The 144,179-nt window shown below is 38.0% G+C and overlaps 1 protein-coding gene across 1 annotated transcript; it reads right to left on the reverse strand.

Moving 5' to 3' along the window:
- Positions 1 to 10,232: 10,232 nt before the first annotated feature.
- Positions 10,233 to 116,793, reverse strand: cspg4 (chondroitin sulfate proteoglycan 4). Its single transcript, XM_022671560.2, has 10 exons — positions 116,636 to 116,793; positions 41,351 to 41,514; positions 35,110 to 38,649; positions 31,993 to 32,463; positions 26,623 to 26,799; positions 23,024 to 23,222; positions 20,934 to 21,065; positions 19,177 to 19,337; positions 15,393 to 15,576; positions 10,233 to 15,196 (listed from the first exon to the last, which is right to left on the reverse strand). Exons 1-10 carry the CDS (start codon positions 116,703 to 116,705, stop codon positions 13,362 to 13,364), a joined length of 6,933 nt encoding a protein of 2,310 aa, XP_022527281.2. The 5' UTR covers positions 116,706 to 116,793; the 3' UTR covers positions 10,233 to 13,361.
- Between the last annotated feature and the right edge of the window lie 27,386 nt (positions 116,794 to 144,179).

Consider the following 144,179-nt stretch of genomic DNA (forward strand, 5'->3'; position numbering starts at 1 on the left):
ATGATAAGATTTAGCTTTTGTAATACACCCATAATACAGTTTAAGGGGTGTGTTAATGTTTGTGATGGAGTTAGTCTAGAGAGAGAGAGAGAGAATAGTGTGTGTTGTAACTTTGAGCACATTCTTGCCAACTCCTCCCCCTAGTGTGTTATTTGGTGAATTCCTTCTGTCCGTCTGTGGTTCTAAATGTTCCAGGATGGGTGAAGGAGGGAGGGAGGAAAAGAGAGAGAGAGACAGACTGAGAGACAGATGAAATTACCTGCAGTTAAACTACGTTACACACACACACACACACACACACACACACACACACACACACACACAAAGAAATGACATGAAAGTGGTTTTGATATGGATACATATGGAGGCCAGATTCTAGAGACACATGTCTGATGACTTATACTGTACATCTCACTGACTGTAATCAGTACAGGCCTTCTCCAGCCCTATATTGCCATATAGCTCACAAACTTACCTTAACTTCTATAAGCCTATAGGCTTCAATTTTTCAGTACCTTCTACACAGTCAGTACTAGAGCTGCAATGATTAGACGATATAATCAACAATGTAGATTATTTAAATTTGTTGACTAGAAAAAAAATGTAATTGTCGACCATTAGTTAATTCGTAAGAGTCCTGCATCACACAAAGTGCTGGGGACAGAAGCGCAGCGAGAGATGGATAAATGGCTCACTCAAACAGTTTAAATTCAACTCAGTCTGTGTCTCCAAAAGTTCCCAAACACAACAGATTATAGATTTACTTACTAAATATCAGCACTTTCCAGGTTTAAACAACATCCAGACATTTAAATGCCTTTTAAATCTCATGTTCAGCTGTTTTTATTATTTTTAGAGATGGAGAACATGGCAAAAATAATCGTCGACCAATCGACTAATCGAAAAAAATAATCGTCAGATTAGTCGACTACCAAAATAATCATTAGTGGCAGCCCTAGTCAGTACCTACTATGGGCATATTTACACTAATCTACACTGTTCAAATAACATGCCTTATGAAAATACATGAGAACTTAAAGACACGTGTGTAAAATCCTGTAATACTACTACTACTACTATATAATTTTAGTTTATTTGACTCTTTTGCTTTCGGCACTATACCTCTCAGCTTGTCCAGAAATGCATGTGCATAATGTGTCAGGTACACTTCCCAACTTCCCAAGGGTAGAAAAATTTAGCCCGGCAATTTCCCTGGAAATAGCCTGGAATTTCACTGTGTACATGCCCTTAAATAGTGCTTCTTTTGTATTTTTACAGTTTAATATACATTAGGGCAGCACGGTTTGACAAGGTAGGACAATTCGACAGAACATCGGCTATGAGCCTCGTTAAACTATGCTTTAGCATGCTGGCTTCTGGCCCCATCCAACATCTCTACTTTGGCATTAACACGCAGACTACCCGCCTTATCCAACGACACTACTGCAGCCTTTCTGTATTAAAAGTTTATGGGTAACAGTTGTGCTGAAATATGTTCACAGTTTTGTTTTAGTATTTTACAATGGTTCTTGAGTGAATTTGTAGGTCCTCAGAGAAAAGGGTCAAGAAATTCAGTCATGGTTATTTAAGTGTGTGATGCTGGTGATTATGTGTTCTGAAAAACAACAACTAAAATCGATTGTAGACCTAGTTGTTTAATTCCTACCCTACATTTTCCTCTACCACGTTAACAATGAATAACAAGCCATATTCATGAGGCCCTGTGCACTTCACATCTATGGTACTTTTATTTAAATATGTGGTCTACATCTTAAGACTCCAAGTGAAAGAAAATATTGAAGGACACAATAGAGCCCTGCTTTTTTAAATAAATAGCATATCGTTACTGTCCAATGAAAACTTGTGTTTCCAAACAGCAACTTTACCAGAAAGAGATAAAACTTTCTTAACTTTCACTGAAAGTCAATGTTAAAATATTTCATTTCAGTTTACATCTGGGAGATTTTGTACTCATCAAGAGATTTTGACAGTGTGAGAAACAGTTGGTTGGTTTAAATTATGTAGTAAACTAAAAATCATGAAAAAATGAAGATAACTGTATTGGACAGCCTTGATATATATATTGGTTTCAAACTGATAATCCTATGCAGCTAATGGCAGCCTGGCAAAACTAGTCTTGCATGTTTTTTATTGTTCAGTATAGTTTCTGTTTTTTTGCTTTAACTTTAACATGGACCAAAAACAAGGACACACAGTGTCATTAACAAGAAGCACCAAAAGGTATTTTGAGTTCTTTCTGCACTCAATGTGATGTTTTTAAAAACAAAATTTTCAATAAAAGAAAAGCATAGCATGCCTTTGTGTTTTGTTTCACATATTTTTGCATGCTACAGGTAGTAAAAAACTATTAATTGATTATTAAATTGAGCCGTCTAAGTAAGTGTGTACTTACTTTCACTAAGATAAATCTACAAAACCTAATTTGATCAGAGCTACCATGTGCTCTCCTGCATTGCGTGAGTAAAATGCAGCAGTGTGGTTTTGTGCAGAGACTGGCTTCGATTCTGGGGGCTGTGTGAGTGCATTTCCAGACCTGTTCTCCTAAAATAACAGCCCAGGCCTCCACACTCTTATCCCAGAGTTCATCAGGGCTCAGTGTGCGTTCTTTTTAGGTGAAAAACAGTCGGCATCGTCCAGCGAGGATGACGACACAACCCCAGATCAAAAGCTCGCACACGGGCTCTCCTCAGGAGTCCACCCTGACTATTTCCTGCCAGTCTGGAGTTTCACCACAGTGCTAGCCATGCGGGAATTGCCCGGGTTTAGTTTGGAATGCTTGGCCTCTTTTGCCCTGCTGTTGGTCCCGCCTATTGTAAACACGCATCACCATGACAATAGTGCTCCGGCCAATCACAGCACTGCATTGAGGTGTTGAGCTGCGCATATGGAAGTATGTCAGTGTTGAGAGTGCTAGCTTAGCTTTCTGTGAGGAGGGAACAGAACAGGAAGTGTTAAACAGCACCATGAGCTGCACATGAACTGCTATTGGAAAAATAAGAGGCCCCCTGTCAGCGCTCTGTTGTTAGCTGTGGTTGAGCAGAAATAGAACAGTGAGAGCACTGGCATAGTTATATTACAATATTATACACGGGCAAGTCACAATATTATGACCACATCCTTGTTTCTAAGCTCGCTGTACATCTTATCAGCTCCAATATACATATAGGAGAACTTTGTATATCTATAATTCCAGATCTGTTTCTCTGTATACTTTATTGTCCTCCATTCACCCTGTTCTTTAATGGTCAGGACAGTCCTAGATTAAATTACCCTAATTAGCATAGTCAATTAAAAAATGTCCAAAACAGTTCCTTATTCTCTTTTTTTTTTTGGAAACTATGTGATGAAATCTTCCATCTTGAGCTGATGTCAGAAACCGTAGTGAATTCCACAGTGCACTGCAATAGGGCGTGTGCTAACAGAGTAGTCCAGTTTAGACATTCATGTATAATTACTTCACCTGCTCTAGATGGTTATCCTACATGCCTGTAGTCTGAGCTTAACCTTTCACCTGAAGAGAGACAACAAAAACATTGCTAAAAAGACTGAAAGTTCGAGAGTTAGGTAATGATCATTTCACTGCAAAACAACATCCATCAACTGAATGACTAAAGCTTCTTACCCTGCCTCATGAAATCTGTTCCTCACAGTACACAGAAGCTGCATGTGTATGTTTTTCTAAATATGACACTGAAAATATACTTGAATAAACCTGAAATATGATATGCCTACAACTTGAAATAAATAAATAAATAAAAAATAGTGTGAAAAAATAGGTCACCACCAATGGGCGGAATAGGCCTTTCTTTCACGGCCTCCCCGCCACTTCCTTTGGTCTGTGAAGCAGGTAATTACTTTTACAGCCTAGGCATAACAAATACCACAGTATGTGGAGCTTAAGATTGCAGCAGATTAAAACATTTTTTCCCAGTAAGAATAATTGGGGTGCAAAAGTGCACATCCATCTACTGTCCTTCTACTTATATATGTACTTTTGTTGTTTCGTCACTACTTCATTCTGATCTCCCCATTGTCCACAAGTTCTAATCCACATGCATATTAACTCACACTTATCTTTTTGTTGTTTTCTCATCCCTTGTCCCTCCAATTCACTTTTGTTAATTTTTGTACACATTCAAGCCATAGAGGTTCTGTGTATTAACAGCCACCAAATTACAGAAGCAGGTAACTAGCATTGATCCATTATACTGAAAAACATTTTTTATCTGCCCTTTTTTCCAATTAACTTTACAACCATTCTGCACATAATTCTATTCAGTTTGGTAAAATCCAAATTTCTAGTTTGTTATAGTTCTTTACTTTTTCAGTTTATTCTATTATTATTATTGTTATTATTATTTTTGTATTATTATGACATTTAATTGGACAAATTATTAGTCTGGCCCCTTTTTTTGCGGCAATTGTAACATGAATCTTCATTATGCTTTATAATTACACAAGATCATATGAATACAAAAAACTGGAATTATATTCATATAATTGAATTGCCATACACTGTGACATCCTTTATATTGTTGTTTTTTCTATAAATTGCCATTTAAAAAAAGAAAATTCACACTTCAGCTGCTGTTTTGCAAGTCTGTGCAGGCCAGTGTCGTGGGCAGTGTAGAACACTTTCACACACAGTTGTTTGTGTGGTCCACACAACTGCTGATAAGACAACTGATGCTGCCACTTCAGGCATAACACTGCTGGCTGTATGTGAGTGTGGTCTGAATGAGATGAATGTGTGCCGTGGCTGCAGGGACAGAGACAGAATGGGTCTTTATTTAACTGTGTATGATCAATGGCCCAGAGTTTGACCTCAAGGCACCATATTTTGCAAATCTCCTGCAAAATGTACACAATGGTTAGACTCAACAAAGTGCAGGCTCAAATCCCAGCTCTTCAGTTCTTACCAGCTGTACTGAAGTTTAGGCTCATATGGCCAGGTCTACAGGCCAGATTTAACAGCTGCAGTTACTGGCAACTGTGAGCAGAACTGTTCAATGCACTCCTTACGGATATGTTGCTAATCTGTGCTGCATAGATAGAAAACCTCTAATCAGAAAAAGTTGTGACGGTATGGAAAAACAGTGTTTCTTACATTTTCTTTGGCTTTTATTTGATTGCAGACAGTGTGAACCCAAGATGTTTCATTTGTTAATATACAGTAAATCAATTTCTGCCATTTAAACCTGCAATACATTGCAAACAAAGTTGTGACTGTAAAGGATTGTCCACATGAATGACTTTCCTCATAAATGCCTCACACAACTCCATCCCATGACATGACAAACCCTGGTTTCTGAACTGATAACAGTCTGAATGGTCCTTTTCACCTTTGGATGATCTTAAATACTGATTCATCTGACCACAAAAGAGTTTATTACTGTGACTGCCCATCCCCGATGCCCCCTATGCCCAGAGAAGTCCATGGTACTTCTGGACATGGTTAACATAAGGCTTCTGTTTTGCACAGTAAAGTTTTAAAAGAGACATATTACACCTATTTTATATTATACCTCAGGCTACACAAACATGGTCTTTGCACAAAAAATTGCATACTCTTCCACACCAGTTTCAGTCCCTTTCAGAATGAGACATTTAAGGGCTCTGCCACTTTTATGCATGTTGCTGTTGCTGGCCATGCCATGCTAAGCGCTCACTACGTTAGTTTTAGCCATAGCTAAGTAGCCCTGTAGAGGAAGAAATAAGCAAATTCATTCCAATCTTTCTTTGAGGAACATTGTTTTTTAAACATTTAAATTTTTCTGACACATTTGATACAAACTGTGGATCCTCTATCCATCTATGTTTCTCAAAGACTTAAAAGCTTTTCATGTATACTGCTTTTCTACCAAATCATGATGTCATGGTGAGGCTGAACTCAGACATGTACACAGATACAATAAACAGGTTTTTTAACCAAAGGGGCAGTACAAGGGATAGTCAGTGCTAGCAGCAAGAGAGATTAAACATACCATAAACGGGTAACGGTCCGAGGGCATACACAGACAGGGATAAATCAAAGGGCAGGTAGAAAACAGGATCAAAAAAACGAAACATGATCATATACGAGAGAATACACAAGCAAGGAGATAAACACAGTGAGTGGATATACTAATAATACTTAGCAAAGGGTGAAGTGGAGTGAGGGGTTTCTATAGGTCAGTAAGCAGGTGTTTAGAATTCAGATGATTGGCTTCATTGTCATGTGTTGATCGTGAGAGTCAGTGTGTGGTGCATCCTGGGTATCGTAGTCCAGAGACTGGAGATCCCAGGTAGTGCAGAGAGACAGGAGCGCTTTCAGTGCAAGGCGTGACACATTATTGATTACAATCACCTGGTTTAAATCATCATTGTGTTGCAGACCTTAAAATGAAGTATATTAATAAATGAAATGAGGTTAAGCAATGAAAGCATGAAATATGTTGGGTTTATACTGTCTGCAATCAAATAGTCAAAGTGTGTGCTATTTCTGCTAGAATGGCTAAGGACAATTACCGATTTTTTAAATAATTGTATACATTAAGGAAACATCTCATACACTGCAGATTTTGTAAGTTTTTCCACTTACAAATGGAGAGGTACACTCCAACAGAATGAGAGACAGAATCTAAAATACAACCCAGAGAACCACATTTTATAATTTTCTTAAATAATTTACTTGCATTCAATTGCATGAAATAAATATTTGATACAATAGAAGAACATAAATTAATATTTGCTACAGAAACATTTGTTGGCAATTACAGAAGGCAGACGTTTCTTGTAACATTGATTTTTGCCCACTTCTCCATAAAGATCTTCTCCAGATTTGTCAGGTTTCGTGGCCGTTGCTGGACAACATTGAGGTTCAGCTCCCTCAAAAGATTTTCTATTGGGTTCAGGCCACTCCAGGCACTCCAAATGTTTCTTATGGAGCCACTCTCATGTTGCCCTGGCTGTATGTTTCTGGTCATTGTCATGATGGAAGACCCAGCCATGACAAATCTACAATGCTCTAACTGAGGGAAGGAGGCTGTTGACCAAAATCTCACATTACATAATTCCATCCATCCTCCTGCTCTTCAGACTTGGCTATGGTTGAGAGTTTGGTGTGTGATTGATTGACTGTGTGGAAAGGTGTCTTTTATACAGTAACAGGTAACAAGTCAAAATAATTGCAATCAATACAGATAATGAGTACAGAATATGAGTTTCTTAAAGAAAAACTAACAAATCAAATACTTATTTTATGCAAAAAAATACAAACTGGCTATTTAAAAATCATACAATGTGTAGAATCTTTTAGAGTCTGTCTCTCACAAAAAACTTATTTTCCCCACTGTAGCTATCAAAGTATATGTAGCACAGCCATACATTCTATAATTACACTCCTCACACTAACCTATAAAAATCTGTGGCACGAAGCCAGGAAATGTATCAAGGTCACTCTGTTGTAAGTAAGTCTCCCATCTAAACGCAATTTCTAGTGTCTGTGCTGTCAGCAAACTTCAAAGCTCTGCTTAACGAGCTCATCTCTGATCCTAAAGCTGCCCGAAGTAGTAAATCCTTCCACAAACACACTGGGGCTTCTGCTCTGATGAGCAGGTAAGACCTCGTGATTCTGAGCTTGACTGCAGGGGCACCTCTGTTTCTAATTCTCCAGCTACACTAGGAAGAATCTGATAACAAACTCATGGTATATCCAAGAAACTCCAGTGTCTGTGTAACAGTAGATACTCATTTTACACTACGATTTGCGCATTAATAATAATAATTATTATATTATTTGTACTGCCGTACTACTGTTTGCAATAAACATTTTCTTTGAAACAATATTAACAGTACTATCCAACCTAATTATGTCAGTATATGTTATTATTCTATTTACTTAAATGTCTATAGTTTTAACTTAGATTGTGTAGTTTTTCTACTAATGTCTTAATATTTTGGATGTCATTGGAGGATTAGATTAGCAAGTAATTTAATTTAATTTTTTTAATTCTATCTTAACTTCTGAATTAAAAAAATCTATTCTCAAACCCTTCTTCTGTATAATGCTCAGCTATAAATCAGGATAAATACGGATCACCTTCAATGTATTCCTAGTTTAAGTAAAGATCGACTTATATTGTCTTGTCTTGCACGCCATTCTGTTCTCAAGCCTTCTTAATAATTTATTTGTTACTTATTTTAACTAATTTTGAAAGTCCTTTAAAAGTTTTCTCAATAATATTTCAGGAAAAAATAAAAACATTTTTAGCAGTTTTACTTTTACTTTTTACTTTACTTGGGATCTTCTTTTCCATAAGTCCATGCTTTCCTTTTTCTCCTCAGAGGCGTGTCAGTGTCTGTTCTGTCTCTGAAACTGAAGAGCATTGTCCCTGGTCAGATATTTGCCTCTGTGTCTGAGCTTCAGAGCGAGCTACAAATACGTGTTAATATTAAGTCTGTTAGATTAGTAAAGATAGTCTTTAAAGCAGTGCTAGGATGGAATGTGTGACACATAGTGCAGTTTTTTTTAGTTCACTGTAGATTTTAACCCTTCAGCACCTAATTTTGCACTTACAAATGTAATAATTTGAGAAACTCTAAAAGAGGATAGCGCTAACAAAAACCAATGAAACATCCCTGCTAATAAATCCAGAAAAAAACATACCATATGCTAGTCAAGAGCTAGTTAACAAGCTAGCCTAGCTAACCCGTTTAGTGTCTGTTTATTCTGCATTGTTCAGCAGGGAAATCTTTTACTTCAATGAGCTCAAATAAGTAGAATAAGGTGGAAAATATTTCAGCACAAGTAACTAAAGAAACGTGAGCGTCTTAAATGGCTACTTGCAGATGGCAGAATCTGCATGAAGACTCCTAACTTCAGCAGAAAAAACAGAAGAGAGCTGAAAAAGTGCAGCGAGAAAATAATGCCGTCTCTAGGAAAGAATGACTGAATCCGGGCTTGTTAAATGCTGACGAATGACTACTTGTTTCATGACTGAAAAATGTCCTGTGCAACCTTGCGCCACCTGCAGGTTACTCAGCGTGTAGCAGGCAAGAGAGAGGATGCATTTAAATAAACTCTTAAAACCTAACGTAACTGATTATTTTTATGGTGGAAAATATAGTAATTAAACATAGTGTATTTAAAAAAAACCCCTCAAATTTTAATTGTATTAAACTCACATTTAAGGACTATATTATGTAATTTAAGGTTATATTAAAATGAACTAATAAAATAAAATAATTAATTTTAAAAAAGTTGAATATATTGTATTATATTAATTTATTTTTATTTATTGGGAATTATTTTTTTTTCTTTTACACAGAAAAGGTTACCTTTTAAAAAAACTTATTAGCTGTAAGTTGGAAAAAATAAATAGGTAGAATATTGGGGAAAAAAGTACCATGCTAAAGTCTAAATGCTGAAAGTCTAAATGTCTGAATATCAACAGACAAAACTTTTGGGAGAAGCTTTAAGAATGTGCATTTCTCTAAAGGACAACATCAGCAGCTGATATGCAAATAAACACTGTGTTTACTATTTAGTGTGAATGCATCTTTCATTCCTTATCAAAGCTCGATCAAAAGCTGACAGGAATTAACAAAACATGCTGCACTCCAAGGCCAAAAAAAAGTCACCTGGATTTAACTAAGCAAATGATCTGGGGCTGCTGCAGTTGGTCAGGTTGGGATTTTTTCAACAATTGTGAATTGTGCTTGGAACTGTGAAAGAGTGATTCAGGAAGCATGAGATCATCATTTTCACACATGGAGTCCAGATCTTAACCTCATTGAGAATCTTTGGGATGTGCTGGAGAAGACTTTGTTCAGCGGTCAGACTCTACCATCATCAATGCTGCAAGATCTTGGTAAAAAATAAAAGCTGAAAATAAGACTGAAATAAGTCTTGTTAGACTGCAGAAGCTTATTGAAACAATGTCACAGTGAATGTGTGCTGCAATCAAAGATAAAGGTGGTCCAATGATATATTAGTGTGTGTGACCTTTTTTGCCGTGTAAATAACCCATTATTTGTAGTATAATGTAGAGGTGTGCAGGACCTTCATATTAGATACAGTTATTAAACAGGTGTTAAAAGCCTTTTTGGCTAAATATTTTCAGCTAGATGTTTTTTTCAGCTAGGTAATTGTGATGTGACAAAAAACAACGCAAATAAAAGCTGAAGGGAAATTCACATCTGGCCTTATTTTATAATTACAAATAAAATATATGTATAATTTTTTTTTGAATTGTATTTATTTATTTCATTTGTTGGGACTTCATTGACATTGTTTTATTTTGCACAGAGTGGGTTACATTTAAAAAAAAAAAAATCAGAAAGCATATTGGCTGTAAAGTTATACAAAGTCTAAAAGTTGGAAAAAAATAAATAGGTAAAATTTAGAAAAAAAAGTACCACGCTAAAGTGTAAATGCTGAAAGCAAGCAGTAACAGCACAACAAGGAACCTGTGCACGCTTAGTCAGACTGAACAAATAATCCTTTCCACAAGTAATCCGACAGATAAAGATATCTAACAAAATATTTACAATCAAAACAAGCATAATAGATGCACAATAAGGCCTGGATATTGCATTTGGGAATAGAAATTCATTACTAATACTAATTGGTATATTACCACTGGTAAAACACTGTAAAGTACACAACCCTAAAACCTGAGTTTATTCTCCAATCAAAACAGCTCTAACATTCTGTTAGTAGAAAATATGCAGATAATAGATCAATAGCATTTTAAGTTACTGCTCTTGCCCTGGGATAAATACAACATTTGCTTAAAATGAGGTACAGAAAAAGAGTAACTTTGAATCCTTCATAGACGACAGTAAACTTGGGCAGAAGTAAAATCACTGATTTCTACTCTTAAAGAAACAAATAATAACATTTCAATCTACAATTAAAGACAGAATGACTTAATACTATTTGAGCCTTCAAATGAAAAATCTTATATTCACTATTTTTGGAAGATATTTTTTTTATTTAAGTGCATTTATGAATGAGGAAATATAAGTCTAATTAAACAGCTTTATAGTTCTTCAATTAAGAAAAGTTGTCCAAATTAAACAACAACAAAAATAAATAACTAGAGACACTAGTAAAATATGAGAGAAATAGTTAACTAAAGTTTTTTTTCATTAGAAGGGCTCAATTAGTCAATTAAAGCAAACAAAAGTACATAATTATTTAACGTAACTCTAATAATTGCTATAACAGCTATTGAAAGTATTTTCTGTGACAGTATTTATGTATATACAACAAACAAATCATAGCTCACTGCTCATAGACCACATACATAACAAATTAACAAGACATGATCTTCTGAATAAACTGTATTTCTTTTCTTAACTTCATATAACTTTTATAACTTCATCCATCAAAGAAACATTAATAACCGCAGATCATTGTCATTTAATGAGGAACCTAACTAATTAAACTGAAAATGGAATGTATAATTTGGAGAGTTTACCTTACTAACACTTTGCCTGCTGGACGATGTAATCTGTAAAATTCTGAGACAATACCAGACATTTAAGCATCTATATTCACTCTAAAAATATATAAGTATATATATGTAGAGAGAGAAGTGGTATATACTATATATAAAACAGGCAATCAGGAGAGTGAAACTCTCCAAGAAAAGAGTAAAAAAAGGCAAAGTCACTTTACAGAAGTTGGCATAAGAATATTCAGACACAACTTCAGAGGCCAGGAACGTATCATGATTGGTAATTTAAAAATAATAAAAACACATTGAAATTTTTTCCACCCTCTAGAAACACACTACAACAGATCTCTGAGCATTTCCAATGGCATATAGTTTTCTGTGACTAATGATATAATTGCGTTTTGTCTGGAAGTGAAGAGGGAACACTGCTTTTCCAAAGAGCTCCATTTCACTTCTGGAAAATAGAACCGACAGTTCGGAATAATGACCTCAACCTCAACTTCCTATCAGCCAATAGGGATGTAGTTAACACAGCCACTGCTGAGTCACATCCTGTCTGTGGCTTCAGTAAAGTATACTTAATAAAATAGTTCTTCAGTGCCTTAAGTCAGTCCAGTGGATGTATGTATAAAATCTCAGCCACACCAACAAAGCACTGAGGGATTTATGGTACAACATGCTCCAAAAAAACAAACAAACAAAAACATAATATGTGATATTTGTACAGAAATAACTAAACCCATCCCTATTTTTGCATACAAATTGATTGAAAATATATATACCCACTAAAACCTTTTTTTTCTTACACGTTTTACTGTTTGACTTCATTCCATTTATCAAAATCCTTTATCAGTTTCTTTTTTAAACTTTTTATGTAATTCCATAAAATATTATGGGTATTGTCATAAAGGTAAATGATTCATGTCATAAAACCCCAAAATGTACCATTATTTTCCAATGTAATACAAACTAATTCACAAATACTTACTTTAAAAACCTACAAAATGTTTTTCTGTTTCAAACATATAAACTTATGTTCATGTCCAAAATTTCTGTTTAACAATATGAAATTATCATATTTATTTTTTCTTTTAAGTTTTTTTTTTTTTTTTTACTATCTGAATATCAACAGACATAACTTTTTTGAGAAGCTTTAAGAATGTGCATTTCTCTGAAGGACAACCTCAGCATTTTCAGCAAACTATTAAATATTTACCTCAACTGTCGATATGTAAATAAATACTGTGTTTACCATTTAAGGTGAATGCGTCTTTCATTCCTTATCAAAGCTCTATCAAAAGCTGACAGGAATAAAAAAGAAAAACATGCTATATAATTCCTTATTTGCAGTGCAGTGTAGAGGTGTGCAGTACCTTCATTTTAGAGTTTTTTTTAGATTTTGTTATTAGATTAGATAGTTATTACACTTTATACATTTACCAATTAGAAATAGTATGCTGCTGGGTTTTAAAATCTAAATATATATATTTTTCTGATATTTAGCCTTTTAGCTGAATATCATATATAGTTGGCCAGATGTGCTGAAGGTAATTGTGGTGTGACAAAAAACAAAGCAAAATTAAAACAGATAATAAAATCCTCTTGGACCTTATTTTTCATGAATAAAAACCTAAATGTTCTAAAGAGGGCTTAACATGTTTCTTTTTAAATATTTTTTTTTATCATTATCTGCATACGTACCACAGACAAGTGAGGTAAAGTGTAACTATTTGCCAAAACAAAATGGTGATGTTTTCCAGAACAGTACTATGGCAGGAAGTCTTTATAGCACTGTTAGGAATGACTCAAGGAAGCTTCCATACACTTTTTTTATAGTCCTTGTTTTTTGAGAATCTGTCACTCATTGTAGACAGAATACGTCCTCATTTCTTTCTCTCATACCCAGTACTGGTTCTTTTTCAGAGCTGGGTTTGTTGTCCGACAGTGTTGCAGTAATTCAGGATCTGCCTCTTTGGGCTCTATGGTGGTCATGGAGATGTTGTTTGCTGGATCTGTTTTCCTGAAGGTTTCCTGGCTCATCTCTCCGTTCTTCGGCTTGGCTGCAGCAGTCTGAACATTGTGCTTCCCTGTCTTGTTGCGTCTCACTAGGTAGTAAGCAAGCAGAGCAGCCAGAAGCAGCAGGATCAGGATGACGAGGATGGGAATGAGGATAGCCCATAATGTGTTCCGTCTCGAGACTGGAGATCTGTGGGAGACAGTGGAGGCTGTTGTAGGATCCACTCCATGAGGCCAATCACTGTCACCTCGTCCAGGATGGCCAGACATGCTGGTGTCAAAGCTGGGCAGGGCTGGGGCCTCAAGGATGGTGGCACCGTAGACTGCTGCAGGGTCATATGGAGCTGTTTTAAAGGAGAGAATGCATTCTGCAGGGGGAACTCCATAGGCTTTGAGGAGGAAGCGAGCCTCATCTTGACCTTGAATCTGGCTTTGACCTTTGCCTTTTGGAACTCCCGTGGTGTTCAAAACCTCAAGAGCTACACGGCCCTCATCCAGGTCTCTCTGGGTGAATGATTCGACAGGTTGACCATCTGCAGACCCTCCTTTTCTCACGAACCTCGCTCCCTTCGGCTGCTGGGTCACACTAAAGGTGGGGGACGTTCTAGTTTTGTTGGCGAGAGGTGTTGCATCTAACAGTTTCCGGTCTACCAGGACTGTGGCACCTCTTGGAAGCACTGGATCCTTGGCCACATTTGCTAAGGGCCTTACTGTGATGTTGAGAGCAGAGGTCACATTAGCTGCTCTACTCCGGGCTACAAAGGCGAAACTGTCGATTGGAGAGGTGGACTTGACGAAGCGGACACTAACCCTCCCTTCCTTGATCTGTTTCTGGGTGAAGGCGGAGGTAGGCTGCCTGTCCACCATCACTGCTGCATACTTGGGGACATTTGTGATCTTGTAAAGCACCTCTTCCTCTCTGTTCCCACCTGTGGACACCTTCAACATGGCCTCTGTGATGGGAGTCTCATCATCTCCCTGCTTCACCTGGATCTCCTGGACTTTGCTAAGCGTAAGCTTCTTAGCAAGGACGCCTATGTGCAGAGTGTGTGGTTCGGTCTGATGCTTCCCGTCAGAGACAGTGAACTCCATGAAACTGTCCGACAAGCTGCCGTCACTTACAAATGCGACACGGCCCATGTTTACCTCCTCTTGGGTGAACCGGCTGATCCTGTCTCCGGTGTCTTTGTAGATGATGTGCCCATTGGTAGGACTCTTTGAGATGGAGAACCTGATCTCGTCTGGTGTGCTGTCTTGGTCAATGGTGTTGAGGTACTGCTTGGATAGCACAGTGGTGGAGCCTTGCAGGACTTCCAGCAGCAGGTCCAAACTTACCAGCTTTGGGGGATTTGAGTCTCTTTTTCTAATAGAGATAAGGAAGATCTCCTCTAGCACCACAGCTCCAGGAGCAGCCTGAGGGGAGCGGCCATGAGGGTTTAGTCTCACACGGAAAGAGAAGCTGTCTGAGGAGGCACCTGAGTCACTGTGAGCGTATTCCAAATCTCCATTGTTGATATCTTCTTGCAGGAAGTAGGAAGCATCTCGAGCAAGATCACTACCCCCGAGAGTGAGGCGGCCTTGTACAGGAAATTGCCGTACCTCAAAAACAATGTCCTGTCCTGCTCGCTTCTCTTCCGGCAGACTGGCTAGCAGGTTAGATGCATCCAGAATAGAACTGTCAATCACTTTAGCCTGCCCCTGCACCACGGACATGCCTGTAATTCAAGCAGAAAGGAAGCTATCAGAAACATCTAATCAATGCTGAACAAAGATAAAGCTTTAAACTCTGCCGACTACGCCATGTAAAGCTACATAATGCTGTATGACTCCACAACATCCTACACATTGCATCAGTATACAGAACATCAGGTAGTCAAGTTCAACAAATGTTTGACAGACTCAGCATGATACCTTTGTTCTTCCACAGCTGCGAAGACACATTGCGGTTGGCGGCGTAGTATGACACGGTGACAGGGAGAGTGTGGTTGAGTCGTGCTGCTGGCGGAGACGAGAGCTCAATCTCAAGAGAGTCTTTCACTACCCAGAAGGGCTCTGTGGGCATCTGGTGCTCGTAATACACAGCACCCGCATCCAGCTGACAATTCAAATATGAACAAATGTATGAACAAAAAGATTAAAAACACAAAGCGCTCTTATTTACACACAGTTGGCTTAAGCACTGTTAACATGCCAAATCAAAAGCCTCTCTTTTATGTTCTGAAGAGATCCAGAAGGTAGTGTTTGTTTTGTAAATGTACTGCAAATCAAGCAGCTTACTTTACATTATCTCAGCAGATCAGGCAGAGATACACTGTATGTCCAAATGTTTGTGAACGGCCATTCTAATGTATGCATTCAAGGTGCTTTAACCCTTTTAGATACAGTAAGTTTACTGCGAGAAACCTCCTAGTTGTTTTCCTTATTTTTTACTTTGCAATTGTGTTTAACACAGAAATTTCTGTATTTTCTCAAGAAGTGATTTAAGAACTATAACTTGTTTTGCACAGCTTGGTCTAAACTGCTAACACTGATGTCTTGAGCAGCATGCCATTGTCATCATTGATGCTATTTATCTTGCGCATAAACCAGCGTGTATGACACGCAAGCAAGGAAAGCTTTCCACTCCGCTACTGTTAAATATTATACATGAAATTAAATTTTAAAAATTCACTATGTCCGTTTATTAAGTTCTCAGCATTGAGCTGTGGAGCTGTGGAACTGTGTTCTCTAGAATGATGGTGCTCCATCCATTGCATTTGGAATGAGTTGGCGAGTTGGTAATAATCCAACATCTCATTTTTATTAATGAAAAATAAATCTTTACAGCAATGCTTCAAAATGTAATAGAAAACCTTCACTGTATACTAAATACTTTTTTCTCCAAAAACAGCGAGATAAAATATTTTTGATTTCAGAAATAACAGTAAGGAAGCAGGTGTCCCAGCACTTTTGCATCCACCACACTTATTTTCTCACTAGTTTTAAACCCAATCTAGTTTTTAAAACAATGTTTTTATGCCTTTATAAGACAATATAATGCTTTCTGATTATGATAGCGTAACTGCTACTTAACTGTCTGCTAACGGGTTTCTAAGGGACAGGACAGAGTCAAAGTGTATGTTTTTGTTGCGATGGGCTAAGGGACTGTTCTCTGGAAAGAGCCTTCGCTCGGAGATCATTTTGTCCTGAGCTGAACTCCTGCTGCTAAGCTGCTAAGGCGTTTTAGCGCAGAGTGGAATCCCAGACATCACACACTGAATCACACTCAAGCTATTTTACTGACATCAACTTGAGAGACACATTTTTAAAACCTCCAGCTACAGTAAAAGTGAATTACTTTACCACTGAGGCAATCTAAACACTGCTCCAAATATTATGAGTTGGGACACTGCAGACCAGAGGGCAAAAAAAAAAAAGCCCTCCACCAAAGGATTGATTTTGACAGATTTAGTGCTTGGTTCTGCCCTCTAGGGGACACTGCATGCCATGAAATGTACAGTGGTGCACTCTGGTGGCTGGAGGAGGTTTAACAAGTGCATGTATACAGTATATATCTTCTATGGCTTGTTGTGGTCATGCCTTGTGAACACCCTGACAAAAAAAAAAGGCCTGTCAGCATCTAAACAAAATATCGTTCTGGGCTGCTGAACTCCTGCACCTGAACTACTGAAAGCGTCCTCACAGGAAACATCACAGCCTTGTTCTCCAGAGGGTTGAGCAATCGGCTGAGAGAATCATCCACTGATAACTGAACTCCATGACCTGATGACTACTTATCACAAGGCTGTACAGCATTGAGAAAGTCAGAAAAGTAGTAAAGGATCTCAGCCATGACTTTTCCCCCTGTTTTGACTCCTCTTCCATTGGTTATTGAAGTTCTCAACCAGGACTATAAATTGATCTACCTACACATAAATACTCTATACACACAGCATACAGCAATGCACTGAATTTGTTTAGCCTTAAAGTATATATTTACTGCATTATTGTGTCTTAGCTCTCCACTAATTGGAGGAGGGTCTGCGCACAGATCTCATTGCTGAGTCCTACCTCTCCTGTGGCACCATATGAGGCATTACAGATAAGGAAATACGGTTTCCATTATCGCCATCTAGTGGTGTGGGTGATATTGAGCACCAAGCAGCGGGAGGTTGTTTTAATGATTTTAATGTCCAATAACAGACTAGCATGTTATTGGAAAATGTAAAGCCATGTTGATAGCAATCAAAACAACTAGGTTAGCCAGCACTCCACTGGCTTACATTTTGTTTAATTATTTCTCATTTTTGGTGCATTAAACAACCTGAACCCCCTGTCATTGCATGTAAAAAATGTACATGAAAATTATTAATAATAAATACATTAAATATTATTTATACATAAATAAAAATATTAAATATTAAATAGAATAAAGAATGAAATAAAAGCAACTTTAGCATGATACTGACTAATGCTCTTCAAATTTACTACGTACTATGAGTTCTACTGGGAACATGCTCTAATATGGAGCTTTTTTTTTGTATTTTTACAATTTACAAAAATATACACTAGGGTAGCACAGTTTGACAGGGTAGCACAATTCGGCAGAACACTGGTTTTCTTCTTTAATGAATGTTTTATATCACAACATAAATCTATTGCCTACATATCAGTCAAACTAAGAAGCTAGGCAGCTAGTTCGCTAACCAGATATATTTATGTTTAAGTTACACTTAGCATCGCATACTTCAGAGTCGTGGCTATCAGAAAAATATTAAGAGTTCGTTTAATTGACTATTCTCGCTTGTTTTAGCCGAGTTTTCGTGCAAGGAGCAGTCGGCCATATTAACTTTTATTTTGAAGCATGTGACGAAAGTGACGTCGTTTCCGGGACTCAGGGATGAGATGTGGGAGGAGAGGTGGACTGACAAATGAGATCTGCGGCCTGACGCTGTTGACCAATTATGGCTTATTTTGCACAGTATTGTGTCGCACCCACGCACTTCAACTATATTCTCATCTTCAACTCCCACAATGCCATACTTTTTACCTTCATCTTCTCAATCCTTTAATGTTTACATTTTATTCAACATACTCTATGGGTCAGTTTCCTAGAGAGGGACTAAGTCTAGTTGTAGACTATATATTTTATTTTCAATAAAGAATCCCATTCTAAACACTAGTAATCCAAGACTCGGGTTAATCCCTGTCTGGCCACCTCATTAATTCATTCCTCTTGAATCAAGTGTATTAGAAAATAATGAATCCTGCTTTTGTTCTATTAACTGTGAACACTTACTAGTAGATTTTTGATCATTGTTCAGAGGTTCTGAGATTTAATGGGTTCAGTGACAAGAGCATTTGTGGGTTCAGGATGCTGTATGATCACCATCATTCACTATACGAGCAAACAGATGCACAAATGCACCAAAGTCCACTGCTAGGAGGGCTGAACACTACTCTATATTATGCCTAGAATTAGAAAAAGTTTCAATAGCTTCATTCTTACATTATCTGCTCCAGAGAGTCCTATTCTATTGGAAGTACTTCTCTACAGGGACTAGACAAGCTGTGTCTGTGTGTATATGCGCATTTATATATCTGTATCAACAATATGTGCAACTTAACGTATCATTTGGACCAACATTTGGACATACCGGGTATCTTATTAAAGCATAGCCGTTTCAAATCTATGACTATACAGCAGTAAAGTTACCTCAGTTTGTGTGAATTTGGTGATTTCCTCAAACTGTCCACTCTGGTTAGGCTTGATTAGTCGTCCTAGGCGTGGAGGCCTTAAGAGAGAGTAACTGATCTCATCTCCATCTTCACTGGTCACTGCTCGGAGAATATCACGGCTGATAACTTGCCTGGATCCTGTGAGAAGAGCAGGTGAGAAAAAACAATTTTACCCCCTACAGTCTTCTTTCTTGTATTTATTTATTTTTTTTTTTTTACCACAATCTGTTTTTCAAATTAACAAACTAAATTTAATATCAGACAAAGATAACCTGAGTAAATATAAAAAGCAAATTACATTAAAATTTTTCCTTAGCTATAACGTTATTTATTAAGGAAAAATCTATTTAAATCAACCTGTAAAATGTATTTGCCCCCTAAACTTAATAATGAGTTGTGGGACCTATGTCTTTGTGGAGGAATTTTGGCCCACTCATCTTTGCAGAGTTCAAATCATGCCACAGCATCTCAATCAGACTTTTACTTGGCCACACCAAAACCTTCATTTTTCATCATTTTTTTAGCCATTCCAAGGTGGACTTGCTGGTGTATTTTGGATCATTGTCCTGCTGCAGAACCCAAGTACGCCTGATCTTAAGGTCACAAACTGATTGCAGAATATTCTCCTTCAGGATTTTCTGGTAGAGAGCAGAATGTGTGGTTTGAATTACAGGAAGTTGTCCAGGTCTTGAAGCAGCAAAGCAGTTCCAGACCATTAAACACCAGATGTAACAGACACACACTGGCTTTCACATAGGGCTCGTTTGGTTATGATTGGTTTTATTTCCTTAAAAAATGAAATAATTATTTTAAAACTGTGTTTTGTATTTACTCAGGTTATCTTTGTCTGATATTAAAATGTGTTTGCTAATCTAAAAATAGTCTGACCCTTGTGAAAAGGAAGTATACTTAAGAGCATTAAAATTATGTTCAAATTAGGTAAAGAATACTAAAGGTGCAGTTTCAATTTAATATACTTTTTGAAGATATACATTAAATATACTTTATTTGTATTTCCATAAAGTGTATTTTTATGCAATATGCATTTTTTTTCCAGTAGCTTTAGGATGTACACAATATGTGCATTGATACGCAAAATAGTACATATACAATATACTTCAAGTGTACTTAAAAACACATACTTAAATCTGCTTAAGTTCGCAGAAGTTGCATGAAAAAAGCACTCAAAAGCACAATTTAATGCTTTAATGTTGTGTTTAAATATAGCTTAATTACAACTGAAATATACTTAAGTTGCCATAAAATGTTTCAAAATAGTACATTTAGTGTGCATTTAAGTACACATTTTAATTTTGAAAAAATTTGTACTTTTCCATGTTAAGTCTACTTTTTAAAATATACTTAATACACTTTTCTTTTACAAGGGGAGGCATTTTTAATTTGTTTTGGTACAGACACAGTCTTCTTTCTTGCTTTAGGGGATAATCTATTTGATAGGGCTGCGTGAGATAATTAAGCTGTTGCCTGCAGAACAGATCAACTTCATACCTTCAGTCTCATCTCCCTCATCTGCCTCATACTCTACTATGAGGTATATGTGCACCAAACATCTGTGCAGACTGAGGAGGAACAGAATACTCACATAGTGTTCAGTGTGTGCATCTCTTGCCAGCAGCCCACAGGCACAATGTGAGAGATGTGTTTGCACTTCCATGGGACAGTGTTTTGGGTTTGAGTGTGAGAGAGTAAGTTAGTTTCTGGAAAGAAACCCACCTGGGAAGACCAAAAGCTCGCCATGGGCCTCCACTGAGATTGTTAGCTGCCTGGCAATGATGGCAAAGCGGTAGAGCGGAGAAGTGTGGACTCCATCTGTCACTGTGAAGCCGAACCCACCAGATTCAGATCCTATTGGGAGAAGCAGCATCCGTTATTACATTATATTTGGCAGACGCTTTTGTCCAAAGCGACTTACAATATTGAAGTGCAAATAATGGAAGAGGTTAAGTACAAAAATAATAGAAGTTAAAAATAAAACATCTATAGATAGGGCCTTAAGGAGGTCAGAGGGAAATAATGGGATAGAGGAGTAGAGAAGAGGAAGAAGGAGATGAGGTTAGAAGTAGTTAGTTTGTTCACATGCATGAGCTTAATAACGTGTTTAATGTTTGTCTCTGGATGAACTCTTCTGCTGTCAGGTTAGATCTTTTACTGAGATTCTATAAGAATAAACCAGAGGCGATTCTTTGATCAGAGGTTTAGGGGTGCTGAGCATCCAAGGAAGGACCTAGCACTACCGGTCCCCTTAAAAAAAAACTGTAAATTAAATTAAGTAGAGTTTCCAGAAGGGGTCAAATAGTGTCAAATATAACAATAGACACACAAACTATTATGTACAGAGGACAGGTGTGTTAATTTCAACATCTTTTAATCATATTTACATATTTTTGTCAAACATTCCTCCCATAGCTGAATTCTCCTTTATCTAGTTTAATCTAAATTGCTAAAAGCAGGAAGCTACTCTAAACTCAATATAAATTGTTCAGGGTATTTGGTCACTCATCTCTGAGCAATAAAGTTCCATCATTTCTTTTTTTTTTTACCTGCTCAGGACGAATCAGGAGTGGGAAATCACCTGTTTCATCATATCTCCTATTATTCTGTAACATGTAATTATCTGATACACATACAGACAGTACTAGTCTAGCACCTCACCTACAAAATCTGACAAACAGCTGCACATCGTAATAAATAAAGAAAAAATGTCAGAAAATAACAGCATAAAAAGGATGATACCATTCTTAATATTCTGTTTAATAAAATGTTTTTTGGGATTTTAACATTAATTTTAGCTTATCACAGACAATTTCCCATTTTTACCATTTTTTCTCTTTAAGTGATGCAGGCATTTTATTTAGGGGAGCTTGAGCCCACCTAAAAAGGGCTAGTGAAGCCCCTGGGACCAGCAAGGAATAGTTCACCATGGCACTGAAATAAAAGTAGTGTATTAGAAGTCGTATCACAGCAGCTTAGAACTTAAAGCTAGGAAGCATGTCTATAGTGTTTCATCATTGTTCTTCGGTGTTACTCACATTCATATACAGAGAATAACTTCAAAAGGTTCGACAGGCCTACTATATCCTCACCAAAAATCACTAAACCCTAGAATTGGTGGGAATCTGCACCCAAGTTTTTCACTCACATGTACACCTGTACTCTGTGACGTGACAATAAAAATCTTGAATCTTGAATCTTGAATCATTTCAGAACCATTTTAGAGCTTATTTTTTCTCCAGAGTGCATTGGTCATTCATTTCAATGATCTGGGTTATAATTTTATAAGAAAAGGCAAACATTTTCCTAACTAAATAAATAGTTAATGTTTTTTTCAGGTCATTTTAGATCATTTCTATTGGTTATCAGTCTGTTTAGAACAATATATACAGTGTACAAAACAGCTCAAGCTTCTTAGTGAAAATTTTCTGACCTCTCTGAATTATGTTTTTTTATGTATGTATGTTACATTTATTTTTAGACTAGGACTATTTTAAACCAAAAGGGAATTATAGTTAAAACAAACTTTAAATAAGGTTTTTAGAACAGTTTTGTATTGTTTTAGAATATAGCACGGGTGAGATCTACTACTACTGCTAAGAACTAGTGTCTATTTTACTGTTTTCAAGACTTCTTTTTAACCAGTATTAATCATATATTGACTTATGTTCTGTTTTATCATTTATGGTACATTTATAATTATAAATAATCATTTTAAATCAAAAGAGGAGGAATATAATTGAGGTCATGATATCAAAATGGGCTTAATTCGATAAAGCTTTTTATCTTATGAAGCATTATTAGTGCAGTACCTTCATGGATGAAAATGACCTCGCCGTTGTTGATCTGAGCTTGGGTGAAAGTGACAGTGCCCTCGTCAGGTGACTCTTTCAAAGCAACGATTCCATTGGTTGGCGTCTCTATCATGTAAACCAGCTCTTCTGGAGGGGTGTCCAGGTCTTCGGCGTATAACAGCCTGCTTGTGATTTCCGATTCTTCGCCAACGAGGACCTGTAGAGAAGCGGGTGGAAACAAGATTAGAAAACAAAACAAACTAGTGGAAGAGAAATCCCTGAAAGGGTTGGATTGTTTGCGGTGGAGTGCAGCAGCTTGGTGTGTTATCTGAAGATAAAGAGCGCTGCAAAGGGAGATTGGTCTCTCAGGCCTTGGCGGGCTCTAATGGACCCGTAATAGCTACAGAGCTGAATGGAACATTAATTGAAAGAGCCAGAGCAGATCTCCTGAAAGACTTTCTTAAATAGCAGGAGTCAGTAGGGAGAACAGAGGAGGCGTGCAGTGAAAGAGTCATATCGATTTATTCAGCCTTGCTCCCCTCTGCTGCCTCCATCTACCACTCTCTAGACAGAAGCTGAGAGGCCTGGAGAGGGAGAGAAAAAAAATAGTTGGGCAGAGAAATTCAGTTCACGAGGCAATGGCCCAGATAAGCAAGGTCTACAGTTCCATTAACTTTTAGGGAAGCTATTACCAAAGCGCGCATGTTTGAGAGCAGAGGAGGTGCTTATTTTATTTACACCCCACACCCAATATAGCGCAGCATCACATTACACTACAGAGGATTCACCTTAGCCATGTTGACTCGTGTCTAGTCAGTGGTATTTTGTGAATTACATGTAATTCATAGGGGCTGTGATTGCTAGGGCAAGAGCATTCTGCATGTACACTTATACCAGTTATGCCCTCTAGTGTTTATGGCTGGACTTGCAGGGTATCGAACCCAACATACAATATCTCATGCGGCATTTACACCATCCACCGCTTGGTGGCAGCATTAGTACAACATTTGCTCCTGCAGCTCCAGCCTGCAAAATTTCATACCACAATTATCCTCCAAATTGTGTAGGAAATTGATATTTCTTCATAATCAATGTGTAATGCATATAACATTGATCGGATGCTGTGTGGCAAATTTAATTTCGACTCGCTGAGGGAGCAGAGCTGTGTTTGAGAGAGACTTAACAAGCCGTTATTACAGAGAGTCACAATCACGCTCTGATTGGGCCGCTGTGCACCCCAGAGTTTCTTCTCCATTGCACAGCGCACAGACTCCACACGCTGTTGAACGTGAAGTGTGTGTGTGTGTCGGTGTGTGTGTGTGTCTGTGTGGATGTTTGAGTGTGTGCAAGGGCTGTAGTTTGTGGGAGCGTACCCTTGAGGCCTGGTATCCAGTGAATGTATAAGTGATAGGCGGTAAGTGTGTGTGTGTAAGAGTGTGTGTGTAAGTGTGTGTAGAGCAGAATGAGAGGCTGCTGAGTGTGTGTTTGGAGGGAAGTGCTGTAATGAATGCCAGCTGGAGCTGGACTGGGCAGGATCTGTGTCACCACCATGTTATTCATAATGTCTGATCATCTGCTGCAGGTCATACAGCACTGCAGCTTCCTGCCTTAAATCAACACACAGAGCAGAGAGAGAGAGAGAGAGAGAGAGAGAGAGAGAGAGAGAGAAAGAGAGAGAGATGGGCAATATATCATCTATATACATATGTAATCAAAACCATTTCATTCAGGATATAAAATTGCTGGAATTGTACCATATTTTGGCTTCTTTGCAGGTTACTAAAAAAAGATGGTACATGGGTGGTTTGTGCGGAAATGGTTTGGTTTCTGAAGAGATGACACTCAACAAAGTGCTGTCTTACGACAATTATGTCATAGAAACGTCGCAATTAAAACAGCAGCATGACAACTTAATTCAACTCAAATTCAACTTAACACTTACAGTGCATTTTGTTCCTTGAAACATGACATATGAGTTTTTACTCATATCACCCAGCTCTAGATATGAAGTGATGAAGAGAGAGAGAGTGAGAAATAGAGAGATAGAGAAGGAGAGAGAGACATTAATATAGACAAAGAGAGAGAGAGACAGATAGAGATAGAGTGAGATAAAGAGAGAGAGAGACAGAACAACAGAGAGACAGAAAAACGATGGAGATATATAGGGCCAGTGAACAAGTGATTTAAGACAGAAAACAGAAAGAGAGAAAGACTGGGATAGAGAGAGAAAGAGGAGGAAAGTAAACAAGAGACACGATTTAAGACAGACAGACTATAAAAAAGAGAGAAAAAGAAAGACAGACAGACAGACAGACAGACAATAAGATAAAGCCTGAGAGACAATGGGAGAGTGGGATAAAGTGCAAAACAGAGAAAGATAAAGTGAAAAAGTGTGATAGAGAGAGAAAGAGGGGGAGAGAAAGACAGATATAGACAAAGAGAGAGAGAGAGTAAGATAGAGGGATATAAAGTGAAGAAGAAACAGAAAGGAAAAACTTGAGAGTGATATAAAAACTACAAAAAAAGAGAGGTAAAGACAGTTAAGAGAAAAAAAGAAGAAGAGAGTGGACAGAGAAAGAGGAGGGAGGTGAACAAGAGATACTACTCAAGTCAGACAGACTATAAGACAGAGACAGACAGACAGACAATGAGATAGATGGGTACAGAGAGAGATAGTGAAGGATTGAAAGAATTGCATAAAGCAAGAGATAAAAATAAAAAGTGAAAAAAATGATGGAGAGATCACAAAGAATGAGGTACAAAGAGAGATAGAGTCGGAAAGAGTCAGTACAGAAGACACAAAGATAAAGTGAAAGAGCGGGACAGAGAGAGAGGGAGAGAGAGAGAAATAAATAATTACAGTCTGTGAAAGAAACATAGCCAGAGAACAAAAGACAGACAAAGAAAAAGAGGAATAGAGAGATGGGGAAGCAAGAGACAATATTTTAAGCAGATAACCAGAAGTGGTTAGGAGGGGGAGACAGTGGGTGAGAGACGGACAGAGAGTGTAAGAGACAGAGAAAGAGTGGTAGAGATGGACAAGAAGACAGAAAGAAAGATAGAGACAAAGAACAAGAGCTGAGACAGAGAAAAAGAGTAAAGAGAGGGGAGGGGGGGCTGAGAGAGCAAGAGCTGGAAAGAGATAAAGTGACAGACTCAGAGAGAGAGAGAGAGAGAGAGAGAGAGAGAGAGAGGCTAAAACACAGGGAGGAAGAGGTAAACAGAGAGAGAGAGAGAGAGAGAGAGAGAGAGAGTACAGTCTGTATATGTGGAAAAAGACATATCATTATTTCACATTTTGCGGGATAGTAATGGCGGCTGGGATTGGCCAGGCCGCTCTCAGATCCCAGAAGCCGAATTCCTGCTACAGTCAGGGTTTTCCAAAAATATGAGTTTCCAAGGCGATGCGAGACCACAGACAACGTCAAAAAAACATGACACACTGGTTTCCAGTTGGGGGAGCAGAGACGGTCGGTATTTTCCGAGCGCGTATCTGTTCCAGGACCTCTGAGGTCTCTCTCAGACTCTCTTTAATTCTACTGAGGCCCCTCTGGCTGTAGAGGTTGGTGAGTAAGAACCGCAGAGATACAGTAGGTGGAGGGGTTTTTAGACTGTACCTCCAGGCCGGTGTTGCGCTGTAGCAGGGGCGGCTCGTCGTTAACGGGGAGGACCGTGATGCTGATAGTGATGGGGTGGCTGCGGCGGTTGATCTCGAAAGCAGTGGCGGCGAGAGTGAGGCTGTCCTCTGTGGTCTCTGTGCTGTCGTGGAGGTAGTAGATCAGTCCCTGCTGCACCTGAACATGAAGAGAAGATGTGCAGAACATACAGTTGTTATAGTGGTGATAGTATATATTATATACAGAAACACATAAGGAATCATGTAGTAAACCGAAAAGTGTTAAACAAACCAAAACCAAAAGGTGGCTCTTATTTGGGGTGCTGTTAACTTGATGTTCCTGAGGCTGGTAACTCTGATGAACTTATCCTATACAACAGAGGTAACTCTTGCTCTTCCTTTCTTGGACATTCCTGATGAGAGCCAGTTTCATCATAACTTACTTGATGGTCTTTGCGACTGCACTTTCACTTTTAAAGTATTCTTAACCTTTTTTCTTTACCTATTTGGAAGGTTATTGCCATAATATGGATTATAACATTACTTAAACCATTTCAGAAATTAACTCTTGACAAGTTCAGCACAGCTGTTAACTGAAAGCCTTTCCAGGTGACTCTACCTTATAAAACTGACTGAAAAACTGAGAAAATCCAGACAAGACGTGCAAAACTAATCCAAGCAATCTAAGCAAGAGGTGCCTACTTTGAAGAATCTAAAATAAAAAATATATTGGGTGTTTTTTGTTTACTAAATAACTCCATATGTTTTTCATTATAGTTTGGATGATACGTAAATTAAGGTGTGTTCAAACCTTTGACTGGAACTTTATAAATACATATAAGTATATAATAATATTATTTGTAAAATAATTCAAACAAACATAAAAAAACAGAAAACAACTGGTGTCTGAGTACAATCCATTTATTTAAAAAAATCATGCACATACAGTTAAAAGTGCCTATAAAATAATAAAAATAAGTTACACAACAACCTTGACTTGTTATATGTCCAAGAATTTACACTATATCTTCAAATATCCATTCAGTTACTTTAAGTTGCACCCATTGCTGCAAATCTATACACACAATAAATACGACTGTATGAAAAAGAAAAAAATATATATATATACAGCAAAAGTATTGCCAGGCCACAAACTGATTTGTTGGGTCATCTCCATCAAGTCAAAATCAGTGTGTTGTAGCACTCTGTGTTGTGGCACTCTGATCAACAGTTTGTTGTCATGAGTCAAATATCCACGAAATCTGATGTAATGGTGTGGAGTTCATTTCCATACAGTGCCAGCTGACCTTTGGTATTCGGCAGCCCAACGCAACCAATGGCTTTTTTTTTTTTTAATACACGCTCTGGTACACTATTTTAACAGGACAATACCAAACAAACTAGGGGGAATATTATTTGAGCTGCATGGGATGGATCATAGACTGTGTATAACTGGACAGAGCATCATCTCTCTAAAGTGAAGCCACCACAGGTCGAGCGCCCCCTGCTGTTCGGTTTAAGAAAGCTGTGTAACCCCACCCATTCCCATAGGTTTCAATGGCAAAACAGACAACTTTCAATCACGTTTTTTTTCTAATATACTGTAATTCTACCTCCATTATTTAAATTTAACAGCTAGTGTAACCTCTGCTTATATTGTACATTTTTTATATCCCCACAGAATTAAAAAAAAATGTTATTCAGCTCTATTTAAAAATGTGTGGTTATTGTAAAAGGGCTGGTTATGGGTGGGACCAATAACAGACCGTCAGCTCTGCTCTGCTACGCTCTGCAGCCTGTGACCGCGAGACAGATCTCAGGGGCGGATTTATTTAAATGAGTAGGCTGCTCTCCACAGTCTTTCTCCATCCTCTGGTCTCCGCTCCGCAGACTCAGGTTTCAGGATCGCCAACATGGTGGAAGATTTTGGCTTCATTTTCATTGAATGAATGGGAATGGCGACACGGCGTCCATCTTTTTTTACAGTCTCTGGGATGGATTATCACAAAACACCATTAGGAACCTCTACGGTGCCAGGTTGGGATGTCCCAACACACATTTTCTGTACAAAGCAATATATAACCACAAAAATAAACATTCAATACACACCCAATACAACTATTTCGGCTTCTACACAGTGTAAGTGACACAGCACCAACACATGCCTCCACCTTATCCCTTACACAGTCTACACAGTACACAGTGCTGTAATTGTGAGTGCACGTTCATGCACTTTTTTTGTTGTTGTTGTTTCTGTGCAACACTTTCGTGCAGATGTAAACCATGAGACACAGTCTTGTATACATATGTTCATTGCGCTCATTTACTGGTGGTCTGATGGTGTTTATTCGCCCCAGGCTGCTACAGAGCGTGAGCTGCACCGGCAGGCTCTAGTACGCCGCTATGTGCAGATTTTAATGGCCTCCAGATGATCGCCACCTCATGAATGGAGCGGCTCTGTGTTTTCGCTGATTGAAGGGGCTTATCTGGCAAACCGGTGTTGCCTAGAAGAAGCAACCTTTCATAAGTTTACGTATTCGATCGTTAGGTGTCACTTGACTGTTTCTCGTGCATGGTCCTGCAGAGCTTTGTGCACCGGTGGCAACTGAGCCCCATAATGCTGGGAGCTTATTTGGTTTTCCACTGAGTAACACGCTCAAACTGCCGCAACTGGTGTGCGCCTGTTCCATCGTTTATGAACGGCAAACAACAGCATGAAAAGAACCACTGGTCCCACATGAGTGAGTGGAGAAATTCTCAATGATGTCTGATAATGAGCATGGTACATGACTCTTTCATTTAGGGGCCATTATCCTCTGGTTTCACTCCTTCCCAAACGCTAGTGTGCAGTGTTTTTTTCCTGCTCAATGTGGTACTCATTTAGAGTCCTGCTGAAGTACTCATGTGCTGCATTGCATAATAAAGAAAAACTCTATAAAGACACAGCAGGGAGGACGATATGGAGTGAAACCTTACCCACGGCTTTGTCAGAGGAATACTTTGTCTAGAAAAGTGGAGAAATGACTTGCTCTATACTTGCTCTACACTTTTGGCGCCGCCTGTTGGTGCGGATTTGCTCTGCCAGCTACACCAAAACCAAACTGGCACCGTCATCCTGAGTTTAAAAAAAAAACATCCTAACCCTGGAACATCATGTTTGTTTGGGATAAACATGGATAAGCATTTGTTCCATGAAAATTCTAAAATCTTTTTTTAGACCTTAGATTCGCTTGCTTATAAATAGCAGTTTTGCACATCTTGGCTGGATTTTCTCAGTCAGATTTATGAAGTAGAGTCACCTAGATTGGCTGTGCTGAACTTGTCAAGAGTTAATCAACTGAATTTCTTGCCTCTTAATGTGTTTAAGAGCATCAGTTGTAAAGTTATGAAGAGGTAGAGTTACCGGTATAGCTGTATTTGAGTGTATTTGAGTAAAGTTCTAATCCATATTATAGCAAGACCTACTCAACTAAGTAAAGACAAAAAAATCACTTTAAGAAATGAAGGTCAGTAAATCCGAAAAAAAAAAAAAAATCAAGAATTTTAAAAGTATCTTTAAGTGCAGTCACAAAAATCATCAAACTTGAAAATGATGAAAGATGAAACTGGCTCTCATCAGGATTTCCTCAGAAAAGAAAAAACAAGAGTTACCTCTCTGTTGTACAGGATAAGTTCATCAGAATTGCCAGCCTCAGAAAGCACAAGTTAACAGCATTTTAGTAAAACACAGCCACCCATTCAATTCAGTAAAGCAGTAACATTCAATAAACCCCAGTTATGCCCCAGTAGCTTTGTCTGATCTGGGTTCAGTTCTCCAGACTACATTGATCCCTCTTCACAGTGGGGTCTTTGACAGTCTGCTGGTTCTCAGTAAGAAGTGTGTGTGTGTGTGGATGCTTTATTATAGGAATATATGGGCCAGTTTATTTTGGCTTGGGGCAGCAGGGCCGCTCCGTCAGACTTTCCACCCGGGCTTGAACAAGGAGAATGAACCGAGGCCAAGCTCCACACTGCAGCCATAAGAACAGCATCTAACCACCTCCATGAGCCTCGGCACACTCTACACACGCTGCACTCGCATGACACACAGCACTTTTCCAGCAGAACCCAGTCATTTCACCCTCACTCTTTCCACTAGCAGACCTTCAGACCACTGAGACACACAGCAAGCGACTTCAGCAGAGCCTGTTCTGAGAGGATTCACACACCAAGCCAAGATCACACCAAACAAAGCGAAAGACATGAGAAAGAATGAAAAGAAGAAAGGGATATATATAGAGAGAGAGGGTGCAGGAGAAGACATTGATTCCTTCTGTCACTTGAACACAGAGAACATCACTGTTCTGCAGTACAAACAACCGAGTTGATCAAAGTCTGGCTCAATGGCTATTATTCTGTGAATGGCTTGTAATTAAGATGCTGAAAATGCTATTTTATGCCTGGCTGTGTTCAAATGATACAGCTAATACTAGAGAGAGAATTTATTTGTCTCGGAATAACCAAAGTGCCAGACTGTCTCCGCTTTTGTCCTTTTAATTATACCAGCAGAAACCTCCTTGGTCGCTCCCAGGCTTTTGTTGTGGTGTGATAGGAATTAGGCCTTTTTTATTTAGCGGAAGGAAATGGTGGCGAGACATGAAAAACAACAAAGTCGCAAAGGTGTAATCCACCATTTACGCTACTTGCTTTGCTAATCAGTCCACAAATACACATACACAGGGGTGACACACCATGAACATAGACTCAGTTTAGATTTAGACCAAATCTTAATGTTTGTTTGGGTCGGACAGGTTGGAATTACTACAGGTTTAACAGCCAGAAGCAGCTACTGTTAGGTATCAGTAAATAATAATGAACCAAAATGACGAGGGTCTTGTTTTTAGTATTGTAATGCAAAATAAAAAGTACCACTCAAACACACCTTAAATTCAGTGTTGTTTCATTATCTATATGTTCTGTATTAAAGATTAATGCTAAAATCATCCAAACCATGAAGAAAAACATGAGGTAGAGTCACCTGGAATGACTTTCAGTTAACAGCTGTGCTGAACTTGCAAGAGTTAATTTCTTAAATATCCTAATAATTAGTTATTGTGGTCTTAAATGATTTTATTAGAGGAACTAATGAGTTTATAATGAGTTTATAATGCTAAATAAAGCCAACATGTTTTTAATATTACCATTTAAAGTGTAATGCTGGATTAAACTAAAATGTATCAGAATGAAATAAGGTTATATTAATATGAATGAATGTAAAATCCCGTAGTCTGCTGGATAAAGATGAAATTGAGTTTTTGTAAGATTATTGTGTGGATTGAATGTTGTATGGGTCACTATATCAGGCTGACCAGAGATCAGAAATTGTACTCACATCTTGCCAGGTGAAGGAGTTGAGTCCATCCTCGTCTCTGTCCAGGTACCTGACGTCCCCATGCTGAGGTGCCTCCTCCACGAAGAAGTCGACGTTGACGGATCTGTAGAAGGGATGTGTGATGTTGAGCACTTCCTCAGAGAGTGCCACGGCTCCGCCCTCCCTCAGTGTGAAGTTCACCACCTGGATGGGGATTAGTCTGGGTACAATGTCCACCTGAACCTCCAGGTCCTCCACGGTGGTGAAGCCATTACTGACGTCCAGGACGAAGCGATCTCTGCCCTGCAGTGAAGCCGAGACGTACAGGACCAGACCCATGTTCAGGTCCTGCTGCGTGAAGGAGTGGATGTAGTCCAGCACTGGGGCAGCTGTGGTCTCTGGGTTGTTGGTCATTTTGACCACATGACCAAGACGTGGAGGTTCTTTGATGCTGAAGACCATCTCTGTCGACACGATATCTGCCTGCTCCACCTGAGGAAGAGATAGGAAAGTTCGTGTGCATGTTAGTAAAAACACTCAGTCTGACTTATTAAGCTATAACTATAACTTCTGTTATTACACGTTAATTACATTAATTTTCATTTGAGAGACTTTTATTTTCCCTCTACTATATTTCAAAATTAATTCATTACCAGTCACAAGTTTGGCTACTCCTTAAATTCAGTGGTTCTGCATAGTAGATCAATACTAAAGTCATCCAAACTACGAAGAAAATCATATGGAGTTATTTAGTAAAACAAAAAAAGTGAAAACAAAACCAGAATAAGTTTTATATTTTAGATTCTTCAAAGTAGCACCTCTTGATGTCACCTGAAATAGCTTTCAGTTAACAGCTGTGCTGAACTTGTCAAGAGTTGGTAGAAGAGGTAGAGTTGGTATACAGTAAATAACCCTATTTTAGTAATGTTCTAATTCATATTATGGCAAGAACTTCTCAAGTCAAGTTCAAGAGCTTTAAAGTATTATCAAGTGCGGTCACAAAGACCACCAAACCATATGATGAAACTGGCTCTCATCAGGACTGCCCCAAAAAAGGAAGACCAAGAGTTTTTATATAAAAAGTTTGAATGAGTAAGTGTGTCCAAACTTTTGACTTTTAAACTTTTGGTACTGTATAACTTACATTTTACTACTTGAATGAATAAATGTCATTCTGACACTTCATCACTAAAACCCATCCTAAATACCAGTTGTTCAGCAGTAGCTGTAACATATATAACAGTAACAAAACATATATTTGGGTTCACATTAAAAACTCAAACTCTGTTGCACAGGCTAAATTCATCAGTTACCAGCCTCAGACACCTCAAGTTTTTTTTAACACGAGAGGACGTTTAAACGCCTAAAAGGGTATTTTGGTTTGTTTAACACATAGTGATTCATTATGTGTTTCTTTATGGTCTAGATGACTTTAGTATTAAAATACACTGAAGGAAAAATACTAAAAAAAAAGTTTGAATTAAAGAAAGTGTGTCCAAACTTTTGACTTTTAAACTTTTGGTACTGTATAATCTACATTTTACTACTTAAATGAATAAATGAATAAATGTCATTCTGACACTTCATCACTAAAACCCACCCTAAATACCAGTAGCAGAACCTATAACATATATAAGAGTAACAAAATATATATTGGGTTCACATTAAAAACTCAATTAGGAAACAATTACTTAGCATTTCAAATAGTTATTTTAATTAAGTAATTATTTAAATGTGTGCAGTCACACAGGTCCCACAGCTAGTACCTTTGTACTTGAACAAAATTAGAAATAATGTAATACTATAATAAAGTAATACTAATAAAAATAGAGGACTTTTACCTCATTATTTTATTACTAAAACAATAAATACTATATAATATTATAATAAATCCACAGTAATAAAAAATTAACTTCTACTAGCTACCGTAGTACTATAGTTATAATACTGCATGATTAATAGATTACATTTATAATATACAGTATCTACTATAAATAAAATATATTAAACTTTTCAAACAAAGGCATGCTATATGTCTGCCATTGTTAAACCAGCCCATTTACTACAAATGCATGCTTAAACAATTTAGTATATCCCATTTGGAATGACTCAATTCTGGCTCATAATCATAAATTCCAGGGAAAATTGGCACTGAAATTGTAAATGGGAAGTTTTTATGTTCTCTATTAAGCGTGTAACAAGTTTAAAAATGATACGGAAAAAGTAAGTTAGATGTGAGAGCACATCAGCCGTAATCAGTCTATAAATTTTCTTAAATTCTTTATATAAAAATTCTTGAAGGCAGCACGAGGTGCTGCATGTAATTATCAGCTGTGCACAGAGTGAAAGGTCATCCATACTGTGGATCTAAATCAGAGCAGAGAACTTTGTCTAAACTACCTTATTCCAAATAAGATTTTGCAACAATAAACACAGTAGGATCTGGAAAGATTTATGAGTTTGTCATCCAGTAAGTTTGAGAGCAGTTACTCTGCGGTTTTGGAGACGTTCATAGTTATAATCTGAGGCAGCCATACAAAATTTGTTGGAAAGGTTTACTCTAGTAAAAATAGTTTTACTCAAGCCAAAATAGTTTTTCAGTATGTGATGCATGTTGACATATTCATTTATATATACTTTACATATATTTAAAATTTTTAAACAAATTTTTAAACTGTGTAAATGCTGTTTATCAGAACAAATCACAGTTGAATTACAGTATATGTATAAAAAAGTTGTAAGTATTCTCATTTTTAATTTTCAGGATCCTTGATACATTATACATTCTTCTACAATTTATCTACTATATTAACCACATTGTTTTGTCACTTTATCAGATTAAAAGCAGACACTCTTGCTCTTGATTCCATGTGTGAAACTGATTAACACAAAAAAATGAAGCTGCATAACATATCAACCACACAAAATGTCAAAATATGCACCGGTTAAATTCTTGCTTCTTTCAACAGACAAGAAAAAGACATTTCTAGATCTAGATCTGTGAATATCGCATCTCATACGTCAGTAACATCAAAGGCTAGTGCATCCTTATTTCTCTACTTTTCCAGTAATGAGCATTTTCTACGCAACTGAGTCAAGGGGCATTAAAACAGTCGAGTTGAAAAATTTAGATCTTACCCTCAGATGATCCTGGTCTATGACGGAATGCTCTCCTTCGTATGCGATGATGAGCTTATTGGAGGCGACCTGAGGCTCAGACAGATATCCTTTTTTGAATATCTTAATTCTGAAGGTTCCTTCCTCAGACAGGCCTTTTGCATGCACTTTGAAGGTGAAGGAGTCTTTGGACTTGAGGCTCTGATCGCTGTGCTCGTAGGACACCACTCCTTTCTTAAGGTCCTCCTGTGTGAATCGACTGGCCTCGATACCGCTGACTATAATTCTGCCATCGCTGGGAGGAGAGGTTACATCGTACACAATTTCTGCTGCGTTTCTGATGTCAGTGTTTGATTCTGTGCCCAAAAGGCTGGTGTTCAAAGTCTTGGTGCTGCCGTGGTCCATAACCACCATGGTATTATTGACTACACTCAGCTGTGGTTCACCTGCCTGCACCTGAAGCAGGGCTGTTGTCTTATGCACTCCATCGGACACTTGAAGCTGGAACCGTTCACGGTCAGCACCGCTATGAACAAAGAGAACCTTCCCATCCCTCAAGTCTGCCTGTGTGAAGCGGTAGAGGGGTTGCGAGGGGTCTGAAGATGAAACGATGCTACCTGAGAGAATCCCCGTTCGAACGTAGACCAGCTGAGTGTCGTTAAAGTCAGCGTCATCGTCTTTGAACAGAATATCATCGGTAGTCAGCAATCGATGCCCGTTTCTTACAACGTTAAAGGGTTTATTGATGACCCTCTGCGGTACGTGATCATTCCTGGATTGGATTGCTATGTTAAATACTCCTCTAAGCACCTCCTGACCTTCTGTGCTGCCCTCAGCTTCTTCAAACACAAGAAAGCTGAACTGGTCTTGGCTGTTCTCTGAGCCATCGTGTTGGTAAATAAGCCTGTTCAAGAGTAAATCCTCATTACTGAAGACGCGAATTGCACCCTCGAACCTCGGCACACCAGGAGGGGAGTCTCTAATGAGTTGTCCATGCTTAGGGTCTTCAGTAACTCTGTACACAAAGTCTGAGGACGTAGGAGTCTGCACCCAGAGATATTCCTTATTGAGGATGTTTTCATTTCCTTCCAGCACCACCATTTTCTCGTTGGTCAGAGCAGGAGCATTGGAGTCAGCTTTAATTCTGATTGGATAGCTGTATACTCTCGAGTACTGTTCCTCTGCAAATACTTTAAACTCTACATGATCCTCAGAATCGACAGCCCGGCGGACTATGGGTCTGTATCGGACATGTCCGTTCTGAACATCCTGCTGAGTGAAGCTATCTCCGACTGACAGATCTTTATCTTGCAACATTAAAGCACCGAATGCTGGACGCTTCCAAATGATGTATTTTATTGATGTTAGCTGAACATTCTTTCCCTTCACCACGGCCTCCAACTCCGCTTGCTTAATGACTTTTGGCTCGCCTTCTGTAATTTCGATAGGAACAATCTTAGCCATTCCTACCTGAGCAGGCATGATTTTAATTATAAATACATTGTCTGGGAGCGTAAACTGTCCAAGGTGAGCAGTAAAATAAATATACTCTGTTTCTGTGTTTGCCAGATCAGTTGAGATTGTAGTGGTATACCTCAGCTTGTTCTGCTCAAGGTCAGACTGATGAAATTCTGCCACTTTCTTTGGTACACCGTTATCTCCGATAAGTTGCAGTTCTCCAAATCTCAAAGGCTGTGTAACATTGAGTATTATGTCTCCATTTCTAGGAGTTGCAGACACGGCCAGGTTTTGTATTCCAATTGATGAATTACTTCCTTGAGTGAGGAGAAGTCCAGTGTTGGTCACTAGACTCATATGTGGCTGTGTAACTGCAAGTTTAAAAGTGGTTGACTGACTGATCTGATCTCCATCGGAAACCTGCAGGGTGAGTCCGGAGACCGAGCCTCCTCTGTGGACATAGTTAATGAGTCCATCCTTAAGCTGTCTGCAGGTGAACTCTCTCAGGCTCCTGCCAGGATACTGTGAATTCTCTAAGTAACCATTAGGGTTGGGATCTGAGGTGACAGTGACAACCAACTCATCACAGCGGTTATCAGAATCGACAATTTTGATCAGATTAGGGTTCAAGCGGGTGCGTCCATTCGCCGTGACAGAAATGTCTCCTCCGCTAAGCTGTGGGATGTCATTGACAGGGATTATTTCCACTGGAAGCACGTACTGATGGGGAGTTGTCAAGCACTCTGGAAGACTGTTGCCATGTGTTACCACCTCTAACTGAATCTGATCATTGTACCTCTCGTTGCCATCATGAAGATACTTAATCTTCTTATTGACCACATCCAGCAGAGTGAACTTCTTGGTGCGTCTCGTGTTGATATTCATATCTACAAGCCCGTACCAAGGATCGCTTTGAAGGGTGAAAATGATTTGAGACTGTCGGATCCCTGCAGCATTCAAATTAAATGTTGGATTGAGGTTGGTGATGTCGATAGAAGCTTCTCCACCCTCAGGAACCAGCAGGGAGTTGACATCCAAAAGTTTCGAGACGTTTCGGAAGATCTCCGGCGTGTTCTCAGTTGGGTAACAATGGCTTTCAGGACTGCCACTAACATACGTGACCCGCAGTGGTGCTGAAGTTGTGGTTGGCTCGACATCATAATATGTGGAATAATCATAATCCTCTCCCTCACATTTAACATGAATGTCCTTAGTTATCAAAGCGTCCTGTAGAGTTCTGTCCTTTTGGTTCACGTTGATTTCTCCAAAACAGCCAATGAAAGACTCGGACGTAATCTCATCCTCCATGCGACTCAAGTAGTCATCGCGAAACACCTCCTTCATCTTCCCCTGGATGCCTCCTAAGTAGAGATTTCCCACAAGGTCTAGTTTTTCGGATCCGTTTAGAGAAAGAGCGACAGACTCGCCGTCCGCAGTGACCTCAAAGGTGTTCGGCTCAATATTTACCTTTATCCTGTGCCACTGATCATCATCCAACTGTACTTTCAGGTTGTTGAGGACCACCATGCCACTGCCCATGTCTACCACACCTTTCAGGTGTCCTCCTGTCATGCCCAGAGCGATGAAATCAGATTGGTGACCTGGGTGAAACAGAAGCAGTGCGTCTTCAATCGTAGTTTTCATCAGGATCTCCATGTTGCGAGAGCCAGTATTGGCTCTGGTCCATGTTGGGAACGACACAAAGGACTCTGGACTGATAAAGGTGGTGGCCTCCCCATCTCCTGCCTCAAACTCACTGCTGCAGGCTTCTTTAGTGTCGTGGCAGACAGATGTCTCAGAGGACAAAATATCAAACTGCTGGGACTCAAACTTTACATTGCTCATGCAGCCACGGAGGAAGGGGACGGCAGTACTGAGGTATTCCACGTCCAGATCTCTTACTCCTCCGAGGAAGACGCCCATATCGATGTTGAGGTCCTCTCCTCCTTGCACTTGGACGGAGGTTGTGAAAAGGTTGTCCACAGTCATGCTGAGCTTGTTTCCTCTCAGTATCAGAGAAACTTGGTGTTCCAGTAGATTACTTAGCTGCACACCAGTAGAGGAGGACAAGACCACTTCACCTGATCCCATGTTCATTCGTGCCTGAGGAAACAATGCAAAAGTGCAGGATTAAACATTAATAAGTCATACTCTACACATTATAGAAAGTTTACCTGGTAACACTTTATTTTGAGTGGTCCTTTGTAAATTATATAAACAATCATCAGACTTTTAATAGCTCATCCACCGTATATTGATGATATAGTATTATCAAAGCATTCAGTAGATTAACTTTCGATAAAGCCTTCTGTTGAATACATTTTTTTTTTGTTAATTAGGATTGTCCAAATTTATTTCTGCAAATGTTTACCTGATAAATCATTGATCCTGTGACAGGTCTAATACAGACCATCTAAACTTACCCAACTATTACAAATTACCACTTTGCTGTTTAACTGTATTAAATTGAGATTAAGGGATCAGACTGGAGGTTGAAATTAGTTTTTAGATTGGGTTTGAGACTAAGACTAGGGTTAGGATAGTTAGGATTAGGGTTTTGGTCAAGGTAGAGACTAGGATTTAGTCTTGGATTGAGATTAAAGGAGAACTCTGGTTTAAAATGGACTTGGGGTGCACTGAAACATAATAATGAGTACAGACTTTTTATCAAATAACCCACCTCCATTAACTCCATTAACAGACTTACAATGCAAGCGATAGGGGCATAGCATTACTCATGCAAAAAAATTGCATTTGTTACACCATTAACAAGCTAATCGTAGCTCCACACTTCATTGGTAGAATTCTAAGGGTCCTGACATTTAAAATTAGACATTGAGAACCTTTAAAGTGCACAATACACACAGTACCTTCAGGTAGGTTTCCGGGAGCCGCCATCTTGAAATTAAGTCATGATAATTTGACTGACAAGCTCGAATGAATAGGTAGGACAGGGGAAGAGATTACAAACAAAAAACATATTTTCTTCCATTTTTGCAATATTTGCCAACTCCTTTAGCACCAATTCCAGTCCAAAAATTAAAGCAATTATCTACGTGTCTTATCAACTGTAGTTGTGTTCGTGCTCGTCAGTTAACTTCGGCTCATCAGGGTGGCTATTCGACAACAGATTGTACTCGTTATCATGTTTCACTAAACCCCAGGTCCATTTCACACCAGATTTCTACTTTAAAGTTAGGATAAAGTTTGGATTGAGATTAAGATTAGGATAAGGGCCAGTGTTATAGTTAGTTTTTTTTTTTTTTCATTTAACGTGTATTTTGTGTAAAGGTGTATCATGTAAATAATATAAACATATAAATAAACAGATTTTTGCAATCAACAATTATTATTTTACATTAAGCGGGTATTGTGTAATTTCCTCTTTAACGGCAATACATATTAAATATTGATTTAATGTATATATAATACAGGGTTTATGCATGTGGCATTGTGTATCTGTAGTCTCTGTAGGAAATTGACAACACAAAAAGACTCTGAAACACGTCCTTAACACAGATGGTGAAGTCCAGGGGGAAGTGTCTTAAGGTGAAGGTAATCTTGAAATCAATTCTGATATGATGATAAATTGTCAATTCTGCAAGGATAAATGTCTACATATGTATGTAATTAAATGTGTAATCATGTGTGTAAAACATGATGTTAGGGGCATTTTTTTATTAAACTAAATATTGCTTAATTATAAGTATTAAATAAGCTTAAGACAATATTTACGCAAAACAATATTCTATGCATTCTATATAACATTCTTCAGACATTTATACATACAATGGGTCAATGTGCCCCACACAATATTATTGCTTTTCTTCATAATTGCACATAACACACACACACACACACACACAGTTAAACAATTGATTGTGGGCTTTAAATGTCATGATTCTCATTTTAAAGTGCCTGTCCATGCAGATCATGTTCGCTGAATTCAATCTAAAGGAAAATGCAGAAGAAATGCTTTTTTAATGAAGAATCTCACATTACAATAAATAAGGAAATTGTTTTCAAAAAGACATCACTCTTGCATTTTCATTCACGGCAGTAAATCTATACAGTCTATGCATACTGGGAGACTGTGAAGCAGTTTCCCTCAGGGCCTGAAAAAAAACACAGCGCAGGTCAGTAACTCACTCCAGCTCCAGAAAAGATGTTTTCCATATGTGATGAGCGGAGAAGTGAAGCATAGCCTGATTGAATATAAAGCAGCTGAAAACACATCTGACTCATAACAACACCATTCACGTCGCCCGCAAACCAAATTACAATGTATCTGAAGGACGAGACAAATATTTGGCTCTGATGAAAAATTGGCGGCTGCATCTTTTATTAAACAATCATTAATTTAGCAAGGGTTTGAATCTATTGATTATCAGTGTTAATAATAAAGAAATGTTTTTACACCTCCATGTCAAATATGTACTATATTATTACATCTGCCTGATGTTCTCATACAGAGTGAGTAACAGAGGAAATACATTATAAAGGTAGGTGAACAAGAACAAACCCTCATAAACCACAAAATAAATAAAAAAAGGTTAGGATGTAGGCTAAGGTTAGGTTTAGGTTAAAGTCTAGGCTTAGGGTTAGTTAAGGTTGAGGTGTAGGTTAAGTTTAGATTTATTTTGAGGTGTATGTTAAGGTTGTGTTTAGGTTTGAATTCAGGATTTTAGATGGCATAATATGTACATACTCCTCTTTTTTAGTCAAGGAACTGACACTGTCAGTTTGTCAGACACCACATTCTGAATTAGCCACAAGCAGTTAAACAGAGAAAAGAGCTTCCTACCTGTAATCTGCCGTTGTAGAGCTCCAGGGACAGGTAGTCTTCATTACCAGCTGCGAGGAGGAGGAGCCCACTGCGTCTGCCCGTCTTAAACTGGAGTGAGAGTTGAAAACTCAACAGGTCCTGCACTGCATCTATCTGGCAGTAACTGTCCCCGAAGTATGAAGCTGTAAAAACAGAAAACAGAGAAAAACATGATGCACAAATCACTTCTCACTTTTCATTTTCTTTCTATAACAATCTGTCATACAATGACTTAGTGCTGTAAGATAAATAGTTAAAAACATTTTTTAGAGTTATTGTGATGTGAGTTTGAGCAAAAACAAATCAGAAGAATTTTAATAACATTGGCACAACATTTCATCTTGACATGTCTTATTCCTTTAAATGAAGAGAGCTGATTCATGCTGTGGTGCATAAGTGGTTGTGTTACATCGAGATTTTGGTTGCGTTCATCGATTTCAGACACAGTCTGGATTTCCAGAACTAAAGATACATTGAATATCATTGGTACAAAAATCTATAAAAAGGCTACTTCAAGACTGTTGCTTCAAAAACATTTCAGATGTGATGTGAAATAACAAAGCTGCAGGCAGAGTGAGGTATAGTGAGATAGTGAGCAATAAAGAGTGAGGTAGAGCAAAGTACAGTCACGTAGAGCAAGGTAGAGTTGGGTATAATGAGGTAAAGTGAGGTATAGCAAGAGGTGCAGTGAGGTAAGCAAGAAGGAAAGAGATAGAGAAAGGTAGAATTAGGTAGAGGAAGATAGAGTTAGGTATAGTGAGATATAGTTAGGTAGAACAGGTTACAATGAGGTATAGTGAGGTAAAGTGTGGTATAGCAAGGTAGAGAGAGTTAGGTAAAGCGAGGTAGAGTTAGGTAGAGCAAGGTGAAATGGGGTAGAGTGATGTAGAGCAGTGGTTCCCAACCTTTTTCTTCAGGGACCCATATTTTTACCATTGTAAGCTTTGGTGACCCAACATAATACCCCCCCCCCCCCCCCCCCCATGTAAAAGATGTAAGTGTTTAATTGGGTTGGGGGGGGGGGGGGGGGGGGTTAGAAATGACAAATAAAAACTGACATTTACTATAGATGAATAAAATAAACACGTAAAAAAGGAAAAATTGATACATAAAACATAAGGATTTTTTATCTTATGAAGAAAAAAATAATTAGATCAATAAAATAATACAACTATTTAAAATGAATAAAAAATAATTTATATAAAATAAAAACAAACAAACAAAAAAAAAAAGAATAATATCAGTTTCAGTTTCAGTTTCAAATCAGTAAAACAGCTCACCAAAACCTCAACCTGTCCAAATATTGGACAATAATTGATTAACTTTACAGGCCCTCACTCATTTTCATTTATTTAACTAAACTGAGTTTTATATTCTTATATTATTATATTATTATATTCAGCCTCGCGCTGAATTCAGCTCCGCGCTGCCGGAGAGAGCGCCCGCGCGCGCCAGAGAGAGCGCCCGCGCGCGCCAGAGAGAGAGAGAGAGACAGAGAGAGCGCAGCGCGGCGAATTTTGCTTACCCTAGACTATATATAGTATTAAAATTAAACCCCTTAAAATCAAGAGGGCTTCGCGACCCATCGTGGATCTTTGGCGACCCATAGGTTGGGAACCACTGATGTAGAGCAAAGTACAGTGAGGTAGAGAAAGGCAGAGTAAAGTAGAGTAAATTAGAGTGAACTATAGTATTATAGAGCAAGATAGAGTAAAGTAGAGTGAAGTATAGGGTTATAGAGCAAGGTAGAGTTAGGTTTAGTGAAGTGGAGCAAGGTAGGTATAGTGATGTAGAGTTAGGTAGATCAAGTGACAGTGAGGTAAAGTGAGGTGAATGCACATACCAAATAAGCACCCCCACAATAAGCTAATGCTAATGCTAATGCAGTGGGAAACTGAAGAGGTACACTGCAGATGTAATCGCTGAGGCGATACAATCTTACGCAGCTGCTGCAAACAAAAGGACAATTGGAAAGGTTGTACAAACTGCTTGGAGGATTCTCTCTCTAAACTATCAGTCAGAGCCTCATGGGAGCGTTTGGCCGCCAGCACTGCTGCCAGATTTCCCAGGCTTGAGTTGTGAGATTTCTGCAAATTCAGCCACCTGCTTAGCCCAGAACCCTCTTCTCCCTCCACCAGTACAACATTATCAGGAAGTGAATTGTTTCCCATCGCTTCCACAACTGAACTGGGCAACAAAATCAACTCTTATAGACTAGGCTTGTTTCCAGGGCCCGAGCCAAACTGTACAAACTAGACAGACTATATTTCATAACTTCCTGAAAACTGCAGGGACTTGAAGATACTGGAGCATGACTTTTGGGAAAGCCCCTACTACATGCTCCTTCAGCAATGACCAATGGGTAAGAGCACAGATGCTTGGGAACAAGATCTAAGAAGCAGATTCTTATCAGTTTTTTGCTTTAAATAGGATGAAAAGCTTCACAGTCTTGTGATTTACTTCTTTAAAAAAAAAAAAAAACTTCTAAAGAATGAATCTCACCAACTAATCAGTGAAACTGGCCACTGAGGCGTGGAAGTGTGGCCATTAAAAGTGTAGTTCAAACAGTATTTATGAAGATATATTTAAGATTCATCTACTAGACAGATTCTAGAACATCGTTGTTTAGTCAGTAAGCCGAGCAACACGTTTACATGAACTTTAAACAGGTAAAGAAAAACTCTTGAGTTAGCGCTTCACCCCAAGCTTCATGCTGTGGCTATTTTTTAATAGATCAAACTGCAATATAGACATACACCAGCAAGAAAAAGAAGATTATTTCAATCCTTCCGTTTCAGCATTACTGTTTTGTTTTTACCTAACAGGTGCTCTCAGGTAACATGGTCTGTTTTCACTCATGCACAGACCAAAAAATCTGAGATTACTCCAGTAAAGTGTGTAAATGCACAAAAAAACTGATTACTGAGCAAAAAAAAAAAAGCTTTCTTTATAAGAAATTTAAAGAACTCATCAGATTTAAAGAACTTACTCTAGCCACTGATCTGGGACCCTTATGTGTCTCAGTCAGTCCATTCTATCACGCCTGCAGCTGGTCCAAAATGCTGCTGCCAGGCTTCTGACGGGCAAAAAGAACAGGGAGAGCATCACTCCTGTAGCTGCCTCTTTGCACTGGTTACCTGTGAGATATCGGATTGAGTTTAAGGTTCTATTGTATGTATATAAGGCCCTGCATGTTATAGCACCAAGGTATATATTTGTCACACATTAGCCTGTATCTGTCCTGTGTTTTTCCCTCTTTTGGTTTTCTGTGCTCCTGCCCTGTTTTCCTGTTTTCCTGTCTTCACCCTCCCTGTGTATAAATAGCCCAGTGTTTGCTTGTGGAGTCTTTTGTATCCTTGCCTTCTGTAGATATTTGCACCAGTTTTATATTTTCTGTTCCTGAGTGTTTGTGTATTGTGTATATCTCTATCTCTATCCAGGTCTGTTTTGTGCCTCGTTTGTTCATTTTGTGTTCTTAGTGTTTTTCTAGCTTTTCAGTTTCTTGTTTTTGTTAAGCATAGTTTTGTTCTTGTGTTTGTTTATCTCTCTAGTTTTGTGTACTTGGTTTTTGTGATACCCGTGTTTGTTTTCAGTTTTATTTTAATTTACCTTATTTTATTAAAAGCATTTATATCTGCACTTACGTCCAACCTCCTCATTCGTGACAATTTTAGATCTCCTCTATCTTCACTCCTCCTCTCTCTTTGCGGTCCCCAAATCAGCTGCTTTTAGCCGTTCTGTGCTCCCGGCTGAAGTTCAAAGGTGATAGGGCTTTCTCAGTCTCTGCGCCTAAACTCTGGAACAGCCTGCCATCTTTCATAAAATTTTCCCCTACACTAGAAACTTTTAAGATTAATTTGAAGACTAATTTATTCACCCAGGCATTTGAATCTTCCTAGGGATTTATGGTGTGGCTCCTGTTCTTTTTATTATTGTCGTTTTCCCAAGTGAATTAATTTATTAATGAACTCAAGTAAATTACTCTTTTTTTTTATATAGATTAAGAATATTTGATAGTTTTACCACAGATTTGCTTTCTTTTAAAATCTTGTTTTATTGTACAGCCCTTTGGTTGACACTTGATGTCTTTTAAATGGGCTTTATAAATAAATTGACTTGACTTGACTAGTCTAATCTAAGAAATTGGAGTAAACTGTCGACATGAACACACAAATAATCAGAAAACTGCAGTAATCTAATTACGAATGTACATGTTGTCCAGTGCTGTCACTAATGCGGTTCTTAGTAACGCGTTACTCTAATCTGACTCTTTTCTCGTTCTTTTTCAGTAACGAGTAATCTAACGCATTACTACTTCCAATCCAGTAATCAGATTAAAGTTACTTATTTAAGTCACTGTGCGTTACTCTCTCTCTCTCCACCTCACACACTCACACACACACACACACACACACACACACACACACACACACCGCACTCCCTTCCCCATCCCCCCTCCGCTCTCCCCCAATCACACGCATCTGGCTTTCTCCCCTGTCTCTCTCTCTCGCTCTCTCTCTCGCGCTCGGCGTGTCTTTAGTTTCTGCCCGTTCTCGTTTTTCCGCCAGTTCTCGGGCTTCCTATCTCTTTATAAAGGTGTTTGTTCCCGGCCGCGTCCCAATTCGCTAGCCAGGGCAGCGGTCTGCACAGATCTGATTGGCTGAGGAGAGCGTGATTGGTCTGTGAGTTTTCTGTGCCGCAGAGCGCGTATACTGTAAAGACAATAAAAGTTCTGGTGCTGTAAATGAACACTGTCAGAATTAAATCCTTCTCAGAAGTTTATCGGTTTGGGTCCGCATTGGACAGCGTCTGGGTCCGGACCCGGACCGCAGTCCACATATGTGATCCCTGGCCTCGACCATATACACAGTTTTGTTTTATAAAATATGTCAGGTCAACAAAGACTTTCTTTATTTTATTTATTTTTTTAAGGTCAGCTGTTAAGTAAAATCAAGAAAGACCATATTTTAATTAAAAAATATATATTTATGTTAAGTTAATTCAAGAGAAATAGTCTTTTATTTTTATATAAAAAAAATATTTTTTCAGGAAATAGTTCAACTTTAAATGTCTAGAGATAAATTGTTGCTGTTAAAAATGCATTTTCCAATAAAGGGAGTATTGGCAAAAATGGTTATAATGTTTATGTTAAGGCGGCGGGAGGTGGTGTCTGCAGCTGCTGAAAGTAACTAATAAAGTAACTTGTAAAGTAACTTAGTTACTTCTAAAATCAAGTAATCCATAAAGTAACTAAGTTACTTTTTAAAGGAGTAATCAGTAATCAGATTACTTTTTCAAAGTAACTGTACCATCACTGATTTTGTCATACTTAATGGGACTTAAAGGAACAATCTGTACTAAATAAGAGCAAGTGTGTAAAATGGCTACAGATGTAAAAGTTTAAAACACCGGAGAGAGTGTTATCTGTCCCACCTGCACATTCCCAGATGCAAACCTCACCCGGGTTGCCAGACTGAGGACACAGTGGAAAAAAATAATGATTCTTTTTCTCTTATTATAAAAATATACATTCTGTTGAAGTTACTATTCAATATACTGTAGAGACTAACTTTCGGTTTCTCTCATATATTACTGTCACAGTCATTGCTGCCAAACTAGTAAACAGCTGTAGCCTTTCTGCACCTTCATTATGACTGATGTTTGACTGAGGTTTGCATATGTTAGTGTGATGTTGATAGCCACCACAGTCCAGATCACTTAGTTACTCTATTTAGTTACTCTCTCTAATCTCTAATACTCACTGAACCAGTTAGCTTGCTCACTTTTCTGGCTGCAGAATACTCTTCCCCAACTATTGTGTTCTTTACCTGGCAAACTGGGGCGTGGAATTAGGACTAGCAGATTGACGGTGGGCAGGATTAGAAGCTTTTCACACCAGAGAGTTTAAATGAGAACATACTGGCTGCTGAACTTCTGACAAGAGATGCTTGTTTTTAAACTTAGCATGCTTCCTTAATATCTGATCAGACATCCTGATCATTTTATGGGTTACTACCGAAAATATGATCTCTGTTGGTCCTTTACTTATGACCCTTAACGTCACTTAATCACATCAAGAGTTTTTTTTATTTTTAATCATTCTCTTGTTTTTGAGATTGTCATCACAAACTCAACACAAACTGTCATGCTGAACTCCAAAATCTGTGCTCAATCTTCTTGGCAGTGGGAAAAAATAAAATTGGCTCAACAGCACAAGCACTTAAATAGCGTACATAAATAATGTTAAAGGCAACATAATGTGAATGGAAGCCGGCTTTTATCAGCATGCCCCGACTATTGTGCTCAAAGTGAACCCATGCACCCCTTTTTCTCTTTTCTTCTCTCTCTCTCTCTCTCTCTCTCTCTCTCTCTCTCTCTCTCTCTCTCTCTCTCTCTCTCCATAAACAAAGCCATACGATAAAATGTTTAAAGCATTACGCAGTCACTTCAAGCAGTTAGCATGTTTCCTACAGCCAGTCATACAGTTAGAGCTCATGGCCTAGTGGAGAACGAAGAACACTGGATCCTTCTGAAGAATATTCAAGTAGATCACATGCAGCGTTCACTTTGAAGATCATGCCAATGTGCCAGTGCTTTTCCATGGTCATTTCTGCAAGCTTTGGAAAGCTTATACTCGGTTTTCCTCGTGCCTAAACCTTGAACTCAGACACCCTTTGCAACCCATGTGGTGCATATCTATTTGACATGTTCTTATTCAGTCCTCACCCCATACGCTTGTTACTCTCGTTGGAATTCTTTAAGGTTTTTGTTTCCTTGAGAACATTCCTTGAGTATTACTGGAGAGAAAATGTGTTTGGACTCACTAATAGTTTTCATTATTTTTAAATGTTCCTATAGTTTACAATAAAAGTAAAGACATTAAAGCAGCATTATGTTTTTACAAATTTTTGCTTCTTGGATTGGAAGTGAAAATCACACAGGGAAACACAAAGAATGTGTTTTTCACATGCATTTCTGGACAAGCTGAGGTCTTAATCACGCTCCACCAAATTACAACACAGAACAGTTAGCAATAACTAGTGTCAAACACAAATAAGCAATTCTTTCAATTACAAGTCAGTGAAGCATCACAACTATTTTGAAGCTGCTATTTAAAGGCAATACAATGGAACGTAGGCATTTCTTACTCCCGGGCTGCCCTACCACTGGAAAAGCTGGCAGTAAAAGAAGCATGTAGACCAAAGATACCAGATTTAATATAAATATTACTTGGGTTATGCACCTCTGGGAAGTTCTCATGAATTAAATCCATCCCCAGTGAGCAGAAAGCTGAGCACGGAGTAGCAACAACAGCAACAGTTGTCATTATTTGAAGTTGTTTTAAGGTAAATATGCGACATAGTATTGGTTTAAAATACAAATGTTGTGTAATGTTGCTTTAACACGTATAAAGTTAATGCATTAACTGAAAGGTAAAGATAAAGGAGTTTTTTTTAATTAGATAAAAATGCATTCAATCAGAAAGCAAAAGACAGTGTAGTGTTAATGTTATATATTCTGTTTAAGGGCAAATGCTGTACACTTTTAATGAAATATGATTTACTGCAACTTCTTTTTTCAGTCTACAGCAAATGCAACTGTTTCAAATACAAACATTCCCCAACAGAATATTGCAGTTGCTTACTCTCACTTTAAAAGGTTGAGATTTATTTATTCAGCAGTACCCAGCCAGCACAGCATTTCTTATTCTGACCTTGCTAAAACACAATGCAAAAAACGGGTGCCCGTAACAGCAGTGTAAACAGGTACGAGGGAACACCAGTGTTTAAACAAGCGTAAAGTCTGCTGACATGATTCTGGACACGGAACAGCTCTGAGAATTAGCATTTAAAGTGGAAAAGTCAAGTGAAGAGGGAAGATTCTCCTCAAACATGAAGTCAAGCATCTAATGTCATTTTGTCCATCACTTTTGACTACTTCATGCGTGCTATTTTATTGGCCATGAGAGTCGGGGAAGAGCACATTTGTATAATCTAATTATAATGGTGGTTACACAGAACATTTTTACTGGCATATTCTGTCCTTTGGCGATGGTCTGAGGGAGGCCTGGTTTATATTAGAGATCAGTCAGAGAGAAACAGGAAGAGAGAGAGAGAAATAGATTCTTAAGTTAACTAAAAGAATCACATTCAGCTTCATTATCCTCATGGCTCTGCTTTTGTTAGACTACCCACAGCGGAGGGAGCAGGGGATAAAATATGAGAGGGACCAAAGCCAAATAATTTAGCCTGATGTTCCTGCACACAGCAGCAGCAGCAGCAGCCGTCTGCTGAACTGAGCACGCCCCGAGTGTGAAATACACAATGGCTACTCTCAGCAGACCCAGTGTGAGTCAAGCTGGAACACATTAAACCTCTGCTGAAGGACCTCAGACCTTTGCAGGAGTTCACCGTGCCATACATTCCACATTTCTGTATGCATTTTATAACTGCAAGGTAAGATATTATGAAAAAATAAGATAAACTACAGAAGGTAGAGCAGCCAAGCAATTGGTATGGTCTAAAATAAAGCCTAATATGTAGACTTGAATAGCCAATCAATCGTTAAGATCTTAAATAAAGCATAATATGTTGATCTGAATAGCTAATCAATTGTTAAGATCTAAAATAAAGCATAATACGTAGAACTGAAAAGCCAATTAATCGGTAAGATCTTAAATAAAGCATAATAGGTTAACTTAAATAGCCAATCAATTGTTAAGATCTAAAATAAAACATAATAGTTAGAACTGAACAGCAAAACAACTGGTAAGCTCTAAAATAAAACATAACAGGTAGACCTGAATAGCCAAACAACTTGCATGCACTAAAATAAGGCATAATAGGTAGACTTAAGCAGTCAATCAAATAGTAAGCTCTAAAATAAAGCATAGTACGTTGACTTAAACAGCTTAACAATTGGTATAATAAAATACAATAGGTAGACCTGATCAGCCTAACAAATGGTACACTCTAAATAAAAGCATAGTAGGTTGACTTGATCAGCCAAACAACAGGTAAGCTCTAAAATAAAGCATAACAGAAAGAATTGAAGAGCCAAACTATTGACATACAATGAAATAAAGCATAATAGAAAGACCTGAACAGCCAGGCAATTAGAATGCACTAAAAAATGCATTTGATACACAGTGAGGGGAAGCATGGTGGGGTCCACTTGAACAGCCATACAATTGTTACACAATACAATAATGCATAATAGAAACAACTGAACATGCCAAACAATTGATTTGTGCTAAAATAATTATGAATGTAGACTTGAGCAGCTAAACAGTAGGTACACTCTAAAATAAAGCATAAAAAGTAGACCAAACAATTGGTAAGCTCTAATATTATGCACAATAGGTAGACTTGAACAGTAAAACAATCGGTATGCACTATGATAAAGCATAATGGGTACACTTAAAACAGCCTAACAAATGGTACACTCCACATTAAACTATAGTAGGTAGACATGAACAGCGAAACAATTGGCACTTACTAAAATATTGCATAGTAGGTACACTTGCACAGCCAAACAACTGGTAAGCTTTTAAAAATAAAGCATTAAAAGGTTAGAATTAAAGAGAAAAACTGTTGACATGCAATAAAATAAAGCATAATAGAAAGACCTGAACAGCCAAACAATTGGTTTGCACTAAAATGATGCATTCGGTATGCAATAAAATAAAACATAGTAGGTAGAACTGAAATATAATACTAAAATATTGCATATCAGGTTAAACTAAACAGCCAAACAATTGTAAAGCTTTCAACTAAAGCATAAAGTTTAGACTTGAACAGCCTAACAATTGGTAAGCTCTATAATAAAGCGAAATAGGTAGAACTGATCTGAACAAATAAAGTATTATAGGTAGACTTGAAGAGCCAAACAATTGGAAAAAGCTCTGATATAATGCATAACAGGACGACTTGAACAGGATAACAATTAGTACAGACTACAATATAAAAGCATAATAGGAAGATTTGAGCTGTCAATCAGTTGGTAAGCTCTAAAATAAAGCAGAGTAGGTTGACTTAAATGGCCAAATAATTGGTACACTTAAAAAAATAAAGCATAGTAGGTTTACTTGTACGTGCATAACATTTGGTACTTTCTAAAATATTGCATTATAGGTTGAATTGAACAGCCAGACAATTGGTATGAACTATAATAATGCATAATAGGTACAAATGAACAGCCAAACAATTGGTATGCAACAGAAAAGCTAAAATAAATCACATTTGGCTGATTTGCAGGTACTATATAAATATGGAAGTAAAACAGTGTCACCAGACTTTGAAATTTAAAAGCACAGAATTTTTAGCACTGAATTATTTTACATTGAATTATCGCATGTGATTTTTTTTGCCTCTGAATTAAACACTTTAATTTTTCAGTATATCATTTTCACTTTATTTTAATGTAAAAAAAATTCAAAAGCAAAAATTCAAGTTTAAAAAATTCAATTAAAATAAATTCAGGTTGCTCAAATTCGACCTGTCAAATTCGACTGCTAAAATACAACGCTCAAAATTCGCTGTCAACATCCGGGACACACAGGATGAGCAATCGATTCAGTCTTCAATCGAGCCAACAACCAGCCAATCACATCACGCTCCAAAGATCACGTGACAGGTACCGCCTCACGGCCAGCAGTAAGGCAGAGAGCCGCTCAACGCGAGTCACAGCCCCCGCCGCTGCTGCTCTCCAGTAGGTGAGTGTAAAACAGCTGAAAACAGGGCATTTACCTCACCACTGTGGCCATGTAATATCACTTAAACGGTGTAGAAATCACCACTTTAACCAGGGTTTGCTCTGTGGTTTGTAAACATATTAAATTAAGATAGATATCCAGATATACCTTGTTAAACTAACTAACTAAATAAATAAAGCTCCTCTGTTCATTTCAGAAAGCGCTTCAAACACGAACACTAGATCAATTATTTATAAATACAGCCAGACTGTGTGGAAGATAATTACTACTGTAGAATCTGAGACAGTAACTTAGTTTGCTAAATTATAGCTACCTATCTTGCTAGTTAGCTGTGGGACTGTGCGATTATAGACACGATACTACCTAGTTAGCGGTTTGTTTAGCAATACCTTATTTACACTTTGCTGCAAAGTATGTTGCTTAGTGTACTGGCCACTGTCTAAATAAATATATTGAGCTATATTACACTTACTGTACCCCTCTCAGGCTGGTCCTCTCATTAAATAAAGGAGATTTATTAGAATTGCTTTTTGTCTCTTTACTAACTAATTTAACAGAGATAATTTAAGATATGACCATTATTTATTTTATGATATTAATTTTAATGTTTATATTTAATATATATTTTATACATTTATTAACAATTCAACTCAGGCTTTTACTGAGGATATCAACAGTAAATAATAGTCGTAAAATGCTTGTGTAATTAAAATACAGCATGATTAGTCCTGTTTATTAGTGCATCTCAAAAGTGAAAAATATATATTTGTGTTTAATATTGTTCAGTAAACGGTCACCTTATGTTTAAAGCGACACATTTAACTTTTTTTTATTTTAAGTTTAAACTACATATTCTAGTAAACTGGGTTAAGGTTAGGACAGTAATTCTGGTTCGATGAACTTTTAGCCAGGTAAAAATGATTTGGAATATGTCACTTTACATGTAGTGTAATGTATAATTTCTGTTAAATTATGATATTCTCATGATCTTCAGATTTTCTGAGATGCATTAGTAATTGGTTTGTGCCAAAACCAATGCAATAATAATTGAAAAAATGTTTTATTTAAATATAAATGAAGTAAATACTGAATCCAAACAACACCAAGTTTAACACAGTCATACTTCTTGTCTTCATTTTCTTAAACAGGATATTTTCTCCCAGAAAAAGAAAGGATAATAAAAGGTAGGTAATGTTCTTAAAATGTTTAATTATATCCATGTATCAAATGCAGTAATTTTTCAAGTTTCTTTTGTATTCCACAGGTTTCCTTTCTCCAAACTTTTAAAGAACAAATAAAGAAATTTCATGCAGTCTGTGCTGTGTTTATTTGATTTATTTACATGTGCCATGTTCTGTTTTTCTTTAGTTGTTTACATGTGTTCTGTATTTTTTGTGTGTTTTAGGCAGCCTCCCTGTATTCTGGCACATCATATCATGTTCAGCTTGTTTGTATAAATAATAAAAGCTGTTGCAAATAATGTGGTTCCTATTCATAATCCAAATAATTCTGCATAAAATCTTCAAGTGGTGACTTCAGAATATGGACAGATCTTTGTATTCTTTGACTTCGTTCTTTTCGTGGTGAACTCTCCATAGCTGCAAGCTGAAACTTCTCAATCTTCTTTTCAACCTTAAATAAAAACATCAGATTCACTTTTAGCGACAGCATTTACAAAATGTGATAATTATTATTAACATAAAACATTTAATAAATATTACTAATAATACTCTCTCATGGGTTGCAATATTTGATTCTCATTTATTAACATGACCTAAATATAAATAAAAATGTATAAAAGACATCACTAATAAATATTGCACTGATTACAAATTAGATAATGCCCACACATACATCTAGACCTAGTTACCAGCCTGAGAGGTATATAGTAACTGTAATAAATCTCCTTTATTTAATGAGAGGACCAGCCTGAGAGGGGTACAGTAAGTGTAATATAGCTCAATATATTTATTTAGACAGTGGCCAGTACACTAAGCAACATACTTTGCAGCAAAGTGTAAATAAGGTATTGCTAAACAAACAGCTAACTAGGTAGTATCGTGTCTATAATCGCACAGTCCCACAGCTAACTAGCAAGATAGGTAGCTATAATTTAGCAAACTAAGTTACTGTCTCAGATTCTACAGTAGTAATTATCTTCCACACAGTCTGGCTGTATTTATAAATAATTGATCTAGTGTTCGTGTTTGAAGCGCTTTCTGAAATGAACAGAGGAGCTTTATTTATTTAGTTAGTTAGTTTAACAAGGTATATCTGGATATCTATCTTAATTTAATATGTTTACAAACCACAGAGCAAACCGTGGTTAAAGTGATGATTTCTACACCGTTTAAGTGATATTACATGGCCACAGTGGTGAGGTAAATGCCCTGTTTTCAGCTGTTTTACACTCACCTACTGGAGAGCAGCAGCGGAGGGGGCTGTGACTCGCGTTGAGCGGCTCTGAGCCGTGAGGCGGTACCTGTCACGTGATCTTTGGAGCGTGATGTGATTGGCTGGTTGTTGGCTCGATTGAAGACTGAATCGATTGCTCATCCTGTGTGTCCCGGATGTTGACAGCGAATTTTGAGTGTTGTATTTTAGCAGAATTTGACAGGTCGAATTTGAGCAACCTGAATTTATTTTAATTGAATTTTTAAAACTTGAATTTTTGCTTTTGATTTTTTTTACATTAAAATAAAATAAGTAAAAATGATATACTGAAAAATTAAAGTGTTTAATTCAGAGGCAAAAAAAATCACATGCAATAATTCAATGTAAAATAATTCAGTGCTAAAAATTCAAGTGCTTTTAAAATTCAAAATCTGGTGACACTGTTTTACTTCCATATATAAACTTTTATTGTTGTTCACAATGACTCCATATATACTGTACAGTTCTATAATGACTACAAGCTGTGTGTGTTTGTGTGTATTTGCACATCTGTGTCAGCAATGGGTGCAATGTAACACATCTATACGCATTCATTAAAAGGGATTGTCCACAAACCTATAGGGTCATGGACATATAGGGTTGGTTTTCTAGACAGGGAGATTAAAAGAAAGCACACATTTGTGGGCGGAGCAAAGAAAAGATTGGTCTTTTGATGAGCATCTTCCTGTTCATCTTCTTGCCTCCCTTACAGAAGCGCATCATTCATCACCAGAAAGCTTGTCTAAATGTTGTGCGCTAGCTGTGCCATGAAGAATTAAACAGAGGAGAACAGCGTGAGGCTGCATTGTGTACCATAAATCATAACAGAGTCATAAACACACACTCTATTATTTGCTTGCTGCTGGCATCAGGTCTGCCCAGGTTTGGTAAAAGCATGAGGAAGGTCCAATAGGTCTTGATGCCGGGCTATTTTAGACGGCTTGTGTATACTGGAGAGAAAAAAGGGGATTACATAAGACAAATATGGCGGATAGCATATAAATAGCAATATATAAAAAGCTTTTGTTGCTTTTGTGACTTTGTTTCAGTTTTTTAAAGGGCAGTTTTGTCCTTTCTATGCGTACAGTACAGGCCAAAAGTTTGGACACACCTTCTCTTTCAATGCGTTTTCTTTATTTTCATGACTATTTACATTGTAGATTCTCACTGAAGGCATCAGAACTATGAATGAACACATGTGGAGTTTTATGTACTTAATAAAAATGACCTGGCCTCCCCCTCACCGGACCTGAACCCAATCCAGATGGTTTGGGGTGAGCTGGACCACAGAGTGAAGAAGGCAAAGGGGCAACCAGTGCTAAACACCTCTGGGAACTCCTTCCTTCAAGATTGTTGGAAAACCATTTCAGGTGACTCTTTACCTCTTAAAGCTCATTGAGAAAATGCCAAGAGTGTGCAAAGCAGTAATCAGAGCAAAGAGTGGCTATTTTGAAGAAACAAAAAAAGAAATGTATTTTTTTTGTTATTTCACATTTTTTTGTTAAGTACGAAACTCCACATGTGTTCATTCATAGTTGTGATGCCTTCAGTGAGAATCTACAATGTAAACAGTCATGACAATAAAGAAAACGCATTGAAAAAGAGAAGGTGTGTCCAAACTTTTGGCCTGTATTCTGTATACACAGGGATTTCCCACTCCTACTCATCTTTGTTGTCTTCTGTTTGTCTGTGTCTTTTCCCACAGACACAATATTGAGATCTGCAGTGGGAAACACTGTCTCAAGTGTAGGCCAATATGTGTCTTTCTGATGGATCAGATGGCAGAGCACTGAACTCTATTATGCTGCTGACCACATCCATGGGAACATTGACTAATTGTGTGTCTATTGGCTCCAGCCAGACCAGATGGCGATGACCTGACACTTGGTCCAGCTTGTATTTATAGCATTCAGAGTGTTTTTCAGCCTCTTCTACGAACGAATCTTCCCCATTTCACGGCCCAACCCAAACCCGCCTCGCTGCTTCCAGTGGCAGAACACATGTACGGAAGGAGAAAACCACAGCTTCAGGAAGCAGCCAGACATTTGGAGCTCTCTCTGTTCGCGTGATCTGGTTAAGAGAGAGTGAGTCAGAGCCCGTGAAGAGTCCGGATTGTTTCTGAAGCTCCGGCTTTTCAGCCAGGCTGAAACAATCAGCTAACAGCTTGAGTAGAGTCCAGACATTCCCAGACCAATAGCTGAGAGTTCTTGAACGGTTTGAAACGCATTCAAGCTGAATGTAGATTTGTGAAGTGTGTTCTGAGAGTATAAATGCACTCTCCCGCTCTGCTTGAATGGACTCGCTCAACTAACACACACTCAGAAATGTAATTTTTGCAAATATATGCAGAGAGTTTTCACACTTGTCTTGCCTTGTTTGTATCCTATACATAATACTTTCGCAATCATGTATAAAAATAAACACTTGTTTTACATACAGTAAATCACATCACATGCCTAAACAGACCCTATGGCTGCACTTCACCAGGAAACATAAACATAAAGTGGTAAACATAAAGTTATCCAAAAGCAGTGTGCGAGACTGGTGGAGGAGAACATGCCAAAGAACTGTCCATGCAAACAGAGAAACAACTCTGTCAGGAATCACATGCACATTTATTACAGGAGGCCCTAATCTTGCATCCCTCAGGTCAGTGCCGTGTTTTTAACTTCTATGGGACATGGCAAAAGTCACGGGATACAATACTAGTTCCTGTCCAGACTTGAACAATGTCAATCTATGGCACAACAACTCAAATGTTCAATATGAAGTAAAATAATTAGAATTTCCTGATGGTCATAAAAAGTAATCTTAAAAGTAGTCTTAATCCTCTTCTTCATGATCAGAGCCACCGTGGTGCCGACGCCTTCCCAAATCATTACTCTCAGGACAGGGCGCCGGGTCATTGCAGGGAACCACACACACACACCTATTTACTCACACCTACAGGGTAATTTTGCCAAAGCCAGTCTGATTACCATGGTGTTTGTGGGAGGTAGGAGTAAACCAAACCAAAGTACCTGTGAGAAACCCACGCGGACACAGGCAGAGAAGACCTGATCAGACCTGTCACAAACATTCACAGACCAGAGCAAGAACTGAACCCACAACCACAGTTCCTGGAACTGTGCAGCACATATACTATCTACACCATTATGCCGTCTTATTCTTTTTTATTTACTTTCTAAAACACTACCAGTCAAACATTTTAGAAAAAAACCTACATTATGTTTTAGTCCAACAGCAGTACTGTATGACTCTGAACCTGAGCAATGATTTTATTACTTTACTTCACCTGTCAGATCTTTAAATTTTCTCTTCGCTGCTGAAACTACTGAGATTTAGTCCAATGTTAAGCTAAAGGCTGGTGTTGCCATGTGGGTCAGCCAGACGGGACTCCTGTACTATATTTTTTACAGTTTCCAAGAGTAAAAAAGGGCTACGAAAATTACTTTTTTTTTTGTTTTAAGACCTTGGCAGTAACGGAGGTGTCAAAAATGGTGGTGTCAATTGTGTACAACCAAATTGCCCCCAAAAATAAATAATTTATTTAAAAAAAATCCATTATTATACATAATTAAATCATATATATGTTTAATACTTATTCCATTAGCATGGATGCTTTCTTTTGACGATGCCAAATCCGAAAATCTTAGGGACAGTGTGAAAAATGCAAATAAAAAACACAATAATTCTTACATTTACTTTTGCATCCTTACAATTCTCCACAGATTCTCTATTATGAATAAGTATTGTATATTCTTAGTCTCTTCAAAATTCTCCTTAAAAACTTATAATGTCATGGATGGGGCTTCTGTAGCAAATCATGATTAAATCCATTATTTAGTATTTTTATCATTTTATTGGCTCTATGACCCCCCCCCCCCCCACACACACTTTTCAGAATTCATTGCAGACCTGAAATGCAGGAATAGATGTATATTATACCTTGGATTCATACTGTCTGCACTCAAATAAACATGTTGACAACTTCTAAAAAATACTGCAGTTTTTTATTTATTTGTATTTTCCATAATATCCCAATGTTTTCAGATTTGGCTTCATAATACTAGTCTAATACCCCAACCCTGTTAAACCAGTTATCTCAAATAATCGCCATTCAAAATGAAATACTGCATGTGAGAATGATTAACACTGTTCCTGAGTGGTTAAATTAATGTATTCTTCAACATTGAGATTCAACACTGAGTCTCTATTTCCTGTGAGAACATTATTCTACAGGCCAGATGAATAAAGATTAAATCCAGTTTGTTTTCAAATGATATTCTCATTTGCATGTATTACAAAGAAGTTATCTGACTGTGACTTCGGTGATGAAATCAGAATGTAATCTAAATGTAAAACTAAAGAAGCATACTGCCACTCATCATACACATCGGCTATCGACACCCAGCATACACCACTACATCTGGCAATCATATGGCAAATTCCATCAGTTCCAATTAGGAGCAATTAAACCTCTCAACAGCGTAATAAACGCACTGCAGTAAAGTCATTAATCCCATCCTTTAGAGAACGTCATCATTTAACAATGCTTGAGAAACTTGAGAGAGTCCCTATAGTATCACCCTCCACCAATACAATTAGTTCTACACAGTCCAGTCACAATATTATGACCAGCTCCTTGTTTCTAAAATTACTGGTTATCTTATCAGCTCCACTGACCATAGGAACACTTTGCATATCGTCGCTTTCCTATGAAAAACACTTATCTCCATTTTTGTACAATTTTTAGTTTACTACATAATTTGAATAGATAGGCTGTCCCTTACACTGTGGCAAAATTTCTTGACGAACGAACCAATAGAAACGCTTCAAAAATGACCTGTCCTTTTTTTCTCTCCTGTAAAGTTGCTCTTTTGGAGAAAAGTGTTTTTCATTGACAGCGACGATATATTTAATAATTACAGGCAATTACTTTCAATCTATTCTTCAGTGGTCATGGTCTCACAAGGCCACCATACAGCAGATATTATTTGGGTGATGGGTCCTTCTCCATTCTCAGAATGGCAGTGATACGGACACGGTGGTGAGTGGATCAGGCACAGCAGTGCTGCTGGTGTTTTTAAACACTTTGTCCACTCACTTTTTTACTCTCTTATACACTCCTACCTATAGCTGCTCCACCTTGTAGATGTGCAATCGGACACATCTAGACATCTCATCCATTTCTACACACTTTGTGTTGGTCATCCTCTAGCCCTTGGTCTCTGTTGGCTGGACATTTCTGGTTGGTGGACTATTCTTAGTCCAGCAGTGACACTGAAGTGTTTAAAGACCTCCGTCAGCACCTCTGTATCAGATCCACACACAGTCTGTGGAGCTGAAAAAGATCAACTGTGAGTGTAGAAATTAAAAGTTGGTCATAATATTGTGACATGACTGTATATTCCAATGCAAACATCACAAGACATGGAGGATTATGATGTTTTCACTGAAGAAAACTAGGGAAACATGTTTTTTTCAGAGTCATCCATAGCAACAGTGACTGACCACCAAGTTTTCTGAGCAAACCGCTCTCCTGTGAAACTGCAGATCCAAAATTATGGACTCACGTCTTTAAAAAGTGGGTATGTTGGTGATTTGTTCCCATGGTTATTTAGTGATGCCATGGCAGAGAGAGAGAGAGAGAGAGAGAGAGAGAGAAAGAGGGAGATGGTCATAATTATACGACACATAAGACACTACCACTTAACTGGAGCCACTCTATGTATGGACATGACAGCAGCTAGTGTGTGTATGTTGCTAGGATGAGCTCGGTAGTTCCTGTACAGTCTTAGCTATGAAAGGCATTGGAGTTAAGTTGAGTCACATCATGAACTTGAAAGGCAGTGACTGAATGAGAAAAAGAAACTGGGTTTCAGTATGAACTGGTCTCCAGGATCCTTAAACACAGTGGTGTTATTTAGTAACCACTATCTCACCATTCTTCTTCTCTGCCTTTCTGATATTTTCTTGGCCTGCCACTTCTGGGCTTAACAAGAACTGTCCCTGTGGTCTTTCATTTCCTTACTATGTTCCTCACAGTGGAAACTGACAGGTTAAATATCTGAGAAAACTTTTTGTATTCTTCCCCTGAACAACTATGTTGAACAATCTTTGTTTTTAGATCATTTGAGAGTTGTTTTGATGAGCCCATGATTCCACTCTTCAGAGGAGATTCAAAAAGGAGAACAACTTGCAATTGGCCACCTTAAATACCTTTTCTCATGATTGGATACACCTGGCTAAGAAGTTCAAAGCTCAATGAGGTTACCAAACCAATTTTGTGCTTCAGTAAGTCAGTAAAAATAGTTTAGAGTATTTAAAATCAATAAAATGATAAGGGTGCCCATACTTTTGGTTTAATGCATATTGCACATTTTCTGTTAGTACAATAAACCTCATTTAAATCCTGAAATATTACTGTGTCCATCAGTTATTAGATATATCAAACTGAAATGGCTGTGAAAAACACCCAAATATTTACAACTAAAAATGATTAAGATTAATAGGGGTGCCCAAACTTTTTCATATGACTGTATTTAAAAAAGTGTTATTTTATTGCGCCATTTTCATCAAAAATGAACTCAATATCTGGAAATACCCTTAAACACATCCCTGTTAAAGGTGTAAGTTTCATGAGAAACTTCCAAGGGTTCAAAATTTTGGGGCAATCACTTAATATGCTTTAATGACCTTTCAACAAAGTTTAAGGTGCTTCAAAGAATGTTGTTGTCCACAAACATTTTTTTAAAGGTTCCCCAAAGCACCCTAAAGAGTTCCTTCACAGTTTTAAAGAAAAGGATGGTATACATAGGAAGGAGAAAGAGGAGTTAGGGCGTGGTCCCTCTCCCAAAATTCAGTTATTTCATATATATTTCCACTCCTACCATAACAACTTTAGTTCTTTAAAAAAAGTCATTTTATATCTACAAAAAAACTGTTACTGGAACTAACATATCCATGAATGACTTGATATTGAATCTAATTAGAAATCCAATGAAATTGGGACCTTGTGGTTCTGAAAATCAGTTACCCACAATACATTACAATACTCAGTCCTAGTTGCTAGTTGCTGCCCTGTTCACTAGTGTGGATGTATGTGTGTGAGCGCAATTACTGCCTCAGAAAAATTAAATGCATAGGCTTAATGTCTATATCCTTCTATAAAAAGGCTGAAGTGTGTGTTTCTAATTTGAACATGTTAAGCCTATTGTTCAAAACAACATTGTACAGATGCCAAAACCTTCCAATTAAAGTCAATCTGCTCGACCAGAAATTAAATAGTGACGTTTGCAGTAAAGAGACACTAAACCCTAAACCATATATTTTTTCATTAATAGCTGAAATGTGTTTATTTAAAGTAATAAAACATACCAGTCATGCTGAAAAATGTTTAAAACATTTTCTAAATGTTTAAAAACGCTTTTATTGCCTCACAACTGTGCTCTAGGTGAGGATGATGTGTTTGCATACTTTCTTTAAGAAACTCCTGAAGACAGAGCTCTTCAAAGAGCACCTATTCTCCTAACACCTCTAACACACTAACTACTTCTAACCTCATTTCCTTCTTCCCCTCCTCTAATCCTCTATCCTGCGATTTCCCTTTTGACCTCCTTTAGGCCCTATCCAAACCTTTAACCTCTATTACTCTATGTACTTCACTATTGTAAGTTGCTTTGGACAAAAGCGTCTGCCAAATGTAATGTAATGTAATGTATGCGGACACTCACAATATGCAATGTAATATCACAAAGTCAGCCAATAATACTGCCCCCCTGGTAATGCCAAACCATCTGTGTCTCACTGCTATCAGAGGCACACTGCTCAGCTTAATCAACTCTTCATTCTGCCCCACTTCTAAACCCATACATCACCCAGAGCCCGTCCCAAACTACCCCTCACATTTTTCTTTTTTTTTTTGCATTTTATAAATTTGATCTAAGGGTGAATTTAGCTAAAATCAGGGTTTAGTTTAGTTACCCTTTAACGGACATAGACAGATTCCGATGGCTCAGTTCTCTCAGAGTTAAAGAAGATGCTTCATTTTCAGCTGTTCTCACCCGTAAACCATTAATATAGGCTTGAGTAATGAGGCCCACCTTTATTAAGAGCAATTAAGCCGTTTTAAAAGCGCACAGAGACCGAGCCGGGCTGTGCTGTGAGTCGTGGAGTTATTTAAGGCAGCTGCTTGCTTTAGTGTGCACTTTCTGCTCGGAGAGGACACAGTAAAGCTCGGCGGAGCTAGGCTCTGGTGTTTTATAGAACCCTGAGCTCTCTTTTGCTGGCTTCTATGGGACTCGCTTTACTGCTGACCTGGAGCCTCGGCCAGGCAGCATCAAATCAAACTGAAAACCAGCTCAGCATCTCTTAACTCTGCTATTCACCCAGATCCTCAGAGGAGCCCCGGCACCAGCACACGCAGAGCCGAGGAATAAAATATAAATACGGGTCTCACTGTAAACCATACAGCATACCAGCTCCCTACTAGCACTGAGGACTGAGGACGAGAGTATACACATTCACACACACACAAATCTGGGGCATATTATCTGAGAATTTTGCACAGTCCCTACAGACTTTTCCCTACTGGAAAAATCCCTTACTTACAACTCATTTGCCATATTTATTGCCGTATTAGCTGATTGCGCTGACTGAGTCATTTTTTAGGTTTTGTAACATAAGCTAATCACCATACACTCACACTAAAAATAAACCTGCTATAAAAAGTGCTTTGATGACTGCCTTGGAAGAACCACTTTAAGGCATGGCAAAATAACCGCTTTTTGTGGGTGAATGTTCATTAAAGCTTTGAAGGCTCCTTCACTCTCATACATACCTTTGACTATAATGATGACTCTAATGATTGAAATATGAAACTCAAGCTGTTTTTTTCCAGTTGCATCACTTAAAGAAAAAACAGTTTTACTTTATTGTAATGGCCCCCTGACATTGTACAATAACTTTAAGTTGAAAAAAAACAAACAAACAAACAAAAAAAACAAGTCATACTCATATAGCATCATTTAATATTATATTTAGTGACAGGGCACATGCTTTTTCCACTTTCAGTGGGAGATTTGTCATATTCAGCTTGTCCAGAAATGCATGTGTAAAGTGAACACTGACTATTGAATACTGAGCATTGTTCTATATTGTAAGGGATGTTGTGTTGTATTGTTTGTATTGTGCATGATGGATATTTGTTTTTGTATTATTTGTACATAATTTATTGTTTTTATTTTAGGTTGCCATAGTAAGAGATGGCCAGTCCTTTCTGGGGGGTGGCTCAAAGCACAAATTCAACTTTCTGACTGTAGGAAGAGCCTAGGACCAAGAAATTAATCTGCAATTCATTGCATGATGCATACAGTATGAAAGCATTTAAGGTCCCACTTTATAATAATATAATAAGTGTCCCTAAGTACTATGTAGTTACACGGTAACAATCCATGTAACTACAGTGTTACTACTGATGAAGTACACATTGTTACAGATTAACTACAGAGGTACAGGTTATGTTATTTTACATGTATATTAAGGTTAATTCTGACTTGTGTAAGTACACATGTGTACCAGGGTGAGTGTACTTACACAAGTGATAGAGTAAGTGTACTTACATGTGTAACAATGTGTGTGTACTTACATATATGTAATAGTGTGTGTGATAAGTTCAGTATAAACTTATCCAACAGCTATTGTCTAGTATGTAATTAGGGCTGTTTGAGTACACACATTGTTACACATGTGTAAGTACACTCACTCTGTTACTTGTGTAAGTACACTCCCCCTAGAACATATTGTACTTACACAAGTCAAAATTAACCTTAATAAACATGTGTAATTACATACCCTGTACCTCTGTAGTTAATCTGTAACAATGTGTACTTCATCAGTAGTTACACTGTAGTTACATAGATTGTTACCGTGTAACTACATAGTACTTAGGGACACTTATTATAAAGTGGGACCGCATTTAATGCTTAAGGGTCACAAATGTTTTGTGAGATTTCAGAAATGTTTCTAGTATTAGAGTATTATTTATTTAAAGTTCCATAAGAGCTGCAGAGTATGCATCACCAGGAAACATAGATTGTCTTTGGGTCTTTTTGACCCTTAGAACAAGAGGAATAAATAGAATGATAAGTCTTCACCAAGGGTAAAATGTACAGTGCAATTCAAACGAGCACCCAGATTCTGAATTAATAAATTATGCTACATTTGTATGTTCAATATTTGCCCAGTTGGAAAACGCATTGGGCAACTTGCCTGGCATATAATTGCTCTAAATTTGCAGTGGTGTTATGGGGTTATGGGATTTAAGTTTTTCTTTTTTGCAGTACTCCAATCATTTCAGTAAGTCATTATGGTGTTTACAGAGTGCGCGCACACACACACACACACACACACACACACAGAAGCACCAACATGCACAACCGAGCAAAGCAAAGCAAATTGGCCAAATGCTGCGCTGATGAGAGAAACATGGATATGCATTTCAACAGGAACATAATGATCTCTCCTCTCCAGAAAGAACTCTCTGTTGTCTGCGTTCGGCTCTCACGGAGAGACTGAAACATTACGTCAAAATGAAGAAAGAAAACACCTTTATTCCATAAATGCAGCAAATACTTAGGCTTCATCTTCCACTTAGGGGAGGAATGCGTTTGCGCCAGTTGGGTGGCGAATGGGACGGAGGGTGTCTGCATGGCCGTTTCATCATTAGATTAAACCGAGGGACTCAGGAAGTGGGAGGGGGCTCAATGGGGTGAGAGGTGAGGGGTGCAGGAGGCCTCCATCTGGAGAGAAAATCACCTAAAACCTCTCCAGCTCAGCTTCTTCACCCCGTCCTCGCCTCCCCCTGCTCTCCACGCCAAACAGCCCAAACCTCACAGACCTTAATCGAATGCTCAGATGTCATAGAGCTGCTTACGCTAGCCAGTTTCACGTTCGGCTCTTTTGGCAGGCCGCTGAGTTCCGTGTTTGCTTTGAAGTAGCTCATGAGCAGAGAATGGGGGAACATGGGGATTGTGGGAAGGTTTGTGGAGAAGAGAAGGTAGGAGGCTGCAGTTGTAGGAGAGACCGGGGAGAGCTGTTACACTTTTCTGAGATGTAACTCAATGGTGGTTTGCATTATTTATTTTCAAGCTCCATAAATACTATATACTATGTTTGTCAGGTTAGTACTGACCAAACGCCAATGCACTGGAACATCTTCTGGCTGCTGTAGATTAAACACAGTCATGTGTAAAAGCCTGTAACAGACATTAGCCTAAACTTTACCTTGAATGTTGCAGTTTAGTTAAGCTCATGTATATACAGTACCAGTCAAATGTTTGGACACGCCTTCTCATTCAATGCTTTGTAAATTAATTTATTCATTTATTTTGTAATTCAGACCATAAGGGAACACATAAGGAAACATGTAGTAACTTAAAAGTATATATATATATAAAAAAAAAAATACTCTGAGTTGCTCTGAGTTATCTGGGTGCTGTTAACTTGCAGTTTCTGAGGCTGGTCACTCTTATGAACTTATCTCGTGCAATAACTCTTGAGCTTCCTTTTTCTGGGGAAATCCTGATAAGAGCCAGTTTTATCGTAACAATGTTTATGTTGGTCTTTGCAACCGCACTTGAGGAAACTTTCAAAGTTCTTGAAATTTTTCAAATTGAATAACCTTCACTTCTAGAAGTATTTTTTTCTTTACTTTGTTGAGTAGTTTGTGCCATAATTAAGTAATAATACATGAGAGGGAGTGCTGTAACGTGTTGTATTGGCACTGATGTGCTGTGGTTATAGGCACAAGACCACAGGCCGTGACAACATTACATGTTATAGCACAAACCTTGAGTATATTATTGCGATTATACCACACTTCCATTATCGCTGTTTATTGAAAGATTTTAAAATTTAAGAGGCAGAGAAAATATGATCTGTTTGGTTATAAAAGCTCCACGTGTTAAACTAGTTCCATTGCTGCTCTGTTTGTAGCTGCGCTGTTTGGTTTGTAAGCGCTGCATCGTTGCTAGTTTACCTGTATGTGGTGGAGTAATACATGGATAGCTTCGGTTACAGTGCATTACCGGCTGATAACGGCACTCAGTGCTTCTTAGCCAATCACATTGCAGGGTTGGAAGTAACATTACTCAAATAGAGCTATTCACTGTATATCAACTCTACCTCTTCACAACTTTACAACTGATGCTTTCAAACACATTAAGAGGACAATAAATTTAAGTAATTAACTCTTGATAAGTTCAGCACAGCTGTTAACTGAAGGACATTCCAAATCCACTCTGCCTCATAAAACTGACTGAGAAAATCCAGCCAAGATGTGCAAAGATGTCATCTAAGCAAGATGTCATGTGAAACAGATTAACACTGGAGATGTATCTTTGGTTCCACCCAGCTCTAGTAAACTATATAAATTTTTTTTTAAAAGTTCTGTTCATTAAAACAATGCTTAAATTGGTTGGAACCGAGAGGTGAAACAATGTATTTTTGAAATGCTTGAAAAGAAAATCATGTGAGATCCTATTTCATACATATACTGTAGATTTGGTTAAAGTAAGCCATCTTTTTTTAGGTGGTTGCAAACACATCCATAATTTCATACATAAATACATTTTAAATACTCTTCACCTCTCAATTTCAACCAAAATGAAAAGCACTGACATTTTTTTAAACATGATAATTTTTGCTTAGCAAAACTGGGGGATTACAGCTTGTATTACAACCTTCCTCTGCTCTCTTTGTTTCTTAGCTTCTTTCCTCTTTCCTGGGTTCTTTAGTGAGGAAAGACAGGTGATTATATAGAAGCAGAAGGATGACAACAAAATAATGAAACATTTGAGAGCTTTAAAGGTTGTTTGTTTGGATAAAGTTTTCCTCTCATTTGTGGAAAACCTTTTTGAGAAAATTCTATGTAGAAACTGTGTAGAAAAATGCTCTATGAAGCATCAAAAAGGGTTCCCCTATAATTACTAGTCAAAGAATCCTTTTTTTGGTACTACAACAGTAGAACCGCTTTGCTGAGACCCTACTGATCCTCTACTTTTCGTGCTGTGCCCTTCTCTCTGTTTATACTGAACTCTTTCCGTTCTGTAAACTTCAGGGCCAGAGAGCCTGAAGAATCGGCTTGTGTTCGTCACACCACTACGAGACGCTCGTGAAGTGCAGGCGTTATGACCTCACTCGCTGACCATCAGCATCGAACAGCTAGAAGACAAATTGTTGAAAAAGAGCTGAAGGTTGAAGGGCAGCATTGTGGAGAGAGAGAGAGAGAGAGAGAGAGAGAGACTGCAGTCCTGCTTTTTTATGGGTGTCCAGCACAAAGAGCCACTCTGTGGTCCACTCAGAGCTGCGGAAACGTTCCGCCTTCCACATCCGTAAAGGCGCGGCCGCTGACTTCACCTTCACTTTTTAACAAGCCGACTGGAGTAACAACAAGTGCTGAATTGATCTGAGACTAATGGGCTGGAACTGTCACACTTCAGCACAGTATCACTCGTACAATCTCTGGGTGAAAGTGGCTGATGGCAGACGTCTGATCTGATGTCTGAGTGAGGGCTCTCAGCGCTGTGTAAGAAAACCACAGGGAATAAAGACCCTGACAGGAGAACGTCTATATATTACTTTATGTCATTTTTTAACTGAAAGGGCAAATCATTTATGTTTGTCACTGACGTTATAGTTGAGGTAAGGTTTAGATTTTTCCAAGTTTGTTACAGTCATCAAAATATTTCTTTATGCATAAAGTACCAGTTAAATGTTAGAACAAACTTATCATTATTAAAATAATTATTTTCAATCATAATTATCATTAAAATATTGATAATTAAGTGATGTAATGTGATAAATGATGTGTTTGAGTTGTGTTGTGAAGAGGTAGAGTGAACAGTGAATAGTCCTATTTGAGTAATAGGCTAATCCATATTATGGTAAAAAATATTCAACTAAGTAAAAAAATACTTAAAGAAATTAAAAACAGTCAATCTGAAACATTTCAAGATCTTAGTACCTTCTTAGAAAGTTTTGATGGAAATATATATATATATATTTTTAAACACGTTTACTTTATTATTCCTTATGTGTTCCTTCATAGCCTGGATGACTTTAGTAATCGCTTTACAGTAGATCACATGACTTACTCTACACACTCTACACAGAGAAAGACAAACAATCGTTTGTTAAGTAAACAATGAAACAGCTAGGCTAAGGCTAAGTTACCTCAGAGTCCTGTAAAGCTTCTATCTTTCAGCTGGAAAACAGTTAGCTTGTAAAGAAGTAATAAACTTATAAATGACAAATGATGCTGAATAGTACAGTTTATTTTATTTAATTCATGTGAGTTATATATATATATATATATATATATATATATATAAATGAGCCTAAGCCTGGTGTTGTTGATCAGCTGTCCCTGATGGCATTCTACTGTATATAGCAGCAGCGCTATTATATAGATACTGTATGAATGCTGTGTTACTTGATGTTTCATTAAGGTGGCTTTTTGTGTGGATAGAACACAGATGGAACATATGTATGACCCCAAGTCCTGACAAGGCACATAAACATCGGAGCATATGTGTGTGTATATGTGTGTATATGTGTGTGTGTGTCTCTTCAGCATGAAACCGACCTATGTTTATTCTACTCTGCTCCCCTGCTTAGAATCTGACCCCGGTGATCCCTGACCCCTGAAATATGTCCCTGCAAATCGGTCCTTTTTTCCGGACGTTGACAGGATCCTGGATCTCGGAGGACGGCTGAGGCAGGAAGCACTGAATCCTGGATTGTTCAGGCAAGGTGAGTAATTCTAGAATGGATTCAGCTCAAAGTTCAGGAGCTCTGCTTGGTTTGATTGCTTGCAGATGCAGATGTCTTCTTCTTCTTCTTCTTCCGCGGCTCTCGAGAAGGCCAGCTGTGTTGAATACAGTAAATGCGGCCTGTCGGAGCACAGCTGCATTACATAATCATTCTGTAAACATTCAAGGCCGAGCTTAACGCCGGACAATAGAAACCTTGTGCTGAGCTGTTAGTTCCACTGATGATTATCAGTCATTGTGTTTTCAGTGGAGTGAGGAGATCACACTTACGAATCTCATGAAGCTACTGAGAGTCAGAGATTTCACCTTCGGCCTGCTGCCGGTTGATGAAAGTAGCTTTTTTCTTTGTTGTTTGCAGAAGGTGGACTGGTGGCTCATTTCTAGAAGATTTTGAAGTGCACAGTCACATTGTTGCTCTGCACTGTAAGACCGGATAAGTTGAATTTACTTAAAAAAGTTGAGGAAACCAGTTGCCTTAAGTAAAGTAATGGGTAAAGAAAGCTTAAGTTAGCACAACTTAAAACATCAAGTTATTACAACTAAAGGGAAAGTTGATTTAACTTTTTTTATTTTTGTTATACTGTAAGACCGGATAAGTTGAGTTTACTTAAAAAATTGGAGGAAAATGCTTGCCTTAAAACGTTGAGTAATAGGTAAAGAAAGCTTAAGTTAGCATAACTTAAAACACCAATTTATTACAACTAAAGTGGAACTTAATTTAGCTTTTTTGTTTATTTTTGTTATACTATAAGACCGGAAAACTTTTTTAAGGCAGCCGGTTTGCTCAATTTTTTAAACAATGGGGAATAAAAACTTGAGTTAGCATAAATTAAAACATTAAGTTATTACAACTGAAGGGGAAGTTGATTTATTTGTAAGGTAGCCCAGGGGGAATCACTACACACTGATGGTGAGTGTCTGTCAGAAACTGTTGGACACACCCAGTATGCAAATAGAATGTGCCAGAAGCCAATGGAAAAGAAGCTGTTAATGGCAACAGAATAAACTCAGTTATTATAAGTTGGTTTAACTCAAAGATCTCAGTTGGAATGTATATATGTGCCCACAAATGTTCAACTAACTCAAAATAGTTGAGTATTGTTTAGAAATCTCCAATTTTATGTAAAAAAGACTTAAATCATTTGAGTTCTAACAATGTATGGTTTACTTTTACAGTGTGTGAGCTTGTGTATGTAACTTTAGCTTTTTTTCATCTGAATCTGAGGTGGCTTTTTAGCACTGTAAGCTTCTGCGAGGCTGATCTGAGAGTGACATTAGTCTGTAATTCTTCGCAGCTGAAAGCACAGAATACCAGACTGACCCTGTCTGGCTCTGGTGGCCCCCTTTTTCCTGAACGTTCCATTTTTTGGGGGGCTCATAAACGCTTTTCCAGTAGCACCCCTGGCTTTACCAGAAGCCATCAATCAGTGTTCTGGTCCTCCAGAGGCGACTCCACCCTCAGGAGCAGCAGCTTACGCCAGTGTTTCCACCAAGCTATCGTTTTCGGCCACACCCAGTTCCAAGTTCCCAGTTCTCTGCTCTCGTTCTCGGGCTGCTTCTCATTAGGAAGACATTAGGCCTTCACCACTGCTGCTCTCTCTCTATATATATATTTACTCTCTCTCTCTCTCTTTAAGAACACAGGGCTGAAAATACACACCAGGCTCAGGAAAACTGCAGAATTGCTCAAACCCCAGCCTGATTGAGCCATTCATTTGAAGTGGCAGCACAGCAGTACTCTTTTTTTGGGGAGGAAGACGGGTGGAGGCCCTATCAGTAACAGTAGAGAATGTATATCTGGAGGTTTAAGAGCACACTCATCCCATGGGGGATTAATCAGCTCGAAAAAAAGCCATTCTACGTCTTCATTCCAATTCATACCATTTAAAAGCAGCTGATTAGGCTTTTCTACTTTCCTGCAATGCTAAGCTCCTGGCGGAGAAGAGAGAAGCTACCGTGGAAATAAGTGAATCGTGAAAACTCAGATTTGCTCCACACTGCTTATTTGGCCCTAAAACCAGCCTTATCAGGCTGTGACATGAGGTGAAATTGAACACTCCGCTAGAGCGTGGCTACATTCTCGGTCTCTGTAGTTTTGGTAGCGCCCCGGATCAAACCTGCACTCCGCTGGCACATTCGGGTTAATGGTTTAAACATGCGCTCGGCTGGGGGTCCCCTGGAGATATCCTCCGCACAGCCCCTCATTTCCAGCTCGCTCCGTCCCTTTTTCACTTCTCCTTTTTTCCACAACATTCATATTACCGCCGTACCGCATTAAAGTTCAGAGTGGAGGACGCAGCAGGAGAGACGAAGAACTACACACCCAAACCCCAGAACCATCTTCCTCCATAACATCTTTACAGCATCCTTCCCAACTTTCCCACTATTTCATCAGATTCTTAATAGCTACTTAAATGTATAGGGACATCCAGCCATTCAGTTTTTTTTTTGCATCTGTAATAAGTACACGTCTATCTATCGCTATCTTTCTTATCTCGTATCTTTCCTGTGCTACTTTGACTTTCATGAGTTGAATTATTATACATATAACTCCATTCACATCCATTATCTGCAGAATAGTCAGTAGTCTATCCTTAACTAACTAACTGACTTCCACACAGTCAAATGTGCTGGATGTTTACTGCGGCTGCAACTATGAATAATGATGACAAAAACACTAATATATAAGCACTAAAAACATATAAAGATAAATAACCAATAAAGAAACAGGACCTTTTACTTGCGATCACTATTTAGTAAGCCCTCGGTCTACACAGTAAAGCTGCATAGGTTAACAGACCTTAAAATAATGAAAACAATAAATTGCTTTTCCTTTTTTTACATTTTGTAAGTCAAGAACCAAAATCTAAAAAAGACTGTACTTGATTGCCTGGAAAATGAAGCCTTCATTGAACCATTGGAAGTAAGCTAATTGAAAGGGGCACCAGACAAGAGTTTGGTCTGACCAAAAGAGGTGGTCTTGGTTGGTCCGGATCTACTGAACCATGGTCTGGTTCATTTGCACTGTGAAAGCACCTTTCTAGGTGGTTGACAGTCTTTAAACAAACCAGAGGAAAAAAGAAAGGGTGTTGTGCTGAAATCCAACTCTTATTGGTGTGCTGGTGCCTCTCGCAGCAGTATGAATACAACTATAATTGATTTACTGTAAGAGCAGATTAACCCTCATTTACAAACAGAAATAAAAGGAATCTGAGAATAGTTTTTACTCTCATTCTGCTGGGGGTGCACATGTGAAGGTTCTGACCAGAGACTGTAAAAAAGATGGATGCCGTGTTGCTGTTCCCATTCATTCAATGAAAATGAAGCCAAAATCTTCCGCCATGTTGGTTCCTGAAACCCGATTCTGTGCAGTAGAGACCTGAGGAGGGAGAAAGGCTGTTGAGAGACAGCCTACTCATTTGAATAACCCCGCCGCTGAGGGCTGCCTCGATGTCACAGGCTGCAGAGCGGAGCGGAGCTGACGGTCTGTTATTAGTCCCGCCCATAACCAGCCCTTTTACAATAACCACACCTTTTTAAATAGAGCTGAATAACGTTTTAAACACTAATAATGTGGGGATAAAAATCTGACAATATAAGCAGAGGTTACACTAGCTGTTACATTTAAATAATGGAGGTAGAATTACAGTATATTAGAAAAAAACGTGATTGAAAGTTGTTTGTTTTGACATTGAAGCCTATGGGGATGGGTGGAGTTACACAGCTTTCTGCAACCGAACAGCAGTGGGCGCCCGACCTGTGATGGCTTCACTTGAGAGAGACGATGCTCTGTCCAGCTATACACAGTCTATGGTTCTGACGGAGAGGTAGAATTTGTCACAAAACCTGGAAAAAACTCACCGAACTCATAACTACATTCTACAAACCAATGAATATAAAGAATAGATAGACTCCACCCACATAGCTGATGATGACGACAGGATGTAGTAAAGTTCCTTAGTCTGTTCACTAAACTGCATTGTGAAACCAAAACTAACCATACCAAGTAAACACAATGTAACAAAGACACAAACTCTGTGAAATTTCCCTTAGCTAACCATAGTAGTTAGCTTTATTTCTGTTTAGCATTTACAGCATTTCACTTAATATTCACTTAAATTCTAGGTATCATGGTTTGACTAGGGCAGGCTCCCCTTCACACTCCTATGCTCATGCACAATGTTTATATCATTTGAGTCTATCAAAGCTTCCTAGATTTTAATCATGCAGCAATCACAGTATGGCCAGCAAGCTGGTGAAGCTGGTTTAGCAGGTTCAAGCTGGTTTAAACAGGTTAATAAGATGACCAGCAGAATTGCAGACTATCTTGACCTACCTTGATCAAAAAACAGTTTAGACCATCTAAAACCATTGGAAACTGGAGTTTTGCTTGAAGAGTCAAGAATGGAAGTCGGTTGCCTTTGCATATTTCGTTTACTAAAATCCAGTTTAACAGCAGATGATAGTGAGTGCACAGATACAAAAAGTGCAACAGCTTTAATAAAAACACAAAGAAACATGAAGTGCACCACTTGGGAATAGTTCAAAAACAGAAGAAGTAAATTGCTAAAGAAACAAGTAATTTGGAGAGTAAACTACAATGTTTTAAAAAAAAAATAATCAAGCAAAACAGCACGAGTATAAACACACAGAACACTGAGAAGACACAGCAGGAGGCGATAATTACAGAAGGGGCTACAAATTAAAGTTATGTAATCAGTATAACTCAGGCCCGTAGCCAGGGGGATCGAAGGGTTTGTTCGATCCCCCCCATCCCCCCAACCCCCCCTCAGCCACCCCAATCCCCAGAAAAATATCATATTTAATATCTGGCTGTGTTTATGAATACTTATAGGTTCAATATAGATACCCAATATGCCATTTTAAAGCTGTTCAGTTATCTAGTCTATTTAGCTGTATCTCCTTTCAGAAAATAAACATTTAGGGCGAAATATGCCTAGTTTATGAAAGTTATGAAATATTATTTTCATATTTTCGTTTTTCGTACATCCATATTTGATCGAATGCGGACATGTTATACACCATTCGAACCGTCTGCCTCTCCGGATTACGGAACTGTGTTTACAGTTTAAATCTGCTTGTGTTTCGCTTTGTGTTTAACGTTGAGTTACCTCAGGACACTCGAGACACACACCCAACCCCCTCCAGCGCTTCCCCCACACTCTTACCTTCAAAACGCCTCCAAACTCCAAAAAAATCCATCAATCCAGTCACCAGTAATTCTCACATATATCCAAACAGTGCTTGAAATAATTTGAGGCAGAAAAAAATAATATCAACTTTAACGCGTTATTAAAAGCGGATTATTGGTCGCTCCACGACCCTCACAGACCAAATGGTATGCAAATGAGCTCTGTCAGCCAATCAGGCGCCGAGTTGGGGGGGGGGTGGTCAACGAAGTCCCAGCACAGTTGTAGGAAGATTTGAATAAGACAGAACACTTCAATTTATATTATTATTAATTCATGTTTAAGTTTTAATGACCATACCAATAGTGTACCTCATGAAGTAATTCTTATCTATTTATGTCAATAGTAGAGAGATAGACAATAAAGGACAGCAACATCAGAGACAGACAATGGAGGGCAGCAACAGAGACAATGGAACAAAGCAACAGACAACTGAGGTGAGCAACAGAGACAGACAATGAAGTCACATCACAGATGTAGGAAGTTTGAGTAACACTTACATTTATATCAAATTTATGTTAACAGTGGGGAGCAACAGACGAACAAATAAGGACAGCAACAACAGATTCACAACAAACTTATAATGAATAAAATATGTCTAAATTAAAAGGTTTGAAGTGTGCTCGTGTATTTAGGGGGCATTGGAGTAGAGAGCCAAATGAAGTCCACTTTTGGGGGAAAAAGATCCCCACCATCACAATGCTGGCTACAGGCCTGTAACTGTGTGCGAAGTGTGTTCTACACTGGTTGTCTACTCATTGTCTTAGCAACTACTAAATTTACTAAGCACAGTTAACAGTAGTTAAAAAGGATGAAAGATTTATTGTTGAGGATTTGAACAGCAGTGAAACATGGCTGATACAGTAGGGCTACACACTAAGCCACGCAATGGCCTGCTGGGGACACAGCTACGGAAAATGGTGGAGCCTGGCCAAGGAAATCATGACACATACTCTACAGTACACAGGGATTTCCGAATTCCAAATTAGTAACGTAATACTGAGTCATTATCAGAATACTGTGCCTTTTCTAAAAACTGACTTTAGATTTTTTATTATTTTGATAAGACTTAAGACAACACAAATCATGTTTTCTTTTTTTGGGTGGACAAAAAATTACGTTTAATGAAACCTGTTTGACCAAGAGTTGCAATCATCTTGAACGGTTGGTTCATGCTGACCTTGTTCTGTTTTATAAACACAGTACCAGTCAAGAGTACTTGACATACCTTAAATTCAATGGATATTTATTATTTATTATTTTTAAATGTTTTGCATTGTAGATGAATATTAAAGTCATTAAAACTATGATGAAAAACATGTTTAATTGTTTATTAAACATAAAAGTGTTAAACAAACCAGAATATGTTTCATATTTTAGATTCTTCAAAGTAGCCACATGGAATGGCTTTCAGTTATCAGCTGTGCTGAACTTGTCAAGAGCTAATTATTCATTGGATTTATTGGGTTTCTTGTCTCTTAATGTGTTTGAGAGCATCAGTTGTAAAGTTGTGAAGAGGTAGAGTTACAGGTATACAGTGAACAACCCTTTTTGATTAATGTTTTAATCCATATTAGTGCAAGAACTACTGAACCAGATGAAGGAAAAATACTTTTGGGGACTGTTAATCAAACAAAAAAAAAAAATAAAAATCAAGAACTTTGAAAGTGTCCTCAAGTGCAGCCACAAAGACTATAAAAAACATCATGATGAAACTGGCTCTCATCAGGACCGCTCCAGGAAAGGAAGAGCAAGAGTTTCCTTTGTTGTACAGGATAAGTTATAGTACAAAGTAACCAGCCTCAGACACTACAAGTTAACAGAACCCCAGATATAAGAGACACCTAAATGCTTCACAGAGTATTTTGTTTTGTTTATCTTTTTTTTAAGTTACTACATGATTCCTTATGTGTTTCTTTATAATCTGGATGGCTATATTTAAATATGGCACTTTGAGTTTTACTTCAGTAAAAACAAGTATGGAGCATGGTGCATAAAATATTAGGTTCAATTAATATTATAAAAAAAGTAAATAAAACAGTATAAAGGTTATGATGTAACTGATTTTTAGGTAGGTAACATTCTTAAAGGGGCGTTTACCCCAGGCGCAGATATTCCTTGGATAAAAGGCATGTTATATTGATATTGACTCCACTATAGTTGGAGTTGGAGAATTTTGCTTAAAGGAAAATATAACATATAAAACCCACAGGCGTGATGGTGTGGTAGATCATAATGCCCAAAGGGTGCCTAGTTTTTCTTCAGTCTTATACAGGAAAGATCTCACTGCAGACAAAGATATTATTAAATATATATTGATATGTTGTATTGCTGGGCTTAACCAGCAGTTTCTGAAGCGATATTATACTCACTGAGCTGATTTACTCAAAGGATTATGTTTGCTTCAGGGGATTTCAGAGCCAAAATGTGCTGTTCTGCAGAAAGATAAAGTGGTTTAGGGTGTAGAGTCAGCTGTTTGGAAAAGATTAACATTTTCTCAAATTGTGTTTAAGCAGCTGAAAGGAATTGTAACTGTAAGAGGATGTACTTAAACTAACTGTGTGGCTTTAACATATTAATTTAAATTTTAGCCATGGTAGGCTCACCTACATGTGCCAGATCACAATGTTTATATGATATAAGTCTGTAGACTAAAGATCCCTAAACTTTTATGATTTTATTATTTACCCAGCAAATTTCTGGAGTTCAAAAATCTGGAGTTAAACAAAAATGTGTGAAAGTGTTAAATTGTGTGAGTTTATTCTCCAACTTAAACTACAAGTAGAGTTGAGGGGAACTCTTTGGTGGTGTAGTATTTCAGAGTTTATTCCAAAGTGTTGAGGAGCGGGACTGAACTCTCTAATGGGCGTGTCCCCCAATCCCATCATACCATCAGTGTGAAGTCTTGCCCTCCAGGGCTTCCTTCCATGGGGTATTTTATTATATTTTATATAGAGATTGTTTGCCTAGCTGATGTGTTGTTGGCTATAAGAGCAAGTTACCATCTTCTGCACTGTAAAGTGTGACAAAGTGCTGCTAATGCACAGAGAACTGCAATGTTTCAAATATTACTGTGTTTTTTTATTAATATTAGTTTAACAAAACTATTTTGTTAACACTGTGAAGGAGTTTATGGTGAAATGAACTTCAGCTGAGATCTGTATTTTATTCTAGATGGAATAAATATTTTAACTCCCACAACAGTTCAGATTTAACTCCTGAACAGAGTTAAAAGACCAAACTTCCAGAAAAGAGTTACTTTAACTCTGTTATAGAGTTTATTCGATGTTCACGCATCTACACTCCCATTTCCATTTTTGTTGATTTTTAAGTTACTACATTATTTCAATAACCCAACTGTCCCTTATACTGTGTTAAAATGTCTTGATGATCGGACCAAAAGAAATACTTTAAAATGACCTGAAATAAACTCTTTTTACATTGACTTCCATTGAAAGTTTAGAAGGTTTTTTTTCTCTACTGTAAAGTTTCTGTTTCTGGAGATACTTAATTTTCACTGGACAGCTATTAGGGTCTCATTGGAGAACCACATGTGTTGGACAATGAAACTGAAACACCTGGTTTTAGACCACAATAATTTATTGTCCTGACGGACATTTCCTGTGGAAACAGGAGAGTTAAGGTGCACATTGAATTCTGCTGTGATTTGAGCAGCCGTGGTTTTATGTTTTTTTGGATACAATCCGGGTTAACACCCGAACATCCCTTTCAGACAGCTTCCTCTTACAGCGTCCACAGTTAATCCTGTTGGATGTGGTTGGTCCTTCTTGGTGGAATGCTGACATTACACTGGATACCGTGGCTCTTGATACATCACAAAGACTTGCTGTCTTGATCACAGATGCACCAGCAAGACGTGCACCAACAATTTGTCCTCTTTTGAACTCTGGTATGTCACCCATAATGTTGTGTGCATTGCAGTATTTTGAGCAGAACTGTGCTCTTACCCTGCTAACTGAACATTCACACTCTTACTGCTCTTACTGGTGCAATGTGCAATTAATGAAGATTGGCCACCAGGCTGCTCCAATTTAACCATGAAACCTCCCACACTAAAATGACAGGTGTTTCAGTTTCATTGTCTAACCCCTATATTTCAGGTGTTCTGCTGATCATGCACGCTTTGGCCGGCCTGCCTCAGCCACTCAAGCTAGAGAACTCCTGCACACGTTCCTTACCACACGTTCACTTTCACATCCCCACACTTCACCAGCCTGTGACAAAATATTATAGACAGCGCTACGACTAAATCTGACAGCAAAGTGTCTGGAGTGAATCTCTAAAACGTCTCGTATGTCCTCTAAATATTTCCCTGTCAGATTATTTTCCCATACGTTACACACGCCTGGCATCCATCATGGAACAGGACAGGCGTGCTGTAGTGAGGGTGAGACTGGTGTGATGATGGCTGTGAGAGTGTCTGGATGATTAGAGAAGTGAGGTATGCACAGCTTGTAGAGGGATGTCTCAATATCTACACTAAATGTGCATCACTGAACACAGTTTCACATACAATAGAGACAAGCGTGAAGCTTTACTTAGATTAATATCCTTACTATTAGTGATAATTCGGAGGAAAATGGGATTTTTGTACTCAGCTTACATAAACAGCTTACATGGTTAATATTTGCCCTTTACCTTTCTTATGTTACATTTCTATCAAAAAGTGCTACTCTTTTTTATTAGTTTTTTAATAAAATGTAAAAGAAAATGAATTAAACTCAAGATATGAGTAGAAAATTTGTTTAGTTTCAAATTTACAAATGAAGCAATGTTTATTAGCCCTTGGCCAAACATACTGTATGTAATATAAACGGGAAGGGGGGGTGGGTGTGTACAGTGTGTGTTTATCGAAAATGTGTTTTGATGTATGTTTTTTACAAAAAATGAGCCAATGTCAATGAGTTTGAGTTAGAAAAAATATTTTTTTGTATCATTTGATGAAAAATGAAAATGGGTCCCACAGACCCAAACACCACACAAGGGATTAAATATTGTGATATTTATATTATATAATATACATTTTTTTATAAGTAATGATTAAAGTTTGAAAACACCTTCTCCTTCAATGTTTTGTCTCTGCTCTTGCAATGAAAGTTGCCTCGCTTTGCCAAACATTTATACAAAGCAATACAGAGTTCCCCAATGGCGGAACAAACTTCCTTCCACTACCAGATCAGGAGAATCTCTCGCTATCTTTAAGAAACTCCTGAACATTCAACAGGATTAACTGTGGATGCAAGAGGAAACTGTCTGAAATGGATGTTCGAGTGCTAACCCGGATTGTATCCAAAAAACTTAAAACCCCAGCTGCCCAAATCAAACTGTGTGTCAGGACCATAAATTAATGTGGTCTAAAACCAGGTGTATCAGTTTCATTGTCCAAACTCTGTATATCGCAATGCGTATCGTATTGCCTGGCTCCTGCCAAAGCACAGTCCCATTAAGGATGATTAGTATGAGGGCAATAAGGGCATGGCAGCAAGTCATGGTAAAACTGCAGGGTTGATACACGTCCCACAGGAGCCATTACCCTTCTGCCTCTCGCTGTGCTCCATTCCCAACCCGTCTCTCACACATGTTCATCTCTGATGTTCACGGAGCATAAAATCCTGCACTAGTCATAAGACATGAGAAAACTCCCTGATAGCCTGACATACACAGACGTTTAGCTTCACGACAGCGTCAATCAATTTCATCAGCGACTGAAATTCCAACATGAAGAAAACTGCAATTACAGGCATGACCTTTGCATTCTGGGGTCACACACACACACACACACATATATATATATATATATATATATATATATATATATATATATATATATATATATATATATGTGTGTTAAGCATGTGATTCCAAACCTACAGCATCAACTATGAAGCATCCACTAAATCACGAGGAGTTTACGGCTGTGTTTGTAAAAGGCCCTAAACTGTTTGGTTTATCGTGGCTTTGATGGGATATTTGACCTTAGAAATGTCAGCTGACCTTCTGAGAAGCATTGCTGGGATGACTCAGAATTCTCCCCAATTTAAACATTCCCTCTCTCTTTCTCCCTCTCTCATTAAAGAAAAAGCTGCGGGCCACACTCTCACGCCAAGCGTCAGCAAACTGACTGCAGATGGTCCTACAAAAACGCCACTGAAAGATTCTCATGGAAGATTCTCCTTCTAATATAAAATTGTAACTATTTTTTAGCAGCGCTTTATGTGTAGCTCTACAAAAATAAAGCACAGGATATAAAAGCGCAACAATAAAAAAGATCACACTAATTGTTACTAGCAGTTTGTCTAATTTCCGGTTGAACCACAGCTTTTTTAATTAGTACTGCATAGTGCTATAGTAGATAGAAGATATAAAAACACTTTTGCATAGATCGAGGTTACATTTAATTCTCTGCAGCCAATCATCAACATTCTCCAATATACAGTAATTAGGAATTATTATACAGTATAATTGTTAACAATTCTAATCTCAAAGTCTAAATCTAGTCCTAAGCTGAGCTCCAACCTTGACCCTGTTGTTACCATTAAAATTAAAATGTGATCTAATTGTATACCTTTAGTACTAATCCTTTATACAATACCAGTTAAAGGTTTGGACACATCTTCCTTAAATGATCTTACTTATATTTAAAATCTTTATTTTCTACATTGTAGATTAATATAAAAGCTTCCAGACTATGAAGGAACCAAAATACTCTGCTTTTAACTTGCAGTTTCCTGATGAGAGCCAATTATATCATAACATTTGATAGTCTTTGAACAAGTTTGAAAAGAATCACAGTTTTTGAATTTTCTTTACTAAGTTAAGTAGTTCTTTTCATGTTACTGATTAAACATTGCTCAAATACAGTTGCAAAAAAGTAGGTAACCCTTTGGGTCTCTGTAAATTGGTCTCTGTGAATGTTAACATGTTGTGTTCAATAAAACCATGCAAACATATTATTTTTTGTGTGGTTTTAGTTTAGGCAGACTGTGTTTGTCTATTGTAGTGATGTTAATGAAGATCAGAACACATTTAATGACCAATTTATGCAGAAATCCAAGTATAATCCCAAAGAGTTTGTTTGTTTAAACATTTTTTTTCTATTTTTATTGTTTGGCTCATTTCACTATTGATCTACAAAACATTAAAGGTGTGTTCAAATGTTTTACTGATACAGTATAAATGAACACACATTTTGCCTCTACATTTTGGGTCTAAATCAACTTTAAAAAAAAAAAAAAAGGTATTTTCCATACTTACTCTTACCCAAAACATGCTCTATATTTTCCACCATATCTTCACCTTCATCTGCTGAGTGTCAATCAAATATCAACTTCCAATTTCAGCTGCTTTAATGACAGATGACGAAAAAACAGCTTTTAATAACATGCATACCACAGGCATACTAAACATTCCAGCACACCTAGCTCGACATTCAGCAGCGTTCTGGGGACGATTATAAAACATGTTTCCTCACAAAGAGGTGAAAACATCTTACTTACTAAACATAATTTACCAACAAACAACACAAGGAACCAATTTGCAAAACTCTCTTTAACGTTATTAAAATTTACGCCGCACATTCCGATGCATTCCGCCGCGTTCGGGAGCCTGCTGGAGAAACAGCGATGTCTTCTGCCTCTAATTTGTGATTTCTAATTTCACGGTTGCTTAATGGGAAGCTTTGAGCTGTGCCTGCTTCAGTGGGGGATGAGATGGAAAAGGACAGGCATTCAGTGAGATCCATTAGCATTCATTAGGAGGAATCAGATCAGCAGCCTCCACCACACTGAGCCTACTTATTAAACAAGCTACTTAGCCTTGTCCTTTATCTAAGCCTAGCCTGAGTCTCCGGGAGAACACACACATAATACTGAGATTATGATAGATTATCAATTTTCTCCTGGCTGAACACCAGCTCATGATTTCATGAAACATTCACATTAATGAGACGGACATGGCTTACTTCTCAAAATCCCGAGAAACACAGCGTGAAGTCTTCAAAATATTTGTCTTAAATGAAAAGTTTGGTAACACTAACTATGAACCCTGTATTGCATTCATAATGCATTATATGACATGCATAATACCTTATAATGACTGTAATAAGCATGTATATAAGAGATCATAAGTACTTACAGTGATATAACATTCATAACACATTATAAACTACGTAAGTATAAGGGTTTATAAGGGATCGGCGCATAATGCCTTATAACATCTGTTCATAAGAACATTGTGCAATGTAGTGTTGTAATGCTATAACTATAACACAGAGTTGGTATATTTTGGTATAAAGCATTATAATATGCAGCTATGATTTCTAAAAATTAGGCTATAAAAAGTATAAAAGTGTGTAACACATTATAAAGCTTTATATACAGTCATTACTGACTTTAAGTGAAGTGAAGTTTCACATGCATTTTAAACGTGAAGTAAATTTCATTATGCCTCACTGTAATGTCTCATAGAGCATTATGAGTGCTCTTTACTGACTTTAAGTGAAGTGTGTTTTCAAATTCCTTTTCAAATGCCTACAGTGAGGCATAATAACATTTACTTGTTTAAAAACACGTTTAAAACACACTTCACCTAAAGCCAGTAAAGAGCACTCATAATGCTCTATAAAACATTACAGTGAGGCATAACGAAATTTAAAGAGCATATGAAAACACTAATGCATTATACCAACACATACCAAATCTGTGTTATAGTGCATTACAACACTACATTGTACAATGTTCTTATGAACAGATATAATAAGGCATTGTATGCCGTTTCTTTATAAACCCTTGTACTTGTAGTTTATAATGTGTTATGAATGTAAGTACTTATGAGCAATTATACAGGCTTATTACAGTCATTATAAGGTTTTATGCATGTCATATAATGCATTATAAATGCATTCATAAGGCATTATGAATACAGGGTTCATAGGAAGTGTTACTAAAAGTTTTACAATTTTTTTTTCATACAAAAGTGTTACAATAATCACGCGGTCAAGTTTGCATGCTTGCAAACATGATTATCTTGTGACAAACTATTGTTTTAAAGTCTAAAACATTGTAATTGCTAAAATTCATGACAAGTTTTATTCTCTAAAAAAAATATGAGCCCTCCCTCTGTCTCTACTGACTACAGAAACTCCAACTCCCATAATACACCTCTCCCTGTCATTATATCTATTGTTCTGTCTATCAATCTATCTATCATTCTATTGAAATACCATTTTATCTATCGTTCTATTGATTTATCATTCTTTAAATTGTTCTATATTTTGTTTGTTCTGTCATTCAATCGTTTGATCTATAGATCTATTGCTCTATCCATCTATCATTCATTCTACAGTTCTATTTATCGATTGACCTATCATTCTATCTATCTTTTTTGCATTGTTCTATCCATTGATCTATCTATCATTCATTCTTTAGTTCTTTTTATTGATTTACTTATCGTTAAATCTATTGTTCTTTCATTATATTTATTGTTCTAGCAGTTTATTGTTCTATATATCAATCTATCTATCATTCTATTGCTCTAGCATTCTATCTATCTTTCTATAGATTAATTTTTCTATCAGTTGTTCTATCTTTTGTTTGTTCTATCATTCAATCATTCAATCTATCGCTCTATCTATCAATATGTCATGCATTCTATAGTTCTATTTATCGATTGACCTATCATTCTTTATGTAGATTGATCTATCATTTTATCTATCTGTCTATTACTCTATCTATTTTTCTATCTAGTGATATATATTTTGATTGGTAAGTTTCTCTAACTGATCTCTTACAGTAATTTATAAGCTAATAAGCTGTGTCTCAATTCAGGAGCTGCATCCATAAGAGGCTGTAGGAAACTGAGTGCATCACAGTAGCACAGCCTTTAATCCGTGACCCGTCAACATATCCCATGATTCATTGCATGCCAGTGAGAATGTAAGACAGTGAGAAAACATGTAATAAAGCAGATATTCTCATTTCAGTTCAGTGTTCATGATGTATTCAACCTTCGAAAGCTTTTCCTTCATAAACTGCATCCCTTGAAGGAGGCAGGCTCTGAATTGGGACACACCTATAGTGTGTATAGTTTTGTGAAAGCTGTGTGGGCAGAACAAACCACATCAGTCTCTTGACTGGTGGGAGTAGAGCTTATTTAAGTGGCACCAAAAATGTAAACCACCCAGTTTACACTGAAAGAGGAAAGTTTGAGAATGCACCATTCACTGCTCGAGTCATATATGGAAATATATGGCTGCAAAAATAGGCCATTTGATCTCATTGTGTATGTGAACAAACCACTGTATTACTGAACATTTCCCAAACTAGCTTTATCCCTTAGAATTAAACAGGTTGTTATATAACAGTCTACTTAAACTGCAGGGATGTTTAATCAGTTGCTGAGTCTTCAGTAGAGCTGTAAATAATGACTGTTTAGTAGACGACTGATCTGATGATTGTTATTCTGATTAGTCTATTAGTCAACGATTAATTCAGTCAAGCTCTGTGTTTCTGCTTTCTGTGAAATTCTCTAATCTGCACACTTATAAATATCACCCTGTTATCCAGTCTCTGCGACAACAGAACAGAACAGAGAACAACAGAACACAACAGAACACAGCACAACAGAACACAGCACAACAGAACACATCACAACAGAACAAAACACAGCACAACAGAACACAGCACAACACAGCACAAGACAACAGAACACAACACAACACAACACAACAGAACAAAACACAGCACAACAGAACACAGCACAACACAACACAGCACAAGACAACAGAACACAACAGAACCCAACACAACAGAACAAAACACAGCACAACAGAACACAGCATAACACAACACAGCACAGCACAAGACAACAGAACACAACAGAACCCAACACAACAGAACACAGCACAACACAGCGCAACACAGCACAACACAACAGAACACAACACAACAGAACACAGCACAACACAACAGAACACAACACAACACAGCACAAGACAACAGAACACAACAGAACCCAACACAACAGAACACAGCACAACACAGCACAACACAGCACAGCACAACAGAATACAACACAACAGAACACAGCACAGCACAACAGAACACAACACAACAGAACACAGCACAACATAACACATCACAACAGAACAAAACACAGCACAACAGAACATAGCACAACACAACACAGCACAAGACAACAGAACACAACAGAACACAACACAACAGAACAAAACACAGCACAACAGAACACAGCACAACACAACACAGCACAAGACAACAGAGCACAACAGAACCCAACACAACAGAACAAAACACAGCACAACAGAACACAGCACAACACAACACAGCACAAGACAACAGAACACAACAGAACCCAACACAACAGAACAAAACACAGCACAACAGAACACAGCATAACACAACACAACAGAACACAACACAGCACAAGACAACAGAACACAACAGAACCCAACACAACAGAACACAGCACAACACAGCGCAACACAGCACAGCACAACACAACAGAACACAACACAACAGAACACAGCACAACACAACAGAACACAACACAACACAGCACAAGACAACAGAACAAAACAGAACCCAACACAACAGAACACAGCACAACACAGCACAACACAGCGCAACACAGCACAACAGAACACAACAGAACACAGCACAGCACAACAGAACACAACACAACACAAGAAAAAAAAACACAACAGAACACAACACAACAGAACACAACACAGTTCCACTTCGCAATTATGTGCTACTTTAGAGGAAGGGATGGGGCTTGTTAGCCCTTCAAACTGAGAATTTTCAGATGCACACTGTGCACACTGTGCACCGAGGGGTATAAGAATCACTGGTAAGATGGCAGAAAGCTCTCTTTAGCTGCTCCGGTTTCTGCTGTTTTCTATTTTCCTTCTTGGTGAAGCTGTTTGATCCAGCTGTTAAACTGTTATATTAATATCACATTAGATTGTTTTTTTGTCCATTCTTTTGTTTTGTTTATATATACATTTTTCCTTTGAATGTGGTTTGGTTTGTTTAAATTCATCTCCAGACGCTTTTTTGATTTTTCCATTTTTTTTTCAGTATTTCAAGTCTTAGTAATTTTCTATTGTCATGTGAAGTTTTTCGTATCCTTTTTTTTAAATTTGTTAGATTATATTTTTGTCAACATTTTGGGTTTATTTTCTATTTCTGTTATTTTTCTAATAATAATAGTAATTACATAATTTACTTTCTTTTGTTCATTTTGTATTTACGGGGCAAATAACAAAAGTAACGCAATAGTTGCTTTTACTGGTAACTAGTTACTTTTATAGTGGAGTAACTCAATTCAAAGTAACGTGCCCAACACTGTCTATGTGTTTCTATGTGTTCCAGCTCTATTCTACAAACATGTGCTGAATACAGGTGCTTTTGCTTGACTGGAATTTAAAAAATCCACAGCCACACCAGCACCTGCACTTGCAGATAAGATTGGACACCTCTGTTCTAATGGATAAAGACAGTTTGGAAAACGTTCAGTTAATTAAAGCTCACGCATATCTCAAAACCTCTTAAAGGAAAATGAAATGCAAGAGAAATGTAGGAGATGAGCCCATTAAAAAAAAGATACTCCCAATTTCTCAGATTATTTATGTTTGGGAAGCACTAGAGGTTCAGTAATGAAACCATTAAAGAGTTTCTCAGTCAGGCGCAGAAAGGTTGAGGCGGCGGTGTTGTGTTGTGCTGGGTTTCTCACTAATGAAATTCAAACAGATTTAGCTGAAACTTCTGCACTTAAAGCTTTTTAGAGGGAAAATAACAACAGAGTGCACAATTCTACCCGTGCCATGCTGCATTATCACATTTCAGACAGGTTAATAGCAAACCCCTGTACTTTTGGCCTTGTATTGGAAAACTTCATGGCACTTGAACCCAAAGTAAGTGGTAGAAAGCGCATTGTTTAAAAACGCGCAACTTCTCTGCCTCCCTGCCTACAGTGTAGCCCGTGTGGGCATTCTCTCAACCACAGCAGAACTTATCACATAAGCTCTTGGCCTCATCAAACATAGATTAGAGTGGTTAGTTGGAGGAGGTGTGAGCATGCACTCCAGAGAGAAAAAATAAAGCACTACCGGGGAACCTGGCTCTCAAAAAGTTGCAGTTTGATCGACGAGCAAAGAAGCACTGATGCTACGGGACTGACAAACTGTCTGAGCTGGAAAACAGGTCTATAGCATTTTCTTCTTTAGCAAGACAGACCAAAGAAAAGAACATATAGCAGCAAATACGCTCACACCTTTCACTCATGAGCAAATAGAGTCTACTTCACTGATGTAGATGATAAATTTTTCAGTGAAAGATGAACTAAGTTTGCCAAGTCTTAGGCCCTATTCCATTCATCTTTTGTAGCCCTAACCCCTTGTTTTTTCTAGTGTGACCCTATTAATAGAAAAGAGTGAAATACTCCACACAAGAATTAGCACCACCCCTTAAGGTTTTAAGATTTCCTAATGAACAATATATAAATAAAATGCCTTTTTAACAAGCGAATATCAGTGATCAATAGGTGACCCTGCTGGGCTGATGTGATGATAGCAGTGGAGCGCTAAAGTTCAGCAACCTAGCTAATGCTTAACTAGTTACATCCTAGTCCTCTGCTGTCTGTTGCACCATTTAAGGTGGAATTAGAAAGATAGCTTGCTTGCTAGCAGCTGAGATTAACTAGTAGCGTTTGTTCATGCTTGTCATGAAGAAAAATGTCCATAAAAGATTGAAACTACACGTTAAACTATAGTAATATATGGTTATCATCATTTTAGACACTGAAAATACTTAAATTTGTGGGTCTCCTCAGTGATTCTCATAGCCCATATAGTTTTGAGGATGCCTCACTGATGATCTCAGTTTGTAGGGTCATGAAGCCCTAACACTCCGCCTACCCCTCAAGCCTGACAAGAATTGGGACACCCAACACCTACAGTAGACGTGCAATTGCAAAACAGAGGGGCAGGGTTAAATGGTAGGGCCAAGGGATGAAATGGGATTAGGACACACAGTGGTATGGAAACAAGTTCAGTATCTAATAAATTAACAATCTAACCAATGATTTGATTTATTTTCACCTCAAATGAGCTGAGCCACATTAACCCTCTTGGAGGGTGAGTACAAAAAACATGCCTCCTCCGGTAAATGTGAAGTCAGCCACTACCTCTTTCTGAAAAACCATGAATCACCAGGTAGCCAATGCACTTGCAGGAAAACACAACTCACAGAGACCGAGCTGACTGTCAACTGAGTGAGTGAGCAGCCCTTACCCCTCTCTCTCCTGTGCATTTCTGTTCCCAGAGCTTTGAGTAATTAGTTATAGCATAGCAGTTAAAAATAAACTTTATTTAACAGTTACGATTTTGTGTGCGCCCTTTGTGCTGTTTTGTTTAGTTTTTAGTTGCAGGACCATGACTGGCCACCAGGGTCACACTATATAAAGGGACAAGAGAAATCCTGACCTGAGAGAGGCATTCAGGGCTCCTCCCCTTTCCTGACCTGGAACAACTTCCTGCTCAGACCAACCCAGCGCCTCCATTTTGTATTCTGTGTGTTACTTTAGTTTTTGCTTCAATATATTATTCTCTGGGTAAAGTAGAGGGTGGGTGCCATTTTGTTTTGCTCCCTTTTTTCAGGGTAGTTTGTGTATTTTGTTTTCTTTATTTTGACAGGTTCAGTTAGTTTTCTTTGTTTGTTAGTTGGTTTATTTGTTATTTTGGCCTATGCTCACTCCAGAAGTCATATTCCCTTATTTTTATCAATAAATTAATCCTGTTTTAATTCATTTTCAGTGTCCGGTGTTTGGTCTGGCAGAGGGTCTGGGGAAAGAGCCCACTCTCATTTTCTGTTACCGCTTGACCCTAGACCGGGTTGTAACATAACATTCAACACACTTGGAGGAAAGCACAGCTCCCCAGCTCTGATACATCAGCCAACAGATGCCTGTGCCAACTAGCTTTCAATGGGAATAATGAGAAAGAGTGCCATCTACAATCTACAGGAACTAGTATTGTGTCCAATGACTTATGCCATTTCTCATGGAAGCTTAAGAGCCTTGCACTGAGCCACAGGGTATGTGTGCGGGTCCTCCTGCATTAAACTGAAATCATGGCTGTCTTGAGGGCAGAAATAAGACGGAAGAATGTTCTTGTTAAGCCCAGAAGTGGCAGGCCAAGAAAAATATCAGAAAGGCAGAGAAGAAGAATGGTGAAAACAGTCAAGGACAATCCACAGACCACCTCCAAAGAGCTGCAGCATCATCTTGCTTCAGAAAGTGTTTTTTTAAATAGTAAACATAGTATACATTTTTACAGTTGTTTGAAACTAGTAAACAACTCACTGAGAATTAGCTTGGCTAATGTATTTCTGCCACAAGGCAAAGTTACTGGAACACATTGTCTCCCTCAGAAAACCATTGTGAACCAAGTACATATTTACCAATTCAAATTCCATATAATGTAAGGTAAAGTTGTTTTAAGTCTACAAGTCAATTACAAAAACACTATAGATGTTCTATATGCAGTAAAATTGGCATGACTCACAGCCGCTTGTCACATAAATTTTTAGAAGCAAATATTTTGTGTATTTAAAGGAGAAATCTGGTGTGAAATGAGATACAAGAAGATATGAACAAAGAGTAAACCATGCTAACAAATGCAACATTTGCGTTGAATAGCCCACCTCTATTAACTTCCAGCTTTTGTAAATACAGCACTTTAACCAATGCTCCCAACATGCTTATAACACATGGGCATTTCATTGCCCATATATAGACATTTCTATTTTTACACCATTAACAAGCTCAAAGTATCTCCAGAATTCATTGGTAGAATTCTGAGGGCCCTGATATTTAAATCGAGGCACTGAGAACTTTAAAAGTGCACAGGTAGATTATTAAAAGACTGTTTATACACACAGTACCTTCAGGTAGTTCTCCAGGCGCCACCATCTTAAAATAAAGTCACAATAAGTCGACTGATGAGCACGAATGAATAGGTAGAACAGGGGAACAGCATGAATTCCAGCTGTTGCTGAAAATATCTCTATAAAAATCATGCATTTTCATGGAATTAATAATTAAAAAATGTGTTCATACTCTTTAGTTGATTTATCATGACTTAATTTCAAGATGGCGGCTCCCAGAGAACTACTGGAAGGTACTGTGTGTTTTTTTAAAATAAACTAGCTTTGCACTTTAAAAGCTCTCAGTTCCTTATTTTAAATATGAGGACATTCTGTATGCCCCTATCACTTGCATTGTAAGCCTGTTGGGAGCAATGGCTAAAAGTGCTGTATTTTGGAATGCTGGGGTTGAATCAAGGTGGGATATTTGACAAACGTTTGTACTTGTTATCAGGTTTCACAAAACCCCAAGTCCATGTCACAGCAGATTTCTCCTTTAAGTGGGTATTTAAAGCTTGTCCAGTTCAAAAAACACAATAAAATGCTTTTGTTACATATAAAAAGCTTTAGAGTTTTTATATAAAACACTTTTTTACTGCCAAACTGTTCACAAACAGTAGGAGCTGCAAAACAACAAGGATTAATCTTTTAAAAAATGATTATTATCATTTTTAGAAGCAGAAAAGTTTCAGTTTTAGGTTCTGTAAGGATTCATTTTCATTAAAACAGTATCGCACACAGCATCATCTCTTCTGTAAAAGGTAATATTGCGGTCAGGACCATCACCAGGACCAGGACCAGGCACTCCTTACTCACTCTCCTGCTATGTGAATATGTCAATAACGTAAGTAGCTTACGGAATACTTTCCATGCTTTATTACCAACTGAAATTGAGCATGTTTGGATGATGTTAGCTCTTCTGCTCTTCAGAAATTCTACCATCCACTGAATATCTGCCTGCTGCAGTAGCTCCACGCACTGATCTGTCAAATCTGCAGAGAATTCCTTCAAAAAATATTCTGAGTGCCATTGATCAGAGTTAATGACATGCAGGGTTTTGGGAGTGTGTGCTTGCATATGTGTTAGACCACAGCTTGAAGGATCCACCCTTCCATTGGTCGACTGGTGCAGCCTCTCCATCATCCCAACAAACCACAGTCACACTGCAGCCCGACCACTGCTGCTGCATCTCTCTCATAACAGAAAAATATACACTTCCTTATGGAAGCAGGAACACAGACAGATAACCGCTAAAGGCAAATCACAGCACTCTGTATTTAATAAGAGTGCAAAAAAACAAAATAGCCACAAATTATTTACATCATAGGTTAATGCTGATAAGCACAATGATTTATCAGTGTACTCAGGCTTTAGTAGAGCTCAGTAATTGGAGAGTGCAGTGGGTGGTAATGACTGAGACTAGTGGTGTCTGGCTTGAATTGTCCATCACGCGGACATTCAATGTAGGAGACCCCATATGCATATACAACAGGTCAGCACAGCGGTTTTTGGCTTCCATTGCACAGACACAGCAAAAGTCAAACACTTAAAAAAAATGATGCGTAAAATTTACTTTAAAAAAGTTTCACAACTTTCTGCATTTGCTTTTTTAAAGTAAATTAAATTTCAGATGAATTTAATTAACTTCAACTCGGTTTCAAGACTTAAATGTTACAAAGAGTAAATAATTTAACTGAACTTCAGTCAATCCTTTCTTTTATTAACATTTACTTAATTTTTTTTACTGAATCAATCCTTTCTTGTAGTAACCTTTACTTAATTTCTGCATACGATATTACCTACTTACAATTACTTAATTTATACAATATTATTATATATCATTTTCGTTAAAACTCACATTCAAATATTTACATAATCTCAAAGAATTATTTTGTAAACAGACCAAGTCTCACTGTCTCACTGTCTCAACACATGGATGGCATGTAATACATGCTTTTTAGTATACAAAAAAGAATTGAAATATGTAAATTTCAGGAATTTTAATATATTATGTATCATAAATTATTTGAGTTATATTGTATAATTTAAGTAATTGAAATTAAAAGGTTGTTAATTAATTAATTAATTAATTAAGGTTAATAAAAGAAAGGATTGATTCAGCAAAAGTAAATTAAGTAAAGTTTACTAAAAGAAAGGATTGACTGAAGTTCAGTTCACTTAGTTACTCTATGTAATATTTAATTCTTGAAACCGAGTTGAAGTTGCTTAAATTTATCTGAAATTAAATTAACTTAAAAAAAGCAAATCCAGAAAGTTGCAAAACTGTTTAAAATAATTTCAGTGTAGGACACTATGCCATTTTTCTCCATTTTAGACAGTTTGAGGCTGCAAAAGACTTGAGACTGGGAAGGAGATTCACCTTCCAGCATGACAATGACCCTAAACATACAGCCAGAGCTACAGTGACGGTTTAGATCAAAGAATATTTATTGGTTAGAATTACCCAGTCAAATCCTGACCTAAATGTTATTGAGCTTCTGTGGCAAGACATGGAAATTGCTATTTTGCAAAGAAGAACGGGCGAAAATCTCCGTCTCTAGATGCGCAAAGCTGGTAGAGACATACCCCAAAAGACTTCCAGGCATAATTGCTGTGAAAGGTGGCTCTAAGTATAGATATAAATTGGGTGTCACACTTTAAATATTTGAAAACCATGTATCATTTTTATTCCACTTCACAGTTATGTGCTACTTTGTGTTCTGTCACTTAAAATTTTAATAAAATACACTTAAATATCTGGTTAATCACTGTAGCTCATTGGCTTTGTTTGCTGTTTTCTTAGATTTTGTGAAAGAGAGCTGTTTCTTTATGTGTTTTAGTAAGACAAGTGTGTGAAGGCAGCATCTCGCACTTTGTATAAGAGGCTATTGGAGGCAGCCCTGTGTTTCTGGGCATTCATGTGTGCGTATTTGTGGATTGTTTCTTGCCCCCTGAGTCTGGCGCGAGGCAGGATGTGTGAAGAGATATGGAAAGCTTGTAATCTCGTAGGGACACACACTAAGCAAAGCCATTAGCCGTGCATTCACTTAGAAAGGCGGTTCACATGGGGCTGGGTGTGTGCGAGTGTGTGTATTTCTGTGCATATGTGTGTTAAAGTAGCCTCTGGCCTGCCTCCCTAGCCTCAGAGGGTGGTCTCCCTCTCTGTCTATCTATTAGTCTGTCCCTCCTCAGGGCCGCGCGGCAGCGGAGGGCCTAAATATTCTGCCAAGGCCGCTCGTTTCCCCTGATTAAGTGAACGTTGGAGTCAATTAAGTCATTAAAGTGCTCGGCTCACAGCACACACGCTCGCTTAACTGCGCCAGCGGAGCAGGCAGGCTTTGATGAGGGATGTGGAGACGTGAACACACCTCTAAAGTCTCTGCTTGCTCTAACACACAGCCTGGGGACGAACGTGGCTATTACTTTTTATTTTAATTGCTCATTATTTATAGATTTTGAGTAAAAGACCGAACAGAAAATAGCACATAATTGTGTAGTGGAACAAAAATTAAACATGGTGGTGGTAGCATCATACCGTGGAGATGCTGGACAGAGTTGATGGGAAGTCGGATGGAGCCAATCGGCTGCTGAAGACTTGAGACAGGGAAGGAGATTTACCTTCCAGCAAGACAATGACCCTAAAACATACAGCCAGAACTACAGTGGAATGTTTCAGATCAAAGAAAATATTCGTGATGAGGGCTTTGATGAGGGATGAACACATCTTTTAAGTCTCTTCTTGCTCTACTAAGGCTGAGAACAAACGTGGGTACAATTTTTTATTTGGATGGTCCATTATTTGTAAATGCCTCATAGATACTCAACTAAAATGTAACTAACATTGGTCTGCATGTATATTAAATGCAACTGAAGACTAAGGTAAAAATATAAAATAAAAAATAATTGATTCTCTATTGTATGTAGCCCTACCTAACTCTACCCAAACTCTAATCTTAACATTTAAGAGTTAGATTTAAGGTTTAGGTCATATTTAGGTGTCAAAGTTGATTCATGTTGGAGGTTAGGCTTATGGTTAGAGTTACAGTAGATGTAGGGCTAGGTTCTATGTATAAAGAAATGTTTACATTTAAATAAGGGTTAAATTGTGTTTAATAGAAGTGGAACAAAGATAAAAAAAAAAAAAACATGGTGGTGGCAGCATCATGCTGTGGGGATTGTTTTCTTTAGCAGGAACAGGGAAGCTGGTCAGAGTTTATGAGAAGACGAATGAAGAAAAGCTGTTGAAGACTGAAAGAGACTTGGAAAGAGATTCACCTTCCAACAAAACAATGACCCTAAAACATACAGCCAGAGCTACAGTGGAATGGTTTAGACCAAAAATTAATCATGTGTAACCCTACCTAACTCTACCGAAACTCTAGTCTTAACATTTTAGGGTTAGATTTAAGAGGTAGATTGGGTTTTAGTTTAAGGTTTAGGCTTAAGTTGCACTTAATAGACATTCAGTTAAATGTTAGTTGAGCATAAAGTGTTATTCAAATATGTACTGAATTTTAAGAGCAAAAAACTCTGAAAAGTCCATCCAGATGTATTCATCCGCCTACCCTCGCTCTGCCAGGCTTTGAGGTGGTTCCGGCAGGGCCTGGGAAGACCGTTTCTTTTTATACTACTTTACAAGTCTTTGGGCGATCCCACCTCCAGACAGGAGGGGTGACCCAACAGGGTGGAAGAGGGAAAACAGTGCGTGGAAAGTCAACAAACCCAACAAAGGGCATTTTTCATGGGGCTACCTGCTGCAAGAAAGAGGCTTTGTGCTGGCTAATTGCTACCGTTCCAAAGAACGGTACATTCCCTTCTGAAAACATGTGGAAAGTACAACCGGGGCGAGAGTGTGAAGAAATTCGACATCTTAAAAAAGGCCCAAAAAAGGAAAGAGCCTTGCCAAGCAGAGTAAGACGCACTTGAGTAACAGTTCTTTCCAGAAGCGGGTTCCCCTTTCATTGCCAGATGGTTTGGCTCTGGTTGAAGGGCGTCGGCCGTCTGTGGCGAACAGTGACTCTTACTGCCCATGACAACACAAGCCCATAACACGTTTTATATAACGGGGATATTTATAACGTGTTCTTCTTTAAACAGTCTTTCTCACATGACCAAACCTTTGGAGATGACGAGCTAAAAAAAGCTGTGGTGATACAAAGGCGCTGATTCTATTCTGAAGGCAGAGCAGCGTGTTGCTAATGTCCAAAACACTAAATAAACAGTCTATTATACAAAGCGGAATTGCTCAAATTGACTCGTTAAACAGTCTCTCATTTCACTCTCCAGTGAATAAACCTTTCTTTGAAAAGTCTTCCTGAAGAGGGTCTCTCTCATATGCGGAGATTTTGATTTGAATATGAATATTTCTCCTACATATGAAATGCAGTCTGTGAGGTGGTTTTGAATACCAATGGAAATGAAGGTGCAGCTCTCTTAACAGCTGTAGCTCTGAGCTTGGTTTCTTTTATTTATTGCAAGCACATGTCTGCCCTGGTAGACTACGCTGCCAATGGGTTATTAATCAGCTATGTACTACTGTCCTTCCCAGGAATATTATTCCCACTGCAGTGCAGCGAAAAAAAAAAGGCCCACAGCCAAGATTACTCAGTATATTACATGCCATGGACTATAATTGACCCATTTTACCCATTTTTCTGACTAATTTAAAAAAGGGAAATCGAAATCATCGAAGCAGCTTACACATTTTAAGACAGACACCAACAAATCTGTGTGTGGAAGAGCTGTGGTCAGTGCCTAAATCAGCCGTTTGTTGTAACACATGTTTTAAACATGTCCAAAAGGTCTGGTGTCATGGTGTAGGGTTCAATTTCGCATGATGCAAAATCACCATTGTTCTTCATTACAGACATATGATGGTAGCTCAAGTTACTTTAATGAGATCCTGCAACCAGTGGCTCTACATTTCTGAACACAAAATCCGGTGCACTGTTCTGTCAGGACAATGCTCATCCACAATCTCATGAGCTTGCCTTGAAGACACAGATATAAGACCTATCCCCAATTGAAAATGTGTGATGCTATTGAATGCACTAAACACTAAACCCCTACTGCAAAATCAGCAGGAGCTGCATGAGAATATTTAAGCTGCATCAGAAGAATTACCATTGGGCCGGACACCATTAGAAAGCTCTACAGATCTATACGGAGGCCTCGGCATGCTGCATAACACATTAATTACACATGTACTACACTTCATTTCTCAATAAATGTGACCAAAAGTTGCCCACAGAAGTCTCTCTAAACTTTTAATCATGTATTCTTCCTAGTGACCTTTATCTTCTTTCTTTATCTGAAAAGCATTGCACCAACGCTTCCATCTGGGTGCAATTACTTTTGCAATTATGTGTTGGACAGTAAGTGTGTGTACAGCTCTGAAAAAAAGAGAACACTTACGTTTCTAAATCAGTTTCTCTGATTTTGCTATTTATAGATATATGTGTGAGTGAAATGAACATTGTTGTTTTATTCTATAAACTACAGACAACATTTCTCCCAAATTCCAAATACAAATATTGTCATTTAGAGCATTTATTTGTAAAAAAAAAATAAAAAAAATAAAAAAAATAAAGTTTTAAGAGTTTTAGAAATCAATATTTGGTGAAATAACCCTGGTTTTAAGCACAGTTTTAATGCATCTTGGCATGTTCTCCTCCACCAGTCTTACACACTGCTTTTGGATAACTTTATGCCTCTCCTGGTGCAAAAATTCAAGCAGTTCAGCTTGATTTGATGGCTTGTGATCATCCATCTTCCTCTTAATTATATTTCAGAGGTTTTCAATTTTTAAGTGGTCTTTCATGTTTTTCCAGAGCTGTATATTTATATAGATATAAATACTTTATCTGTGTAAAATGTTACACACCTTTATTATTGTATCTTCAAAAATCAGCATTGAGGGCTTAAATTGTGCGTTACAGCAACACTAAGAGGAGACACACAAGTCATTATTCCAGTCAGATTTAAACGTTAAAGTTTTGCACTGTGAAATGCTACAGAAATATCACAGCCGCTGTTCTCTGTTTTTAAGGGTGAAAAAGTGGAACATGAGGTTTCAGGTATAATTATTAAACTCAGTCAGGCAAAGTCCATCATTTTCAATCCAGGATGATTTCTTCATGTGTGCCCGACTTTCCACTATTTTGTTGTTAGTTCAAGACAATCCTAGTAGAACATTTGCTCATATTTTACCGGGGAATACTGTCTGAAGCCCAGTTGAACCACAGACAGCCTGAGGAATGCTAAGCAGTTTATACAGATGCCAGGACTGAATATGTTCTGTTCCAGCTCACAGTATGCACAGCAGACAGAGCACTCAGAAAACACTGCGCACGAGTACATCACAAACTCAGCTCTACTAAAAACACAGATATTTTACATTCTTAAAGCTCTGAAAAGAGTGGAGGATATATTAGGTAATGAAGATGCTTTCAGTCACTGATGAGGTTTGTTACAGTTAATGTGAGTAGCTCATGTAACTGTCTGCCAATCATTCATTCATTTGCTTATTCAAACCGGTACCTACCCTGAATGCATGTCCAGCAGGTAATAAGAAGCTTTATTAACTAGATCATATTTTTTGTGAATGGAAATCACCACCTGCATATTGGCATATTGTAACCTTACGATAGATAGATAGATAGATAGACAGACAGACAGACAGACAGACAGACAGACAGACAGATAGATAGATAGATAGATAGATACATAGATAGATAGATAGATAGATAGATGGATGGATAGATGGATAGATAGACAGACAGACAGACAGACAGACAGATAGATAGATAGATAGATAGATAGATAGATAGATAAACAGATAGATAGATAGATACATAGATACATAGATAGACAGACAGACAGACAGATAGACAGATAGGTACATAGATAGATTCATTTTTTTTCTTCTAATGACTAATAAATGATAAATAAACTTAAATAAAATGTACCAAATTCAGATTAACTAAGTGTGTTTCATTTCTTATCTCTAATAACGCTCACGGTACCACTTTAAAATAAGACTACGTTTTAAAGGGTTTATAAATGGATTACAATTATTTTATTAATAGTTACTAATTAGGTTGTAAATGCCTTAAAAATCATTAATAATCAGTTATAACACATACGTAGCTATGCAAACTTTTGCATCAACGATACACAAGAGTTCATGAGCATAAACAAGCTGATCAGTTTCCTCTGCTGAGAAGCGTTGGATTGAAATAGCAATGCACCAATCAGAGCGCACCTAGCTCCTAAAAGGAATGGCAAGCCACATGCTGATTGGTTTTATTGGTACACATTACCTCCAAGACACAAATTTGATTAATTAAAAGAATCAGAACATGCTTTTTGAACATTTTAAGCTGCAGAAGGTGTACTTTTCCCATCGTTATGACAGCAAAGAGACGAAGAAGCACTCTAAATTAAGCTGGAGGGTGCACTGTTGATGGCTCACCTACAGTATAGATCACTAAAATAGGACCCCATATCTTGGACAATATTAGGACCACACCCAGGCAGTTCATAGATGTGTTGGTCTGATAAGAGTTTATAAGCAGTATTTTATCAGATTTCAAATGTGTTGAAATTCAATTTAGTACTGCTGTGATATTTTGCTGTTTGTTCCCTGAATATTCCTTGTTTATTCTTCAGCACAGGCCAATGAAGCCTCTTCCAAAACAAATAAAATACTTAAAAAAAGCTTTATTCGCTTTCCTAATCAAATGTTTTCTCTTTGAAATCTGGACAGCTCTGTTTCTGTCCTACAAAACTGACAGTTCGAGCGACACATTTAACTGGAGAATGTCTCTGGTATGCAGCTTGGACGCAGTGTGATTGCTGAGGGCCATACCGCACCTTTTGTTTGCGGATGCAGCTTTCTACACAAGCTGTTTTGGATCGTCCAGTTTTGATTCAGTGCTTTGTCCAGATGAATCATTGTTGTTTAAATGTTTTGACTCAGAAAAGAGCCTCCTGAAGTTTGAAAGGTTGAATTGGAGTGTAAATTTTACTTCTGCTTAGATGTCATGCAGGAGCTTTACACAGCCTTGAGCTGGTGGTTGGTGGTCTTTTTCTCCAAGACCTTTGATTGAACTAGCAGTGGGTTGAACGAGGAGGTGGGAATCTCTTCTCTGTTATGAAGCAGCGTAGAAGAAAAATGTATTCCCACCCTGTTTATGTTTAGTAGAGGGTATTAATTTACACAAGTCCGTTCACCCTCAATAATGCATTATGTAGATAAACATTATTCTCAACCGTTTCTGGTTGAGGGCTTCGAGGGCAGGGGTGAAGTTTGTGTTGAATTCACGTACAGTGTTTCCTCACTGCTTTGACATGCATTTTAACATTTAGACTCCCCTCAATTAGTGTTCGTTATGCACAATATACCGTCTTAATGTGTTCTAACCTCCAGAATATCAGGTGCATGACTGCTAGAGAATTGGGGCTGATTTAATGTAATGTGGTTAATGAATTCATATTAGGAAGCTGCAAAGTGGAGGAACATTCGGTTCCTGGGACTAGTTTGAAAACAACTGACCTGCTTATACTCTTATCTGCACACAGTGTAGTACAGATAGAGCACAAGCAGCATTTACATGACTGATAGATGTGTTTGAAATAAATCTGAGCATTGAAGGTGATTAAGCTGAAAAATTATGTTATGTGTATTGGTGATGTTTAATTAAACCCAGTATCTCAATTTCATATTTTATTTTTTATTTTAATTTTATCTCAATCTCAATCATTTGAACACTCTAACTTTTTCTCATGCTATGTCAAAATTCCTTGAGTAATGGACCAAAATAATCTCCAAAATGACTTGAAATTAAATCAATTTACATTGACTTCCATTGAAGGTTGAGAAGGTTTATCTCTCTCTTGTAAAGTTGCTGTTTTGGAGATACTTGCATTTCATTGGACAGGGACAATAACGTTTGGAGAGCTTATGGTTATAAAGCGAGCTAGTCAGCTGCTCGCTGGATGACCTAATGGCCTGTTGCTGTAGAGCAAGTAATTATTTAAAGGAATTTAGAAAATTACTCAGTCATGTGGTCTTGGGATCCAGTTTAAAAGAACTCCAAGAAAAACAACCAAGAATGTTTTACAAAATCGAGTATTATTCTAATGGATATTTTGGAACTTCTTCAACACACTGTTAAAATAAAAAAGTTGAGAAAACTGAAAATTTCAAGGCAACTTACTGCACTAGATTTTTGAGTTCTGAGGCCAACTCAAACCTTTAAATTTTAAAGAAAACCACATGTGGTTTGCCCACTAGAAATCTTTAGTCCAGATAATTATTTTTTTATATGTATTGAAAGTTCCCAAATAAAGCATTTAATTTGTGTTTCAGTTGGCCTGAGTTAAGTTTTACGAAATGTGCATTGTATACGTTTTGCTGACTATCCTTTAGAATCCACTAAAAAAATTAAAAGGTGTGCATTAATTGAATCATCTAGTTGGTGCAACACTCTATTTTGGTTAATTTAACAAAGCCACTCAGGAAACTGGAATTTATATAGTTTATTACATATCTGGCTTATGGTCAATCATATAAGACTGCAAATAATGCAAATGTTACCAGCATATAACCTTCAACACTGAGGCCAGGCTGTTAATAGTATATAATACATATGCAAATTCCTTGAGAAGGCAGTCTGTAGGGAATGAAAAACTGATGGTGAGTAAGAGGTGGGAGGACACGCCCAATATGCAAATAGCATGACCAACATCAGGTGAAAACCTTTGCTGAATTGCTCCATAGACCCCGTTCAACTAAAAGCTCAGTCTGAGCATGTGCAGTAGAGCAGAGTCTAGGCTTGGTCTCAACTGAGTTCAACTACAATTTGTAATTTTTGCAACACAAATGATTTAGTTCAGCCAATTTTTTAACAAGAAATTTAATAATGTTAGTTGAGGCAACTAGTTTGGTACAATTCAATATTTTTTGTTTAGCTGACTTAAAAATGACCTGAAGGAGAACAATTTTAAGTTTTGTTTTTTACAGTGCAGTTTAACCTCTTAAATCACTAGGAGTTGCAAGAAGGTCATCGGGTCTAAGAGCTAAGAATAAAGGAGTCCCAAATAACAATTAAAGCAGTTTTAAAGCAGCAGTATGTGAGCTTGGCTATTGGCATAACTTGCTGTTGGGCTCAGCCTGTCCACCTTATTCGGCCACGCCCACCTGCAAATGTTTGTTTATTCCACCTTTATATTAGAATACACGGTCAGATCGTATTAGAAGATTTATGGTCGTATCATATTAAAAGTAAATGCAGTGTACTGCAGTAGCTACTTCTGTGAACACTGATAAAAAAGTAGCTAGCTATGCTATCTATGCTAACATAGCAATCCAACAGAGCAGAGCTAACCAGCTTTCACACACAACACACAAAAAGATAGGAGTGCTGTGCAGAGCTATCTCTCTAACTAGCTTACTCATATCCACTAAATTAAAGAAAAAAAGGTGCTGTGTCTTTGGTTGAAGGAGATAAATTTTACACACCAACCTGAATGCTCTTATCATTCTGTGAAGGGAAACTCAATTCTGAAGCTCAGGTGAAACAGACAGAATTTTCCATTTTCTATTTGTTTTGATGTAAAAATTATTATGTACAAAGGAATGCTGTATCTACAGTCATATGAAAAAGTTTGGGCACTCCTATTAATCTTAATCATTTTTAGTTGTAAATATTTGGGTGTGTGCAACAGCCATTTCAGTTTGATATTTCTAATAACTGATGGACACTATAATAATATTTCAGGATTGAAATGAGGTTTATTGTACTAACAGAAAATGTGCAATATGCATTAAGAAAGAAGCCTTTTCTGCAAGCATGCCACAAACAGAGTCGCCTGAGGTGTACTTTTGCTTTTGCTTTTTGTTTGTGGCGTGCTTGCAGAAATGGCTTATTTCGCATCACTCTCCCATACAGCTTCTCCTTGTGTAAAGTGTGCTGTATTGTTGACCGGTGACACCATCTGCAGCAAGATGATGCTGCAGCTCTTTGGAGGTGGTCTGTGGATTGTCTATGACTGTTCTCACCATTCTTCTTCTCTGCCTTTCTGATATTTTTCTTGGCCTGCCACTTCTGCGCTTAACAAGAACTGTCCCTGTGGTCTTCCATTTCCTTACTATGTTCCTCACAGTGGAAACTGACAGGTTAAATATTAAGAACTAAAAATTATTAAGATTAATAGGGGTGCCCAAACTTTTTCATATGACTGTATTTCTGTAAAGCTGCTTTGCTTCCTTCCACAAAACTAGACTGTCCACACAGAATCACATGTTCTCATTATTACCAAACCATAACACACTAGCTCCTGTCCTGTTTATTAACACAAAAGTCTATTGTGAAACATGAATTTAGCCTTGAGAGAGTGTTGTGTCGATAACCCATGAGTGAGAAATCATTAAAATATATAAAAGGGGGGTATGGGTGGAGGACTGTGAGGAGCTAACAGGCACTCTGCAGCCATAATTAAGACGAGCCCAAATAAGAGCAGCCCTTATTGGGTCTAAGCGTTTATTGTCCCAGAGGCGTGAGACAGACATGCAGACAGATTTCAGCAACTCGCTCCCCTCAGCATTACGCTTCAGGCCTGCCATTTCCTCCAGTTTATTTTAAGCCCTCGTGCATTGCAGATGACGACATGCCTCTGGCCTCAAACACAAGAGTCACTGTGAACGCTGGCTCCCACCGCACCCTGCCCAGAGACCACCCCCCTTTCCCCCACCTTCCCCCACGTCCAGAGACCACCCCCCCCCCACCCCTGAACCACCTCTGCTTTTCGCAGCAGGCTGTGAGGCACTGCCTCCTCTTTACTCTTTATAGTTCTATAGCTATATTTATCCAGACTGCTCTCTGCAAATGTATGGGGGCTGCCAGAGGCCTGTCCCTTTCCGCCGCTCGATCGTGCCTCTTGGGAGCAACTGTGTGAAGAGACTACTGCAAACTTCCCAAAACACTTTAGCCCCTGATGCAGATTTAACGTGGGACAAGAGCTAGCGATGACACGCAAGCGGCCATGCTAACAGCTGCGCTCAACTCCCCAGCCGAAAGCGCTATGATTGCCCTCCACTTTCTCTCCTGCTGCCAAACCGGTTCACGCTTTAGTCGCGGGAGAGTGGGGTTAGATTCTCGTTTAGGCTGGTCAAAGAAGCATCTCTAATTGGGATGAAGTATTACTTTTTTTTGTGTGTGAGAAAAGAAATGAAAATGGCTTCATGACCTGAGACAACCTCCTACAGTAGGCCTACAGATGTTAGTATCTACACCAGTAAATGTATTCATTCCCAAAGGGTGGTACAGTTCAAGCAAAAAACTTTAAATGAGCACAAAACTTTTTTGTTGAGTTATACCTCTTAACAAAAAAATACTCATTGTGTTTTTATATCAAGTTTCAAACTGTGCTAATTAATTTATGTGCTCAAACATTTGCTTGGACACAATGAATAAGACACAAAAAACTGTGCAAACTGAGTGCTGTTTCCATCATCATTGTGGATGGAACTCCTCTGATGCCAGATTTCAAATTAATAAAAAGGGATAGAGCCAAATTGTTTAAATTCTTCACTGACTAGATGTTCAGTCTGATAATGTCAAGCGGGCAATAAAATTCACAACAACAAAATATAATCACAGTAACATCATTCGACTACTGCTGAAAAGTTTTTTTTTTTACTTTTCACTATTTTAGCCTTCTATAAGCAAGCCGTCAAATATGCTGCTTGATTTGGGGAGTGTTAGTGTGTCTTTGCTATTGTAACAATGGGAAAAGTATGCCTTGCGCAGCTCAAAGTGAGGCTTCTGCGCAAGGGAATGAAAGTGCGCATGCAGATAATTTACTGGAAGAGCAATGTTATTTAATTAAGTATTTTGTTTCTTGTTGATGTAAAAGTTGGGTTTGTGCACTGCTGTGTGCATAACATGCAGGGGTATACGTGCGTTGAGCACACATGATGTGCCTGCATTGCCAAGATAACAGTGAACGTCTGACTGTTAAATGTTAGATTACAGTGTTAGATTCAGTCAGTTGTGCATCTGTGTTTTCCGATGTCAAGATAGCAATACGCCATAACTTTACTTGAACACACCTCATTGTGTTCACGTCACACCCATCAGCCTTTACAGAATATCTGCGTCATAATTTAAGCGAAAATAAACTGGTGGGGTGTAAAATAGCAACGAGCATTGCAATGTGATTTGCACAGAGTGTAAGATATAGCAATAAGTACGATAAAATAGGGCAAAAAGTATAAGATGCAAATATAAGTACAAACCAGACAATGATGTGAACACTTTCAGTCAGTTTTGACTAGAACCAATCACATTTAATCACATTTAAGTTGGAGGACAAATGATTACGTGAGCAGAACTTATCACAATCAGGAGGAGGCCTTAGAAGAAAGGTGATTATTTGGATCGATTGCAGACAGAGAGAGGCCTCAGAACCAACACTCCTGTGATGAGGACCAATCAGAACAAATAAGACAATGATTTGTGCAAATCACAGCCAGGAGAACATCTCAGAACATAGAAATCTAGGTGATTATTTGGAACAGTTGTAGGGAGAGTTGGGGAAAGGTCTCAACCAATAAGGATTAGGAGTTCAGTGAAGCTAGAACACATCATATCGTACTACACCATTCTGACTTGCTTCTGAACGTCAAATGTATATTTTGCTTGTAGTCAATTATATTGACAGGTTCCTCATGCTTATATACAGTATAAATGGTTATATAAAGAAATATCTACTGAGATACTGTTCCAGAAGTAGGTATTTTATGGGGAACCTTAAGCTCCTTTCAGAGCTTGAAATTAGTGACAGATCCATAACCTGTGCCTCTTCACATTAAGCTGTATAGACTTCATATCCGAATGTACGTAGAGAACCCTCAGACTCTCTCAGATAAAGCAGATCTGCAGCACAGTCTAGATTGTTACCAGGCAACCAGCACAGCGACGTCTCAGGCTGTTCCATGTGATGTTGCTGGCAGGCAGGAGCGCACTACAACAAATCATGGTGAGGATCAGCGTGGTGGGCGATGGCCCAGTTTCTTTATTAGCAGAGGGGGAAGCGCTCCTCTTTTAGGAAAGCCTCATGATGTTCTCTTCCCCTCTCTGCTGTCTCCTGACGGTGAGTCAGTGCTGCTCGTCCTCGGAGGGATTCCACCAGCAGCAGACAGTACAGCTGTGTTACTCACCAACACATGAGCTTCTGCAGGCCTATCATCCTAATCTAATTACAATCACAGCGGAGCGTCGGCCCAGCACAGAGCGAAACTGAATTATCAACAAGCCAAGGCCAGAGAGCTGCGAGTGCTGCACACTTGAATAATCTGATTATACAACAGCAGTGTTTACTCATCTATTTTTGATGATAGAGCTGCCAATCTTCTTTTTCAGAGGAATGCACCACCATGCAACATGCCACTTCTGGGCCTCTGGTCCTTGCACCTCTTATCAGATTGAAATGTGTAGAAGAACTGTAAGAGGTTTTTTTTTTAAATATGGCAAAGAAACTTCGCTTTGCTGTAAGAGGAACTCTACTCTTACACTATAAGAATAAGAGGAACTGTATAAGAGGAACTCTAACCAAATGAAAAACTCTATATTAAACACAGGCTATTTAACCCTCCTGTTATGTTCTGTGTCAATTTGACCCATTTTAAACATCCACACACCCAACCATCCATCCATCAATCCACTGACCCACTCACCCACCCACCCAACCAAACATCCACCCAACCAAACATCAACCCAACCAAACATCAACCCAACCAAACATCCACCCAACCAAACATCAACCCAACCAAACATCAACCCAACCAAACATCAACCAAATCAAACATCAACCCAACTAAACATTCACCCAACCAAACATCAACCCAACCAAACATTTACCCACGAACCCCCCTACCCACCCATGCATCCATCCATCCATTCATCTACATATCCATCTATCCACCAGCCAATCCATCCACAACCCAACCACTTATCCACACATCGATCCACACACCCCCCATCCATGATACACCCATTCATCCATCCATCCATCCATCCATCCATCCATCAATTCATTCATTCATTCATCCATCCACCTACCCAACCATTCATAAACATGAATTAATGCAGACCCGTAAGAAGGCAGATCTATTGAATTAATAACAGAAGAACAGAAAAGCAAATAGAGATGTCAGTATCCACTAGTAACACTGAATATAAAACATTTTAAAGACTTTATTTACTGAGTATTTTCTGTGTTGAAGAGGGTTCATGGCTGATGCCTGCTGTGCAGTGGTTATTATTAGACAGCAGCAGTTGTTGTATACCTTTTAACAACTGAGCCCATTTGCATGGAAGTCACTTTAAGTCTCCTTCTTCCTGCAGCACTACTGAATAAGGATGTCATTCCTGGGTTCCCGGCTGTGCTGCTGTTGAACTCGACTGTACTCGGCTCTAAAATCGGTCCTGACAGCCGTGTTTAGTCTGTGTAGAAATGCAGTCTGGGCGTGTCGGTGTCTATCCTGAATCGATTTTCTTCTGTAATCCTGAGAGTAAATTAACTGACAGCCCATCAGACATTTATTTAAATATGTCTGTTTACACTCTCACAACAGTTATCTCCATGGCATCTGGGTAACTTCCTTTTTCTCTTAAAAAATATTAAATATTACTGTTGCTATTAGAAAGCTAGGTTGCTCAGCAGTTGTATCCACTTTAACCATTTCATGTCCTAAAAAACAATTTAATATTTTTGGATATTTTGTGTAGGGCTATAATAATTATAATAATAAAAAAACTGTTAGTTTTGTCAGATATGCAGATTTCCTCTCCAACCAATCAGCATCTTTCACTTGTTTTTGCACCTGACTTTCTCCTCTCACTGCCTTTAGGATGGTTCCACCAGTTGCCCAGAGGGAAGTCTCCACCCTCCTGCCTTCAAGACTCGACCAGCCCTGAGATGGTGGCGGTCCCTTGGCAAAGATTTCAACTTATTCACATGTTAATATATCTACAATACCAGTCAAAATTTGGACAAACCTTCTTATTCGTTTTTTTCTTTTTGTTCCTACATTGTAAATTAATACTAAAGTCATCCAGACTATAAAGGAACACATAGGAAATCACGCAGTAGCTTAAAAGTGTTAAATGAAACCAAAACCTTCTGTGAAGCTTTAACAGTAGGTGCTCTTATCTGGGGTACTATCAACTTGCAGTTTCTGAGGCCTGTAACTCTGATAAACTCATTCTGTTCAACAGAGGTAACTTTTGGTCTTCCTTTTCTGGGGCGGTCCTGATGAGAGCCAGTTTCATCTTAATGCTTTTGGTGGTCTTTGCGGCTGCACTTGAAGAAACTTTTAAAGTTCTTGAAATGTCTAGGATTGACTGAGCTTCATTTCTTAAAGTAATTTGTCTTTACTTAGTTGAGAAGTTCTTGCTATAATATGGATTAGAACATTACTCAAATAGAGCTATTCACTGTATACCTGTAACTCTACCTCTTCACAACTTTACAACTGATGCTCTCAAACACATTAAGAGACAAAAAATTTATCAAGTTCAACACAGCTGTTAACTGAAAGCCTAAATTTCAGGTGACTCAAAAGAATAAAGCTGACTGAGAAAATCCAGCCAAGATGTGCAAAGCTGTCATCTAAGCAAGAGATGCTACTTTAAAGAATCTAACATATAAAACATATTCTGGCTTGTGTTTAACACTTTTTTTGTTTACTTAATAATTCCATATGTTTTACTTCATAGTTTGTATGACTTCATTATTAATCTACAATGCAGAAAATGTTAAAATAATGAAAAAAAAAAACAGAATTTAAATTTTTCTAGGACTGTATATGTAAAATTTGATTGAGATTAAGATATCTCTTTTGCAATTTATTGTGGTGTACTAGTGAATACTACTAGCCTAACAAAAATCTGTAAATTGGCAGGGAAGGCACAGTCTGAGGTACAGATTGAGGAGATTTAGGTTAAATGCCTCCTTTAATAATGTATAGTGACTAAGATGTGCTCTACCAAATGCTGGGGCAGAAGTTAAAGGGTTCAAATCTGAGTCCATTTACATTTAAGGCACTTTTTAGAAAGTCTCCTTCTTCCTGCAGCACTACTGAATAAGGATGTCGTTCCTGGCTTCCCGGCTATGCTGCTGTTGAACTCGACTGTACTGAGCTCTAAAATCAGTGCTGACAGCCGTGTTTAGTCTGAATATAAACGTCGGGAGTCTGGGAGTGCCACACCCAGTGTCTGTCTCTCTGTCTATACTTCTTTTGACTGTGAAAACCAGCAGTGTTCCTTAAGACATGTGAGAAGAGCCAGAAATAAAGAGCTTCCACTGACACAGCTAGAGAACATGAGCGACTCCACACATCTGCTTCTGTATTGTTTCCAATCCAGCAAAGAATCCTACCTCTCCCTCTCTCTCTCTCTCTCTTTCTCTCCATCTCTGATCTCTGTGCGTCACTCTCTCAGAAGGGAAACTCTCCACATGACTGTTTCCAATGAGAGAGCTATTAAAAATGGATGCCCTGGGATAAAGAGTACTTCACAGTAGTTTTTCACTTTTTAAAGTAAACAGACAGAAGTGGAAAAGACAGAACAGACCCCTTTTTGTTCTTTCAGCTCCTTCATCTTCTCGTTTATGACCGATCGGCTCCTTCGCCGGCCGCACCTATACCCAACACCACATGCGATGGGGAGCTTCAAACTTATTTAACAGTCCCGTGCCTCTGTCCCCCTCAGCAACACGCCTGAAAAACAAAGATCAATAGCGCACGGCCGCAAAGCTTAGCTTAGCTGGAGCTTAGCTTATTAAAGTGAATATTTGACCTCAGGGTCAGAGTAGGGGTTAGAATCACACACGATGACATATGGCCTCACCCACCTCCACAAGAATGTACAACTATGGCTCATTGTGTGTACTGTTGGCTGTGTTTGGGTTTGAGTCAACGTGTGTGAGCCTGTGTGTGTGTCTGCAAGGTCCGGGGGCTTATTTAAAAGCTTGGACATAAATATAATCTGATCTGTTTTGACAGTGAGCTAGTTCAGGGTCCAGTGTGAGAAAGACTGCTCCTGCCATGTCGCATCTATATCCAGAAAGTACCCCTGAGCACAGGGTAAAACTGATTACTCTCTCTCTCTCTTTCTCTCTTTCGCTCTCGCTCTATCTCTACAGGAGCATAATATATTGTCTCTTTACCTCAGATGCACAGTACCAGTCAGAAGTTTGGAAGTTTTTTTTCCCATTCTTTTTACATTTTTAAAGTTTTCAACATTGGAGATTGATACTAAAGCAATCAAAACTATGAAAAAAGCATTTAGGGCCATTTTTAACTGCTCTATAGGTAAGCCTTAAATCAAGCTGCACTGTGCAGCATAATTTAGGGCGTGTCAGTGTGTCCTTGCTATCGTGGCAATGGGAAAAATAAGTCTTCTAAATTCTAAATTTGGCTGATTGCTATTTTAATGGCGCAGCAACCTGGATGTGTTGTTTCCAATGCTTTCCAGGAGCTATATTTTGTCTTGATGTACATTAATATTTGCATAGCTGCCAACAGGCACATGCTATGGGTTTGTAAACTGCTGTGTCCCCATGTGTATGTAATAAGTGGTGGTGTACGCATGTTGGGGATGTGCTTGTGTTCACAATTCACTGCCAAAATAGCAATTAACGTTTGAGTGTTGATGTCTGCCTAGGTTGTGTTTGGTGTGTTTAGACAAATTTACCTTGACACACAAAATTTCGAAACCACCACGCCCATCCGTGTAGATATATACACAAGCATCGTTCCAATTTAAAGACGCAGGTGGAAGGCATGAAAATAGATATACTGGAATACTGGATTGTTGAAGGGGTGTATGATTGCAACATTCATTGTGATGCACCTTGTGCAGAGTGTGCAAGAGGTTGGCCCATGTTGTTTGAAGACTCTTCATAATTTTGAGCATAAAGTGAGCATTTAAATCACTTTAAACTTTGTGACTAGCTCCAACTTAAGCTGAAAAACAAACCCAATAAATAAGAATCAGCAGAGATTAATTTTTTAGCACGAGTAGCATGAGGGAGCATGTGGTGTGCGATTAGCAAAGATAAATGTTTGGCTGCATGTGTGACTGGTTTCGGCCTTCTGTTCAGAGGGATTGTGTACTTCACGTTCAGTTTTCCTGTTTGTGTGTGTGTTTATGTATGTGTGTGTATGTGTGCATTTCTTCCTTAGTTCTTTTTAGGCACCACTGAGATGAAGAGACTAATCTGGTCAATTTCCAAATGCAAATATTTTGTTTATAAATCCAATGTGCAGAGAGCTCTACTAACACTATTTATCCTGCCAGCTCCACACTGAACTCTCTCTCTCTCTCTCTCTCTCTCTCTCTCTCACTCTCTTCTTTCTCCAACCATCACACACTCCTTGTATAGCCTCAGAAACTGGTCTGCTGAGGACCTGCTGTTTGTGTGGAGTGTCTCTACGGTGACACAGAGACGGAAGGGAAGTGAGAGATGAGGGAGTAGCTGGACGCTTCACAGAGAGTTGTTTGCAGCAACATTATGTAGTATTTCTACATTAGAAACAGTTTTAAAATCATGGTGATGCTCCACTGACTATAATAGTGAGAAAAGAAAAGAGCTTCTATCGTTGCTATCCCAGGTTTGGTACTTTGCTAACTAGACTCTGTAACCCATACAAAATCCTGTATAACAGTATTAAACAACTGCATGACTTTCAGTGATGGATTTGTACCAGCTTGTCAGCTTGTCCAGAAATGCATGTGTACAGTGTGTGCTATAGTAATGGCTCAAATTGCTAATTACTCTTCACGAAATCCCAGGAGCAACAAATACAAACTCAAATATTGCTGATTGAAATCTTACAATACTCTGACATGCCAAAAGTAACTGAATATATGTTTTATAGTTAGTTTAAGGTGACACGGATTATCAGAGTTGGAGCGAGGCATGGTAATGAGTACCATATGGATGGGCCATTCTATTTCTGAAGTTGTGCAGGCATTTAACATTCCTTAATCAACAGAGTCTCGTATATCATGTATAAGTCATAGAAGGCATTGCCACCCACAGAGAACAGCACAGTGGGTGGTAATGATGGTGACCTGTGGCATCTGGCTAATTTTGTCCGTGAGGACAGAAATCTGGCACAAATGCAGGAGGCCATAGACACATATCCAGAAGGTCAGTGTAGAGTTCTTTACCATCTATAAGATGTTCATAAAGCCAGTTACTCGGCAGTACTTGATGGAATTCTACTACATACAATCCATCTTTTTACAGACCATTTTTGATCCAACTTTACATCAAGCCTTTCTATTGACTGTGTAATTACATATTAATAATTAATATGATGTTGATATTTTAACTATTGTTAGTATATTCTCTGGTACAGTAATGCAAGAAGATACATACCTGTAACTGTACTATTCCAGTCCTGCTACACCACAGATGTTTACATTACTATTATTTTTATATATATTGTTTTACATGGATTATTAATGTGTAATTACACAGATATTACAGTTAATCTTGTAAATTGGACCCCACTTCCTCATAGCTGTTTATTTCTTTCACGTTTGATGTGAGAAATAAAAAGTATTGAAAAAAAGCTCATGTCTGCACGTCTGCTCTACAGCCTCTGTACGCCTGCAGACGGACAGACGGACACACCCTTGCTGTCTCTGTTTAATCTGGCTACACACACACACACTATGGTTGAGCTGAGTTGAGACTCTCTCAAGTGCTGATGAGAGATTTCTCTCTATTTCACACACACACACACACACACACACACACACACACACACACACACACAGACACACACACTTTGTAGGTGGTGCTCATGTGGCGATACAGTAAAAATATATAATCTGGAGAGAGGAAGTGAGGTCATTGAGATACATACCAGGTGCTTTATGAAGTGTTCTACAGTTCCTCTGGCAGCTCAGGGCTGGTTAATAGACTCACACATAGATACACACACTCACATAATTTTACAAATGATAGATAAGTCGGCACCAATCTATTACATTTCTCAGATTAACAAACACGTTTATAATATCAGACAGCGATAACCTGCATAAATATAGAGTATACAGTTTTTAATTTATTAAGGGATACATTTCATTTCTTTTTTTTTTTTGTAAGATATTCAGAGGTTGTATCTGGCAGCTTGTCCAGAAATGCATGTGTACAGTGTGTCCTTTAGTAATAGCTCAAATCGTTAATTACTCTGAGGACCTGTTTGTTTGAAGTGTTTCTACAGTGACATAGAAAGAGGCTTGCTGATGTGCTTTGGATCATTGTCCTGCTGCAAAACCCAAATATATCTAAGTTTAGTCACAAACTAATGGGCATTGTCCTTTAGAATTTTCTGGTAGAGGAAGAATGATTCCATCATTTACAGCTAACTGTCCAAGTCCTGAATCAGCAAAAACGGTCAAGACCATCACACTAGCAAGGATGGTGTTCTTTTAAAAAAAAAACATGTTTGTTTTAAGCCAAAGGTTAACAGTACATACACCTTTCCACTTGTGTCTCATCAGCCCACAGAATATGATTATATCATAAGTCTTGGGGATCATCAAGATGTTTGTTGGCAAATGTGAGACAGGTCTTTGTGTTGTTTTTGGTCTGTAATATTTTTTTTGCCTTGGAACTCTCCGATGGAGACCATTTTCACCCTGTTGGATTGTTATTTTTACTTTAATAGATCATCATTTAAAAACTGCTTTTTGTATTTGTAGGGGGTCAAGTTTTAGTGTTGTAAATAGTGATCCCCCAGGATTCTCAGTCTTTGCAGAGTAGTGACAAACTGTTTTAATGTTCGAGAGAGTGTCCGACTTTTTTTTCTTTTGGTCTGAATTTACAGAGTCTTTGAGTGTATGATTGGCACAATATACAGTTGCACGAAAAAGTAATTCCAAAGAACCCTTTGGAATGACTTGGATTTCTGCATAAATTGATAATTAAATGTGTTCTGATCTTCATCTACGTCACAACAATAGACAAACACAGTCTGCTTCAACTAATACCAAACAAAAAATATATATATATGTTTGCAAGGTTTTATTGAACACAGCATGTTAAAATTCACAGCGCAGGGTGGAAAAAGTATGTAAACCTTTGGATTTAATAACTGGTTGACCCTCCTTTGGCAGCAATAACCTCAATGAAACGTTTCCTGTAGTTTTAGATCATATGGTCGCTGTCCAATGAAAAACACTTATCTCAAAAACAGCAAATTTACAGGAGAGAGAAAAAACCTTCTAAACTTTCAATGGAAGTCAATGTAAAAACAGTTTATTTTAGGTCATTTTGAAGCGTTTCTATTGGTCCGTTCATTAAGAAATTTTAGCACAATGTAAAGAACAGTTTGTCTGTTCAAATTATGTAGTAAACTAAAAATCGACAAAAATGGAGATTGTGTGATTGTGTGGTTTTAGTTAAAGCAGACTGTGTTTGTCTATTGTTGTGACTTAGACGAAGATAAGAACACATTTAAAGACTAATTTATGCAGAAATCCCAGTAATCCCAAAGGGTTCACATACTTTTTCTTGCAGCTGTATATAAGTTGTCTAGATGTGAGTGTGAGGAATTCACTCGAAGAGGATTGAACCCATTATCATCACTGCCTTCCAGCTAGTCAGTCAGGGTGCCGTGACCTCTCTTTAGGAGTAAGTGTATTATATTTGAACTGCTTTCTCCCTCTATGATATTATATTGGAGAGATGGAGTAAATCAGACTGAACCGGACTGAACGGGTCTCATTAAAATGACAGCGGAGACTCTCTCCCTCTCTCCCACCGCTCTCACTTTCTCTCAGCGCTTTGATCCGCTGCCACTCTAATGATCCAAACGCCTGACTTCAGATCTCAATAAAGGCCACTTTAATACCCATTTAACTTCCCTTTTAATTAACACGCAGCGCTGAGAGTGGCTGTGAAGATGTGAGGGCGAGGCAGAGACAAAAGCGCTGGAGCAGCTGTGGAGGGCTGAGAGCGGCCTGTGCCAGAGCGCAGTGTGTGTACTGATCTGTGCTCCTCAAAGCCTCTCTTCATTCAGCCCTGAGCCGCCCGCCACCACGCAGTTCCCACCCCGAGCCGCCGGATACCAAACCCCCTACACACACGCGCTCCAACTGCTGGACGGAAACACAGCTAATGGAGGGGGAGGTACAGAGAGAGAGAGAACGAGAGGACTTGCAGCTGAACAGCACTGTGGGACCATTATAAACTGGCTACCTTTTTTCTCGTCTTTCCCACTCCCTTTTTTCCTCCTCCCGTCCAAACTCTCTCTCCTGCTTTCTCTCTTTCTCTCTCATTAACTTCCTCCCTCCTTCTTTTCCCCATTCACTCTCTCTTTCTCAAAGCTACCAATCTCAGAAATGATAATCACACTGAATAAAAAAAATGCAGCATTTATTAAACACTATAAAATATTTCTACACATCCTCACTCAATGCAATTGGTTTTATGCTCTTGCTTTTGCTAGTCTCTCTCTTTGTATGTTCCTTGTTTTATCTTTCTTTTTATGTTTATTAACCTTTTTAGTATCTGTTCATCTATTTCTACTCTCTTTCCATCCATCTCTCTCTTTGTATCTTGTTAATTCCCTTATATTCCCTTTCTGTTCCTGTCTATCTCTTTATCTTTCTCCATCCCATTCAGTCTCGCTCACATTTTTTTCTGTATCTCCATCTTCCCTGTCTTTCTCTTTCCCCCCATTTTCTCTCTCTCTTTTTCTTGATCCCACTTTTTCTCTTCTGTTTTTTCTGTCAATGTATCTCTCTTTTTCCTTCCCATTTTTCTCTCCCTTCTCATTCTCTCTCTCTCTATTTGTAAATCTCTTATTTTTTTATCTTTGTTAACTTTCTAAGTACTCTCTCTCTATTTCTTTCTCCTCTCTCACTCTCATATACTCTTTTTCTCTCTGTATGTATCTCTTTATCTTTCTCCATTCCATTCTCTCTCACTCCCATTCTTTTTGTGTATCTCTCTCTCTTTATTCCCCATTCCCTCTTCCATTCTGTATCCCCACTCATTCTCTCTATTTCTCTCCCATCTCTTTTGCTCTCTTTCCTCTCACCTCTTTCTCTTGCTTCATCCCATTCTTATTTCTTCTCTCTTTCTCTCATTCTTTTTCTGCATATTTATCTTTCTTCCCCTATTTTCTCACTATCACTTTCTGTATGCAGACTCATTCTCTCTGTTATTTCTATCAAATCTCTCTCTCTCTCTCTCTCTCTCTCTCTCTCTCTCTCTCTCTCTGCGTCTGGGCAGGATGTAGGGGTCAAGGCTGAATGGGCCTTTCTTCTGGCACCTTGACTCCACCTCCACTTCTAATGTTTGCACACCTACATGTCACACACACACACACACACACACATACAAACCATACCTAGATATTTTCACCATGCACAACTCATTGGCACCGTCCTCTTAAACACAAGATTCTCTAGGGACTCAACTGTGTGCACACCATCTCCATTCTTACACATATACAACCTATATATATATATATTTACACAGCTTTATAATAATCCATAGCACTCCAATACCAATCATTAATAGCAATAACTGAGTAATACACCTTTAATACACAGATTTTCAGTTTAATTTAATTAGCTACACTCTACAGGATGAGTGCATCTCCTTAGTGTAAGTGGCGAGACCTCCAGACATACACAGACTGAACAAATAACTTAAACATAATGCTGCAGGACACATAATAAAATAATAAAAGTCTACAGTAGAATAAGACAACGCACCAACACACACCAGCAAATACACACACACACACACATAAAAATACACACACACACAGAGCGCTGTGTGTAGTCCATTCATTCTTCACATGACTCAGCCGCCTCACAGCCACGTCTGAAAGGTCAGAGCGTGCAGATGCCGACACATTCTGCAGACTCTGCAGCAGACAGAAGTTTGTAAAAAGTTTCCCCTGCAGTTTCAGATGCACTTTCAGTGTCTTCTACTGTACGTTGCTCTGAGTACAGGTCATGTGTGTGTGCAGCATTCAGCTGGAATGAGTAGTTCAGCTCTCTTACCTCCTTGGCTGGCCTGGGGGAGGCAGAGCAGAGGCAGTAGAGCACACAGAAGCAGTCGCAGCGCCCTCATGTTGTCCACACAGTTCCCGCTCTCAGCGTCTCCTGCTCTCCATTCACTGAGCTCTCCTGCGTTTACAGAGCCTGCAGGCTGATCTGGGTCTTCTCATGGAGTGGGCGGATCAGCCAGGCCCCAAAAGTGACACCCTGTACCCCCCCAAAACTGTCCTGAGGATCCACCCACCGCCCCTACTGCACACACCCCTCATACTCACACAGCCCTGCCCTGCAACGCCCAGGAACAGAAGCTGATCAACTTTTTCCTCCTCTCTCTTCTTCTCTTTTCTCTTCTCTCTACTTCACTTCTTCTCTCTTCTTCTCTTTTCTCTCCTCTCTTCTCTGTTCTCTGTCTCTCAAAACGGAATGAAGAGCTCTTCCAGAACTTTATAACAGAAGCAAAGTTACATTCATTAACATACATTAACTTTTATGCTGAACTTTTATGCTGAATTTTATGCTGAATTAGTTGCTGAAAGATATTTATGGCTAGTCATTGTTGACCATTAGCACTATTAGTTCAAAGGGCTTTCAAACTGTCTACAACCAGAGCCTACCTTCAATGTGAATTGAACCTGGCACACTCAATATGTTTTGTTTAGCCTAATTTTACCCCCGATTTTAACCTTGCACAATTTTTTGCACGATCAAAAATAATGCACTGGTTTCACAGGTTCATTGGAAGTAGAAGGGGTCAGCAATTTTAAAGTTAATTAAGTGTAATAGGATGGAGTGCTACAGACGAGTAGCTCTCCAGCCCAGAGGGTTGTTGAACCCAATTGCAAAACAGTTAATCTCAAAGCAGGTAAACCCAAGAAAAAAGGAAAAAAGATATAAATAACTGAATTGGGATACAGCTGGGAAAAAAACCCGCCCTTATAAGGAGATAGGGAGTCCAAGAACGGGCGGAAAAATGAGAACTGGCGGAAACTAAGGTCACGCCGAGCAGGACAGAGAGACAGGGGAGGAATGTATACAAAAACTCACCAGAGAAGCATTTTATTTTATTTTTTTCCATTATCGTTCATTAAAGTTTCATGCTTGCGGCCTAATCTTGCCCGTGGGCCGCCAATTGCCGACCCCTGGTGTAAGTGTTAATCCTAAAAAACTGCAAATTAGATTTTGAGATGATGACTGGTGGATTTTTATGTGAATGATTCTTGTGGAGTGAGATGATTTGCAATACAATTTTCGATTGGAAACACTTTGGTCAATAGCAGCCTAGCTAAAAAGAGTCTTGACATGTGCAAACAGATTCCAGAAATTAAAAGTCCTGGGAAACAACCAACCCAGACAGCATAAGGAACTGGCCTGAGCTCGGCTGATGCATGACACCATCTGAAATAAGAGTTGTCTTCAGCCATGCAGAACACGTCCAAATATGGGTTAAACTCGGCAGCCGAAGTCTTGGCACATTAAACATGGGCTGGTTCCATATTATACTTAGCAGCCGAGGTGTTAGAATGAGTTGCATTGGCCAATTACATTTTTTCCATATATTTTCTTTACAGGGTCCCATAACAGGGCAGACAAAGAAAGAAACTGGGAAGATTTGTAAATAAAATATACTGTATATTTAAGTAAGATTATCAACTTAAATTTCTGTTCATAGTTTTCCCTGAGATTTCTTCTTTTTATGTTTCTCTGAGCATATAAAAAAGCTAATTACTATAAAAACACTGGCAAAAAGGGCAGCCAGGTGTGCAGTTCTGGTGTTCAGGTTTTTGTGCATGTGAAGGATCAGATAGTCTGATAATGTTTCATGCTGATAACTGAGATCTGGTGTTAAGTGTGAGATGTGCACCGATTGTTATATTGGTTATAAACTCCTGTTGCTTGTATCTTTTTTTATACTGTGATTTTTTAAGGATGTAATATTCTCATAAAGTTTAGAAAATTCCTTAAATACACAAATCACCACACACTTATCATACTATAGTATTTTTACATATTTTTTTATATAAGCCCAAATGTGTAGAGAAATCACATTTATCAGCTTTATTAACACAAGCTCTTCTCCAGTAAAGTAAAGCTTTTAGCCTTTGGTGATCTTTGATGATTGATGGGATGGTGGTGAGCAGCTAACACTGTCCAGACTCATTACTCATTGCGCAGCAGGTGGTCTGTGTGCCGGATAACTCCAGGTACTAGGGGTTATGGGTTTGATCCTCTTGCTGTCACTGTCCTATGAGGAATCTGATGTGTTTTCCTCCTTTTATCTCTGCCACCAGAGGAATTATGGTGCTGACACATCCTCACTGGGGAAAGTGAAATGTATGAAGTGTAGAAAAGAACATTCTGTGAGCTGGTTTTTTTTTATTACTTTACAATACAGTGCACATTATGGTCTGTAAAATACACAGAGTTGGAAAAAGTACTGAACAATAGTAATTGAGTAAAAGTACCTTTACTTTGCTAAAATTCTACTCAAGTAAAAGTAAAAGTGCCCATCTAAAACTCTACTGGAGTAAAAGTAAAAGGTACTCAATTTAAAATGTACTTTGAGTTACATAGTTACTTTTATTTATAATCATAAATTAAATCGTTTTTAATGAACTATTATTCCCCATAATAATTTGGACCTTCCTATAAAACATTTTCATGAACAAGTGATCCATTTTTTTTTCTTTACTATATAAAGAAAATATAAACGGTGACTATAAACCGTATTTTTATAGTTTTACAATTCATTATTATATAACTTGCCATTGCTATGCTTTAACTGCTATTTACATGTATTTTACATTCAAGCAGATTGTTTAATGTTGCCAATAAAAACTTAAGGAATTATCATGCAAAACGCATGCGCAGCACATATCGATGTGTATCATAACTCCACAGAACACCGGTTCCCCTGAGCCACGCACACAGACCCCAGCCTACACAGCTAAATTTCACAACGTCTCTCCCGCTAACCACAATAAACACTGCATGGAAAAGTTCAGCTGCGCTGCCATGGAGAACAAAACTTTTTTTTTTTATTCAGAGAATTATTTTTTTCCCCCAGCATTTCATTTGTTACTCAGTAACAGGGAGTTTTCCAATGTAGTGAAGTAAATTACTTGTGTCAAAATGTACTTAAGTAAAAGTAAAATGACCTATTTTAAAAAACTACTTAAAAAATTACGAATTACTAATAAAATCTACTCAATTACAGTAATGTAAGTACATGTAATTCATTACTTTCCACCTCTGAAAATACGGTACACTAAACTTTTAAAACATCCCAATTTTTTCATTTATTTTTACCTTTAGCTCTTCAGGTCCAGACATCCAGTGTACAATTTTTTGCAAGGAATAGCCAGGGCCTTTAAAGAAACAAATAATCTAAGTGATTTTAGTATTGTAAAAAAAAACCATCATATATTGTTTAAAAAAAGAGGGGGTGATTTTTAGCCCCCAATTCAATGCTTAACAGCCTACAGCTGGTATATGTAATGGAAAATAATCTGTGCTTTGTAACTGGGTTTTAAAATAACTAAAAAAAGACAGAAACACAGATAACTCTGTAACTATTAAAAGTCTGATCTTTAGAGAAATTACTGACAAAAAGCCAGAGAGCAGTGAATAGTTTCCTACACATTGAAAAGACTTTTGGAAACTGGAAAAAAAAAACTGGTACAGGAAGAGGTCTGGCTGACTCACATGGAAACACCTATAGATTGGAAGGAGGGTTGAAGGAGTTACTTTACAAATGTATTTCGTTACAGATTAGTGATTACCTTAAACATGTAATTCTATTGTAATCTTAATTATTACTCCATTAAAATAAGACTAATAATAATCTAATTTTCTTTATTTTTAGGTTATTCGTCTTTATAAAGCCACAAATTAAACAAACATTAAAAGAGTAGAAAACCCTCATATATATATAAATAGTAGATGTCAGACTGGATTGGAGCAGAAGCAAAGTGTGAGTTATTTCTGTTCTGATATTCTTTCTTTTATTACAGGACACATAATAACTGTGCTGGCAGACAGGTTGCATTATTGTCACTAACTTCTCAAAGTTCCACAGCTCTGCTGCAGACAGCAGTAACACTCATTCCCTCAGAGATCAGCTACATATTGATTTTTAAATATTACTGTAAGGCACAGCAAAGCAAGTATTTACACAGCACATTTCATATACAATAACAAACTGAGGTTTTACATAAAATCTGTTTTTGCCACTGCAGCATCAGAAAATGTTAAAAAAATAAATAAAAAATACATAATAGAGAGATAATTAAAGAGAAGGGAAAGTCTAGAAAGAAAGTGTGTATTTCTCAAGGGAAATAATGATGAGATGATGAGATGTTTTGTAGTACCTAGAGTCTAGACCAGAGGTCACTAATAGGCGGACCCAGATGTGTCCAATCTGGACCCAAACCCATAAACCACTGAGAAGGATTTAACTCTGACCGTGTTTATTTAAAGCGGCTGAACGTTTATTGTCTTTATGGTTTACGTGCTTTACAGCGCAGTAAACTTACTGACCAATCACGTGTGCTGTAAAATCACCAAACGCTCTCCTCTGCCAATCAGATCTGTTCAGATGCGAGCGCACGGAGCCACACAGGTGAAGCAGGCAGTGAGAAGTGGAAGAATAAAGCGAGAAAAGCTAATACAGATGGTGCGCACCAGAAAAAGAAATTAAAATACTACCTTTAAATAACATACTAGTGTTACTTGGAGGAATTAAAGAGAAACAGCCGAGACAAGAGTGCAAAATATTCCACTTTACTTCACCTGATCAGAACTCCTCAGCAAGAAAAAGCGCTCGCTCCAAAAACAGCCCTACCTCAAAACTAAGGCAGCCCTCAGGGGACAAAAAGCATTGCCAACTTCACCCATCAGTTTTACCCACAACATAATAAAGTCTGTTACAGTAATAATATTAAATAAAATAAAACTACTGTTTTTTAAAAAAAGCTGATATTTTGGCCAAGTTCAGCAAACATTTCTCCATATATTGTAAGATTTATCATTCATGTAATTATTATCATGACAGGCAGGCCTAAATCTAATATAAATAAAAGTAAATAGAATAAATATAGCATTCTGAAACAAAGTGAACATACATATTCAAATTTATAGATTCGAAAAGTTCAGGGTGTTTCCATTTATTGTATGATAGGTTGATAATGTAATTATTGTGACAGGTCTATTTAAAACAATACATATTGTTGAAATATACCAGTATGCGTAATTTGTTTTGTCTTTCAGTTGTTGATGACATAAAACACTGACAGAAGTACTATAGGTTTCTTCAGTATACAGTATATAACACTGAATCATAACGCAAGTTAAAAATGGTGACGGTCCGGACCTTGGCCTGGAGAAATGTTCTCTAACTGAACCGAACTGAATTCTAATTAAATACCCCTGATCTAGACTGATTCAGATATCTGAGCAGGGAGTAGAGCTAGACCTACACCACAAATCTACACTTTTTTGTCTATAAGAAAGTAACCAATGAACCTAAAGGTGTTTTCAGATTTATTAAATATACCGTCCCCTACAAAAGTATTGGAACAAGCCATTTTTGTTTTTTTGCTGTAGACTTTTTGCTCTTGGTCCACTTGTTTGACATCTGTAATGTAGTACACCAGTGATGACTTTCTTATTCAGGATATTCAAAACGGTTAGACAGGCCATGCCCATAATTTGTGCAATGATTCTGATTGATTTATTTACATCTTTTCTCAGCTTCACAGTTGTTTGTTTTTCACCCATAGGCAGCTCTCTGGTTTTCATGTTAGTTACTCCGCTAACCATAAATGCACTCGTAAATGGATTTGTTTGGATGTCTTTGACACAGTGAGCATCTTTTAGCAGTTCATACTACAATACTGAGTGAGTGCTAAATAATTGTGACTGAAAAACTGGGCTAAAAGTGTGTAGTGTGAACAAGGTGTGATTTATTTGTGTACCATTTATTAAATCCTGAAATAATGTCAGAACTGTAACACTAACTTAAAGTTAAATAAAGGTTGTTAATATGTAGTTTTTCCATCATCAACAATAAAACATTTGGAATCATATTTGTAACCATTTCATGGAGGAGCTTTAATGTGATATTGCTTTTCGAGGCTTTGAACTCTACAGATATCTGGTTCTTCAGGCGATTCTTTGAGTTGGAAGTCTCTCGTCCTCAATGGATCATTTAGCATCAAAGCACTCCAAATGATTGTTTACATGTTTAATTGTGCAGAAATGTTGAAAAATTGCCAGAATTCTTCATTATGGAGGTCAGATTTTGGGTATTTTCTCAAATCCATTGTATCTAAATACTGCCTCGCTATACTTTTATACTATACTATAGTTCTAAATCTAGTCAGAACTGGCTGAGATCTGAGAGGTCTGTTATGATTTACTGTCAGAATGTTGCTCTGTGCTGAAACAGTAACTCTATCAGATTATTTTATAATACATTTGGTATTTTGGGTCTCTGAGAAAAGATCTGTTGACAAGAGATAAAATCTGTTGATGATAAAAATAGACTGAAAGTCTTTTTTCTCTGTGTTCTTTGTGCCTGTTCCCCTATTTCTTTCTTTCCATCTTTTTTCTCAGTCTGGCAAATAATCCATTTGAACAGCTATAAAAAAGTGAATAATGCTGAGAATTTATAGGAATTTATAGGCAAAAAACTGTCCCAAAGTGAAAGATTCTCTCTTTCTATCTCTCTCTCTCTCTCCCTCTCCCCTCCGTCACAGCTTTCCCACTGCTTCTCTCAAATTACAGAGTCTGGACGCTCTTAAAGTTGAAGGACGTCTGCTCCTGACTCTTCTGGAGTTTATTCATTAAACTCTAATCTGGAGTTTATTCTCTAAACTCTAATCTATAGTTTATTCTCGAAACACTAATCTGGAGTTTATTCATTAAACTCTAATGTGGTTTTTATTCTCTAAACTCTAATCTATAGTTAATTCTCTAAACTATAATCTGGTGTTTATTCTCTAAACTCTAATCTGGTGCCTATTCTCTAAACTCTAATCTGGGGTTTATTCTCTAAACTTTAATCTGGGGTTTATTCTCTAAACTCTAATCTGGAGATTATTCTCTAAACTCTAATCTTGAGATTATTCTCTAAACTCTAATCTTGAGTTTATTCTCTAAACTCTAATCTGTAGTTTATTCTCTAAACTCTAATCTGTAGTTTATGTTTCAAACTCTAATCAGGAGTTTATTCTCCTCTAATCTGGAGTGTATTCTTTTAACTCTAATCTGTAGTTTATTCTCTAAACTCTAATCTGTAGTTTATGTTCCAAACTCTAATCTGGAGTTCATTCATTAAACTCTAACCTAGAATGTATTCTTTAAACTCTAATCTGGTGTTTATTCTCTACACTCTAATCTGGGGTTTATTATCTAATCTCTAATCTGCAGTTTATTCTCTAAACTCTAATTTGGAGTTTATTCATTAAGCTCTAATCTGGAGTTTATTCTCTAAACTCGAATCTGGAGAATCTGGAGAATCTGCACCACAAAGCATTTATGTTTTACTCAATTTAATAATGTTACCGTAACTCAAAATATGCAAAAAAGTTGATGTTACACAAATGAATTAATGAGTGTGTATCTCAGCCGTTCAGATCTGAGTGTGTTTGACTTTAACACACATTAAGTGATCCAAATGTTCTGTTATGTGAAGTTCTTTAATGCAATATGCAGGGAGGTATATATTTTTACAGTGTATTTAGTGCTTTATATGTTCTATTGTTGTGATTGTTTAATGTTTCAGGTTTAGTGTGATGGAATAAGCAGCTGGTTTCTACATTCCAGAGTTCCTGTGTTTGTGTAGAACAGAGAAAGCTACTGCCAGTCTCACATAATGAAGACACACAGCTCAGATTTCACCACCAGATCCTCTTCCTCCTTCTGCTGCTGTCCTCCTTCTGCTTGCACACCTACAGCTCTGAATAATCAAAATGTGTGTGCGTGTTTGTGTGTGTGTATTTGTTTGTTTGCGTGTGTTTGTGTGTGTCAGGGTGTTATTCGTCTTCATTTTTAGAGCAGTGAAGGGGGAAAAAAAAACAATCTTTAACAACTTCCAGATGCTTACAAAGGAGCATTGTCATCCATTCATTTCACCGGTGGCAGTGTGTTGTGTGTGGTCACTCCGGCAGACTCAAACCGCCGCAGCTTCAGTGAGCAGTTCTCCAGAAAAAGGATAGCGTCTTAGGTTACGCACATTTACTGTGAGGAGCGAAACAAAAGGAAAGACAGTAAATTGAATTTCCTCACAAGGTGCTCCAGATTTCTGCGGCTGAAGGCTCCGCACTGACCCAGATATAATTTGGGGAAAGCTGCTCACTTAGGAAACACGGTGGAGAATATACACGACACTAGAAATCACATCCTGCTTACTGTAGAACCAGAAAATGTGATGCAAGAACTGTTCTATACATCTGTAATTACATTACTGCTTTGATTTTGGGTCCACTGGCTGGCAAATACAATTTTAGGGGTAATTGTAAAAATTGTAATTTGTGTAATTGTTGTATACAATATAAAACAACCCAAAAAGGTAAAACAAAGGTGATGCCTTTTGCAGTACCAGTCAAAAGTTAGTACATACATTTTCCTTCAATGTTTTATATTTTTCCTTCATTACATTAATAAATTAATACTGAAGTCACGCAGACTATGAAGGAACCATGTAGTAACTTAAAAGGTATTAAACAAACCAAAATACTCTGTGAAGCATTTGACTGGACTCTTTTCTAATGTTGGTAACTCTCTGTCGTTCTTTCCTGGGGCGGTTCTGATGAGCGCTTCATCATAACGTTTTAATGGACTTTACAACTTGAACCTATTCGGATTGACTGCCCTTCATTCTCTCCCGCCGCGTGCTGTTTAACTCGGTACGTTAGCACTGGTCTCTGTGTTCTAAATCAGGTCCGATCACAGGAATAGTGCACTATATTGTGTTTTAACCAGTGGTAAATAGTGCACTGTTCCACTGATAGGAAGAGAGTGATTTAGAACGCAGTTACAGCTCCGCGCTGAACAGCCACTCCTGAACAGAGGCTGCGCTTCTGATTGGTTGTAAGTCTCCGTGTCATGACCAATGAGAGTCGCAGCCTCTGTTTAGAAGGGGTGGCTGTTGTCCAGCGGAGGTCACCTGCCTTAATAACTAACCTCAAAAATACGGGACAAAGCGCGTCCCGGATCAATTCAATACGGAACCTGTATTTTACTGCCCAAATACGGGACGGTTCCGGATTTTATGGGACAGTTGGCAACCCTAGTCATAAATATACTCAGCAATTTTTGAGAGGTTTGTTGGAGTGAAACTTAGAAATGGGTTAGATTATTTTTCTTAAGATGACAGTATTTTTAGGGATGTTTTCATTTTTTATTCAAAACACTGCAAACAAACATACATGTATTAAAGTACTGCAGCCAAAGTGCTCTATTGAAAAAGTGGCTTGAGTAGAAGTTGAAGCTCTTTAAACACCACGTTTAAGTGAAAGTACTACAACATTTGTTGTACTCACAAAGTGAAAGTAATAAAGAATTGTGCAAAAAATTTGTGCTGAAAGTAAAAGTCCAAGTATTTCAGGCAGGCAGCAGAGAGAAAGGAAGAACAGGAGCAGTGTGGTATTCTTTTTTAAGATCAGCTTTATTGCTTGATTCACTTAATGATGAGCAGCTTCATCAAACCCAGTCACTGATTTAGTGTCTTTTTATTTACCTCTTTTCTCTTCCTCATTTTTTGTATCTGTTTAGTTTATAGTTTAGTTTTCTCTACAAATAAAATGGTGTATTCTTTCCCAGATCTGTATGATGGCAGAATATAAATATTCTTTGTGTTGTACTACAGCCTGGCACAGAGTGTCTTCTGGTATGTGAGGTTAGTGTTGCACAACAACTAGCCTGAAGTCATAACTAGTTTCCTGCTGGATTTCATACTGTACAAAATCCACCCCTGCTCCAGCCATGTACACATCCTCCAGCACTCCAACTCAGTGGGTTTCATCAGGATTTTCATCCACCACACTGTGCAGATCTACCAAACCTGTCAGTTTAGAGCTGCTTCTGATATGTTCCACCACCTGTAGAACTGTTCAGTCTGCATGAGGTCTGTCACTGCCAGTGATGGTAAAGTTACTTTGAAAAAGTAATCTGATTACTGATTACTGATTACTCCTTTAAAAAGTAACTTAGTTACTTTATGGATTACTCGATTTTAAAAGTAACTAAGTTACTTTACAAGTTACTTTATTAGTTACTTTCAGCAGCTGCAGACACCACCTCCCGCCGCCTTAACATAAACATTATAACCAGTTTTGCCAATACTCCCTTTATTGGAAAATGCCTTTTTAACAGCAACAATGTATCTCTATTAAGTTGAACTATTTCCTTAAAAAATATTTTAAAAAAAAAAAAAAAAAAAATTAACTTAACATATTAAACAAAAAAAATTAAATATGGTCTTTCTTGATTTTACTTGATTTAACATAAATACTTATTTTTATGAAAAATATATAAAATACAGAAAGTCTTTCTTGACCTGACATATTTAACACTGTAAAACTGAACATTGAACTTGTTGTTCTCTGCAGGGCAGCAAGGAGTGGTTTTATAAAACAAAACTGTGTATATGGTCTAGACCAGGGATCACATATTTGCAGACTCGCAGTCCGGGTCCGGACCCAGACGTTGTCCAATACGGACCCATACCGGACCCAACTACTGAGAAGGATTTAATTCTGACAGTGTTCATTTAAAGCACCAGAACTTTTCTTGTCTTTACGGTATTGTGCGCTCTGCGCCACAGCGAACTTCCAATCACATGTGGTGTAAAACGCTCTCCTCTGCCAATCAAATTTGTGGCAGACCGCTGCCCTGGCTAGTGAATTGGGACGCGGCCGCAAAAAAACGCCTTTATAAAGAGATAGGGAGCCCGAGAACTGGCGAAAAACGAAAACGGGCGGAAACTAAAGACACGCCGAGCGCGAGAGAGAGAGACAGGGGAGAAAGCGAGACGCGTGTGATTGGGGAAGAGCGGAGGGGGAATGGGTAAGGGAACGGTGTGTGTGTGTGTGTGTGTGTGTGTGGAGGAGATGAGGTGGAGAGAGAGAGAGAGTAACGCACAGTGACTTAAATAAGTAACTTTAATCTGATTACTGACGCGTTACTAAGTACTAAGTTACTAAGTAACGCGTTACTGACATCACTGGTCACTGCAGAGATGTACAGTAACGAAGTAGAACTCCACTAAAAAATGATTCATTGGATTATTTTAACTCAATCATTTCTACATGATCATGACTACATCATGACATCATCACATCATGACTACATATTCTCTGTCTTGACTTAGTTATATTAACTTAATACACATAAACAGCCCACAAATACAGCTACAAACTACAAAACTATACAATAGACCCAACAATAAATGCTTAATTTGCCTACAAGTACAACCGGTCAACAAAAATCACTCATTTGTATGTCTGCAGTTCACCAGGGCAACCAAATCATTAAGTACACACAAAAACTCACCAGTCAGACGGCCTATTACTGTGAATTAGTATCTCATTTGCAGCCGTAATTCCATGATAGTTAACTATTGAATTAATCCAGCATGAGAGCCGTTTTACGGCTAAGCAACGCGTAACACCTTCAACACAGCGCCGAGAAGAGGTTAGACAGTCATGGCCCCGCCCCCCATAGTGAAAGTTATGAATTTGATTGGTTAGACTGTCCTTCGACTTTGCTAACAGACTCATTACTACACCCTTCTCAAAATCAGGAGAAGGGTCACACAGACACATGGGGGCAGAAGCCATTTTAAAAAGCTTTGATTGGTTAAAACTGTTGTCAGTCAGATAAGAGTCCTGTAGCAACTGAAAAACACTAACTAATGCTTTGAATTAGTTGCTTTTTTTATTTTTTTTATTTTAGTTAATTTATAAAATAAATTCTTACATTTACAATAACTATAATATATATTTCCAGATTAAAAATTATGTAATTATTTACATGCATTTATTGTCACCCCTTCTCTGAAGGGTTAGAAGGGCCTCACTGTACACTGTAAATTATTTCTTCCACTTGGAAATTCAAACAAACAATTAAAAGAAACATCTGAAGGTAAGAAACATGTCTTTATTTGAACTTGTGGCCTTAAAAAGATACATAAAGCTAAAAATCACCAAAAGTAATCAGATTATGTTACTTTAAAAAGTAATCAATTAGTTTACATTACAAACACCTATTTTTTATTTTTAACAGGTAACATTTTAAAGTAATTCTCTCTTTCCTGATATTCAAAGATGAGACAGATTTTCTTGAATCTGCAGTAATACAACCACTACAGTAGTAACAAATCAATACTATAATTTAATTTACTCTGCAAAACCAGTAGCATGCCTAAAATATTTTATGATAACAATTCTTAAAATCTAAAGATTTACAACTTAAAAAAAACATCTTGCATTTTACTGTAGAACCTATTAAAGTATGCATAATTTATTTGACAAGGCGAAAAATATTTAGCACAAACATTTATTTATGGAATTCAGCAGCTTTCCCACAGGCTTGTTTCACAGCTGAGCACTCTTGAGTTTGTGTTTGTGTGTTTGTGTTGTGAGTCTGCTGTGTAATTGCTTCTCTGACTGTGTTTACATTTTAGTTTACCAAGTGCAGGCGTTTCTTAATGCAATCTCACAGTTCGTAAAAGACACACAGCATTGCACTGACATTATTACTGATATTGTCTCTCTACCAGATGCCTTGAGCAGTTAAAGGACATCTGGAAACTGTAAAGTTTCCCTTTGGAGCGGAATATAATACAGAATATACAGTATCTGGTTGAGTGTAATGGTTTCCATTGCTGTAAGCAGAACATCTAACCTTCAGGCGCTACGCTTACGGCAACAGGAACCCTTAAAATCAACCAGACATACAGCTGGTTATACAACTGTCCAGAACTGGGTTTTGGGAAAACATCCAAGCACAAAGACGGTTCATAAATGGTTGCATGAACCATCACACTAAAAATTATTTAGCAATCACAAGGACTTCTCAAGGATAAATTGTATAACATATAACAACATCAACAGAGTTTTAAACTTATACTACATAAAATGAATGATGGAATGGGTTGGATTTAAGAGTTCTTGTTTCTTCATTTAACCAAGTAAGAAATTTTACGATTGCCAAAAAAAAACAATTGTTACTAAGCAGTGATGCTGTCCATAATACTGTTATTCTGTTAGTGCCAACACCATTGGCAGATGGCTGCATGACGCAGGATGACACACACACAGACACACAGTAGAACAACTGCCCTGAATACCACATCAACATTACCAAAGACAGCAATGCTTTTGTGTTGTTTATTCCAACAGGACAGTGCTTCTTCCCATACTTTTGTCATCTCAAGAGCTTGCTTGAAAGATGTGGATATTTTCCTATGGGCAACCACATTGCCAGATCTACACCTGACTAAAAACGGATGGGATGCTACTAATCAAATCAAATCAAATTTATTTGTATAGCGCTTTTTACAACTGGTGTTGGCACAAAGCAGCTTTACAGAAACATGATTACAGGACAAAGAATCAGGCAAAACATTAAACATAGAATATACAGAATACAGAACCCCCAGTGAGCGCGGAGGCAAGGAAAAACTCCCTCAGAGCTGCAGGAGGAGGAAGAAACCTTGGGAGGACCAAGACTCACATTAAAGGGGGGACCATCCTACCACTGGTCAAATGGCTTTTAAATTAATTTTGAAAAGTCTTTCATACATCCACATAGGTTTTATATATTCAGGTGTATAGCAGCTCCACTAATGGCTTATAGAGTAAGATGGATGATGAGCAGCTGATCTGTGGTGGTGGATGGAGAAGAGCTGACTTCAGAAACTTCCAGTCTGGCCAGACAGAGGACATGAGAGCCTGAGGGTCCAACATCCCTCGGTATCGGGTCAGACAGGTGGGCAGTCAGTAACTCGGAGGAAGGCAGAGAGATGGAATTAGTTTTGACTGGATTTATGTAAAACAGAGAATATAAAACATTATCAGAGTGTGGCAAATGACTCCGGCAGATCTAAATAAAACAGCCTAACTAAAGGCAGAGAGCCAGAAGGTAACATAGACATGGAGGCTCCCTGAAACACTGGCATCCACCAACTCCACCGTCCACAAACCTGAGTGACCGTGTGCAGTGGGAGAACAACAGCACCAGCATCTCAGTTTACCACAATTTCCTCTGTCCATGAACCCCTGAATCTGCAGCCTTATCTAAAGGGAAAAACATTAATTACCAAAAGCTAAACAAGTAAGTTTTCAGTCTAGACTTAAAGATTGAGACTGTGTCTGAGTCCCGAACATATTCGGGGAGATTATTCCAGAGTTGAGGCGCTTTATAAGAGAAAGCTCTTCCTCCTGCAGAGCTCCTCTGAATTTTAGGAACTACTAATAAACCAGCACCCTGAGATCTAAGTAATCGCGGTGGTTCATAACAGGAGATGAGGTCTTGTAAATACTCAGGAGCGAGCCCGTGTAGGGCTTTATACGTTAACAGGAGAATTTTATAGTCTATGCGGAATTTGACTGGAAGCCAGTGCAGTGCTGATAGTACTGGACTAATATGGTCAAATTTTCTCGTTTTAGTAAGGACCCTGGCTGCAGCATTTTGAACTAGCTGAAGTTTATTTAAGTTACTGCCGGAACATCCAGACAGTAGCGCATTACAATAATCTAGCCTTGAGGTAATGAAGGCATGTACTAATTTTTCTGCGTCATGCAGTGATAGGGCATTTCTTAGCTTGGCAATATTACGGAGGTGTAGAAAAGCTGTTCTAGTAACATTAGATATGTGTTTATCGAATGCTAGATCTGAATCTATGATAACTCCAAGGTTTTTAGCTGCTGAACCAGGGGTGGCTGAGAAGTCAGCCAGATTTAGCATTAAGTCTGATAATTGATTTCTAGCAGCTTTGGGGCCTAATAGGAGAACTTCTGTTTTATCACTATTTAATAGGAGGAAGTTGTGCGACATCCATGATTTTACATCTTCTACACAATCCTCGATTTTCTTTAATCTCACTCTGTCATCAGGTTTGGCTGATATGAAGAGCTGCGTGTCATCCGCATAACAATGAAAATTCACATCATGTTTTCTAATAACTTTGCCCAGTGGGAGCATATATAATGTAAATAATAACGGTCCTAATATAGAGCCTTGTGGAATTTATAGAGCCTTGTGGAATTAGACATGCTATCAACACTCCACCCAGGAACTGTATGGGATATTCAAACTGTATGGGATGAATTAAAGCAAAACACCATTTGGAACCTCTACAACTACATACCAAGACATCTGGCACGTTGTTTTTACACATACACTGTAGCACATAATACATATCTATTTCACAAAATATTGATTATATATGTCTAAAATTTTAATTATTTATTTTGTTCTGGACCTTATGTTGACATAACACCTGACCTTGTAGGTGCAACTATACAGTACCAAAGTCACTTCATTGTTTTTTTTTTTAATATTTTTTTGCATTGTAGATTAATACTAAAGTCACCAAAACTATGAATAAAAATATATATCTGTAATAATTTAGTAAACTAACCAGAATATATTTCATATTTAAAATTCTTCAAAGTTAAAGCCTCTTGTTTAGATGAACAGTTTTGCACATCTTGGCTGGATTTTCTCACTCAGATTTATGAGGTAGAGTCACCTGGAATTCAGGCTTTCAGTTAACAGCTGTGCTCAACTCGTCAAGAGTTCATTACTTGAATTTCTTTGAGAGCACCAGTTGTAAAGGTATGAAGAGGTAGAGTTACAGGTATACAGTGAATAGCTCTATTTGAATAATGTTCTAATCCATATTATTACAATAACTACTCAACTAAGATAAAGATAGTTTAATAAATGAAGGTATCCTTAAGTGCAGTCACAAAGACCATAAAACACGTTAAGATGAAACTGGCTCTCATCAGGACTTCCCCAGGAAAGGAAGACCAAGAGTTTCCGCTGTTACATAGTATAAGTTACAAGCCTCAGAAACCACAAGTTAACAGCCAACCTAAATGCTTTACAGAGTAATTTGGTTTGTGTAACACTTTTAAGTTGCTACAAGATTCCTTATGCATTCCTTTATAGTCTGAATGACTTGATAAATGAGAAGGTTTGTCCAAACCTTTGACTGGTACCATCGTTTTGATGATGAGTGTATAAAGTGTATCTTTATCATCAGTGGAAAAAAGTGTTTGTTTGTTTTGTTTTCTAAAAGGGAGAGTAAACGACTCTTGGCTCTAGTATTCTAGGAAACCTGTGTAAACTGTAACTGGATGGAACTGATCATGCATACATATCACTCTGCAGTCTGCAGCAGGATTACACGTGTTTATCTTGTTTATTACGTTCATGTCTTGAGTTTGACCTTCTGTTCGCTTGTACATGTGTGTGGGATGTGTGTTAACTGCATGTTGGAGGCATAACCTGGAAAATTAGTGATTTGTTGCTTTGATAATTATAATAAGAGCCTTAAATCATGAATGCAAACAGTGTATGGAGCTGAATGTGCAGTAATTCTGAATGCTAGCAATTTTGGCTGAGGCAACAGAAACAGTTTGACTTTTATTTCATTTTATATCATACATTAACCCTTATAAGGTCATCAGGTCTGTAGGACCCGTTTTAGTTTTTAGCTTAATAAAAATGATAATATATCATTTATATTATATTACTATATATATATATATATATATATATATATATATATATATATATATATGTGTGTGTGTGTGTGTGTGTGTGTGAGAGAGAGAGAGAGAGAGAGAGAGAGAGAGAAATGGGTGAATGGGTTTTTGCTTTGAGCACTTTGCAGCCCTGGTGAAAAAAATATAAACTAAATATACTAACAGATTTATGTACTTAATTGAAATATATTACAGTACATTATTGATATGCTTTCATTAAATGTTTGAAAGTAAACTTTGATCATACTTTTTAAAAAAGTACAATATAGTGTATTTTTAAATAATAGACTACTATGAAGTACACTTTTTTCTGTTTAAAAAACTGTGTAAAAATGGTTACAGTAGCTCACGTAAAGTATAACGTATCATGTAACTTTTTAAAAAGTAAATTAAATTACTACAACTAATTTAAAACATATAAAGTAAATTTGTAACATGCTAAAAAATTGTAGTACAATATATTTAAATAAATATTGTTATGCCCAACAAAGTATACTAGAAGTGTGCTTCTTACAAAAGACAGGAACAAGAAGCATATTTGTACTGTAATGTAAATAGAGCACATATATTTCACATCAATTCTTAGTACATTTCTAATATACTCAGTGTATAATAGTAATACAGTTGTAATTCTCATTAAATGTATTATAATTTTACTGTAAGAATATTTAAAATATGGGGTTACATACATGTAGCCAGGTGGTGAATTGAGAATACACCTTTAAAATGTGTGTCTGTAACTTTAAGAAACACAATCAGAAGTGTTGTCACCCTGAGAGAGGAAAGGGAGGAGCTAAGAGCATGGTAGAGAAGGAGGCTCAAGCTGCAGTGAATGGTGGTGCTCCATTTTAGGATCCATCCAGTAGAGGTGGGCGATACCGGGAATTTTGGTATCGATCCGATACCAAGTAAACACAGGGCCAGTATTGCCGATATCGATACTGATACCGATACTTTTTAATATTTAAGCTTTATAGATCCAAATGATCCAAAAACCTAGGATATAATTTCACCAAACATTGATAACAAAATACTTTAGTATCACAATCAACATTTTTTGTTTAGAAACAATGGAACAGTAACAAAACAAAGTTTAAATATAAAATAAAAAATATATAAAAAAATAAAATAAAAATTCTCCCCTCACTAGACATCTTTTCTAGTTATTTGTTTCTTTGTTTCTTTTTTTTAAATAGAATTGTCATTTGGAAAAACAATAAAAAAATAAGGAATTGTCTTCCTTTCAGTGCAATTCAAATGCAAGTTTTTCTTAAATAAACAGAGTGTAAAAAAATATTACTCAACACAAATCTCCTGAGGTAGAGGCGTGTCGACTCGAGGAGAGCGCTGAGTGGGCGGGGCCAGGCTGAGCCTACCTGCGTGGCGGTTTGGCTGGCTTTGCTGAGCCATGTGACGCATATGCAACAACAAGAGACCAGAGAGTAGACTGTGGTGAATCTCGTGCGCAGCAGTCAGTGCGTGCGGCAGAGAAAAAAGCTTGAATATCGATATTTTTACACAAGTATTGCTCAATACCAATACCAGCGTTGGTATCGATATTATCGATATTTGGATCGATCCGCCCACCTCTACCATCCAGAGCCATCCTAATGAAATAAGATGTAAAAATCAGGAAATACTGAACAATATAAGGTTTAGTTGGCCTATAACAGTAGTAGATGCCTATATTGCCTTTCTAAACATGTATTTTGGATGAATCACAACCAGATGCGGGCAGATGGCATTGTTTCTGTGGGGTAGTGTGCTCCTCGTGTTCAAGCCTTGTATTTTTCTGGGTTACAGAAGCTGTTTATCCAAGTTCTCTTAAAGAAATGCTCAAATCTTGTTGAGTAAAGCTGAGTAAATCGAGGTGAGCTTAAAAACAAATATAAAAAGAGCTCTGTTAATGGTATTAAGGTGGTATTAATGTTATTTATCTATTTTCTGTAATTAGTGCCACTACCAAATACTGTACTGTGTTCTTAGTTAGGGTTTTTACAGTGTATTCATTTTTATTTTTATTGTTTTGAGTACAATTTAATCAGCTCTGATAAAAGTCTATAAATCTGTACACTGCAGTTGCAGTAAGTCAAAGATAGGTGGTGCAGTGTTGTTGTGCACTGAGAATAATATTTCTGCTCAGCAAGTGCTGATTGTTTTTATTTTGCTTTTATTTCATATTTGTTTTATTTCATATACATTTTTATATTTCATAAAAATCATAATAAAATACCCGAAAAAAATTATTTTGTCATTTGGTGTGCGTCCTTTCCCCGGTGACATACATGACGTAATATGTTTAAAATGTTACTTAATTATATTTAAAGGAGTTCCATTCTAGTACAGTTAAGTACATTTAGCACAATTTAAGTAAGAATTTTGTACTATTTTTTTTACTGTAATTAAAGTATAAGTGAAACATTAGTTGTTCCATTTTTAGCACTCTTTAAATATACTGATTAATAATGTGGCTACAAGAACACTTTAGTGCACTATAACATAGTAATGCTTAGTATACTTTAATCTACTGCACAATGTTGCAACATCGGCCCAAGACTATCTGACCCCACATTCCAACAAATTTCATCCTCAGTCTTGCGGAAACCAGTCTTGAGGACCTGACAAAATAAATAGCTCCAGCAGCTTGGTTTCATACCACAGCTGATCAAAATGACAAAGTGATCCTCTGAATTACAGTTGATACTGGGAGAGAGAGAGGGAGGGATCTGATGGTGATTCAGAGAAAGAAGCTTTAGAATGTTAAGAGAAACATTAGGAGTCTGACACTGAGTTTGAAGAGAAGTACATATTCAATACACACACAGTTAATCTCTTCTCCTTGTGTGCGGTATATAAAACCACCAACATTGGATAACCCCACTCATCCTCTTCACACTGTTGCTGGAGCATACAAGCTTCCACTACCGGATTCTGCAATAGCTTCTTCCACTGAGCAATCAGACTCCTAAACTCCTGAATGAGAAAGAAAGGAATTGAGATCTATCAGTCTGGAAAAGATTACAAAGCCATTTCTAAAGTTTCGGGACTGCAAACTACAAACTACAGTGGGACCCATTATGCACAAATGGCAAAAACATGGACCAAATCCCAAGAGCACACTGGCAACTCATCCAAACGGTCACAAAATACCCTACAACAACATAAATCATGAAGGGGCAGACATACCACTTCCACACCACTGGATTGTATTTATTGTAGTGATTTAGTTCTTTAAAAAAAAACACATTTGCATTCTGTTGTCTTCATTGTACTGATGGTTGTAGTTTGGAAAAATATGCTTTATTTATACATTTCCTAATCATTTTCCTAATCATTTTGTATTATTTTTGTAACAAAATAAAGGGAACAAATATAATGTTTGGGTTGTTTATATTATTTGCAATTGTTGCAAAAGTTTGATTTTGAATTAAAAGCTCCAAAATGCAGTGAGTTCACTCCATGTGAAACAAGGAGTGAAAAACATAGAAAAATCCAGAGTTTCCAAATTCTTATTCCTGTAGGTCCTGCAATTAATCTGTCCAAACTGTGATTAAGTGAGTGTCAACTAGATTCAAAAATTGTATTTTATTTAATTTAGTGAACTCTGATTTGACTGATTAACCTCTTCAACTAAATGAAACAGCTGTACTGGAGGGTCGGTTAAATATTATTGTGTTTACATTAGCAATATACAGTCACCACCCTGGTGGTCTTGGCCTGGATATACTTCTGTGTTGTTCCCTGAGTGTGTTTGAGAGAGAGTGTGTGTGTGTGTGCGCATGCTTGAGGGATCTCACATCTCACCAAGACTGGAACACTTAGGTATCATCTTGCGAGTGTAGGCAAGGCCAGGAACTCCCCCCTGGGTGGTTCTGAAAATGGGATGCATGTGTCAGATAGGGTTTACAATGCAGATGTCACATGATGATGTACAATCTCAAAAATAAAGATGTTATAAACAGGGCTCTTTTTAGCAACGTCACACAAGAACAACCTATGGTACCCCCTGACAGGCCAGGAGTTTTGTCAATGGTCTGTCTGACATTACACCACTAAACCTTGATGATTTCTATTTAGGCATTACATAAAAAGCTTTCATGATTGATACGGAACATTACTTAAAAGCATAATTGTAATTGTAATAAAATATATATATATATATATATATATATATATATATATATATATATATATATATATATATATATATATAAGTAACTCTGCTAATGTCAAACTATAATGAATAAAATCATAAAATTGTATCTTTCCAGAACTTTTTGTTTTATCAAAATTTTCCTAACTACTGATCAAACAGTTCATGTCCTCCAAACCTTTAGTTTAATTATGTTTAAACTATGCATGACTTAGATAGGATTGGGCGGCTGACTGTTGTCAGGGTTTTAATCAGTCAGTGGCACCTGTGTTTTTCACAACCAAGATAGAAACACGCCAGATACTTACATAAACACTGATGCTATTTTAACGGCGGGGGCGCAATGCATGAATATAGACTCTTGACGGGGTGTAAGATAGCAACGAGCATGGTGATACGCCTTGTGCAGGGTGTACAATAGGGCTCCAGTTGTTGCACGCTAACTGAAATATTAGCCAGCAGGGAAGTGCTTATGATTATGAGATATAACCTGGAATATATTTGTGTAAAATCTTCTAATACTACTCTACTCTGTCAATCCACATACTTCATTCACTTTTAGGGATGATTTTGTATCTCTCAGCTTGTCAGGGAATGTATGTACAAACCTTGTCCTTCAGGATCAAGGGGGCAAGAATTCCACTTCTACTATTAAGACTCATTTAAAACAAAGCAAGAATTCCACTTCTACTATTCTAGAGTTTGTTATTTAAACCAGAAGGGAGCAGCTGATTGGATAGGTCATTAGGGGACATAGTCTATAGCAGAACTTACGCTGCGCTAAGAAATACGATTTTCTTGCAAAACGTTCCTTTATTTGCGTTTTCTTTTTTTTTTCTCTTGGGCTGTAATGGGTTAAATCACCCCTACCTCTGTGAGAAGTGTCAGTGGTGTCTGTCAGTGTGTCAGAGACGACTCGGCGGGAGGGAGAGTGTGTGATATACAGCAGCGGTGTTTGCAGTGAACCGCTGGTGACAGGGGTCAGCCAGCTGGTTTAGTCATTAGAGCACAGACATGACGCGATGCGCTATTCCGACCTAAACACAGCCACAGATGCAACACATCAGCCGGAGGCGTGTTCAGAGCTACAGATAACATATGGCTTATGATCCTCTGCTGCGTCACAGAAATTATCTATGGGTTTTTAAGCAATGGACAGATTACTGAAGAGATGCTCTGGCTTAAAGTGGATGTTGAGTAATTCAATATGCTCTAGCCAATTGTTAGGCAGCTATTATTTCATGGATTTGTGTTTATCGGGGGCTCATTACGTCGATTACTGGATGTTGACTGAGTAATAGCAGTTAAAATAGAGGAGGATTGACACAACGGTTCAACTGAAGTGCTGCTTGACTCTGCATTACAGTATGTAAAGTCAGAACTCTTCAAATGTCTATATTTGCTTTATTCCTCACATTTTGAGGTGCTTAATCTCTGTTTCTACTCTGGAGCCTGAGAAGCCTTGACTAAATGCTAATCCGCTTTATACTGAGCAGTAATGATCCCCCACTCTCTCTCTCTATCTCTCTCTCTCTCTCTCTCTCTCTCTGTGCTTTGTGGCAAATGCAGTAATTCTCTAAAGCAGGCCTGCTGGCTGTAGAATCCAGGGAGAGTGCTCAGAATCCCTCTGCAGGTATTACACACTCCTCCGGTGAGCAGCAGAGGAGTGTGGGAAGAAGAAATTGACATATTGGATTAGCCCCTTCTCTCTGTGTGTGTATATGTGTGTGTTTTTGAACCTCCCACTCAAAAGAAATGGCAAGCGGTGCCAATGCAGTCCAAAGAATGCTTGCATCCCACCTACAATTTGCCTTTGTGTGGCTCTAGACAGTGTGTTATTAAAAAAAAAGGGAAAGAAAGGATGGCTGCCACTTCACTGAACTCGTTTCATGGTTCTGCTGCACAGCACAGCAGCGCAGCAGCGCCAACGAAGCCGAAAGTGCAAATTTCTTTTATTTACTTTGTGTTGCCTGTTGGTCTAATCCTGCGTCTCAAAGGGATGTCTTAATTGGAGACGAGGAGTTGCGAGGAGACTCTGGGAAGCTGTCAGCAGAAGGCAGCAATCACCACCAAGATCTAAACACACTTTCACAGGGGGAGAGGAAAGGCACGCCAGTCACGCTCCGCCCGCGGCTCCACCTGCGAAGAGAAAACAGCGCGACACTGAGACACGAGGACGCGCAAAACACCCTGATCTGGGGTTATGAGCCTGATGAAAAAGGCCGGGCATGAGGGGCCGTGCTGGGTCAACATCCACCCGCATGCTGGACCTCAAATCACTGTAGCACATTTCCAACATCATATCTTCAGCCTCCATCTTTATTCTCTTATACCAAAAGGAAATAGAAAAAACAGCAAATGGGTAGAAAAAAAAGAGAGAAGAAGAAAAGCAGCTATATTTTTAGTGAGTGGAAATATAGCTTGTGTACCTATTCCCTCACATCAGCACAATACTGAATATTATTCTTCATATATCAGGTCTGATGGTTAATTAAGGGTCAGAGTCAGAAAGAACGAACACATCCAAGTTTTCACTTAAGTTTTTTTAAGTAATGTTTAATTAATAATTATTGAAACAACAATATCAATATCAGTTATGCAATATGACACTAAAAGTAATAACACTAAAAGCTATAACCAGAAATGAACAAAGGTCATACACAGACTGGCAAACAAACATAATAATGCTACAATTATACAATGAAAAAAAAAAATGTGTTGGCAATACTTTGCAAATTAAGACTGCCAAAAGTGGGGTGGGAGGGCATGCAGGATACAGATCAAACAGAGTTTAGAAGTCGGGTGACTAAGAATCAGGAAGCTGTCTCTGATTGGGGGATGGTAAACACAAATGATAGAGGGCAGTGGATTATGGGAAATGGAGTCTCTGCAGTTAGAAAGAGGAGGCCTAAAAAATTTTACACCAAAATATCATTCTGTTTTCGAAAGTTCATATGTCAAAAGCAAACCTAAAAGTAAAATTATGAAGAAATTGGCAAGATACTTCTGATCAGTTCTGAGCTCTAGAGAATGACTAACATTGCTCAGCAGAGGCTTTTTTAGCAAGTTTATCAAGCCTATGCTGGCTTGAATGCATGATGTTAATAAAGCAACAAAAATGAAACACTAGTATTTCATATTAAAATTCATGATACAATTTCAGAGGTTCTACACTTCACTCAAAGTGATATACTGATCGTATGATATAATAAAAAACAGCTAGATTCTAGATCTAGTGCAATATACAATGCTGTGACAAAGAATTTATCCCCTACAGATTTCTATTGTTTTTGCTTTTTATAATCCTTGCAATTTTGTAAATAATAAACACATTTTAATATCAGACAACTATAACCTGCATAAATATAAAAATCTATTTTTAAATGATAATTTTATTTATTAGGGCAAAAAACTCAAACCAACCTGACCCTATAAAAAAGGATTAGCCATTAGTCAATTTCTTATTATTGAATCATTAACATTGCCCTTAACTGAGGCAAGTGAGACCTGTCATTTTTTTGATGTTGGTCTTTTGGGGCCTCCTGGATGAGTTGTCCATGGCCTTTTAGTATGATTTCTGTATGTCGGCCACTCCTGGGAAGGTTTATCAGTGCTCCATGTTTTCTCCATTTGTGAATAATTGCTCTTACTGTGGTTCACTAGAGTCCCAAAGCCTTAGAAATGACTTTTTCAGACTGATAGATATGAACACTTTATTATAAAGGGCTAAATTGGCTTGGATAGCTTTTTCCATAATAAATAAAATCATAATTGTATAACTACTTTTTGTACTTATTCAGGTTATATTTGTCTGGTATTAAAGTTTGTTTGTTGATCTTAAAAAAAATAAGAATAAGTATGAGAAAAAAAGCAAAAACAAAAGAAATCTGTAGGGGGTGCGGCAATACATTTAGGAAGACCTATGTAGACCTACACATTCCAGAACTGATCTAATTATCCAATTTAGTGACAACTGCGCAAGACAAATGCATACTTATACAGGTCAGCAGATACAGTTAATGTTCGCATCAACCATAGAGTGGGAAAATGTGATCTCAGGGATAATCGTTGGTTCCAGACGGTCTGGTTTGAGTATTTGTAGAACTGCTGATCCCCCGGGATTTTCAGTGCAATAGTAGACTGTAGTTTACTCAGGATCGTGTAACAAAAAAAAAGCATCCAGTGAGCAGCTGTTTTGCACACAGGAATGCCTTACTGATGAGAGACGACAACAAGAAAACGTCCAGACCAGTCGGAGCTGACAGAAAGGCTACAGTAACCCAGATAACTATTCTGACAGTGGAGCAGTGGTGAGCCTCGAGATGGATGATCTACAACAGCAGCAGTGATTAGTGAGTGCAGACTACAGGGAATGAGTCCAGTACACATAAACCCTAAGTATAAACTGCACAAAACACAATACAGAGGTAAGTAGAGGTCAGCCAGGAGTGTAAGTCAGTTTACAGTGAGTAAATAAGAATGTAGAGGATGATTATGAGTCATGGGGTATTTAAGGTGGGTCCTTTAAACTAGTTTTAGAATAACTGGCTGTGCTGTAATCATGAGTCCTTCAGTTGTTGCGATTTTCACACTACATGACTACATGATCAGCGACACAGGGCCGTGGGAAATCGCTGACTCACCTGACTGCTCTGCAGAAACATGCTTCATCACAAGAACACGCCAGAACTAAACACACAAGAACTAGTGACGACATGCCAGAGAACCGCTAAAGAGGAGAACATGCACTCGCAGTCCAAAATGAATGGGTTCATACTAAGAAATTAAGTCAAATCAGTTTGAGGTTTTAAGTGTCTGATCAGTTTTATACTGAAATATGTACTTATGTCCTCAACACGGAACCATATCCATATTTTTCAGTACCCCATCTATTTTTTTTTTACGTTTTAAACTCAGGTTATAATCCTTGTAAACTCTCTATCTCTGTATCTTCCACATCATATTCCCAACCAGTCACATCTACAGTGTGAAACCTGTTTACTGAAGACAAATACAAGAAATACACAGTACATTTTCTTTGCTTATGAAGTACAATACTGATTCTACTTTCTAAAAAAATGAAAGGGGTACTTTTAGATCCCTTCACTCTCATTTAAAGAGACCTCTCTCACACAGAGAAAACCTAGGAAACAGAAAGTGGTCACTAAAATGAACCAAACCCCAAAGCCTACAGGAACCACAGCATAGAGACACTGTTTAAGTTCTCCCACACTATATATCAGTAAAACCAATATATTTTTGGAAGTGAAAATACATATGTTGTATACACTGCACATGTAGTAATGTTTATATTTTCTTTTCTTTCTCTTCCTTTCTCGTCTTTTTTTGTCCAAAGCGACTTATATGTACAATAATGATGTACATTTAGTAATAGAAGTTCAAGGTATAAAAAAAAAAAAAAAAACAAGGTAAAAAAAAAGGAGGTCAAAGAGAAATAGTGGGATAGAGGAGTGAAGGAGGGGAAGAGGGAAATAAGGTTAGAAGTAGTTAGTGTGTTAGAGGTGTTAGAAGAGTAAGTGCTCTTTGAAGAGCTCTGTCTTCAGGAGTTTATTAAAGATAGTGAGAAATTCTTCTGATCTGGTAGTAGAAGGTTTGTTCCACCATTGGAGGAGCGCAGCAGCCGGGAGGTGGCGTAAGCCTTCAGGAGTGATCAGTGCAGGTAGGAAGGAGCTGTTCTGTCGTCACCTTGTAGGCGATTGTAAGAGTTTTGAATTTGATACGAGCATCAACTGGTAGCCAGTGGAGCTCAATGAGCAGCGGGGTGACATGTGCCCGTTTTGGCTGGTTGAAGACCAGACGTGCTGCTGCGTTCTGGATCATCTGGAGTGCTTTTACTACACAGCCCGGGAGGCCAGTTAGCAGGGCATTGCAGTAGTCGAGGCGTAAACTGACGACTGCTTGTACCAGGAGTTGGGTGGCCTGTTGCGTCAGAAACGGTCAAATTTTTCTGATGTTGTAAAGCGCAAAGCGGCAGGATCGAGCAACTGAGGCCACATGGTGCGTGAAGGAGAGCGGGTCATCAACCATAACACCAATGTTCCTAGCAACCTTTGTTGGGGAGAGTGAGAGAAAGTTGATGGTTATGGTGAAGTTGTGTTGGATGGATGGTTTTGCTGATATAACCAGCAAACGCCATGATCGCTTCATATTTTGTCAGCTGCAGGATTCACATACCAGCTAGTGGGAGGGGCCCCCTTGATGGGGCATTATGATAACACTAGGATTGTAGTTTCCTGCATTGACCATCACAGAATTTAAAGGGACAATCACACAGTTTGATGTTGCATTCAACTCATAACCAATCATTGTCTGGGGGCCCAGGCCAGGTTGGGGCTTTAGGCAATTGATTGGTTTTCTTGCCTTGATGGGCCTGATTATATTATTATAAAACTGCTATTATTTTTCATCATGCATATACAGTGTCTGTATTAACAAAGCAGCTAAATGTATTTATTTATATTGCATATTGTATTTTTTGGCATATCTGCTGACATCCAAAAAAAATACTCTTGTAGAGATTGCTGCTCAGACTCTCCTACACAGCTACCATTTCCAAGATATGAGGTTTTGTTATGATAGTGACAACATAAAC

Source organism: Astyanax mexicanus, chromosome 2, assembly GCF_023375975.1.
Source record: "Astyanax mexicanus isolate ESR-SI-001 chromosome 2, AstMex3_surface, whole genome shotgun sequence".
Taxonomy (NCBI): domain Eukaryota; kingdom Metazoa; phylum Chordata; class Actinopteri; order Characiformes; family Acestrorhamphidae; genus Astyanax; species Astyanax mexicanus.

Excerpts from the sequence above, each read along its gene's own strand:
- cspg4 (XM_022671560.2), bottom strand. The coding sequence starts at position 116,705 with ATGAGGGCGCTGCGACTGCTTCTGTGTGCTCTACTGCCTCTGCTCTGC. Across the intron at positions 26,800-31,992 it reads ACTCCTTCACCTGGCAAGAT|GTGCAGCAGGGACTGATCTA; the intron begins GTGAGTACAATT and ends CTTCATGTTCAG. Across the intron at positions 15,197-15,392 it reads GCAGCTGTGGAAGAACAAAG|GCATGTCCGTGGTGCAGGGG; the intron begins GTATCATGCTGA and ends CTTGAATTACAG.